The 121,055-nt window shown below is 61.1% G+C and overlaps 2 protein-coding genes across 2 annotated transcripts; one reads left to right on the top strand and one right to left on the bottom strand.

Annotated features, from left to right (window-relative positions):
* Positions 1 to 8,467: 8,467 nt before the first annotated feature.
* On the bottom strand, positions 8,468 to 16,582 carry STARD10 (StAR related lipid transfer domain containing 10). Its single transcript, XM_082304493.1, has 6 exons — positions 16,339 to 16,582; positions 10,486 to 10,633; positions 10,148 to 10,251; positions 9,810 to 9,927; positions 9,220 to 9,272; positions 8,468 to 9,136 (listed from the first exon to the last, which is right to left on the bottom strand). The coding sequence occupies exons 1-6, from the start codon at positions 16,498 to 16,500 to the stop codon at positions 8,909 to 8,911; spliced, it is 813 nt and encodes a 270-aa protein (XP_082160619.1). The 5' UTR covers positions 16,501 to 16,582; the 3' UTR covers positions 8,468 to 8,908.
* A 5,995-nt stretch (positions 16,583 to 22,577) lies between these two features.
* Positions 22,578 to 114,869, top strand: CLPB (ClpB family mitochondrial disaggregase; the record flags this gene model as incomplete). Its single annotated transcript, XM_082304467.1, is given in 17 exon segments — positions 22,578 to 23,502; positions 27,313 to 27,364; positions 41,104 to 41,190; positions 53,335 to 53,438; positions 58,589 to 58,717; positions 82,230 to 82,327; positions 87,283 to 87,397; positions 98,291 to 98,368; positions 100,807 to 100,820; positions 100,822 to 100,863; positions 103,740 to 103,784; positions 106,573 to 106,734; positions 108,869 to 109,025; positions 112,278 to 112,351; positions 113,154 to 113,273; positions 113,718 to 113,822; positions 114,130 to 114,869. Coding segments are annotated over 17 exon segments (2,559 nt in total). The 3' UTR covers positions 114,382 to 114,869.
* Positions 114,870 to 121,055: the final 6,186 nt, after the last annotated feature.

Here is a 121,055-nt window from a genome sequence, read left to right as displayed (position 1 = left end):
TGGGGTGTGCATGGAGATGCATGGTGTGCACGGAGGTGCGTGGTGTGCACGGGGGTGCAAGGTATGCGTGGCTGATCGGGGTGTGCGTGGTGGTGCACGGTGTGCGTGGCCAGTTGGGGTGTGCATGGCAGCACAGGGTGCGTGCGCGGCCATTGGGGTGTGCACAGCGGTGAGAGGTGTGCGTGGCTGATTGGGGCGTGCACGGCAGCACGGCAGTGCGGGGTGTGCACGGCGGCGCAGGGTGTGCATGGCCTATCAGGGTGCACATGACTGATCGGGGTGTGCATCGTTGGCCAGGGGTGCACAGCAGTTTGGGGTGCGTGGGGCCGGTCGGGGTGTGCACGGCAGATCAGGCTGTGCACGGTAGCGTGGGGAACGCGCGGCAGCTCGGGGTGCGCACGCCCGGTGCCCAGGAGCCGTGCAGCAGCCAGGCCGTGCTGGAGGGAAGGCGGCAGCACCGGGAGGAGAGGAAGCCATGAGCCGAGGCAAAGCCATCCCCTGTCCTGCCCGCGGGTGCAGGAGGGCGATGAGGAGGGAGGGCGATGAGGAGGGCGTCAGGGACCGGGGGGCAGGGAAACGGAGGGTTCCTCATTCCCCCAAGGTCCCGCTCGTGTTTCCCTTCTCCCCCTGGAAGTAAAACCCGGGAAGATGAAGCATGCCCTGGGCTGCGGCACGGACCAGGACACCCGAGCTCCCGGCATCCCCTCCCCGGGCATCGCCACCTGCCTGCAAAGCGAGCCAGGGAAGGGGCAAAGCGAGCCAGGGAAGGGGCAAAGCGAGCCAGGGAAGGGGCAAAGCTAGCCAGAGAAGGGGCAAATCCAGCAAAAAAAGGGGCAAATCCATCCAGCAACTGATGTCCCTGCCCCGACCGCAGTGCTCTCAGCTCCTGACACACTTTCTGGAAGCCACCTGCAAAATGGGTCAGGAAACCGTACCCTGCGTGCGTCGTGCGTCGTCCCCCTACCCCAGCCCTGCCGGGCCCGGGGCTGTCCCCACCTCCCGGGGTCCGGCAATGCCGTGGGGGGACCGTGTCGAAACACCGGCTGCGGGCTGAGGCTGCCCCCGCGGAGCACCGGTCCCGGGGGGCACGGGAGACACCCACGGCACCCACACGCGGCACCGAAACCAGGTTGGCCCCTGTTTCGCCTTCACTGTGGGAAGTGAAAAGCTCTCCGTGAAGGGCTTGCCCACGCCAGCTGCGGCTGGGGGGGGCCCTTCGCTGCCCTCCCGCCGCCTCCTCCTCCTCCTCGGGGTGCAGCGGGCACCCAGCTCACCCCCGGGGCCACCCAAAATCCTCTGCCTGGAAGGAGCCAGCTCAGCGGGGTGCGCAGCACCCTGACCCCGCGCACAGACGCAGCAGCCGGGTCGCACCGTGCCAGGGCCAACCCCTGCGCGCCCCCAGCCACCGCGGCACTGCCCGGCAGCCCTCCGGCAAGGACGGGCCAAGCCGCGGCACCTGGATGTGCCGGCAGGGACAGCGGGGACCCCCAACCGCATGCACCCCCACTGTGCAAAAGCCTTTCCGCACAGCCAGCCCCCCCATCACCTGCAGATTGGGGGTGTCCAAGCCCCTCGCTGGGTGCCCCAAACCAGGGCAGCATCACCTGCCTGCAGCACCAGGCTGGCAGCGTGGGCAGGAGGAGGAGGAGGAGGAGGAGGAAGGCCGTGCCAGGGTGGGGGACATGGCAGCACTCTCTAACCTGCCCCGGCTGGGCGGGAAGCCCCGAATTATTTTTAGACTATTTTTTTTCCCCTCGAGCGTGACATTCGTGCCGTGCCACAGGCAGCAAAGCAGGCAGGGAGACAGGCGGTGACCCCGACCAGGGCCATCCCCTGCCAGATTTCACCGGCTGCTACGGAGGTTTCTGGCTCTGCACGTTAACGATTTAATGGGTCACATCCATCTGCAAAACTGCCCGGAGCACCAACACCCCAACGGCCATGGGGTCCCCGCCGCAGGACTCTCGCCGGAGCCACCCGAAGCCCCCGGCACGCGGTGACGGTGCCCGCAGCCCTCCCAAGCTGATGGAACGGGACTTGATTTGCCGTGGGAGGGCCAGACGTGTGGCGCGGGGTGGTAAAAATACACGGCACGCACCGCATCCCGCCCGGCTTTGAGATGGGGCCGGCCGTGCCGGCGTGCCCGAGAAGAGCCGCAAGATGCCGGCACGGGGGAGCACCGCTCCCCGCCTCCTCCCACACCCCCCAAATGCCCAGGGCTCACCCCCCCGTGGGTTTTCTAGGCTCTGGCAGCAGACGGCCTGCTTTGGCGGGGGGACAGGGGACGTGGGGCACGGAGGGATGCAAAAATCCAGTATTGCTATAAATAACCCCATCCCTGATGTCCCGGCTGCTTCCTATAACAGCTCGGCCCCGGCAGCCGCCGCCGCGGACGGGAGCACCCCCGGACAACAACCGGCAGCTCTCGGAGGGCCTTTCCCTGGCACAGACATGTCCTTCTTCCCGACGCCGATCCCGGCACCCCAGGGCATCCCGTCGGGATCTGCCGGTGAGCCCCGGCACGGCCACCCACCCACAGCACCCAGGTCTGCCCCACGGAGCCAGCCCGTGCCTTCAAAGGCTGGTTTTTAGGGCTTAACACTGCAAATTAAAATTGCAGCCCCTGCGGCGGTGCCAAAGCCCGGCAGACCCCCGGAGCGAGGGACCCTGGTGCAGGCAGAGTCCCCGGCCCCCGAGCATCGCCCCGATGGCCCCAGGGATGCGGCAGCAGCCGCAAGGCGACGCAAGGAACCGGCCCGCCGTTACCAGAGGACGAAGCAGCGACTGTCCCGGTTCCAGCTGCGCGGTGCCGGCAGCCTGTGCCGGAGCAATTCTTCAGGCCGTGCCAGACGTACCGGGACGCGGTGAGGACGAGGAGGAAGGCGAGAGAAACCCGCCAGCGGCATTGCCCGGCATTTGGGTGCTGTCGGTGACGATCGGCGCTGCACGGGCGCTGCTGGCAGGGAGCCTGGCAGGGAGCCTGGCAGGGAGCCTGGCAGCCCCGGCAGAGCCGCAGCTGCCGGCGTTGTTTGGCCGTGAATTGGGACGCGCCGAGTCGGCTCTCAAACCGAAAACAAATCTGCCAGCCGGGCCCTCGGGGTCCCGCTCCCCCCGGCTTTACCCCTCTGTCGCCAGCCCCGCCACCGTGTCCCCGGTGTCCCCAGGCACATCCCTCACCTCGCCAGGCTGGATGGGGGCTGTCGGCACAGCTGCGGCACCCAGGAGACTGGGGTTGAGCTGGGATATACTGGGGGTGAGCTGGAGTCTGCTGGGGATGAGCTGGGGTCTGCTGGGGGGGTAGCTGGGGTATACTGGAATTGAGCTGGGGAGTATTAGAGGCAAACTGGGGAGTACTGGGGTTGAGCTGGGGTCTGCTGAGACTGAGCTGGAGTCTGCTAGGGGGGAGCTGGGGTGTGCTGGGATTGAGCTGGGGTGTGCTGGGATTGAGCTGGGGTCAGCTGGGGTCTGCTGGGGGGAGCTGGACTATACTGGAATTGAGCTAAGGAGTACTGGGGTTGAACTAGGGAGTACTGGGATTGAGCTGGGGTGTCCTGGGATTGAGCTGGAGTCTGCTGGAATTGAGCTGGGGTCTGCTGGGGGGGGAACTGAGGAGTACTGGAGTTGAACTGGGGTGTGCTGGGATTGAGCTGGGATTGAGCTGGAGCGTGCTGGGGGTGAGCTGGGGTCTGCTGTGGATGAACTGGGGTATACTGGGGTTGAGCTGGGGAATACTGGGGTTAATCTGGGCTGTGCTGGGGGCACGGGTGCATCCAGCCGGGGGGGCTGAGCGCCATCGCAGCTGATCAGTTTTGGAGCGCGGGTGCAACCTGTCCCCCCCTCCTGCACCCGCAGCAGCTCAGCGGCCCCCGCTGTCCCCGCGGCACCGCGGGGGCCAGGGCAACGGGTGCCCCGGGAGAAGCGTGACCCCCCCGGGAGAGCAAGCACAGCCAGGAGGTGGGGACCCCCGCGACCCCCAGGCTGGGTTTGCACCCCCAGCCCAGCGGGCAGAGAGACCGAGAGCAAAGCGTGGTGAGAGCAGCACCGAGTACCTCTGGTCCGCGGCGGCGGAGGATGCCGGGGCGCTTCCCGGGACGGGGGCGAGCAGGGCCCCCCAGCCCGGCATGGCGGCAGCCCTGCCAGGCCCGGGCTTGTTCCCGCACGGAGGTTTGGCTGCCGTATGGAAACAGGAGCCGAGGGAAAAACCATAGGGACTTTCCCAAGGAAAAAAAAAAAAAAAGTTTTTTGTTTTTTTTTTCTTCCCCACCCAGTTCCCAAGGCCTTGGCAAGGGGAAAAAATGAAGCGGGGTGGTTTGGGGACGCCGGGGGAGGCGTGAGGTTCCCGCAGCCGCCCCGCGTGGCTCCCCACCCCGGGGGGCTGCGAGCCGGTCCCGGCGGATTGCGCTTACGCCGGCCGCACAATGCTCCTTTCATCCCGCAGAGCGGCCGGGGTCGGGACACGCTGGCTGGCGGCTCCCGGGGCGGGGGGACCGTCCCCGCGTCTCGGCCCCTCGCCCACGCGAGGCCGCGGCCCGTGCGAGGAGGGGCCGGGCACAGCAGCACCCGCCGGCCGATGCGCCAGGCTCGGCCCCGCATTTAGGGGACGATGCTCTGCTCTCCGAGCCCCCCAAAAAGTGCCTTTGCTGCCTGCAGCCCCCCGCTTCCAGCATCCCCGGAGCCCTCGCATCCCCCCGCTCCCGGCATCCCCGCTCGGCGCTGTCGCCACGGGGCTCCCCTCCAAAACCGCCGGCAGCAGACGAGGGTGCGGTGGCCTTATCCAGGCCACGGGGTTGCGTACGCCGAAGGGCACCCTGCCGTGCCAAAGGGCACCCTGGAGCCCCAGGGGACCGGCAGCGACGCTGGAGGGTCACCCCACTGAAGCCGAAGCCTCGCAGACCTTGCTGGTGCTACCGGGATCGCGAACATCCTCGCGGGCCAGCGCTGGGACTGAAACTAAACCAGCATGGCCAGAAAGCCCCCAGCGCAGCCCTCCCGTGCCCGGCAGATCCACGTCCTCCGCCTGCGCTGCCCAGCGCCCGCAGCCTACCTGAGCCCCGGCTCTGCCCGAAGACCCCGGCACGCAGCTCCTCCGGCACCCGGCCACGCTTCGGAGCATCCTCTGCTCCCCTACGGAGCCATTTCTTCTCGCAGCCCCCCTGATGCCGAGTCTCTGGCAGCACCTCCAACAGGCAAAAGACCTAAAAACCCCCCTGCCAGGGGCTTGGCCCCCATCATCTGCCCTCACCGCGCGTCCCACTGGCACCGGAGCCAGCCACGGCGTGGCCCTGGCTCTGGTTTGGCACCGTTACTGCCCCGCGCAGGGGTGGAGCGGCGGCCGGCTCCCTTTTTAATTGGGTCCTATTTTTAATGCCGGTTTGGGAGAGGTGCGGGGGAGGATGCAGCAAATTGAAATTAACGGGCGAAATGGGAAGCGAGTCCCCGGTGCCCAGCGCGGTCCCGCGTGTGACAGCAGCACGGGGTCATGCCTGGCGCCGGCTGCGCCCCGGGACCCTCGCATCGGCTGGCCCCGAGCCGGACCGCGGCGCGCACCCACCCAGCGAGACCCCGCCGGCGTGCAGAGAGGGCCCGGGGGTCTGCCGAGGCGCGGGGGCCCCGCGGAGCGGGGCTGCGCTCGCCCTGGCCGCAGGCACCAGCAGCTGCGCCCGGGGCTGCACCCCACGAGGAGCGGGGGGGTCCCAGGGCTGAGCTCGCTGCGGCCGGGCTCCATGCAGGGCCGCGCTCCCCGGGGTGCCAGCCTGTCCCCCGGCCCCCCCGGTGCTCCGGGCACCCCAACACCTCGCAGACCCCCGGTCCTTGGGGGTGCCAACCTGTCCCCCTGATCCCCCAGTGCTCCGGGCACCCCAACACCTCGTAGAGCCCCAGTCCCCCGGGGGTGCCAGCCTGTCGCCCAGGGCAGAGCATCCCCCTGACCCCCCCGGTGCTCCGGGCACTCCAACACCTCGCAGACCTCCGGTCCTTGGGGGTGCCAACCTGTCCCCCTGATCCCCCGGTTCTCCAGGCACCCCAAAACCTCTCAGACCCCCACTCCTTGGGGGTGCCAGCCTGTCGCCCAGGACAGAGCATCCCCCTGACCCCCCCGGTGCTCCAGGCACCCCAAAACCTCACAGACCCCCGGTCCTTGGGGGTGCCAGCCTGTCCCCCTGACCCCCCCAGTGCTCCGGGCACCCCAACACCTCGCAGACCCCCAGACCCCTCTCTGCACCCCAAAACCACGCCCCAGGGTGGCAGATCCCCTCCCGCTCCCAGCTGAGCTTTGCGGCCCCCCCCGGCCGCTGCCCAAAGTTTGCAGAGAAGCAGCGGGGGGGAGGGGGGGTGAGGACCCCCCCGGGCACCGCGGGGCCCCCGCCGCGTCCCCCCGCTCCCCGGAGCATCCCCGCACTGACCTGGCCGGGCTCCGCCGGCGGCTCCGGGCGGGCTGGGGCGGGGGGGAGGGAAAAACCCTTCCCAGAATTAAATAAATAAAGAGCGGCCCTTGCGAAGCCCTGCCTGCTGCCTGCTGCCTGCTGCCCGCTGCCTGCTGCCCGCTGCCCGCTGCCTGCTGCCTGCTGCCCGCTACCCGCTGCCTGCTGCCTGCTGTCTGCTCAGGGGCCCCCCAGTCACCCCGCCATCCTCACCCTCCTCCCCATCGCTCCCCGTGCTCCCCGCATCCCACCGCCCTGGCTCGGGGCCCCCCAGGCACCCCGCCATCCTCATCCTCCTCCCCATCGCTCCCTGCATCCCACCGCCCTGGCTCGGGGCCCCCCAGGCACCCCACCATCCTCATCCTCCTCCCCATCGCTCCCTGCATCCCACCGCCCTGGCTTGGGGCCCCCCAGGCACCCCGCCATCCTCATCCTCCTCCCCATCGCTCCCTGCATCCCACCGCCCTGGCTTGGGGCCCCCCAGGCACCCCGCCATCCTCACCCTCCTCCCCATCGCTCCCCGTGCTCCCCGCATCCCTGCTGGGGCCCACGGCTCTGGGGGTCCCGGCCGCTCGGGAGGGTCCCCTGCCTGGGGGACGCTGCTTTTGGGTTTCTTGGCAAATATCGGCGGGATGAGGAAGGAGGATGAAGGCCTCGGGGACATCGCAACTTCCCCGCTGCGGCAGAGCGCGGGGCCCGTCGGACACCAGCGAATCCCCCCCCCGGAGCCGTGGGGAACAAGGCGTCACCGGTGGCCACGTCCCAAGCAGCCCCTGTCCCTGCGGGGCCGGGGGCTTCCCCTTTCCCCGTCCCTGCGGGGGTGTTGGGGGGATGGAGACCCCCCCATCCCCATCCCCGGGCATTTACGGCACACTCACCGTTTCCACCTTCTATTCCCATTTTAAGGCATTTCAAGCCTCCTTGCAGCCATGGAGAAAAGCTGGGGAACCCACAGATGTACCCCCAAAAAGTGCCCCCCACCCCCCGAGCCCAGCGCCTGGGGACTCCTCTCCCAGAGGTGTTTTTTGGGGGGTTATGCCCCAGTTGGGGTGTTCCACAGGCGGTACTGGTGTTACTGGTCTGGCTGGGGCTGGGGCAAAACCCGCTGCAGGGGCGAGCAGGACCCAGCAGCACCCACCACGACCGGGGACCCCCGGGACCCCCGTGGAGCCGGGGACAGGGACGGCTCCAGGGGACCGGGGCAGGACAGAGAGGCCCAGTCACCCCCTGCGCCAGATTTATTTGTTTTATTCCTAAATAATCAGCTCCGGTACAAGGTACAAAATCTCCCTCCTCCCCTCGCCGCCCCAGGCAAAGGAGCGGGGGGCAGGAGCGCGGCCAAGGAACAGCTCCAAAATCCCGATTCAAGGCCTCTAATTCTAGCGTAGAAAGTGTTCGGACACCGAGCTTGGGGCCCCTCGCCTGGAAATGGGGGGGCAGGAGCCCCCAGAGCCCCCCAGCACGCCTGGGGGTGCCAGCAGACCCCCCCAAAATGCCTGGAGGTGCGGGGAGCCCCCCAGCACATCCGGAGATATCTGAGATGCTGGGAGCCCCCAGAGCCCCCCAGAATATATGGAGGTGCCAGGAGCCTCCCCCCCCGAGCCCCCCCACATGCCTGAAGATGCTGGGAGCCCCTAGAGACCCCCAAGAATACACAGAGGTGCCAGGAGCCCCCCAAGTCCTCCCAACATGCCTGAAGATGCTGGGAGCCCCCAGAGACCCTCCAGCATGCCTGGAGGTGCCAGGAGCCCCCCCAAGTCCCCCCAACATGCAAGGAGGTGCCAGGAGCCCCCAAGACCCCCGCCCAGCACACCTGGAAGTGCTGGGAGCCCCCCCAACATACCTGGAGATGCCGGGACCCTCCTGATATCCCTGCAGATGCCAAGACCCCCCAAGACCCCCCCCCCCCAGTACACATGGAGGTGCTGGGAGCCCCCCAAGTCCCCCCAACATGCATGGAGATGCTGCAAGACCCCAAAGACCCCCCCCAGCATGCCTGGAGGTGCCGCAGCCCCCCGAACCCCCCCAGCCCTGGGGGGCCGCTGGGGGCGGGGGTCCCGCGGGAGGAAGGCAGTTCTGTTAGGCCATAACAGAGAGGATGAGGAGGGACTGGGGGGAGCGCGAGGAAGGGGCTGGGGTGCCCCCGGGGCGGGGGAGCAGGGACAGAGCCCCCCCTTTCCTCTGCCCCCCGCCCGGGGCGAGAGCTGAAGGGCACTTTGGGTTTGCCACCGGTGGGGACAACGTCCGTGTCCCGCGGGGGCTGCAAAGGGACCGGCCACCCCCCGGCTTCCCACCCCGGGGCGGGGGGCTGGCAGCCCCCCCCGGGTCAGGGGGAGCCCAGCACGGCCCCGCGGTCCCCGGGCAGGGGGGCGGCAGCGGGGGGTCCCCCCCGAGCCAGAAGCGTGGGTGCACGTGCAAGTGCGTGCAAGAGAGAGAGACAAACTGCATTGGAGACGGGGGGGGGACACAGGGACAGAACAGGCGGGGGCTCAGTTAACGCTGTCCTCGTCGCTGGCCTCGCCGCGGTCGTCTTTGGTCTCGGCCAGGGAGCTCTCGTCGATGTTCTCCAGGGAGTCGACGTGCTGGAGGGAGAGCTCGGAGAGCGGCAGGGTGGGCAGCCGGCTCTGCTCCGGGAACAGCCAGGGCTTGAAGCGCGGGTTGTGCTTCAGCTTCCACTCCGGGTACTTTAGGCAAGCCTTGTACATCTTCTTCATCGCCTGGGATGAAGGCTGGGTTGGAGCTGAGCCGGGCAGGGGGACCCGCCACCCCTCCCCGGGACCCCCCGGCGCGGCCGACTCACCTTGGGGGCCAGGAGCTGCGAGGATTTGTTCACCACCCACTTTGGCAGGGAACCTGCCGAGACAAGAGGAGCCGGGTCGGGACCGGCACCCCCGGCACCCCGCGGGCGCGGGACAGCCGGGACCCCCGGGCATGGCAGCGCCAGCCCCCCGGTCACCCTCCTCGGGGACACCCATCGGGACAGGGCGAGCGGGGAGGGACAGCCCAGGGAAATGGGGATTCAGCCCAAACTGCTGTCTCAGCTTCTTGCCGAGTTCAAAAAAAAGCTATTTCAGCACTTTGGCCTCCTCTTCTACCCCAAAAAAAGAAATAATTCAAGAGAACGGGCCCAAAATGTTTCCTCCTGGCATAGCTGGTTCAGCTCCAGCACATCCCGCGATGCTCCTGCCTGCCTCCCTGCCTGCTGCTGCCTGCCTCCGCGCCCACCCCGAGCCCACCCACCCCTCCCGGGCTCCGGAAAACTTCCAGCCCGATTTATTAACCTCGGCGGATCCGTCGCGACAGACCCCGAACCGGAGGGCGACCGTCCCCGAGGGACACCAGGGCAGGACTGGGGCGGGCTGAGCCGCGGCAGCGGGGGTCCCCCCTCACCTTTGGGGTCCACCTGCGCCAGGTAGGTGATGGTGCAGCTCGTGGCTCCCGTCCCCTCGATCAGGTAGCCCGTCTGGATGGAGACCGCTCGCACCATGTCCTTCCGAGGGGGGTACTTCTGCAGGGGGGGCGGCGACGGGGACAGGTCGGCAACAGGGGCAGCACGGGGTACAGGCAGGGGTACAGGCAAGCACCGACCGCAGGCAGGGCTGCCCTGGCCCCCCAAGTCCCCCCGGTGCCTCCAGCCCCCTCCCGAGCTCTGACGGACCACGGGGCAAGGCCAGCCCGGTCCCGGCGCGGGCAGCCCCCCCGGCCGCCCCCCAGCCCCCGGGACTCACGGGGTGCTTGACCGAGTAGTTCATGATGATGTAGTCGGTGCCCATGGGCAGCCAGGAGCGGAGCGTGACGACGTCCCTGTTCTTCAGGGGCTTGGGGCACTTCCCTGGGGACAGCAGCGGTGGGGGACGGGGGTGAGACCCCCCCCCAAAGCTTCGGCATCCCCCCCGGGGGTCTGAGCCTGCCCCCCAAATCCCTCCTGAACCGGTACCCAGGCTCCCCCCAGCGATGCCCGGGCACCCCGGCACCCACCAAACCCACGGGTGCTGAACCCAGGGGTGCAGCCCCGACAGCCCCGGGGCTCGGCTCCCCCCCCGGGACCCCCCGGCCCCCTCCTCACAGGCGTAGTAGCCCACGTCGGAGTTGACGGTCAGCTTCCCGATGTCGAAGGTCTCGATGACGTTGGTGTCCCACTTTTTCCGGTACTCGATGTCATGCAGCACGTCGTAGAGCGTCTCCGCCGCCACGTCCTTGCACTCCATCCTGCACTGGAGGGGTGGGCGGGTGAGAAACTGCCCCGGGTGGGGGTCTCCTCTCAGGCTCCCCAAAACCCAAGGCAAACCCCCCCCCCACAGAGGAGCCGGCTCCCGACCAGCAGCTCAGCCCAGTCTGGCCCAGTCTGACCCAGTTTGCCACCCAGAGCCACCTTGCAGCCCAAGGCTGAGCTGCAGATGCTGGGGGGACCTTCTGGGGGGACCTTCTGGGGGCACCCTCCCACCTCGCCTCTTCCCCCCATCACCGGCCTCCCCCCGCAGCAGTGTCCGCGCCCGGGGCCCCAGCAGTGCCGCGGGGGGCTGGTGCACGGGGCCACGCCGGGCGCCGCGGGGCAGCGAGCATCGTGCCGGGGGGCCGGAGCGCGGAGCAGCCCCCCCTGGGTTGGGAGCAGCTCCAGGAACCACGGCAGCCAAATCCTCGGGAAGACAAGGAGAAGAAGAAAGGAGAAGACGCCGTCCGGCCAAGGGCGGCCGGAGCCGTGCCGTGGGGATGCTGCTCCTGCACCCTGGCAAGCGCTCGTGCCCCCGGCGCCTCCGCGGTGGGTACCGGCGCCCTGCCGCCCGCCGAATGCCACCGCCAGCGGCCCCCAGTCCGTCCCCAGGGCCGGCTCTGGCCCCCCGAGCCCCGGCACCCAGCGGCGGAGGGACAGGAGGGAGCTGCTGTTGGGCTCTGCCTCGAGGGATTCAGGGGCGAAGGAGCCGCGGGGACTGGAGACCCCTGACCCTGGCAAGGGGAACGGCAGCACCCGGCGCCGGGGCACGGCGTCCCTGCAGCCGGGCCCTCGGGCAGCGAGCGGGGCAGGACTGCTGCAGAGCCAAATCCTCCACCCACAGGGCCCGTCCCCAACCCCATGGAGCCTGTCCCCAACCCCATGGAGCCCATCTCCATCCCACGGAGCCTGTTCCCAACCCATAGAGCCTGTCCCCAACCCCATGGAGCCCATCTCCATCCCACGGAGCCTGTCCCCATCCCACGGAGCCTGTCCCCAACCCACAGAGCCTGTCCCCAACCCCACGGAGCCTGTCCCCAACCCCACGGAGCCTGTCCCCAACCCCATGGAGCCTGTCCCCAACCCCATGGAGCCCATCTCCATCCCACGGAGCCTGTCCCCAACCCACGGAGCCTGTCCCCAACCCCATGGAGCCTGTCCCCAACCCCATGGAGCCCATCTCCATCCCACGGAGCCTGTCCCCATCCCACGGAGCCTGTCCCCAACGCCACAGAGCCTGTCCCCAACCCCACGGAGCCTGTCCCCAACCCCATGGAGCCCATCTCCATCCCACGGAGCCTGTCTCCAACCCACAGAGCCTGTTCCCAACCCACAGAGCCTGTCCCCAACCCCACGGCGCCCGTCCCCCTGTGCCTTGCATTGCAACCCTGCCACACGAGCCTCCACTCAGCCAAAAACTCGGAAGGGGACAGCCTTGCAAGGCCATTCCAGGGAGCGCAGCCTCGGGTGAGGTGCTTGGGGACCCCCGGCTCCCCACCCAGGCAGCCCCAGCGCCGTGCCCGCGCCGGCCGGGCTGGATGCAGGATCGGGCTCCGCCGCCGCCCCCGTTGCTCCCTAAAGCGGCACGGCAGGTCGGCCCAGCCGTGCCCACGCAGGCAGGAGCAGCCGGGTGACTCAGGACCTGCCCGCGCTGCCTGCGCGCTGCCTGCGGCCCGGGGGTGACTCACGTCCCCGGGCGTACCGGGGGGGTCTCGCCGGGAGAGGGGACGGTGCCACCCGGCAAGCGCCCAGAGCAGCGGGCGCCCCAGCCCTGAGTCAATATTGACTCTGACGTCTGCGAGGCGAGGAGGAGGAGGAGGAGGAGGAGGAGGAGGAAGGAAGCCCAAGCGGAGGGAGGTGAACGCGATGGGTGCAAGGGGCCGCCCGTGCCAGGCTCTGCCCCGACGCCCTCCCGGGGGTTTTGCAGGGACGGGGCTGCCTGCGGGCAGGGGACGCCGGCACCACGGCACCGTTGGCACTGGGAGAAGCCCCCGGAGCTGGGGCTGTGCCGGGCACGAGGGGACAGCCGACAGTGTGCTGGGCTGTGGGGCAGGAGCAGATCCAAGGGGGAGAGCCCCCCAACCTCTGCCTGGGGGCTGTGGCCACCCTGGGGACAACGCTGGGGACAGAGGGGACCCCCGGGATGGAGGAAAACTCTCCTGGGGGCCAGCTCAACCCCCCTGCCCCGAATCCTCGGGGGTCCGACACTGCCACGAAGCCCTGGCTTGGCCGGCGGCGTCCCCTCCCGCCCGGAGCAGGCTTCCCCGGCCCCGGGGGTGCACGGCACCCGGTGCGGGCAGCGCCAGCAGCCACGGCCACGCGGGTCATTAATTAAAGAGAAGCTCTCCCTCGTGGCCCGGATGCTCGGCGCCATCGTTAGCGACCGGGCGCAGCGTCTCAAGGTGACCCGATGAATAAGTAAGGAGCGGGAGCCGGGCAGGGACGGCCAGCGTGTGCGTCTCAGGCGGCTTCCCAGAGCCCGGCCACGCCGGCGGCTCCGGCAAAGCCCGGCGAAGCCCCAGCCCCCTCCCGATGCTTCCCATGGGATGGCTCCTGGCCACCCTTTCAGAGCAGCCCATTCCCAGGGGCAGCGTCTCCACCGTGGGACTTGGGTCCCCAGGCACCAGCTCGCTGCTCCACCGGGCTGGGGAGGGGGGTCCCGGCTGGGGTCCCCCATCCCGCAGCCACCTCGGCCACCGTGACAGCCAACGGGCAGCCCCGAGGCCAGCGAATCCCGTGGTCATGAATCAGCCCCAGGTTGTGTCGGGTCCCGGTGGCACAAACTTGTTTCCAGACTCCAGAAAACAGGTTAGACGAGAGCTGCATCCCTAATGGGAGGCGAGGCGAGGCGAGGGGGGACGGCAGCCGCTTCAAAGCGGGGCGAGACCTTCGGGTTTCATTTAATGACAGAGCAGCAGCAGGAGCGAGAAAGCCAGCGCGCAAACAGCGAGGCAAACAGCTCGTGGGCGGCTGCGGGTGCCAGGCACAGCGGGCGGCCCCCAGCCCCCTCCCTGGGGGGCGAACCCCCCGGCTCGGCCCCGCCGTGCCACCTCAGCGGTGCCACGTGTGCCGGGGCAGGCGCCCGTCCCGCCGGACGGCACAAAATCCAGCGGGAGCATCCTGTCCTGGGTGGGAGATACCGGGTCTGGGTGCTGCTGGGGACCCGGGGGGTGGCACAGGGACCGCTGGTCCCCCCACAGTCCCCGATACCTGCCCGGCATCGACCCAGCAGGATTTTTCCAAGCAGGATCTGGCCAGGAGGGTGCTGGGGAGGGCCCAGGACCCGGCCTGGCTGTGGGATGCTCTGGGGGAGCAGGGCTGGATGCTGGGGGGGCTCGGAGAGCCCCGCGGGGCCGGCTCGCTGCCGGGGGCAAAGGCTTCGGGGAGGGAAGGAGGAAGAGGAGCAGGCAGGGAGCGAAGGTTGCCGGCGGGAAGGCGACGGCTCCCGGGGTAAACAGGGACCTTGGCCTCTCCGGGACGAAGAGGCTCCTCCACGGGGTTCAGCCGAGCACGGAGAGTGAAGGGCCGCGCTGCCCGGGCCCCGGGGTGCTGCCGCGGCCCGGGGACCCCCGCGGGCAAGGGGTGGCTTCGGGTGCCAACCGCCCCGTGACGGGAGCGTGCCGCGCCAGCCCGGGCCAGGACGTCCTGGTGCGCGCCTGGGGCTGGGTCCCTGCCAGGCCGATCGCTGCAGGCAGACGTGGCACACCGGGATTGTCGGGACGGGCAGGGGACGGGCAGGGACGCACCCCCCCCGGCACCCTCCCTGCCGCGTGCTGGCACCCAAGCAGCTCTACAGAGAGCTGCACCCCGGCCCCACCGGAGACGTTTGGGGATGCAGCAGCACCCCAGGAGCCAGCGGCACGGGGGGCTCGGCGTGGGGGCCGGGACAGCCAGACCCCACGGGACGGGTGCTCTGCGTCCCGCTGGGCGCGCGTCCCGGTGCGGGGTCGGGCTCACACCTCTGGGGGCGGGGAGCAGCACCGGGGAACCCCCAGACCCCAGGGAGCGTCCCCCCGCCCCAGGCTCGCTGCCAGGGCACCGGAGGCTGCTGCCACCAGGGCATGGCGGGGACCTGTCCCCACGTCACCGCAGCCCAAACACGCCAAGCACACAGCCGCGGCTCTGCCACGGCGCCGGGGAGCAAACAGAGGCGATTCCCAGCAGGCGCAGGGACGGCGGGAGCCGGGCACAACCGGTGCTCCCGCCACCGCCACCGTCACCACCCCAGGGACAGGTTTCCCCGGCGCTGCCGGCGCCGCTTGTTTGCGCGGCTGCTGCAGAGCGGCGTGCGAGCAGGCCGCACCGCCGCCGCCTCCGCTCCGCCACCGACCCCGCCGGGCTGCCGCCATCCCTGCCGGGCTGCCGCCGGTCGCTGCCGGGCCTCGGCGCGGCGGCGAGGGCAACACAACCCATTGCACCGGGGAAAGCTTTGCGGAGGCACTGGCAGGGACGGGGACGCCAGCCAGCCCTGCAGAGAGCCAGCCAGCGGCTCCAGCATGGCACGGTGGCCCGCGGCCACCGGCGACCCCAACCTGACGCCGCTCCCATCCCAAGTTTTCCCATTGATTCCTGGTGCCCAGTCCCTGCTAACGCTGCCCGTGTGCCCGCTTTGCCGGCGGGACGAGCGGGCACCCACCGGCCCGCGGGCCCCGAGGCAGACTCGGCACCGCAGCCCCGCTCCTCGCCGCACACCCGGCTCTCGCTCCCTGGTTTTTACGGGGAAGGATCCGACCCAGCAGCCCGGCTTCCCCCAGCGAAGCCCGGCCGATCGCCTCTGGGCGGCACGCCGGCCCCGCAGCCCCTCCGACCCGCCTGGGCCGGCTCGGCAAACCGGCACCGGGGAGGGAAGGGACCCGCTGGAGGACGCCCACAGTCCCACACCCCCGGGGGTCCCTCTTCATCCCTGGGGGAGTCCCCAGGGGTCCCTGCTCACCCCAGGGTGCCAGCTCACCCCTGGGACCCCGCTTGTCCTGGGGTCCCTCCTTGCAACAGGGTGCCAGCTCGGCCACGTCCCCACTCGCTGCGGGGTCCCCGCTCACCCCAGGGTGCTGCATCGCCCCAGGGTCCCCACTTGCCCCAGGACTCCTGCTTGCACCCACGGTCCCTGCCCACCCCAGGGTGCTGGCTCACCCCAGGGTCCTTGCTTTCCCCCAGGGTCCCCAAGGTGCTGGCTCACCCCAGGTCCCCATTTGCCCCAGGGTCCCTGCTCACCCTCAGGGTCCCTCGTCACCCCAGGGTGCTGGTTCACCCCCCGAGTCCCCGCTCACCCCAGGGTGCTGCATCGCCCCTGGGTCCCCCCTTGCCCCAGGATTCCTGCTTGCACCCACGGTCCCTGCTCACCCCAGGGTGCTGCTTTGCCCCAGGGCCCCCACTCACCCCCGAGTCCCCACTCGCTGCAGGGTCCCCGTTCACCCCAGGGTGCTGCATCGCCCCAGGGTCCCCCCTTGCCCCAGGATTCCTGCTTGCACCCAGGGTCCCTTGCTCACCCCAGGGTGCTGCTTTGCCCCCGGGTCCCCGCTCACCCCGGGGTGCTGCATCGCCCCAGGGTCCCCTCTTGCCTCCAGCTCCCCCCGGGGCCCCCCGCTGCCCCCCAGCATCCCCCCCTGCCCCAGGGTCTCCGCTCCCGCCGGGGTCCCCGCTCGCTCGGGGGCGCTGGGTGCCCCCGGGGCCGGTGCCCGGTGCCCGGTGCCGGTACCGGTGCGGGCTCACCTTGATCTTGTGGAGGGAGCGCTCGGGCTCCAGCAGCTGCACCCAGACGGCCACCCCCGCCTTGCTGTAGGTGAGGCTCCAGCCCCGCTCCGACTCGCACTCCGCCCGGAACGCCCCGAAGTCCCGATCGTCGGGGATCTGCACGCTATCGCGACCCGACATGGCCGCGGGATACCCCCCCCACGCCCAGACCCGCCCCCTCCACCGTTGCTCGCTGCCGGTGCCGCGGGTCGCGGCGACCCCTACGGCGGCGGCGGCGGCGGCGGCGGCATCCCCGGGGCGCGGCGCCGCCCGGTGCGCGGTGCGCGATGGGCAGGGGCGGGGCGGGGCGGGGCGGGGCGGGGCCGGGGGGGCACCGGGAGGGGGAGGGCCCGGGGGGCACCGGGAGCACCGGGGGGGGGGGCACCGGGAGGGGAGAGACCGGGGGGCACCGGGAGCACCGCGGGGGGCGCCGGGATGGGGAGCCCGGGGGGGGGGGCATCGGGAGCACCGGGGAGGGGGGGGGCACCGGGAGGGGGAGGGCCCGGGGGGCACCGGGAGCACCGCGGGGGGGGGGGCACCGCGGGGGGAGGGCACCGGAGGGGGGGGGTACCGGGGGGGGGGGGTACCGGGGGGCACCGGGAGCATCGGGGGGGGGCGCCGGGATGGGGAGCCCGGGGGGGGGGGGGGGGGCACCGGGAGCACGGGGGAGGGGGGGGGCACCGGGAGAGGGAGAGCCCGGGGGGGCACCGGGAGAACCGGAGGGGGGCGGAGCATGGGGGGGAGCCCGGGGGGCACCGGGAGGGGGAGAGCCCGGGGGGGCGCCGGGAGCACCGGGGGTGGGCACCGGGATGGGGAGCCCTGGGGGGGGGGGGTACCGGCAGGGGAGAGCCCGGGGGGGCACCGGGAGGGGGAGCCCTGGGGGGGGGCACCGGGAGCACCGGAGGAGAGGGGGGCACGGGGAGCACTGGGGGGGCGGAACCGGGAGGGTGAGAGCCCGGGGGGGGGCACCGGGAGCACCGGGGGGGGGGGAGACCAGAGGGAGCACGGGGGGGGGGGAGGGGAACCCGGAGGGGGGAGCCCGAGGGGGCACCGGGAGCACAGCTGGGGGGCACCGGGGGGGAGCCCTGGGGGGGGCACCGGGAGCACCGGCTGCACTCACACGGGTGCACACACACGGGTGCACACGCGTGTCCCTGCCTGCACGTGCATGGGTGCACACGCATGTCCTTCACTTGCACACACACACGGGTGCACACGTGTGTCCCTGCCTGCACACACACAGGGGTGCACGCACATGTCCCTGCCTGCACGCACAGACGTGGGTGCATGCACACGGATGCACGCACACGTGTCCCTGCCTGCACGCACAGATGTGGGTGCATGCACACGGATGCACAGACACATGTTCCTGCCTGCACACACGCAGGGGTGCACACACACGTGTCCCTGCCTGCACACACGGACATGGGTGCATGCACACGGATGCACACACACATGTCCCTGCCTGCACACACCCCCGGGTGCACACACACATGTCCCTGCCTGCACACGCCCCCGGGTGCACACACACGTGTCCCTGCCTGCACACACGGACATGGGTGCATGCATACAGGTGCATACCCACATGTCCCTGCCTGCACACACGGACGTGGGTGCATGCACACGGGTGCACACACACGTGTCCCTGCCTGCACACACGGACATGGGTGCATGCACAGGGGTGCACACACACACGTCCCTGCCTGCACACACACACAGGTGCACGCCCTGGGTGCACACACACGTGTCCCTGCCTGCACACACAGACATGGGCGCACACACCCCCGGGTGCACACACACGTGTCCCTGCTTGCACACACGGATATGGGTGCATGCACACGGGTGCACACACACATGTCCCTGCCTGTGCACACGGACGTGGGTGCATGCACACGGGTGCACACACACGTGTCCCTGCCTGCACACACAGACATGGGTGCATGCACAGGGGTGCACACACACACGTCCCTGCCTGCACACACACACAGGTGCACGCCTCCGGGTGCACACACACGTGTCCCTGCCTGCACACAGAGACGGGCGCACACCCCCGGGTGCACACACTCGCCCGGGCACACTCACGCCATCCCGCACCGCACCCAGGGCCCCGGGTGCTGCCGGAGAGGCCCCAGCCCAGCCGCCTCCACGGGTGCCGACGGTGCCGGACTGGGCCCCTCTCCCTGACTCCGGGCTCAGTGGCCGCACGGCCACCGTCTCACGCGGGCATCGCCCTCCCGCCCGGCCGGGGACACGCAGGGTGGGTGCCCGGTGCCCGCGGCCCCCCGCGCCGGTGCCGGGCCCCGCTGCGGCAGCGTGGCGGTGCGGCTGGCGGGGAGCGGGAGGGCACGCTGCCATCGGCGCTGCTGACTAGCAGGCAATTTTTGGAAGGGCCGGGGCTTCCCAGCCGGCTCTGGAAATGCTGCAGACTCAGGATTTTGTTCTCTCCGCTTGGAAAGGCGAAGGAAGCCTCGTCCAGCTCCTGCTGCCATTCGGCGGAGGACGGAGCGGCACGGCGTTTGCTTAGCGCAGCAAGGCCGAGCCCTTCGCGGCAGCCGGGGACCCGCAGCGGGGAGGGCGGGTGGCACGGGGCCCCTTCCCGGGCTGCGTCGCTGAGGATCGGTCCCTTCCCCGGGATGCGGTAACGGGAGGAGAAGGGGGGTACGGGGGTGTCACCGGGACGGGGACCTTGCACCACGGGGGCTCAACGCACGGCTGCTCCCGGCATTCCCGACCCAGGAAAAGGCACCATGGCAGCCTTCGCTCACCACGTCCCAGCCCGCTGCGGAGAAACTGCGTGCGGGGACCCCGCTGCCGTCACCGGCGGGCGATGGCGCAGCGAGGGCGGCTTTGCTGTGGCCGGTGCAGGGGGACCCCTCGCCCCAGCCCTTCCAGCCAGCCCCGTCTCCGCTCCGCTCCGCAAACCTCCCCGGGCAAGCGGGTGCCAGCACCCCGCAGCCTCCCCAGCCCGGCTTCGCCCCCCTCCCGGGGCAGCGGCGGCTCTGGCCGGGGAGCAGGAGCACCCGCGTCGCCGTGCGCGCCGCGGCGTGCAGAACCCGCGCCTGAAATAGGACAGACGTCATCCGCAGGCCTAGAAATCCTGCCTGTGCCCGGGCCGAGGCGGCCGGCTGCCTGCTGGAGCAGGGCTGGGGAACTGGGGGAACTGGGGGAACTGGGGGAACTGGGCTGCCTGCACCACTGGCAGCTCCTGTGACAACCCTCAGCCCAGCTGACACCCCGCGCTGGGTGCAGAAATGCCGGTTTCTGGGTGCAGAAATGATTTCTGGGTGCAGAAATGCTGGTTTCTGGGTGCAGAAATGCTGGTTTCCTGGTGCAGAAATGCCGGTTTCTGGGTGCAGAAATGATTTCTGGGTGCAGAAATGCTGGTTTCCTGGTGCAGAAATGCCGATTTCCGGGTGCAGAAATGCCGGTTTCTGGGTGCAGAAATGCCGATTTCTGGCTGCCCCTGGCACCAGGCGGTGGGACTGGGGAGGGGAGCAAGGGGACCAGCGCCGTCCCCTCTTCTCCAGGGCCATCTCGTCTCCATTTGCCCCCTGCTCCCCCTAAACCCGGTCCTTTCTCCCCGCCGTCGCCTCGCGCACCCCGGCAGCTCTCGGGAGAGGTCCCAGCACAGCCATGCTGCGCGGTGCTGAGCTCCCGGCGCGGCGAGCCTTCCCGCTGCCCCTCCATCCTGCATCCCCCCGACGGGCTGTAATTAGCCCAGCGCACAGCTAAATTAGCCGTGCCGACGTGTCCCACGCTGCCGGGCTGCGCCGCGGGCTGCGGGTGGCGGCGGGGGGGCGGCCGCTGGGGACCGGTGGAGAGATGCAAATACCGGGTTGTAAAAGCTGATCGCCGAGTCGAAGAAAATGGGGAAGCTGAGCCGCCGCCGCGGTCACCGGCGAGCTCCCGCGACCTTCCCGGAGCTTCCCGGCACGGCTCGGCACGGCTCGGCCCAGCAGCACCCGGCGTGAGCTCCGCGTTCAGCTCTCCTCCTCCAGCGGCTGGCGGGCAGAGAGCAGAGATTTAATAAGGCCTGCAATAAACCCAATTCTTCCCCACCAACCTGCTTTTTTTTGGTACGAATTTCTCCTTGCTTTGATTTTTCTTGCTAAAATGCAACGTAGGAGCAACCCCGCTTAAACACCCCAGGCGCGGAGCTCGGTGGAGCCTGTCGAAGCGCCGAGGCGATGGCGCACGGCGCCCAGCCGTGCCAGCGGCTGCCGCAATACCGAAGAAACCGCGCTGGCGGCTGCACCCCCGCCAGACCCCGGCGTGGGAAAGGGCTGCGCCTCCCCGGCACGTGGCTTAATACCATCTCCTTCACCAAATCAGCCAGCAGAAACGCCTGTTTTCCTCCTGGAGCTTAAGCGCGTGCGAGGGACAAGGCGCATTCCTCCGGCTCTGAAATATTGATGGACCTGGAGGAGAGAAACAGGAGAGGCGGCGCGCCGCCGGCCTGCCCGCGGCCTCGCGCTCCTTTGGGCGCCGGGTACGCGGGGGCTGCGAGAAAAGCACCCCCAACCCGCGCACGAGACCGCGAGCGACCCTTTCTTTCGCCTTCGCGGTGAGCCCTTCTCCCCCACGCCGCTCGCCTTTCATCTCGTCCCCAAAAGACGCGATCCGGCGTTTTCTTTCTCTCTAGCATCCGGTTATACGCGGTTTTATCGTCTGCCGAGAGGCTTTTCTCGCACGGGATTTACCGCTGGAAACTGTCTCGCGTAGCGGCTCCGTGGGACGGCCAGGGATGGGCAGAGCCGGGGTGCTGCCTGCGCTGCCTGCGCTGCCTGTCCTCTGCCGCAGGGCCCCAGCGCAGAGCGGGGACGGTGGCGCGCAGCAGGGATGGGACAAGCGGGAGCAGATCTCCGGCTCCTCCGGCAGCGCCGTGCAAGGCCGGGAGAGGCTCCCCGTCTCCGAGCCCTGCACGCAACTCCTGCATCGGCAGCACCGAGCCCACCTGGGCACGCAAATCCCCCCACTGGCGTGCAAATCCCCCTCGCTGGCGTGCAAATTCCCCTGGCTGGTGTGCAAACCCCTCGGCTGGTGTGCAAATCCCCCCAGCTGCCGTGCAAATCCTCCTGGCTGCCGTGCAAATTCCCCCGGCTGCCGTGCAAATCCCCCTCGCTGGCGTGCAAATTCCCCTGGCTGGTGTGCAAACCCCTCGGCTGGCGTGCAAATCCCCCCAGCTGGCGTGCAAATCCCCCGGCTGAGGCTCCCGAGGGGTGTTTGCTCCCAGCCCTGACGCTGCTCACCCCTGGGTGCACACCCGGGATTTCACAGGGGTGCAAAAGGCCTGCAGCGTGTGTGCACATGTGTGTGTATGTGTGTGTGCACGGCTGTGCACGGGTGTGGTACATGAGAGTGTATGTGTGTGCATGAGCGCATGCGTGTGGACGCAGGTGTGGACGAATTCCCACGTGCACACGCGTGCCTGTGTGCGCGTAAGTGTGTGCATGTGCCTACATGTGCACGCGTACATGTGTGCGCGCACATGGGCCCCTGTGTGTGCACGCATGCCTGCAAGTGCACGTGTCTGCTGGTGTGCGTGCGCATCCCTGTGTGTGCACGCATGAGTGCACACATGTGTGCAAGCGTGCGTGCGCAAACACAGGCATGAGAGTGCACACGGATGTGCAGGCAGGCGCGCGCTCTGCCTGCACGCAAGTGCACTGGGGTGTGCGCACATCTCCAAGTGTGCATGCACGCGTGTGTGCGTGCATGCCTGTGCGTGCCCGGGGCTGTGAGCACACGCGTGCAAGCCCGGGGCTGTAAGCATACGTTTGTGCGTGCCCGGGGCTGTGAGCACACGCTTGTGCGTGCCCGGGGGTGTGAGCACACGCCTGTGCGTGCCCGTGGGTGTGAGCACACGCGTGCAAGCCCGGGCGGGACTCGAACCCGGGTCCCGCCGCCGCTTCCTGGGGGCGGCCTCGAACCCGCGGCCCCGCCTCGCCCTCAGCGCCGGCACCCTGCGCCCCTTCCCGGCATGCCCCGGGCGGGCGGGCCGCACCACGGCGCCCCCTGGGGGTTGTAGTCCGCGGCGGGGGCGGCGGCGCGGCGAAGAGCGCGGCGGGGACTACAACTCCCAGCATGCCTTGCGCGCCCCCCTCGCGCAGACGCCCTGACCGCGCCGGGCTACCGGCGGCCGCCATCTTGATTCGCCGGCCTCAGCGGCGGCGTGGGGGGGGGAAGGAAAGGTGCGGGCGGCGTAGAGCGAGGGGACGATGCTGGCCTCCCTGGCCTCCCGCCCGCCGCCACCGGGGCTGGCGCGGCTCCTCCGGGCGCGGCTGTCGCCGTCACCGGCGGCCTACGGGGCTCCGGCGGTGGCTGAGAGGGCCGGGACGGCCGGGCCGCGCCTGCTGCCGGCTGGCGCCGCTAGGGGGCGCCGTGAGCTCACGCCGCCGCCGCACGCGGGGCTGCTATGGCGAGGCGCGGCCGGGGGGGGGCGACGGCGGGGACCAGGGGGGGCGACCCCGGGAACGGGGCTGGGGACGGGGGAGAGACCCCCGGGAACGGGGCCAGGCCCCTTGGGCTCCCCCCTAGCAATGGGGCCCGGCCCGGGGGGCTCCCCCTTAGCAATGGGGGGCTCCCCCCTAGCAATGGGGCCCGGCCCGGGGGGCTCCCCCTTAGCAATGGGGGGCTCCCCCCTAGCAATGGGGCCCGGCCCGGGGGGCTCCCCCTTAGGAATGGGGGGCTCCCCCGTAGCAATGGGGCCCGGCCCCGGGGGTACCCCTGTAGCAGCAGGGCCAGGCCCCACCGGCTCCCTCCTAGCAGTGGGGTCAAGCCCGGGGGGCTCCCCCATAGCCGTGGGGCCAGGCCCGGGGGTCACCCCCGCAGAGACGGGGCCAGCCCCACAGGGGACCCCCGCAGCGGAGGGGCCGAGGCTGCAGATCCCAAAGCCGGCCCCGCTGCAGACCCCCCGGCCTCGCACCACCGGCCTGGCCGGTGCGGGCTGCCCGCTGCCGTCCAGCTTCGCCGCGTCCCTTGGGGAGCCGGCACCGTGGCCCTGGGGCGCCGAGCGGTGCTGCCGTCGCGGAGGAGACCCCGGCGGGCGACGGAGCGGAGACGGGAGCTGCCCCCCGGGAGCCGCGCTGCCTGCCCTCGTCGCTGCCCTGGCTTACTGCTACCTCAGGGACCACCTCTCCAAGGGTGACTATTGCCGCTCGCCGTCCGGGCTCGGGAGGGGGCTCGATACGGAGCAGGGGAGCTTGTGCCCCTCGGGAAGGGGGGTGTGGGGGTCCCTCCTTGGAGATGGAGCCTCCCTGGGCTGGGAAGCCCTTCGGGAAAGCGTTATCCTTCATCCCTAGCCCAGAGGTGTGCTGGGCCGTGCTAGATACCCCAGGTCTCCTGGGGTGTGAAGATAACGATGCTCACGTTTGCTCACGTTTGCCACCGAGATAAAAGAGCCAGCGCCCATCAGCTGCGCCCCAGACCGTCTCCGGGGAGGGTTTTGTGGTGTGTGCGGGGAGAGGAGGCTGGCAGGGGAGGGTTGGAGCTGTCGGGGTGCGTGTGTAAGGAAGAAACTCTTCACCGTGAGGGCGGTGAGGCGCTGGAGCAGGCTGCCCAGGGAAGCTGTGGCTGCCCCATCCCTGGAAGCGCTCAAGGCCAGGTTGGACGGGGCTCTGAGCAACCTGGGCTGGTGGAAGGTGTCTGCCCATGGCAGGGGGTTGGACCAGATGATCTGTGAGGTGCCTTCTGCCCCAAACCCTTCTGTAATTCTATGATTCTCCGCAGGGCCAGCTCTCTCTAGTCCTCTGCTTTGACTGTAGGATATTTTGGGCAAGTACAAAGGTCTGGGAGTTGGAAGGGGCTGAGTTAATACCCCGATAAGCCCAAGGTTTCTCACGGAGTGATTCATGTCCACCCCGCTGTGGCAAGGAAGCAGTTAGGGGATGGCCACAAGCCCTCGTTGCCACAGGTTTGGATCTAGAAAGGCTGGCGTGTGCATCTGAGCTAAAGCGCATGGGATAGTCCCGGTCGGGGCAAGTCGCACGCTTTTGGGTTGATGTGTAACTTGGTTTGCGCCGCGGCAAGTCCTGTTCTCGGCCCTCGTGCGGCGTTTTGTGTTCGGGAGTACTCGGGGCGCTTGGTCTCTCTGGCCCAGGTTGTTGTCACCCCGCTCTCCTGCCGCAGGACAGGAGATGGAGTGGCCCGGGCGGTGTCGCGGGACGCGTTTGCTGCTCTGCTGAGTGCCAGGCAACCTTCAGACCTTCGGCTGGAGGAGGGCAGGATCCAGGCTCGGTCCCAGCTGCGGAAGAGGAGCCGGTGCGTGCACGAGGGGGTGCTCGCTGCTTGCCGGTTCGGGCCTGCCGGCAGCGAGCTCGTCCGCTGGTGCGATGCAGGCCTGGGGCAGGAGGGGCTGTGACTTTGGAGCAGGACACGTACTCACCCGTTTCAGGCACATCAGAGCTCGGTTACCCTGTGAGAAACGCGCCGGCTGCTGGGCTGGGCTGCCGGGTTGGTCACCCAGGAGGTTTCACCATCGTTACGAGGAGTCTTGTGTAATTAGTGCTTAGGAAAGGTCTGCGAGACCGAGGCCTGGCTTTGGTGCCGGAGCCGGTTTGTGGATCGGTTGGTGTTCAGAGCCGGGCAGCCACATGGCTGTGGCTGCAGGCAGAGGGGACGGAGCCACAAGCACCCCAAAACCCGCAGCCAGGGAGGCGGGGAGAGTGCGGGAAGCCGGCGGGATGCTTTCCCGGAGAGGGCAGGGATGCGGCTGCACAAGGGCAGGCCTGGATTGCTCAGGGGTCCCCGTGGAGCTCGCGGAGCCGTGCTGTGCCATGGGGAGCCTTCCCCTGGCTCTGGCTCTGCGGGTGGCTTTGGGGAAGCCCCACGTTGTTCTTTACCCAGTACTGCGTCCAGCCCGGGGGTCCTCGGCACGGGAAGGACATGGAGCTGTGGGAGCGGGGCCAGGGGAGGCCCCAGCGATGGTCCGAGGGTGGCCCAGCTCTGCTGTGAGGGCAGGCTGAGAGCTGGGGGGGTTCAGCCTGGGGAGGAGGAGGCTGCGGGCAGAGCTGATTGCGGCCTTGCCGTGCTTAACGGGGGCTTGTGAGAAAGGGGGGGACAGGCTTTTTAGCAGGGCCTGCTGCGACAGGACAAGGGGGGATGGTTTTAAACTGAAAGAGGGGAGATTCAGACTGGATAGAAGGAAGAAATGTTTCACGCTGAGGGTGGTGAGACACTGGCCCAGGTTGCCCAGAGAGGTGGGAGATGCCCCATCCCTGGAAGCATCCAAGGCCAGGCTGGACGGGGCTGTGAGCACCCTGATCTGGTGGAAGATGTCCCTGCCCATGGCAGGGGTGGGACTGGATGGGCTGGAAAGGTCCCTTCCCACCCAAACCCTTCTGTGACTGGGAGGAGGACGTGGTGCTGGGCCTGAGGTGCCTGAACGCTCGGTAACTCGGACACCAAAGGTCGTTTGGTCCCAACTGCCTGGATTTTACCCCGTGTCTCGGGCAGGGCTGCGTGGCCCGTGCTGCTGGTGCTCTGCTGCAGTGCTGGGGCCAGCGAGCAGCCGTCGTCCCCAGGAGGGACACAAACTCACCCGCTGCTCCCCTCTGACACCCTCAGCCTGGCGAATTGTCCTTGAGACAGCGCACAGCCCAGGTAAACCCGCAGTGCCCACCCATCCCGGCTTTCCTAATAAGACCACAAGCAATTTGTGCTCTTAGTTTAGATGCAGGTCTGCACCGGTGACATCCGTCAGCCAAAATAGCTCCCCGCGGCGCGCCGAGCGCCGTTACCTTCAGGGCGGCGGAGGAAGCGTTGAGGTTTGCGGTGCAGCTCGAACCTCTGCGGCGCGGGCTGCTGGGGCGAGCCGAACGCGCGCCTGGTTGCGTGCTCGTGCCCCGAGAGAGGCACCCTCGCCCCAGCAGCCGGGGACGGGGCGCACGGGACAGGGGTTAGGGCGACAGGTTAAAGATGCAAGGCAGAAGGCCGAGCTGCGGGCACAAATGGCTTGGAGAAAGGAGGCGCAAAATGTTGGGGGGAGAGCGGGAAGCACCTGAAGGCTGGGGAGAATTGGGGAGAATCGTCCCAGCTTCCCAGTCGCCCCGGGACAGCTATACTGGCTGCGCTGGTTTTGAACCGCTCCGGCTCCAGCAGCTCAGAGCTGGGTGCTGTCCCTACCCTCTGCAGCCAGGAGGTGTCCGTCTGAGCCCGCCGCAGGGGCTCGCTGCCCTGCTGTGGTGGCTACAAACCTCCGGCCGAGGCTGTGACCGCCTGGGCTGACAGTGCCAGCTGCCCCCCGTGCCCGCTGCGCCCCGGAGCCCGCCGCTCCCGGGGTCTGCGTTGCAAACACGGGAGAAAATCTTTGTTTCTCCAGTTGTCGCAGTTGGTTCCCTGCTGGAACCCCGGGTGCCCCAGGAGGACCTTTCCCCTCCGCTCCAGCCTTTTCCCAGGCTCATCCCACAGCACTTTCCGAGCCGGAGACTGGCAGCGCCCGCGGTTGGAAGCGGAGGTGGTTTGCTACAGGCGTGGGTGATCTCCGGCAGGCTGGGAGAGACGGGGCTCCCAGGGAGGAGCAATCCACGTCCCTGGCTGCGTCCACGGGGGATGCCCGGGGGATCTCTCGCCTTACTGTTCCAGCGGGCTGAGCGTCTGGGTTTGGGCTAGGAGAGGCGAGGAGGGGACTGGTGCAGCCGGGCCGGGGATTCAGCTCGCGCGCAGGTTCCCGCGTCTCTGCCTCTGACGGCGTTTTGGGAACTGCTGCTCAGGCCTGCCTTCCCCAGCGCCCGGCACCGGGGCTTGCAGGGAGGCTGTGGTAAGCCAGCCAGCGAGCAGCGGGTTTTGGAGTAACCTGCTCGCAAAAATAGATCCTTCCTAACCCATGGTGTTTGGTACGAGCTGTAAGCACAGGCCCGGCCTTCTCTGCTGCGGCGGCCTGTGCCACCTCCGGGTTATTGGGTGCGTGAGTGCGTTTTGGTGCTAACTCGCTTTCTCTTCTTTCTCTCTTTTCAGAAGATGCTCTGCTGGAAGCTGCGAGGGTCAACAACGTTTCGGAAGTCAACAGGTGAGCGGGCGTTAGAGAGGTGTGAGAGCACAGGGCTGCCGAGGGGTGGGAAGGCAGGAAAGCTCTGTCAGCGCTCGGGAAGGGGTGGGCTCGTCCTCCTTACCCGCTGTGACTCGGCACTGGTTCGTGTTCTGGTGGGCGTCCCAAGGCACAGTGCCCACGCCCTTGGGGTGCTCGCCTCGCCGTCTCGGGTCCTGAATGGGAGGGACGGTGAGCACAGTTACCTGTGAAGTGGAAGGTGGATCACAGATCTGGGTGAGGGTCAGCAAGGCTCAGGGCCGGGTCCTGCCCTGGGGGCACAGCAACCCCAGGCACCGCTGCAGGCGTGGGGAGGAGCGGCTGGGAGCTGCCCGGCGGGAAAGGGCCTGGGGTGCTGGTCGACAGCCGCTGGACATGAGCCAGCAGTGTGCCCAGGTGGCCAAGAGGGCCAGTGGCACCCTGGCTTGTGTCAGGACCGGTGTGGCCAGCAGGAGCAGGGCAGGGATGGTCCCCCTGCGCTGGGCACTGGTGAGGCCGCCCCTCGAATGCTGTGCTCAGCGCTGGGCCCCGCACCCCAAGGCGGCCATGGAGGGGCTGGAGCGTGGCCAGAGCAGGGCAGCGAGGCTGGGGCAGGGGCTGGAGCACAAGGCTGGGGAGGAGCGGCTGGGGGAGCTGGGGGGGCTCAGCCCGGAGAAGAGGAGGCTGAGGGGAGCCCTCATCGCTCTCTGCAACGGCCTGAAAGGAGGCTGGAGCCGGGGGGGTCGGTCTCTGCTCCCCAGGAACAAGCGCTGGGACGAGAGGGAACGGCCTCAAGCTGCGCCAGGGCAGGGTTGGGTTGGGCATGGGGAAAAACTTCTTCCCCCAAAGGGCTGCCAGGCCCTGGCCCAGGCTGCCCAGGGCAGGGGCTGAGTCCCCATCCCTGGGGGGATTTAAAAGCCGGGGAGATGTGGTGCTTGGGGCCATGGTTTAGTGGTGGCCTTGGCAGTGCTGGGTTAACGGTTGGACTCGATGATCTTAAGGGTCCTTTCCAACCTTAAAGATTCTGTGATTCTATGATTCTATGGATTGGCTTGAGCGCTTCCCAGGATGGTTTGCAAGCAGCAGTGCTGCATTAACGAGATACGTCTGCTGGCAGGGCAGCGCTGACCTCATCTGCAGCGAGTGCCAGGGACTGAGCCTGGAGCTGTGTGGGGGAAACAAACGTCCTGAAGACGCAGGGTGAAGAGAAGTGGCTGAGAACCAGGCAGAGCTGCTTGTCCAGCAGAGCTTGGCTGCCCTGCCTGGTCTCTCTCAGTAACCCAGTGGCGATGAGGTCTCCCGTGCCCCAAGTGCTGCCCTCAACAAGCACAGAATTAAGATTTTTTGGTAGCCCGGCAGCTTGCACAGGACGGGAGCAGACATCGCCACTCTCCTGTGTTCCCCACGCCTGATTTTTCTCTCCGGCTGAGGTCTCCCGCCCAGCGCAGGCGTCCAGGGAGCTCGGCGCTGCGAGCTGCTGTCCCTGCGTCCCGCTGCGGCGGGGAGGAGAGCCCTCCTGGCCCGCGGCCAGGGGATGCTCCTTCCAGTCTCCGGGATCGCAGAGGAAGCAGCCTGGCTCTGCTGCAGCCCGGGGCTGAGATCTGGCCTGGATCAAGGGCCGAAGAGGATATTGGTGTGCGGTTAATTGGCACATGTGTTCTGCTGCTTGTAATTGCAGGAAGCTGCTGCTTAGGGATGTCTGGGTGATTTGTGAGCCTGGGCAGGCGGAGCAGCGCGGGGGACGCTCTCTGCTCCCCCTGATTCGGGAAGGGCTGGCGGCCGTACGCGCTCCGGCTTTGCCGCACGGCCACGGCCTCCCGCCTTCTTTCTCTGCTCTTTCCTTCCAGTCCCGCTCCCCGGGGAGCTGCCTCCCCCCTGCACGCCCCCGGTGTGCGGCGCTCCCTGCCTGGCACGTGCCTTCACCTGGCACGGGACGGTGAAAACTCCTGACTCTCTCCCTGCTCAGGCAGCTTCGGCCTCTGCTTTACAACAAACTTCCACAGCCCGGGATCTCCACAGCTGCTGCAGAGCCGACAGCGGAGGCACGAACCGCGGTTGCATTAAGGGCTCTTGCCACCTGCAAGGGGTAAAGCCCAAATGCGGCGCTGGCGGGGCGGGAGCGTGACATCGAGCCGAGCGCCCTGGGCTGCGCCGGGGAGAGGGCAGCGCCGTCCGCGGGCTGCGCTCCCCCGCTGCTGGCGGTGAGTTAGGAGAGCGTGGCAGGGTTTTCTAATATACCTTTAGACTCATTTAACCTCTCTCCCACGGCCTAATGTCGTGGTATAATAACTTCAAGGCAGTGAAGAGCCGGCAGCGCGGTAGGGCTGAGCTCCTGCGCGCCGTCTCGCCCGGGCTTCACGGAGCGATTCAAGACACGCGTTCTCCGCTCGTCAGCAACCCGCCTCGTTAGGCCGTGCCAGGAAAGCCGAGCAGAGACGCGCTGTTGCTCGTGTCGCGGAGCTGATGTTGTTCGGTTCTCCAGCCTTTTGGCTCAAAGGCTGTTAGAAGCAGCAGCCAGATGTTTATAATTCTGCCGACCGCGTTCTCTGGTACACGCTCTCTTCATCCGCTGCTGGGGACTTGCTTTTCCTTGCTGCGCGAACGGGGGAGCTGGCCTTTTCCACGTGCCTTCTCCAGCTGACGGCTTGTCGTGCCCTTTGCGCCCTCAAACATCGTAACTACAATGAGTAGGAAATGCAATCTTTTGGTCTGAAGCGTAGAAAATGGACGTGTGGGAGAGGGTGGTGTGAGGCACAAAGAAGATAATTCTGAAACCATGAGTTAAGTTGTAGTTGTGCTTAACTGCGGAGGGAAAACGGGGTAGAGAGAGGCTCCAAGGGGGTTTGGGGCAGAGGCTGTGCTGTCAGCAGAGGACTGAAGAGGTTTTAGGATAACTGCGTCCCTCATCCCAAGAGAGTTCTGTGTCCTCTCTTGGAAGAGAGCGACTCCCTTCCTCACCCTAAAAGCCATCTGTAGGATGACAGGGTCAAGGCTGTCATCCTTGGGGAAAACCGGGGAGAAGGAGGACCGGAATGCCGGCAAGGATCACCGGCAGCTGGTTCCTAAAATGAACGATCGTCAAAGAACGGGAGGTGCGGGGGTGCGGGCCTGCGTGGCCATCATCTGCTGCCTGTTGAGGTGTGACGGTGACCGGGCGCAATGAAGAGCAAAGCAATCTTTCCCGTAGGAATTAATGGAATGAGGGGATGGAGGGGTCGTACGTGGGGACTTCAGGAATACGCCTTACGTACAGCGGGACGGGGCGCGGGGCGTGGAGGGGCAGAGCAGCAGCAGAATCAACCGGAGCAGATGCTGGCTTTTTGGAGGCTGGCTCTTCAGAGCAGGTCACCCTTCCAGAAGATCTCAGCCTCCCCATCCTGTAAATCTTCCAGCGTGGGTCTTCTCGCTGCCTCTTTCCCCGTGTTTAGTCTCATCTGTAGTAGCAGCACATCCACGCGGGTGAGGAAGCGGACGGCACTCCTCCGATCACGTTTCGCCAGGCTGCAGGCAAACGCTGCTTCGTGCCAGCTGTCAGGACGTAAATGGAGGTGGAAAATAAGCGATACAGTTAGGCAAATTTAAAAGCACTTGATCTTGGAAGCCAAGCTGTCCCGTGCCTGCCCGGACCTTCTGTCTGGGAAGCCAAAGAACCGCAGGCACGGGTGAAAATCGGGCTGCAGGAACCGAAGGGAGGGTTTGTGTCGGGGAGCCTGGGGCAGGGCGGGAAGGCAGGGTCCGGCTGCGCCCGGGGCTGGGCTGCGCTGGCGTCTCTCCGAGTCTGGGCCAGGAGACGCGCAGAAGGCAGCCGCGCTCTGCTCACGGCCAGCGCGCAGAGCACCTCACTCCGAAAGGCTTCCTCCGGGTCCTTTTTTGCTGCTGAGCTGCTAAACGGGGAGAGCGATGAGACAGAATGAGGGTTAGTTCAGCTGGTAACTAGAAATTTCTCAGTCAGGCTTGGAAAGAGTAAGGTTATGAATATCGGAAACGATCGGAGACTTATGCTCAGGGGAATTTCACATTATTCCGACCAGCAGCTTCTCCCTCGGGTGAGGATGAGCAGGCCTTTCAAACACGGCAGGCGGACCTGACGTTAACGCGCAGGATAGCATTGCTGCGGGAAGGATCGCGCGTCCGAAGGCTGGAGCCAGCCCCTGAGCCGTCGGCTCTCCTCTTCCCTCTGCCTCCTCGCAGTTCCCAGACGGGTTTTCCCATCTTTACCCGCTTGTTAAATGTGAGAAACCGGGCTGAATTCTTCATCGAGCTCAAGGAAGGTGTTAACTTCTGAGACCGTTCCCTTTGGAGCGTGTGGCAAACCAGCTCTTCCCTTCGAGCCCCCCATGCTGTTAGCCAGTACAGAAGATAACACCTAATTAACGCGGGTGGCTTCATTTCCCTCAACCTCAGTTCTTCCGCGCCTTTGGAGGGAAAGCAAGAAGCCAAGCCGTAAAGAATTCCTGCCTCCATCCCCCTTGTGTTTATATTCAGTATTAATATTGATTCTCTGTGTTCCAGCTTTGTTTCTTAATAAGCCACCCGCAAAAGTGCAGAGTTTCCTCGCCAGATAAATGCGATGGAACAGTGTTCTCATCGGCCCTGGACGGCTGTGACTCATGGAAACGCGGCGCGTACCTCGGGTGGCTGTGAGCAGGCTCATTCGTAACAGCAGGCAGCGACCCACATCTGCGTGTTCGTGGGATCTGGAGAGGAGCAGGTGCTCTCCTGCTGCCGGAGCGACCCAGCCAGGCACGGTGGTAGGGCAGAAAGCTCCCTGTCCGCTCCTGCAGCTGCTTCTCCTCTCTCCAGGCGGATTTTTAGATTGCAGGAACAGCTAAGTCAAGCTCGATGGCCCCAAACGGTGATCTCTGCCTTTTGGTCAGGCAGCCGAGCATCGAGCATCGCTCATCTTGTCGGCTCTGACTCATCCTGGCGCTGCCTCCTCCTGGGCTGTGTCTGTCTCTTCTCCCTTCTTTTGTAGGCAACAAAGCTCGTGGAGCCAGAGCTCAGGGTGGGGCTTGGCCCAGCCTGGGCTGCTGGCCATGGCGGGGCTTACACCTGATAAACGGTCCTGATCCCAACGACAGGAACGCCCCGCTCTGCCCAGGCCGGGGGAGAATCCTGGTGCGTTACCAGCCTCTCCGTCCCCTGCTTTGAGTCCTCTGACAGCGTGACGTCTCCCCTTGCTGCCGCAGGGAGGGTTGCTGCCCGCCGGCACGGTGCTCCGGGGCCGTTCGCTCCCCACGTAGTTATACCTCGGATCAGTCGCAGGAACGCTGACGTGGGACGCGCTCCGGAGCGTACGGCCTACGGGGGACCCGTGCGGGCAGGGCCGGACGGGTACGACGATACCTCTGGCCCTGGGCGTACGCCGTCACGCTGGCTCGGCCCGCTTTTGGGGAAGGATTAACCCGGAGGCTGCGGTCACCTGCAGGAGACCGAGCCGAAGGTGCGCGGGCTGCGTTAGTTGCTGCGCTGGCTGAACCGCATCGTGGTGGTGGGGACCGTGTCCCTGGCACGCTGGTGGGGTGGGCTGGAAAGGAAGGCTGCTCTTCTGGAAGGCTGCGAGCCCGTTCTGCTCTGGGGCGCGTGCGACGTGGCGGGACCTGGGCAGTCCTCCCGCCTAGACCAGAGCAGTATTTGTCCTTGTCTTTTACGCCTTTTGTATCTTTTTATCTTTAAATGGCTCGGAGGAGCAGAGTCAAGCTGCCAGGGCCACAGTAGATCCGCGAAGACGAGTCTGTTTCTAGGTAAAACTGATCGTGCTCCTCCTGGAGGTTGCGTTTCGGTCCTCCCCAGCCCCAGGGGTGGGCTAAGGTTCAGCAGCACCTTCCGTTTGCTTCCCATCTCAAGGGTTTCTTAAAGAATTCAGGAACTGCATATGAAATCACAGAAAAAAAACCTCGGTAGTGAGTCAGGCTTCGGTGACCAACCTGGAACAGCACCCTCCTCGGTCCAGGGACGGATTTTTTGAAAGTCCCTTGGCTGAAATGAGCCCAAATCGGAGCTGAACGTGAGCCGTTTGCATCAGAGCTTCCCAGAGCTCAGCCCCGTTGGTGGGGTTTTCTTGGGAGCTGGCAGCCCCGTTTCTGCCCGGACTGGCAGGCCCGCCGGGGCTGTGCTGCCCACGCCGCCGTCCGGAGCTCCCGGCAGAAGGTCGTGCCCGCGGCTGGGAAACCATCGGATCACGGGAAGGAACGCGGGCCTTTACGGGAGCAGATATCCCATCTCGTACCCGTCAGAGGTAATAATAATAATAATTAGGTAATAATACTTAGCAGGACTGTGAGTATCGTGCGTGGGGCCCTATGCTCGAGGGACGCCTGAATGCTTTGTAGGGTAAATGGAGGAGTCATGTCAGCGGCTAGCGAAGCGTGCCTGCCTGTGGCCACCGGCCAGGCGCGTACCTTATCTTCTGTCCTAAACAGCTGGGAACCGTCTTCAGCAGTGGCAGTGAGGGAGGGCTGGAGACAGGATTGGAAGATTATTTATAATTGCATTTATTTCTATCGCTACACGCTTTATGTGATGCTGTTTACCCTCGCCGGGCCTGTGTTTGTTAGTATACATCTGAGCTAATGGACACCTGGGTTTTTTAGGATAAACACATGTTTTTCCTGTAAGTATCCCCTTTAATCTTTCCTCCTAAAGCGTGGACCGAATTATACAGCACTTTGTTTCAGTGGAAGTTTTTGACTGGTTATTGAGTTTGATTTGGCGCGCGGCCTCGGGGGCTTGGAGCGGATACAACAGCCCAGATTTCTTCGCGCTGGCTATGAAATATCGGAGGAGGCGCTGTGCTTTCCTGTACTGGATGGCGGGGAACCGAAAGGGGACAGCCTTTAGCAGGCAGCGCCGCGGAGCAGCTTTCCCGAGCAGGGCAGCAAGGACCGGGGAGGAAAGATGGGAAATAAAAGCGGTAACTTCTGCTGTCGCTGCTCGGTTCCTCACCGGTTTCGCAGGAGCGTTTTGCTTTAACGCTTCCTCTGTAGTGACCTTTTTTCATGCTCCTCGTTGTGTTTTGTCCTCCCAGGACTGACGGTGTTTGCACGCTGAGTCATAAGACCGATTTCTTTGCGGTCGGCATCCAGCCAGCCGCAAGAGACAGACGATCTCACGCCTCTTCCCAAAACAGCTTCAAACCCTTTACCAGGCCCAGATCCCTCCCCCTGGAAGCAGGCACCGACTCATCTGGCGTGGCTGGATGCGTGGTAGTTTCTGTGTGTGTGCAATACATCTGGTAGCCATCGCAGGGTTAATTCCGATTAATGATGGTGTTTATCACTGGGGCAGCGGCGGGGCTGGGCGCAGGATCGCCTCCGCGTGGAAGTGGCCTGGACATCCACCAGTGATGGGGACGAACGGGAGCAGTTATTCCACTTCCCTCACAGCTCGGGAGCCAAGGAACACCCAGGGAGACGGCAGGCAGCAGGTTTAAAACAAATGCAAAGCGCTTTCTTGTGCAGCACAAACTGTGAAACTCGGTGGATGCTAGGGAGCCTGAGACTCGAGTTCGGATCCGTGCAGAGTAAGCCTAGCAGGTAGCCACGTGCCACCTCCGGCGCGTCGTGGCTTGCCAGGAGTTAGGATGTTATGCTCAAATCCCTCTGCAAACAGTGATTACTCATGTTCTTCCCCCAGCTATCGGCTACTGGCAGAGGGAAGACTGTCGGGCTGGAGCGGTATTTTTCCAACGCGCACCTTAGCCGTCGCGTTGCGGTGACTTGGGACGTCAGCAGTGAACGGGGCTCCTTCAGGGGAGGCTGCGTTTTCTTTTCCCCCCAGCCCCTGGTGATGCCAACCGTAGCACACCGGAGCCGGCAGCGAAGCCGGCACTTCTAAGCTCCTGCGCTCCCCTCTTCCCTGGGGAGAGGCGGGAGGCAGGGTGTGTATCTCTCCCTCCTTTTCTCCCTCTTTCAGCCTGGTTTGAGCAAAAGCAAAATCTACTGGTGGTACTGGAGCATCTCGCAGGGGGTGTAGAGACGGGACGAAGACCAGCGTCTCGCCGTGTGTCTGCGTCAGCCTCTTCGTGTTCGCGTCGTGCCGCTTCGCCTTTCCCCATGGCGTGCGTAATTCTTGCCCGCGGTGCTTTCGCCCGCCCTCTGTGCCCTCAGACAACCCTGGGAGCTCGGTTTCATATCTGAAACTCAGATTTATAACAGCTTCCCTCTGATTTTGGAAATTCATTTCCATGTCCCCTTCACGCTGCCGGGGTTAGGGGCACCGTCCCCTCCGGCACCCCCGTGCCCTGCCTCCTCGGGACCCGCGGGGAAAATGCGGCGCCTCTCCTCGTCCCTTCCCTCCCTCGCCTGGTTTGAACCCTCGCACCGCGCCTGCCCGGCGCCGGTGCGTTCCTGTGGTTTCAGGTGGCGTGGCCCTGGCCCCGAGATGATCGTGAGGGGTTCAGAAGCAGACGTGAGCTCTCTCGAGGAAGGCGTCAGCAAGATCAAAGGCTTTTCGGCGGCTCGCCTGGTTCCCCTGCCCGGGCAGATCCTTTCCCGGGCCTCTAACAGGGGGACGGCGCTTTCACGTTGGGAGACGTTGTTGAGTTTAGATGTTTTTCATCCCTCCCTCTTCTGCAAGTCCTGAGAGGGTGAGCGGGTCCGGGGGTGCCCCCCGCCCCTGCAGTTAAACAGCGACATATTGGGGAAGGAGCGGGGGAAAGGTTTAAGTGGCCGAGAGCAACAGAAGCTATTGTTGTTGCAAAAGTTCAAGTTTCCAGCTTCCTCTTCCTCCAGCTGTCGGGAGGGAGCGGCGGGCACGCTGCCGGCACTGAGCACAAACTCAAACATGCCCTCTGGGCTCGGCTGGGAGCGCGGTGTCACCGAGTTAGTCACCCAGAACCCCAGCAGCGGGGTGAATAGCCGGCACATCTGTCCGGCGGCGGCGGTGGGGGGAGAAGGCTCGTCGACGCAGCCGACTCGGGCTCTTGTTCCCTTCTGGGTGGATCAAAGCGGTTGAAGCTTCGGGAGCCGCTGTCCGGAGGTAAAACACCCGTACGGGCAAAGCGGTGGGTGCCGCTCTGCCCGGGCTCCTCCGGCGAATTCCAGAGCAGGCGGTGATGTTCTGCTGGCCGGGCCCCGCGCTCCTCCGGAGCCTCTGCTCCTTTCCAGAGAGGTCTTCGATTCTGCAAAATGCCCCCCTTTTGCTGCCCTCGGAGCCGAGGCTCTGCGGGGAGAGGGGGCGTCGCTGCTGGCTCGCAGGCTCTCTCCCCATTGCAAACCTGCCAGCAAAATCTGCTGGGATACCCCGTCTGCCTGGAGCTTTCCGCCCTAAAACCCTAAAATCTGAAATCCTTAAAGTACAAGCACAGCACCATACAGAAAAAGCACCCGCTCTGTATCAGGGCTCGGCCAGCGAGCGGGTCTTGGTGGCACTGCTGCAGCCGAGGACCGGTTCGACTCTTGGGAAACACTGAAAAAGGTGCTAACAGAGCTATAGGCGCGTGAGAAACTGCTCGGGAGGTAAGAGTGAGTGTCCCGGATCTGATTTGGTTAAACTGAGGGTAAACATCCTAAACATTGATCAGAGGATTTTATTTAATTAAAAAAAAAATGCTCCTGCTGGTAAATACATTTGGCTGTCTAGGATCTGAGCACTGGTCGTCGCTTTATCGATTGTCATATCATTAAATCAGGCGGGGGGAAAAAATTGATAGGCTTGAAGACCCTGAACATAAAGTTCAGTTGTCTAGAAAATCTGTTAAGTTGCTGAGCATCTTCAATGATTTGAAAAAAAAAAAAAAAAATCCCGCTTCTAAATGAAATGTCAATGCCTATTAGGCCAGATGATGTGATGCGAGTAATTCTCTCGCTAGGCTGGCTCATGTGGCGTTCCAGATGCTTACGATTATCTAGATTCCTGAATGGAAAACTACTTGATTAATTCTAATATCTTAGCTCCCAGCCTGTAATCGAATCCCGCAGCAGAGACTCCAGCGTCCTTCCCGTTGGATGCACTAACAGGTTTGGCTGCTGGACTAAGATCTTATTTCATTATTTTTTTTGACTACGAATGACGACAATTCGTTGTTCAGTATACCCTTCCGTACGTCCGTAGCGAAAAAAAGCCTTCCAGGGAGTTAAAATGTAGTTTTTAGTGGCTCCGGAGTGCTTTCAGCGAAGGTGCCGTCCTGTCCTCTGTCTCGGGAGGAGATGCTGAAGCGTCTTCATGAGAAAACAAATGTTAAACTCGCGACAGCTGGAAGTGAGACCAGGCGTTTGCGGCAGGGCGAGCCGGTGGCTGGCGGAAGGCGACCAGGTTTGCGCCTTTAATGTTAAACCATGTGAATACCCTGAACGTGAGCCAGCAGGGTGCCCAGGTGGCCAACAGGGCCAGTGGCACCCTGGCTTGTATCAGGACTGGTGTGGCCAGCAGGAGCAGGGCAGGGATGGTGCCCCTGCGCTGGGCACTGGTGAGGCCGCCCCTCGAATGCTGTGCTCAGCGCTGGGCCCCGCACCCCAAGGCGGCCATGGAGGGGCTGGAGCGTGGCCAGAGCAGGGCAGCGAGGCTGGGGCAGGGGCTGGAGCACAAGGCTGGGGAGGAGCGGCTGGGGGAGCTGGGGGGGCTCAGCCTGGAGAAGAGGAGGCTGAGGGGAGCCCTCATCGCTCTCTGCAACGGCCTGAAAGGAGGCTGGAGCCGGGGGGGTCGGTCTCTGCTCCCCAGGAACAAGCGCTGGGACGAGAGGGAACGGCCTCAAGCTGCGCCAGGGCAGGGTTGGGTTGGGTATGGGGAAAAACTTCTTCCCCCAAAGGGCTGTCAGGGCCTGGCCCAGGCTGCCCAGGGCAGGGGCTGAGTCCCCATCCCTGGGGGGATTTAAAAGCCGGGGAGATGTGGGGCTTGGGGCCATGGTTTAGTGGTGGCCTTGGCAGTGCTGGGTTAACGGTTGGACTCGATGGTCTTAAGGGTCTTTTCCAACCTTAACAATTCTGTGATTCTGTACCCCGTCGAGCGCAGGTGGGGCTGACACCCCGTGAATCACGTTACCCCGTTCATAGGTAGGTGGTGGCGGTGAGGTTTCAGCTGCCAGGCGAGAGTTCCCAGCCTGAGGGGTAGGGCTGCCGTAATTCCTGCTCAGCCGATGCCTTTGGACCGCGGGAGGTTTTGTGTCTGGCTTCTCCCTGCCTCTCCTGGGTTCCCGTCAGGCTTCCCCTCCGCTGCAGTAGTATTTTCCTTTCTTTTATTTTGCTGGATTTTGTGTGGCTGTTAGACTGTCAAGTGTAGAAAGGGGGTGAGGCGGAAGTTCCTGCGTTCAAATTCTTTCAAATGGCCAAGTAAATAAAATGAAATTCAGACATGACTTGCACGCGTCCTCCCGTCCCGCTCTAAGGGAAGAGCGGGAGGTGACTGGGCCTCGCGGTGGCTATGGAGGGATTTCTCAAAGCCCCTGGGGTGGGTGGGAGAGGAGACACCGAGGTCTCGGTGCGGGGGTCCCCCGTCTCTTGCGGGGCTCAGCCTGCTGTGGGTGGTTCCTGGGGGAGCTGGGGCCCAAGCTGGGCCCTGCAGCGGCAGCGAGCCAGCGGATTTTCATCCGAAGGAGCCGCTCTCTGTGCCTGCACAGAGGACGCGATGGCACAGATGGGGCCGCGGGGTGGATTTCTCCCGCCGGCAGCGTCCCTCCAAGCCAGAGCAGGTGACGGCCGTGACCAGCAGCGGCCCCGGATCGAGTCAGGTTTGCTTATCTCTGTTGTGAGTGCAAACACCCTCCGTCTGCATCGCTGCAACGGGAGCCGGTCTCTGAAGACAGCCCTCTGCCCCGGTACGGGCTGCGGGAGGGCTCTGTGCCGGCACGGCGATATTTCTCCTTCAAGCGATCCGCGAGCGCTCTTTGGGCAACAGGGCTGGCAGCAAGCGTCGCTGGCGTTCAGCCGTGGGCGCTGGGAGAAGGGGGAAGCGTAAGGACGTGTCCTGGGCTGGTGCTGTGCAGCACCCCAGCCTGCAGGACCCTTTGATAATCCTAGAATAGAATCACAGCGTCGCTGAGGCTGGAAAAGACCTTTAAGCTCATCCAGTCCAACCATTAACCTGTGCTGCAAGCTGCCCCGAGTTAGCGAGGCGCAGAGCTGGGTCGCAGGGATCTGGTGAGGATCCCGCGTGAGAATTTGTTCCTCTGCCACCGTGTAGTAGCAAGTATCAAACTTTTTTGGAGGAAGGACCTATCGTTTACCTGCCAGATAGGTCGTTATCATTAAACTTTTCATTGTAACCCTGGTAAAGAGAATATAAATCTTCTGTTGGTGCTGTGGATCATTTACAGCGGTTGTGGCCTCCCGAACCGCAGTTGGGAGCTACGAACAACGGCTACCAGTTACCATTTTATTTTCTTAGCTACTGGATCTCAGTCCGAGTGCCCGATGAGCCGCTCCGAGCATCCAGTAGCAGGGCACCAGCGCTGGCTCCCTCTCCTGTCAAAGAAGGACGGTGCCATGACCCACCCGTACACCCGTACACCTCTACACCCGTACACCCGTACACCTGCACATCGCTGTCCGACAGGCCGCTTCGTAGAGCTGGCTGTCAGCTGGCTGCTGCCACTCGTGCCTCCCTGGCTAATATTAGTCTCGGTCTAACAGGGCAAAAAGCTCCGCTGGAGGGGGATACGGATCCTTTTAGGCGTCTTAATTCGGCTGAGCGTTACCTGGCTCGGGGCAGCGGGGAGAGCGGCGTTCAGCCGTGTTCAAGACACGAGCCAAAGCTCAGGCACAGGTGTTGCTGGTTGGAAATAACTGTAGGATTACGTGAGTGTATTTGTTCCCTGGGATAAGTTTTTAGGGAAACCGCTGTGAGGCTTTTTGGCCAGGTGGAGGAAGGTTTGCAGAGACCCTGCGTGCAGCTGCGGGTCGTTGCTAGGCTGGCGTTCGTGCTTTCCCTTACGTTTGTGCCAGCCGTAGGAAGAGGAATACGGTGCATTTAGCTCCTTTTTGCTAATTCCATCCCAGCGCTCTTTATTAATTATCTGACGGAGTTACACCGCAGCAGGCCGAGGGCAATTAATTTGAGAAGGGTGGCCAGATTCGGGCGCATACCTCTCTAAGCCCTTGAAGAAGCGGTCTGACTTGTTCAGCGCGCGAGCAGCCACGGCTGCCATCGACCTCCTTATCTGGGGGGGTTTAAACACTTAAAGTGCGGTGCTTGCGTGTGTGAGAGGCGGCTCGTGTTTTCACTTGTGTCTCTCGCAGCACGGAGTTCGATGGCGGCCCTTCCCGGGGACACCTGGATGAAGGACGTGCTGGTTTTTTTGCAGGAAAAAATAGCAGGAAAAGCACCGAGGGGAGTTCGGTGCCTCCTGTTTCTGGGGTTTGTCTCGTTTGTTCTCTGTGCAAGAAAACCCCACAATATCTCCAGTGGGCATGGGCTTTGGAGATCTGCTGAGCTGCCTCTGAAAGCCTCGTGGTTGCACCGCAGCCTGAAGATCCGAACCCGTCATCAGATTGCGGGTTAATCGGCTTCGCTCTCCGTCGTGCAGCTGGGTGGTTCTTCGGGTGTTAGACTGAACAGAAGAAAGAAAGAAAAAATGAAGAGATGAAGCCGGTTGGCGTTGGGCTGTTTGAAAGGACTGTGCTTGCTATCACCTACCGGTTTGTTTCGGTGCGGAAGCCGGTGAGAAACTGGAGTGAATTGACTTTCCATGTTGGGTCTGCTAGGCTGCGCTGGATCTGTACTAAATACTCCGCTTTCCGTCCCTAGCTCCAGCCCGCTCGGGATGCTTTCCCTGCCTCTCTCCCTGAACGTGTCTCTCTCCTGTCCAGGTTGTTGCTGGAAGGCGCGGACGTGAACGCGAGGCACAGGCTGGGCTGGACTGCCCTGATGGTGGCAGCTATCAGCAGGAACTCCAGGTACGTTGGTCTCGGCATTCACCACCACGTAGCGGGTAAGTCACCCCCCGGCTGCCCCACCCTTTCCTAACGTCGCCGTGAGCTCCACGGAGGGTATCCATACAGTTTGGGCTGGTTTGGGATGCGTTGTCGAGCTAAACCCAAGAGATCTTTTCGCTCTTCCTTTGCCCGGTACGTTGTGTGACGGATGGAGATGGGCTGCTCGCCACCCCAGAGAGGTGGCTGCTGAATTGGCAGGAGCTTTTGGCCTCTGATGAGTCCGTGACCTTGGGATGTCGTGGTGGTGGGCAGCCGGACGCCCCGCCATCGGCAGTAGCTCCCGAAGAGCTGCCGCGTCCCTCCTGGCCTGAGGGGCCGTTGCTGGGTCTGTCACGCTAGGCCTTTATGAAGCAAAAAGGCTGAATGCTGTGCCCTCCCTCCTTAGTTCCCATGATGATCGCCGTGGCTTCTTGTAACCTTTTAAAGACGCTCTTAAATATATTCAGTCTACAACTAAATTCAATTAGTTTTTTATTTAAGGAAAAAAGAGAAAAAGAAATCCAATTTTGGAAAACGTGGGACAGACGGGAGAATGAGCTTTGATGTTACAACCTCTCAGGGATGCTTTACTTAGTCACAAGTTCATAAGCAAAAAAGCCTAATTACTTGGGAAAACACAGGATTAAAGCAGTGCACAAAGGCTGAATATCCGCTCTCGGGCGACACGATTCGAATCCGTGTGCCGAGTTCGTGTGTGGTGCAAACTTTGATGTGTGCCATGACAAGCTGGAAGTCGTGACCTCCTTGGGGAGCTCCTTAAGACGGGCACAGAGGCGGGGGCTTGGGTCTGTTTGTTTAACTTTGATGTCCGAGCAGCAACGGGCCCCGTTGTTTGCCCGGCCGCAGAGGGACGGGCTTTGGAGCCTCCCACCTTTGCCAGCGGACAATGGTCAGCGATGGAGTGTGACGGCTGTTGACCATTCCAAGTGACTGGTGGAGCAGAACAGGGCTTCCCGAGTTGCAAAGGCTAAGAGGAGATGGGGAGAAAGGCTCTTCATGGTACAGTAATTACCTAAAACCAGGCCTAAAATCAGGTAGAAATGCTAATGAAAACATCTAGGCAGCAAAAGGCGTTCAGCACCCAGGCTGCGCCCTGTTACGGACGGCAGGGCGATAACGACCGTGCGTCTTATTTGGGTACCTGGCCAAAAAAACCAAAAAGCTTTTGGCTGCGTTGGGCAAATTCTGTTTATTTTTCCCACATTTTGGATGAATACTGACTTTAATTGAAAATTAAGAATATCCGAAGGTTGGTAGGACTTGTCTCCAACAATATCGTGAAAGAGTAATTAGATGCTTCCTGGAGGCAACCGTGAGTGCGAGCCAGAGCTGCTCCCGGTGTGACGGCCCTGTTGGTGCCGCTGGGGCTGGGCCAGGCCTGGTTTTGGCCCTCCGCACCGTTTCGGGCTCCGTAACGTCCACGGTGGGGTCTGGCTGCTGGCTGGGAAACGTGTCGAGCTGGAAGATGACACACGGAGCGTTTGAAATGCCCTACGAATCGTCCACCGGCGGACGTAGCCCACGGGGCGACCTTTTTTGCCCGAACCCGGCCGAACTGGGCGCCGGGCGCGCGGTCGGCCGGGGAAGGGGAGAAGGCAGAGCCGGGGGAGCTGATGGCTCGGACTCGGTGGCACGGGTTTGCCTGCGGAGTTTTAAATGTTTATTAGGTTTTCCCTTCCAAATGCAGAGTGCCTGCTGGTTTTCTGGATCTCTTGCAATCCTTTTACAGACGCTAGGTAGGAACTAGCGTAAATACGAGGTACTCTGCTTTGCAGGAGGACGCAGGATTTGGTTTTCAGAGCGCGGTCCCTCCGTAAAGAGCTACGCTCTAAAATGGCTTTATCCAGCCACAGCGGCCGCTTTGGCAGATTATAAGTTGCTGTGACTTTTGGTTCCTAGCCCATCAGGCCAGCAGCCGCCGGGGGAGGCGAGCCGGGTCCTCCTCTGGCTCGCACAGCGGAGGAGAGGCCACGAGCGGCTCGGGGGCCAGCAGGGTGCAGCCAGCTGAGCCGGGGGCTGCGCGTAGCCTGCAACGAGTGCACGCTCATTCGATTCTGTTCAACCTGCTTGCTCTGCGACCACTTCTTTTTTTTAAGGTGGTTGATAGCCGAACAAGTTACCCGGCGAGGCTTTAGGGGGCTGTGACGCTGGTAACCGGGATGAGTGGTTTCGGCCTAAGAAAAAGTCAGCCTTCAGCCCCAAATTACTGTCTTTCCAAAGTCGTTTTTCAGAGAAGAACTATGTTTTCAGTCTCTGCTGTGCTGCTGGAGATTTCTGTGACCTGTCCTTTAGCTTTGTAATGTTTCCCAATTTTCACAGCCCTCACTCTTCCAATTAGACAGCCACAGTCCATATGTTTAATTTAATTTCGGAGGCACTGCATTAATGGTGTTTGTCAGTTGCCATCAGCTACAAGATCAAATCCCGTGTGCTGGCAGGGGGGTTTGGGGTCTGTCTTTCCTTTTTACACCAAAACGATGATGATTCTTTTCCTCTTGAAAATGTCCCGTGTCCAAAACACGGCGAGGCATTAAGAAGCGTTCTGGTACGTTCCTACTAACGGGTTGCAAAGGGGAGACGGGTGCGCAGCTGGGAAGGAGCGGGGCCAGGCTTCACGTCGCGTTGAGCCTTTCTCCTGGGCTGCCAGAGGCTCCTCATCCAGGTGAATTTAGCCCCGCGAACTGGGAGAGGCACTGGCGATTCCAGCAGCTCCAGGTCCGGGTTTTTTTCCCATTGCCTGTGCTCCAGGGCATCGCTTTTCCGCACGCCGGGAGCGTTTCTGGTCCTAGCTGGCCTCTTCCCCCGCAGCCTCCCGTTCTGAAACGCAGATGCGCAGCACGAGTGCCGCTCAGCTTTGGCACCTCTCAGCCCGGGGTAATTTGGGATCTAACGGAGAGGGACCGGGCTACCGGGACGCCCCGGATCCGCTCCGGTCTCTGCTCGGCGCCTTGGGGGAGTTATCTCTTTTTTTAGCGTCCCTGACGCTCTTGGCGTGCAGCTGGGGCTCTGGCGCTACGAACCCCCGGGGCCCGGCACGTGGGGCTGGCGCGCCGAGCCCCAGACGTGGCTGCGGGGATAGCCATAAACGCAAAGGGAAGCGGCCAAATGCTTCAGTCCGGTGTCGAAGCTCGGTGTCGGTGCTTTAAAAACACTTCATTAAGGTAATTTAGATGATACAAAAATATTGTCGAAAGAATTGCGTTCCTTTTATTTATTCTTTTAATTAGCTTATTCCCTTGTTTCAGACCCTTCCTGAAGCGTGGATAGATTCATTTACAATTCTTTTTTTGCTGTGAGAGGGAGTCCAGGTCCAGGCTCCTCGGCTCTGCGATAACACAGGTCGTAACCGGGCTAACGCCAGATCAGCTGCGACCGTGTTTACCTGAGCAAAGGAAGGTTTTCCGCTGGAATTCCCATTTCGGGGGGAATTTCGCACAGCTTTAGCATAGCTGGCGGGGCAGGGATGCCGGTTTCAGTCTGAGCATCACAACGAGTATCTGTCGCTTTGGTCTGCGGCGCTGCGTACAGCTGCGTTCCCGGCAGGGCACGGAGGGCGCCGCGGGCGGGCGGGTGTGCGTGCACACACGTTCCGCCTCGCTTTGCGTTTAGGTTTTGCAGTTGGAGTGACTCCTAGTCTGCTCTGTTTTCAGTCTTTGTGAAAGCCCATAGCTCTGCTGGATTTCAAGACCCGTTTTAAAGCGGTTTCTTAATTCTCCCGGAAAGACATCAGTTATAAAAGGGAGGATTTATAGTCTCTGTGAAAAACACTGCTAGGGGCTTCCTCCCCTTGGCTGCACCAGCTTTGCACGTTTAACGTCTTTATAGTAATTAAGCTTTAATTAAACACTTACTGAGAGCTTTGTGGGGTTTGTGCCTTTGTTAAAATAAGCAGCAAAGCTATCACAAATTAAAAACCAAAGCAGTCAGGACCTTAGCAGGCTACGCGCCTCTGCATTTGTAGCGTAGTGACCTTTTCTGCATACAGCTACCCTGGTTTCCATCGTTTCAGCAGAAATAAGATGACAGGGAAACACTGAGTCACCCTCAGCCCCTTAGGAGGTGGAGAAACGGTTGTGCGGAAGGGGAAACCGAGGCACGGAGCAGCATGGAGGCGCTGAGTCCCGGCGGGATGGGTCTGGGCGGTGATAAAACACTGGCGCCTGGGGCTGCTGCTGTTCTCGCCCTCGGTGCAGCCCCTGTGCACCAGCCCGGCGGGGAGCGAGCGGGTGGGAGCACGATTTTAGGGCTTCCAGAGCTACATGGGGAGGAGCGCCCGGCCGTACTGGCGGGGTGACCGTCTCAGCGCGGCTCGGGCCTCCGCAAGGCTCGGTGACGGCTTGCGCAGCAGCGGCGGTGCCCACGTTCTCCAGGTGGAGAGGGAAGATAAAGAGGCAACGACTTGGCTGCAGCCGGGTCTCCGCGTCGCAGCGGCTGCGGGGAGCGGGATGCGGTGAGAGCGACGGGGACGCGGCTGCCTGCTTGAAGTTTGCGCGCGTTTGCTCAGGTTTAAGTCAACCCTCTTCTTTCCAGCTTCCCTTTCTCTTCTTTACTAAAACATAGCAACAGAACTTCTCTGCGTCTTCCTCCCCGCTCTTTTCATGCACCCATCTTGTTTAACACGTGCGTGAGCCCTCCGTTCTCACCCCCAATGCGGCGAGCGGCTGTGCCTGGATCCCCGGGGTACCCTCAGGAGCGCAGGGAAGGCGGGAGGAGGGACGGGGCCCGACTGCACCTCCGCCTAAGGAGCATCTCTTTACTCGAGCAGGCGCTTTCTCGGGGAAGATGTCCCCGTCTCCCCTCGCCCGTGGGCGTTCTTCCATACGGACTGCTTCGCCTTCTCGTAGAGCAGGAGGGGACAACCCTAATGCTCTCTGCTGGTGAACCGTTCCTTCCACGTGCGTTTAGATGAGTCCTGCTTGTTCATCCAGCTCATGGCACAAGCCTGCCTGTTCCTGTTTCATCGGGGGCTTTAGCCTCTCCTTCCTCTCGGCTGTTCCCAACGCCGTCTCCTCTCCTCCATTTTCTTCTCGCGTCTTTGCCTTCTTGCGCACCCTTTCTCCTTCTCCCTCCATCTTCAGGTCTGGATCCCTTTGCCTTTCCTCGCCTTTGCTTCTCAACACCTTCCTGCTGGGAATGACCGACGAGAAGTGACTCCTCCCCGTGCCTCCGCTCTCCTTCTCCGGCTTTCTATGTAGATGGAAAGAGCCATGGGCCAGAGGCTCTCGCGCAGAACCAGAGCCGGCGATGCTTGGCCCAGCGTGGTCCTGTCCCCTCGCCCTCCTCCTCCTCCAGCAGCCTGCCTTCCTCCAGCCCTCCTCCCGGAGCGGAGTCGGGAAGCGGCTCGCTCTCTGCCTCGGCGGAGGTTGCTGGGACCTGTGCCTCTTCCACGCGTACCTAGACTTTGTGCATTGCAGGTGCTGTACGGATGTTTTATCTTGGCAATAACAGTACATCATGCATAGTAATATTCTAGTGGGCATGTTCTAAGACTTATAGCGAAGGGTGACCTATCTGGAGCTATTTTCTGTCTATAGGCAATGACATGATGAACTGGCGCAGTCTTATCACCTATATTAGGTCCATACATCTGTTCCGTGTGATTTTTTTCACTCCTTTCACTTCGGGCAGCTCATTCAGAGCTGTCTGCAGCAGAGCTGGAGAAATATCTGGATGCCTTTGGAAGCACATACGGCCCACAGTGTCGCCTGTCAAAGAGCTGAGGAGTCAAACGTGGTTTTCAGCTGTGATGACAGCAGGTTTTGAGGGCTTGATCCTACAAACTGGGGCATTTTCTTTCTACTACTCCCCTGCTGGGTGTCTTTGAGGGACGGTGTCCGCTCGGCCATTTCTGCGTTGAACCTGCCCGCGGGAGGACGGACCGACGGCGACTGTTCCCCTCCGCTGCCTCGGCAGCGTCCCCATCTGAGTCCTCGGTGCGTGAGTCCAGGGGTGAACCCCACCCCGTGGCCTGCAGGTCAGGCACGAGGAGATACCGTCAGCTTAGCAGCTCGCTGCACCTCTCCGAGCCACGGAAGCCGCCTCTGTGTGCGCTTGCTTGCCACCGCACGCGGGTAACGGCTTCATTGCCCTCGCCTGCGCTGATGGCCGGGGCGTGCAGCACCGGTGCTGTACCTTGACCGTGTCTCTGAAGCCTGATTCACCCGAGTCGCACTCTCAAGAGAAAACCGTTGGGAAGAATATAACAATAACCACCCTTCAAGACTTCTTTTTTATTTTCTTTTTGGATTCCACAAGCCCTTTTTATCCCTTTTTTGGGGGGAGGATCGTTTTCATCTGGGTCGATAATAAACGGCCGCGGAGCGAGGGAATGCCACGGCTGCCCTGCTTTCTGTGCCGCAGGTAGGCGTAAACCCATTCCTGGGAAGGCACGCATCCACATTTAGACCTCATCTAAGGAAAAAAAGGAGAGACCGGGGGCTGGAGTGTAAAAGCAGCTCCCCCCGGCCCTCCTGCCCCTGCTGAGTTTTACAGAGGGTTAAGATATAACCGCACAAGGCTCCTCCTTTGTGTCCAGGCAGGACCTGTGGCTTCTGCCGGAGCTCGGGGCAGCCGCATATCAAAACGCGTCAAGGCTTTTGCATTGTGCTGATAACTGACGGTCATGGGGATCACCGGGCTTCTTGGTTCATCAACCCCAGCTGCCAGCGCGTTGGTCCGGGCACAGCGCTTCTCCTGACGCAGCCCCGGTCACGTCCAGCCACCTCGTCATCGATTTCCCCGCCCCCTGCATTGTATGTATGTATTTATTTATTTAACAATATGTTGGGCCGGCCATTAGAAGCAGAAAGCACTTTCTCCAATCGATTGAACTGCCCGGAGAACTTCGGTTAAGCCTTGCCCTCTGAGTCATCACCAGGGTCAATTTAGATTTATATTCACGCTGATGAATAGGCTCTGCCTCTAATCTAATGAAAACTTGATCAGCAAATTAAAACTCGGCTTGTTGAGGCTGTTGAGCCCAGGTGAGTTATGGAGGGCAGCCTGCCCCCCTGCAGCACCTCGAGCCTGCCGCCGGCGTCCCTCTCCCTCTGGGTGCCCGGCGCGGGGTCTTCTTCTGCCGCGGTACCTGGCAGCAGGAGGGGAGAACCGGGAGGTGTGGGCCCGAGAATCCCGCGTCTCGACCCCCCTCCTTTATTCGTAACTGTTAGCTGGGCCGGTGCAGGAGAGGAAGGCGCCTTCCGCCATCTCCAGCGCCTTCCTTACTTGGCCCCCACGGCTGCCTTGCCAATCGGGAAGTAATTCCACCCCTTCTTCCTGGGAAACCCGCGATTTTTACCCAGGGACCGCGTTGTTAGACCGTGCTTTGTGACTGTCGTCTGCTTTTGCAAGTCCCTTGCTTATTCCAATGACATTCACGTGCTTTACGCTGACGAGCGCAGTTACTCTGTATTTTGATGGCGCCGTTACCTTTCCTAAAGGCTAATTTGCTTGAATGTCCCATTACCGGCAAATTGGATAGGTACGATCGATATTAGTGATTCCAGGAACGTCTGGCTGGTGCAGAAGCGCCTGGAGGGGACGGCACGTCCCAAAAGCAGGAGGTTAGATTGAAAGATGATGGGAGAGGGAGGCTGAATGCGCACCGCGTTGTTATTAGACCGGCGAGTCCTTCCTGTTTGTGGAGCTGGATCGCAGCCCGAAACGGGGCCAAGCTTTTGGAACACCAGGTTTTGCCAGTGAGAGATGATATCCGTGCTTATTAAGCTTGAGCCTCCCAGCTATCTTAAGAGCTAAGGAAACATTTCTTATCGCTGGGGGGAAATGGTGTAGAGGGTCGTTAACACGGAGCGGAGCAGATCTGGGCCTCCGGCTTTCACTCTTTGACCACCTTGCGTCTAGCATTTGTGGTCCTCTGCTCAACTTTCCGTGAAAGGTCATTGCCCGGCGAGAAACGCTGACGGCGTGTGCGGTGCGTGGAGAGGGCTACCTGGGCGTCGCTGGGAACACGAGGTGGTGGCTGATGAGAGGCCCGGGAAGAACATTCATTCGAGGTAGTCGCTGAGATCAGGCAGGGAAGATGGATGGAGTTACCAAGGAACTTCCAAGTCGTCGTGTGTTATCGTATGACTCGGTCGGCACCCATGGCTCACCCCTGGGCTGCAAGGTTGTGGATGGAAGTCCTGCACTGGGGCTTGGGATCGTTTCTCTTAAAATGAGGAAGATGCGTGGACCTCAAAATATATCATAGCCTGTCAGCTAAAATTGGAGTAGAGGGATCGCTTTGGTGTTGACGGCCATGAGGACGGGGTCCAAGAAGGGCGGCTTGACCGTATCAGAACTCGTACTTGTGAGGACTTGAATGATCAGAAGGGCCTGGCGTTCTGGTGCAGATGCTGGAAGCCCTGATACAGGAACGGCAATAAGTCAGCTGCTGGGGCAGGATAATCAAAGGCTTAATTGAGGCACATTGCGCTAATGATGGCTTCTGTTCGGTAGCTAGATGTCCATCTCTAGGAGCAGGGAGATCATCCGCACGTGTCCCCTAGGGTACCAGGGCAGCGCCTGCCCCACCGCCCTCCATCCCCTACCTCCTGCTGTCCCTAGGCACTGCCGCTTCCAGATCTCTGACGCTGTAGCACCAAGCTGACCGCGGTGGCACCAAGTGCTGGAGATGCAGGATGTCTCCAGAGGAATCCAGCACTGGATCTTCCAGAAGGACTGTGCACAGATCAGTGACCTGTGCTAGAGCTTTCCCAGGTACAAAGCCCGGCCGTAGCACCTTTAGTTCTCCTGTTTCACGGGCTCGGACAGATGGCACGCCTCCTGCCCGGCACCGACGGCAGGGTTGACAGGCCTCCTACCTAACGACCAGGGGTGGAAGAGCCCGGGCTGGTGGGCTTTGACTCTAGCTGTTCTGGACAGCCACGGCCACGCACGTGGCCTCACGTGCCTTTGCGTGCGGCCAGACCTCTCTCTTGCTTTCCATTTTGCTGTGGCCGTAGAAGTCAGTGGTGAAGGTCACGCAGCGTCCCTTTATATGAGGCAACGCGTTGGAGTTGTGAAGCAGAGGTGAGTCTGGAGCTAGGCGTGCTGAAAAGCCCTTGCTAGAGGTGCTAAAGGACTTTTAGGATAGATTTTGCACCTCGTGCCTTACTGATGCTCCTAAGGTGGTCCAGAAGGACCTACGGGCTTGTGGTGTGGCTGGAGCGATGGCGCTCCCGCACGGGGTGTCCTCATTGGTGTGGCCTTCAGGAGCAGCGTAGCCGGGCAGTGCAGGCATGGCTTTTCTGAGCGTGGAGGGGGGGATCTGTGTCGGCGTCTTTTCCCTGGCAGCAGGGTGTCTGCTCTGAGAGGACTGGGGATGAGACAGTAAGGTGGTGTCTCGCCGGAGCTATGCTGCAGATAGTCGATGGTCTCACACACTGACCCGTGCACCAGGACCAAAACTGCCGAGCGAACCGAAAGAAAATTCGGGCTAGTTGGAGGGATTTGAGTGGTAGAGAGTGGCCACGTGTATTATGGGAGGCTACCGAGGGCTTCACGTCCCCCGTTGCTGATGTCTGAAAGTCCGTGAGATGATCCCCGCTCCTTAGTGCCAGTCCTAAACCATCAGGTGCCTAATTTGATCAAGGGTTTGCAACTATTCAGGAAAACCTTCAGTGTAACGTGCTCCCGACTAGGCTGAAATTGTGAGGGATCGCAGCTGGTAGCTGCTGGTTGACGAATAAGACCCAGTGCATCTCAACCTAAATATTTTAGGGCTCAGGGCGTTGTTAAAACACAGATATAAATGAGCTCTCGGTGCTCACACGGGAGGTGGCGGGAGGGTCGCCTGGCTTTGCTCACGAGAAGTGACTTTGTCCGTGGCGAAGAGCGTGCCAGCGCCGGCGAGGAGCTGGCCTCTCTTGTACCGTATTCAAAGAATAAAATAACCGCCTTTATTCCGCTAATGCGTTTATGGGGTAAATGGGAGAGGAGCTTAAGTTGAATTCTAAATGCGACTTGACAAGACACAGCCTGCAGATACGTGTCCGTCAGTCTGCGGTGCACGTCGCTGTCAGCCCGTGAGCCGTGTCACCAGTGATGAATGCTAACGAACGAGTTACTGTCTAGTTGTCATGGAAAGCTTTGAACCCTGGAAAAAAAAAAAAATTAAGAATTAAGTGCCTTCAAGCTGCTTTCAGAGGTGGTGAGAAATCTAATTCTGGCCTGATGATCGTTGGGTTCGGAAGCAGAGAGGGAGGACTTCGACGCCGAAGCTGCCTGGCCCGCCTGCCTCGTGTCCTGCGTGGGTAACTTTATGGGTCTGGAGACCGAAAGCCTCGGTCCCAACGCCCAGGAGAGTTGTCCTGTGGTGGTCAACCGGCCCCTCCGGTGGGCCCTGCCATCTGAAATAGTGGGGAAGTTCTCTACAAATTCAGAGATGAAATCTTTCAGAAGCCCCGGCGGCTGCTGGGCCGGTCGCAGGTGATCAGGCTGCCGTCGGTGGTCTCATACGAATCGTCTGCTTCTCAGAGGTGGGGATTTGACTGAACTTCATGCAGCAGACAGATGCTTTTCTTTCAGACCCCCGTATAATTAATGCAGTTGAAATTTGTTTTTGAACTGCTGAGGTCGGTGCTGCATCTTGCGATGGCAGAAAGAGGCGAAGAAAGCCGAGCTGTCTCTCGTAGCCACCGATGCGGGTGTGAGAGGTGACTTCTGCAGGGTGGCTTCATCGATGCAGAGGCACCGCAGGAGTGAGTGCTGTAACTTGTAGGGCAGAGACCTCGGGAGTTTTGCCTTTTGTCGTGCTTCAGACTGAAACGCTATGTGCCGGGGCCAACGGGGTGAGGGCCAGCAAGGCTCAGGGCCGGGTCCTGCCCTGGGGGCACAGCAACCCCAGGCACCGCTGCAGGCGTGGGGAGGAGCGGCTGGGAGCTGCCCGGCGGGAAAGGGCCTGGGGGTGCTGGTCGACAGCCGCTGGACACGAGCCAGCAGGGTGCCCAGGTGGCCAAGAGGGCCAGTGGCACCCTGGCTTGTGTCAGGAACAGTGTGGCCAGCAGGAGCAGGGCAGGGATGGTCCCCCTGTGCTGGGCACCGGTGAGGCCGCCCCTCGAATGCTGTGCTCAGCGCTGGGCCCCGCACCCCAAGGCGGCCATGGAGGGGCTGGAGCGTGGCCAGAGCAGGGCAGCGAGGCTGGGGCAGGGGCTGGAGCACAAGGCTGGGGAGGAGCGGCTGGGGGAGCTGGGGGGGCTCAGCCTGGAGAAGAGGAGGCTGAGGGGAGCCCTCATCGCTCTCCGCAACGGCCTGAAAGGAGGCTGGAGCCGGGGGGGTCGGTCTCTGCTCCCCAGGAACAAGCGATGGGACGAGGGGGAACGGCCTCAAGCTGCGCCAGGGCAGGGTTGGGTTGGGTATGGGGAAAAACTTCTTCCCCAAAGGGCTGCCAGGGCCTGGCCCAGGCTGCCCAGGGCAGGGGCTGAGTCCCCATCCCTGGGGGGATTTAAAAGCCGGGGAGATGTGGTGCTTGGGGCCATGGTTTAGTGGTGGCCTTGGCAGTGCTGGGTTAACGGTTGGACTCAATGATCTTAAGGGTCCTTTCCAACCTAAACGATTCCATGATTCTTGTCTTGGCAGGATGGCCCCTTTATCGAAGGAGGCTTAGGTGCTGTAGTGACGGCATCCCAAAAGCAGAAGTAACGGCACAACTTATTTTTGCTTCCCTTGACCTGCAGAGTGTTACACGAATCTTCCGTTCTGCAGGGGCAGGGACAGCCCTGGAGCCAAGACCCGGCTCCGACTGCATTTTCTGCAGCTGGGGACAGTTTCCACTGCTGATCCAGAGCCCCAAAGTTATGGGGACGTAACTGATTCCCGTGGTGGACCGCGACCACCAATATGACTCGCGCTAAGAGCGCGTTCTGCGCGGGTCTCCCTGGGAGGGCTGTGTTTCCCTGCGGTGTCACCCTGCCCCGAGGGCCTCCCCCATCTCATCGGTTTCATGCCATGCTGGTGTGGTTGTATTTGTTGAAACGTTCGATTACGGTCGTTGGTTTAACTCCCCTTCGCTAGCTGGGAGTGTTTGAGGAGGGCTTTCTGAGCACTGTCCCCCCTCTCAGTCTCCAAAAGCCTTTAACTGCTTATTTTTGTTCCAATTTGTTACAGCGTGGTGAAGATCCTGCTGGCAGCTAATGCAGACCCAAACCTTGGAGATGACTTCAGCAGCGTGTACGAGACTGCCAAGGAAAAAGGCCTCCATTCTCTAGAAGGTAATACTGATTGTGTGCAGCTACCTGCATTTGCTTTTCAGGTCCCCAAATTTCGTTTCCTGGCTTTGAAATGGAAATCTGACCTCTTTTTTTTTTTAAGAGCTATCTTCAGCTTCCTTTTAAATGCAGAGTAACTGATGGTACGTGGGTGAGTGTACGTCTGAAGATGAGAGAAAACATTAGGTAGATGTTGATGAGAAGCAATGCTTCGACGTCCTAGAGATAACCTGGTTTTACACCGCCAGAACGTGACACACAGTTGTAGGTAGGAGCGTGATCCCAGTGACCCACGTGCAGCCCCTTGCTGGGGAAGGAGGAGGGTTCAAAGCTGCGTATTCCACCAGGAGCCTTCCTCTAGATCTTACAAGTAGATGTAAAATGAAGACAGACTTGTCCAGTTGAAATAAACCCGGATGATGTAACTGGTTGCAATCGCTGCTGGTTTTTGGGCCGGCATTAATGCTAGCGTTCGGCCCTTGAGGTCTTTCTGTGAAAACGAGGAAATTTTCTGCAGCGTCATTTCATCTTGTTATGGTTTTTCTTGGCCGATGTCTCAAGTTCCGCTCTCTCCCTGACGTTATCCCCATTGCTGGGATGTTGATGCAGACTTAGAATCACAGAAGGGTTTGGGTTGGAAGGGACCTTTAAAGGTCATCTCGACCAACCCCTGCCATGGGCAGGGACGTCTTCGCTCTGCAACGGCCTGAAAGGAGGCTGGAGCCGGGGGGGTCGGTCTCTGCTCCCCAGGAACAAGCGCTGGGACGAGAGGGAACGGCCTCAAGCTGCGCCAGGGCAGGGTTGGGTTGGGTATTGGGAAAAACTTCTTCCCCCAAAGGGCTGTCAGGGCCTGGCCCAGGCTGCCCAGGGCAGGGGCTGAGTCCCCATCCCTGGGGGGATTTAAAAGCCGGGGAGATGTGGTGCTTGGGGCCATGGTTTAGTGGTGGCCTTGGCAGCGCTGGGTTAACGGTTGGACTCGATGGTCTTAAGGGTCTTTTCCACCCTAAAGGATTCTGTGATTCTGTGATGCTTCAACTAGATCAGAGACCTGCTCTGTTTATTCAGACCAGTTTAAATTTCCCAGACGGTTTCCAATTTTTATGACAGTCAAGGGTGGTTAAGTTTTCTTGGTTCTGTGATTACCGGTGGAATCTCAGGGGGGATGTCTGGCTTCTCGGTGCCCAGCTCTGCTTCAGAGCGGCCAGCTGCACGTTTCAGGGATGCTGCCGGTCCCCAGGCTCACAGCTCCCGGGCTGGCAGGACTTGACCCCTGCTAAAACGTCCCCGGTTGTTGCCTTCCCCATTCCAGAAGCTTCTTCCCCGTTCCAGAAGCCTCTTCCCCATCCGAGTGCCGCGCCGGCCTCGGCCCTGAGCCGGCAGACCACGGCACGCGTCCCAGCCATCCCCGTGCCCCTGCCAGAGCTCCGCCAGCTGCCGGGACTCGCGTTGCCGGGGCCTGCTGCATTGGTGTGCTCTGGCCGCCTGCTTTGAAGGTAAACCTTTTCCTAGCCGCTGTGAGGAGCCCCGCAGGTTGCCCAGAGCCTCTCTTTGCCCTGCATGGTTTGCAGAGCCGCAATCACACGGTGCCGTTACCCGTTGGTCCGTCGGTGCTTTTCGCCTCACCGCCGAGAGCTGAAAGCTCTGTAACGTCTAACGAAGCTGTGATATTTGAGCCTTCCGTAAAACACGGGTCGAGGTAAGAAGATGCAGCAGCGAGGGGACAGTGTTGACAGGGCGTTATTTTATTTTTAAAAGCTCTCCACTCTCATCCCTCACCGTAACCCGCCCGTGGAACAGACCCGCTCCGTGGTGCAAGTGAGGCCACGCATCCATCAGGTCGCTGTAGCGGCGGATGCAAAATGTATGAAACAACATTAAAAAATGAACAATGGAATGCCAATACATAATGCATGTACGCAGACTTTATTTAAGACAAAGCATATCAACCAATAAAGTTAATTGTTTTTGTCTGCATTCATCCCTCTGTAATGTTATATATTTTTGGGGTGAAGAAAAGATAAGGCCACTCAGTAAGAAGTTGCATTAATTCTTTGGTTGACATGTTTTATTAAAAAGAATAAATTCAGTTGCATTTTTAAAAAGAGAGGGAGAGAGAGAAACTGCCTTTGTTTTTTACTTTTTTCTTACCCATTTACATATTTCGTGTATAAATATTTTTTCATAAAAACATCCAAATCGAGAGGGTACGCTCCACAAACACTGCACAAAATATATTACAGACATTTATATGGATGGCAGGAAGGGAGACAGAGGGCTGAAAATTTCCAGGCACCCAGTGATTGATGGTCGACGAGGCTTCCCCTGACGCTTTATTGAGTTTCCGATGATTATCTCTCTCTGAGACATTTTTTACAGATGACGGCCGAGCTGTCACAACGGACCATGGGGGAAAAAACCCAACAATAATAACACTTTAATCTCTTTACTGCACTGCTCCCTAGTATCTCAGATTCATCTTCCCTGACGCACGCAGTTCATTATCCTGCTCCTCCCTGGGTAGGAAATGACGACAAATAAATAAATATACATACTCCCCCTGCCCGCTTGGAGAAAAGACCCAGGAAAGGAAAGGAGCCAGGGCATTAATTGATCTTCCTGGAGGTACTGCGGTTCATTAGCGGAGATGCCGGGCTAGGACGGCATCAGGTATTCATGACAGTGTTTTTCTCTTCTGAACTTTTCAAATCTGCTGGAAATCTGTCGGTAGCTCTGCGGAGGGAACGTGGCGACCGCGCTGCAGGGGATCCAGCCTCCGGGCCCGCTTGCTTCGCTGTGACAAAGTCTTGGGTGCTCAGAGCCCTTTCAGATTCTGGATGGCAAAGTCCCTGAACGTGGGCTTGCCGAGTTTTGGTTCTGTACCCATTCACCAGGGAGCTGAACCTGCCTCCAGGAGCAGAATTCGGCCCACCGGTTCCTTCAACAGGCGACGGCACAGGCCGGCCATCCCTTAGGCTCCGTGCTGGGGCTGCGTGCTGGTGGGGCTTCTTCATCTCCCAAAGCTGGGGAGAAAAGCCCTGTTGCCTGTCCCCCAGCCGAGGGAGAGGCGGATTGGGCCCCACGAACTCTGGCACGGGTGCGACAGCCTCCCTTTCCTCCAAAGTCAGATAGAAAGCGCGGCAGCTGGGAAAGCCCGCGGGCCTGAGCGATGGCATCTCCTTGTTGATCAAAGAGCCGGTGAAGATGAGGGATCGGCCCTCCCGTCGGCCGTGAGAGCGGTGTCCATATCGTGCTCTTGACTGTGCCGTACTTGACCTCTTTGGTGGCTTTAGTTGTCCCTCGGGCCAGGCTTTAGGTCGGGCTTCTCTCTGCTGTGCCGAAGGCTCTCGGGACTGATGCTGCCAAGATGCCGTCTCTGCTCCCGTAAGCCTCCCTCCCTGGCTAACAGCAGCCCGGTATTTCCTTCGATACCTAAAAAGAGCCACTCTTTTTTGCACTGTTCGTTTTTGCTGGTGACGAGAGCGAAGGGCTTCAAACCCAGGAGGTTTCCTAAAGCCCAACCCTTAGACCGGCTGCGGGGCGCTGGGTCCCCGGGTGCTGGGGCCCTGCCCAGACGCGCGGGCTGCTCTGCTCCTTGCCTCCGTACACCGGGTCGCCGTAACGCCGTCCCTGGTCTTCCCGCTTTGCGGGTCCAAGCTCTGACTTGGCACCTGCTCTGGAGGGTGTTTCAGCGTGTCTGTCTGGCCACACGGTCCTTCTGTCCTCCTTGGGATGCCTCGGCCCGGCTGCGCCCTGGCCGGCAAGCGCGAGCCGTCGGGCTTTCCCTTTTGCAGGGTGTCTGTGCGTGTTGGCGTTCAGTAGAGCAGAGCTCAAGGGAAGAAATAATTATAATTAATCAGCTTTAGAAAGCATCGGTTTCTCGTCAAAGAAACATCACAATTTCTAGGTCTGATTTCACAAAACCTGCCAGGGCTCGGTGTAATTGCATTTGCTCAGGGGATTCCAGGCTTTCTAGTGAGTTGTAAAATGTGTTATTATGAATTATTCCCATCCCGGTAGCGTGGAGGAATAACCTCACGGAGCACAGCGTGCCGGTGGCTGGGCAAACACAGATCCAGCTGGTTTCAGCCCCAGCCCGAAGAGGGCCGGCAGGGAGGCACGGGCAGGAGCAGCGCCGAGCCGAGTATCGCGCTCCGCAGCACTTCAACCCGTGTTACTTTTCAGTTAACAAAGGAATTATTTTTAGGAGGGTTCCTGCTTTTAAACAGCTGCTTCTTGACGTTTCTGGGAAGCGTGGAATAGAGGAGGCAGCTCGTGGTGGAGATGGGCACACCAGCAGTCGGAGCGGGGACGAGAGGGAACGGCCTCAAGCTGCGCCAGGGCAGGGTTGGGTTGGGTATGGGGAAAAACTTCTTCCCCCAAAGGGCTGTCAGGGCCTGGCCCAGGCTGCCCAGGGCAGGGGCTGAGTCCCCATCGCTGGGGGGATTTAAAAGCCGGGGAGATGTGGTGCTTGGGGCCATGGTTTAGTGGTGGCCTTGGCAGTGCTGGGTTAACGGTTGGACTCGATGATCTTAAGGGTCTTTTCCAACCTGAACGATTCCATGATTCTATGATTTTATGGCAAGGGAAGCTTAGTGTGACTGCGATGAGATCCGCTGGGCATTCTGCTGTCCCGAGGACCCGCAGCGCCTTGGCCCTTGGCCTCTCCGGCTCTTTTCTCTTGGTTCTGGCTCGTAGGGTTCGGTGCTTGGTGCTTCCAGCCTGAAGTAGGTGCCGACCGCTGGGATCGTGGTTTGGCTGGGGGAGGAAGGCGGGGGGGAGGAAGCAGCGAGTGGTTGTTCTGCAGTAAAAGCGGGGAAAAAGGCAGAACTGTGTTGCTGGCTTGCGTTGAATCCCACATTCACTTTGAAGGTGCAAAGCGGCTGTGGTTGGAACAAGGCTGAGGGGTCTTCGGGGCACTGCGGAGGCGGTCACTGGGATTTGTGGGCGCTGGGTTGTCTTCATTGCCGCTGCTGGTCAGTGGAGTGGGTCGATAGCCACCGGGAACCCCACTGGGCTCCTGATTGTCTCCTGGAGAAGGCCCTTACCAAGCTCCCCGAGCCGCGGCGGTGGCCCGCGCCGCTGGCGCACCCTCAGACAAGCCGTTCCTTACGTTGTCTCGGTGAGCTGAGCTTTCCTTCTTCTTCCCCTTGCAGTCCTTGTGACCCGGGAGGACGACTTCAACAACCGCTTGAACATCCGAGCCAATTTCAAGGGGTGCACAGCCCTACACTACGCGGTGCTGGCTGATGACTACCTGACGGTCAAACTGCTGCTGGATGCAGGTGAGTGGCGTCGCGCCGACAGGCTCTCGGGCCAGGAGCACCCCTTTGAGTAGGCCGGACCCACAGAACGGTCAGGCTCGGGCAAGGACCACGCTCTTTCATTGTCAGGATTGGATGTGATTTGCTGTTTGCTTTAATCTCTTTTGTAGTTTCTGTGTCCCCGTTCGTCTCCAGTGGGTTTTTCTCATGTACTCTTGGTGGCTGTTCTCATCTTAATCATCGAGTCCTCCCTTTCTTCCTGCGGTTCGGTGGAGATGCATCCCCTGGTCTCTCTGTTCACTATTTTGAACATTTCCCTTCACAATTTGCACTTTACTCACCTGTCATATCCCTTACGGACCTGTGTGGCGTGGAACCGAAGAGCTCCCGCTTTACTGGGAATGGATCTGCTCTGTAGACAAGGCACTGGATAGGTCCCAGTACCCATGTTAAATGGTTGAGGCTCGGGGTACTGGTGGTTCCTCGGCCATGCAGCCCTTGTGGGAACTGGTAGGAACCAGCTCGTGCAGTTATTGATCCTCCCGGTTAGACCAGAGACCCCTTCTCCCCGTGGGTCCTGCCTCACTGTTGTCCCTTACGGACTGCAGAGCCATGGATACGCTTACGGTCGGACTCGATGATCTTAAGGATCTTTTCCAACCTCGATGATTCTATGACACTAAAGAGATGAAATTGCGTAGGATCATAGCCTCGTTGGGGTTGGAAGAGACTTCAGGCGGTCTCTAGTCCCACCTCCTGTTCGAAGCAGGGCCAGCCGCGTGGCCAAACCAGGTTAACTCGGGGCTTTAGCCCGCTGGCTCCTGAAAGCCCCCGAGGGTGGCCACTGCCCAGCCTCTCTGGGCAGCCTGTTGCGATGCTTGACTGTCTGCGTGAGGAAAGAGCTCATCAGCTCTGGCAGAGGAGAAGAGGCATTTAGCTAACAGAATAGAGATGTGCTACCATGACAACAGTTTTTATATTCGCCCTCCCGCTGATCTTTACCAGGATGACATTTGCGTCTGTGTTACGCCGTTGGCCAGCGCCGCAGCCTGCTGAACCCGCGTCCGGATGGGCAGGGCGCTGTTAAATGAGCCGCATCTGCCCGCGACGCAAACTGTTCTGCGGGCGGAGCGAGTCAGGAGAGTGCCGCTTCCCTCCGGATTTGTGCCCTTTGTCCCTGGCACTCCTCCTCCTCCCACAATTTCCACCCCTCTCCGCCCTGCGGGTCGCCTAGGGCGGCTGCGAAGGAGCAAGAAAGCGTTGTGCCTGCTTCCGAGTGGGTGCTGGCCAGCAGCCGAAGGCTGCCAGCCTGTCCCTGCAGCGGAGAGACTCCAGCGTCTCTCTAGCCAGACGCTGATGTCCGCAAAAATTTTGGGAATGTCGTCGTCTTCACGGTGTGGGCGTCTCAGGAGTTCAGGAGTTAATTCTAGGGAGGCAGGCGGGCAGGTAATTGTGGGACGGGCTCACCTAAGGCTCATTCCTTAAGAAAGCAACTAAAAGGATAATGGAAAGTAGCTTCCGTGAAGGCTAAACATCCCCAGAAGAGATGAAGAAAAATAATTGTAGGAACATTGAACCTTGCTACTCGCCTATCCCATACGCTCGTTATCTTCCACAAATAGAAAAATAAGAGTGAAAGCTTGAGATTCAATAGCACCGAATTCCACAGTTAACGCTGGGTCAGGATTTCTCTCTGGGAGCCTGCCAGATACCAGAACCCTATCTCTTGGCCATAAATTAACCCCAAGAAGAGGAGCCACTGAAAGAAAACCTATTGCAAATGGATTTAGCCAAGGTTCCTCGGGGATGCTCACAGAGAAGGGAGCTGAAAAAGCAGGGAGCTGCTCTGTAGGCTGCGGGAGCATGTGGACGTGGCGACTGGGAAGTCCTCAGACAAAAATACCGGCCCGCGTGCGGTCCGGCACATCGCCCGACGCGGCAAACCTGCTCCGTGTTTGCGGCCTGCGCAGGCGCTGCGTGAACACGGGATCCGGCGCTTTCCCCAGCGCGTCCGAGTGGCCGCGCGTCTGCTGCCCGGTCCAGGGAGTATTTCACATGCGGGATGGTGCGAATCTCAACAGCAGTGTTTTATCTCTAAAAACGCCTAAAATGCAGAAGCGGACTAGCCGCGAGGGCCGAGGGGCAGCCCGCCGTGAAGACGGTACCCAGCAGAGGCCACGGCCACGGCGGGGATGCGCATACGGTGGTCGTGAGAGAGGGCGACGGCGGAGCTGCCGGCAGGAGCTGAGAGCTCCTTTTCCGTCTGTTGAGTTTGGGCTGGCGCCCGTTCCCTCTGGGGAGAAGCTGGAATCCCGTTTTTTACAAAGGCACCTGCTTCTTATTTCTGCCTTTGAAAGTCTCCTTGCAAGACGTGTGCGTTATTAGCTGTACCTGGGCAGCTGCTGGCTGTCCTAAGGACAGGTAAAATACGGGTGCAAATAAGTGAAGTCGGCGCTAAAGAATTTCGCCGTACTGAATAAATAATTGCAAGTAGCGAGTCCAGCTCATTCCTACATCTGTGCCCTGCTCAGCCATCTGAGTGCTGTTGCAATGCAGGCCTCTCTTACAGAGAGGGCTGTTCTTTCGGTTCAAAGGCTGTTTCTGTGTCGGGACCGGAGGCGCTGCCATCTTTGTGAACGGCCGCTTCTGCTGCCCGGTGCCCACAGAGGGTGCTTTGTTCGTGGCAAAGTCTCTCAGCTCAGAAGAACTCACTTGGGTCTCGGCAAAAAGGCGTGTGACAATCTGCAGGGCTGTGCTTGAGTGCAGCTGAAGGGATTGCGTGCCAAACCAAAGGGAAAATTCTGAATTTGGTCAGCCGTGGCACTAAAACGCGACGATCGCCCATCGCCGTTCTGTTCTTAATCCAGCCCCAGGGAAATCCTTCTGGATACCGATTCAGGGGAGTCTACGCTAAGAAGGCATCTCCAAGTGCCCGTCATCGCCTTGCCAAGACACGAGCGTGTCCCAGCGCTGAGACCCCGGGAGCAGCAGCCCACCAGCATGAACCGAGCTTGGTGCGTGGTGTGAAAGATGGCGCCGGAGCCCTTGCAGGATCCCAAGGCCGTTTGCAGCGTTCCTCAGATGAATCCGTGTCCGCCAGCCCATCCACAACGTCCGCTTACCCTTTGCGGTCGCAGTTGGGATGCAAATTTATGACGATTTACTTGCAAATACGTCTCCCCTCTTGGTCAGGTGAATTCTTCTGAGCTGGCAGTGTTACACCAGACCCTTCCCTTCCCTTTCAGGGAGTTCTGGCACTGGCGTTCGATCTCACGATCAGCACCTGACACGAGGTTTCCAGTCTATACTGGGGGTGTTCCCCTCCTCCCGGTCCTGCGCCATAACAAAGCATCGGTCCCCGCGTCCTTGTGAGTGTAATCTGCGATGAATACATGGCCGAAGGTCTCAGAAGCGGGGATCGAACACCTTTCAAAGTGCGCCCGCCCCGGGCCCTTTGTGAGGGTCGTCTCCCGGCGCGGTCTGCCATTGACACCCGCGCGTAGGCTGTCCCCGGTTTGCCGACGTGGAACAGGCTGCCCTCGCTCCCTCCCTTGCGCTTCCCTACACCTGCCTTTTTACTAACTCTCCATTTACTCTCCCCAACGCTTCCTTCCCTCCGTGCCCTGCCCTCGGGGCCAAAGCCATTAACCGCCAAGGCCCCGCTCTGCTGAAACAGCCACCCCCTTGCGAGGCGCTGGGGGTCTTTTAAGGGAAGCCCCCGCGAGCTCGCCCCTCACCCCGCGTCCCCGGCCTTTTGTGGCCCATTCAGCGACTCGCTTGACCCCTCCAGGACCTTATCGCCTTGTGGTCAGCGTGTGTGTGCCCAGCAGACCGCGAGACGAAGCCGTCGCTCTGTTGTCCTTTCGGGCCGTTGTTGGTGACATTTCACAGCCTCCTGACCCGAGCTGACACCATAACCATCGGTGTTTGTGGGAAGGGGTGGGTGGGAGCGCGCATCCACGCAGCGCACCAGTTGCCGCTGCAGGCGCGATCGATCCGGAGGGCTTTGTGTTTGGCTGGCAGGCAGGCAGGCAGGGTCTCCAGCTCCGTGACGGTGGAAGTCTCTCCGGTTTAGAGGGAGCTTTTATTATGTCGGTATTTAAATCTGCTGCATGAAATAGCCGGTATTAAAAGGTTCACCTTTCTGCAGGCGGTAGGGTAGCCTTGCCGCAGAGCTCAGCCGCCTTCTAGCACCCTTCTAAGTCTGATTCTGCCCCCGAAGCTGTCGCCGAAGTGCCGGTAGCCGGAGGAGCCCAGGCAGGCGCTGATCCCTGGGGAAGTGGGAGCTCAGCTCCGCTGACCCCCAGGCCAGCGTCTGGAAGCACAGCGGGTGTATCCCTGCCCTCCGTCCTCCTCCTCGCTCCGGACGTTTGCTGATGGTCAAACCGAACCTCCCCGACGGCTGACGTGGCTACCGGCCCTCTGGCCCTCCAGCAAGTCTCTGCAGGAGACTTCGGAGCACGCTGGAGGTCAGGACTGGCTTGAATTCATCCGCGTGGATGCAGCGGCCTCGAGCCCTGCAGCAGGCGGATTCGAGGTGACGGTACAGGCAGCAGAGACACAACCTGCAGCACGCACGTGTCCGCGCGTAGAGGCCTGTCCGTTCTCACGCCGCCGGTACTGTCGCAGATGAGCTGTAAAGGGGACGGGGTGTTTTGCAGTGGAATGAGCTGTGTGATTCGTTTTGTTTCGTTTCCTGGGATGTCCTGGTGCTCTTGGTTGGTTGGGGTTTTCTTATTCCCATGTGACAAATACCAGTGCACTCTGCGCTGGGTTAAAAACCGGCTGGACGGCCAAGCCCAGAGCGTGGTGGTGAATGGAGTCAAATCCAGCTGGCGGCCGGTCACCAGTGGTGTCCCCAGGGCTCGGTGCTGGGGCCGGTCCTGTTCAACATCTTCATCGCTGATCGGGACGAGGGGATGGGGGGCACCCTCAGCCAGTTTGCAGGGGACACCCAGTCGGGCGGGAGCGTTGGTCTGCTGGAGGGCAGGGAGGCTCTGCAGAGGGCCCTGGCCAGGCCGGGTCGATGGGCCCAGGCCCCGGGGTGAGGGGCAGCAAGGCTCAGGGCCGGGTCCTGCCCTGGGGGCACAGCAACCCCAGGCACCGCTGCAGGCGTGGGGAGGAGCGACTGGGAGCTGCCCGGCGGGAAAGGGCCTGGGGGTGCTGGTCGACAGCCGCTGGACATGAGCCAGCAGTGTGCCCAGGTGGCCAAGAGGGCCAGTGGCACCCTGGCTTGTGTCAGGACCGGTGTGGCCAGCAGGAGCAGGGCAGGGATGGTCCCCCTGCGCTGGGCACTGGTGAGGCCGCCCCTCGAGTGCTGTGCTCAGCGCTGGGCCCCGCACCCCAAGGCGGCCATGGAGGGGCTGGAGCGTGGCCAGAGCAGGGCAGCGAGGCTGGGGCAGGGGCTGGGGCACAAGGCTGGGGAGGAGCGGCTGGGGGAGCTGGGGGGGCTCAGCCTGGAGAAGAGGAGGCTGAGGGGAGCCCTCATCGCTCTCTGCAACGGCCTGAAAGGAGGCTGGAGCCGGGGGGGTCGGTCTCTGCTCCCCAGGAACAAGCGATGGGACGAGAGGGAACGGCCTCAAGCTGCGCCAGGGCAGGGTTGGGTTGGGTATGGGGAAAACTTCTTCCCCCAAAGGGCTGTCAGGGCCTGGCCCAGGCTGCCCAGGGCAGGGGCTGAGTCCCCGTCCCTGGGGGGATTTAAAAGCCGGGGAGATGTGGTGCTTGGGGCCATGGTTTAGTGGTGGCCTTGGCAGTGCTGGGTTAACGGTTGGACTTGATGATCTGAAGGGTCTTTTCCAACCTAAACGATTCTGTGACTCTGTGAAATACACAGCAGGGTTTTAGGTCCAAAGAATACCTGCAAGCTTAGATTTGAGCAGCAAGTACCTGATGTCACTTTATTGGGCCAATGTGGGGAGAAGAGTCCGGGTTTGAAATATTCTAAGGATCTCAAGCCCGGCGTGGGGCTGTGAAGAAGGGCAGACCCTGACCAGGGGAACGGAGCAGCAGCAGGCTTGAAGGAGCTTAGGAACCAGAAGAGGCTGGAGGGGTTCACCAGAAGTTGTTTGCCCCTGTGCATCTCTGCGGGGCCCCTCGCTCATTAAAGCAAGCGCAGTCCGCCTGCTCTCCTCGTAAAGGCCCCTTGCAGCCGGTCCCAGCCCCGCGCATCATTTGCTGTCGAGAGATCGTGGTGCTGGCAGCCGGGACGTCGCCCGCCGCTGCCTCGCGGACGGACGGTCGAACGAGCGCGTTCGCTTGGCGGGAGCTCCCCTGGACGATGCAGCGCTGCTCTTCCCTCCCCTGGTGCTCTCTCCGGTGCTCGGTTGTCCGCAGGAGACATTGCAAGCGGTTTGCTGGCGTCTCGTCTGCTGCTCAACAGCGTTTCAGTGCTGGCATGCGTTCCTCTAGCCGTGTCCAGCTGCTGTCTCATACTGCGCACTCTGAAGAACGGTATCTTTGCCCCCGACTAAAGCATCTAGGTCCAAATCCGGCCTCAAGCTGCGCCCGGGGAGGTTTAGGTTGGATATTAGGAAAAACTTCTTCATGGAAAGGGTTGTCAAGCATTGGAAGAGGCTGCCCAGGGAAGTGGTTGAGTCTCCATCCCTGGAGGTTGGCAGGGACCTCTGGAGACCATCTAGTCCAAGCCCCTGCCCGAAGCCGGCTCACCTGGCGCGGGTTGCCAGGACTGTGGTTGGGGTTTGGGTATCGCCGAGGACGGAGGCTCCATGGCCTCTCCGGGCAGCCTCTTCCAGTGCTCAATATCTGTTACAGCAAGGTTTTTTCTTATGTTTTGAAGGGAATTCCCTGTATTTCAGTTTGTGCCTCCTGTCCTGCCACTGGGCACCACTAGAAAGAGCCTGGCTCCATCTTCTTCATCCTCTCCCATCAGGTATTTTTACACATTGACAAGATCCCCCGGAGCTTTCTCTTCTCCAGGCTGAACAGTCCCAGCTCTCTCAGCTCTCCTCGTGTGAGAGGAGCCAACCCATTCATCGTCTGCTTGGCCCTTTGCTGGACTCACTCCGGTCAGCCCGTGTCTTTCCTGAGCAGAGGGGAAGGATCCCCTCCCTCGGCCCGCCGGCAGCGCTCCTCCCAGTGCAGCCCCGGACACCCTTGGCCTTCTTGGCTGCAAGGACACATTTCTGGCTCGTGGCCAGCTTGGTGCCCACCAGGACCTTCTCTGCCAAGCTGCTTTCCAGGCGGGTGGCCCCAGCCCGTGCTGGTGCCTGGGCTTGTTCCTCCCCAGGGGCAGGACTTTGCAATTCCCCTTGTTGAACTTGATGAGGTTGTTGTTAACCCATTTCTCCGCCCTGGCCAGGTCGCTCTGGACGGCAGCACGACCCTCTGGCCTGTCAGCCGCTCCTCCCAGTTCCGTATCTCCTGCAAACTGGCTGCGGGTGCACTCTCCCCATCATCGGGGTCGTTAAGGGAGCTGTTGGACAGCTTCAGTATCAGTATCAGCCCCCGGCGCTACGCCCCGGCCTCTGCTCTGCTTTCTGCTGCCCGTCGGGACCCTCTGAGCCTGGCCATTGAGCCAGTTTTCAATCCCGCTTCGCTGTCTCCTTATCTAGCCTGCGTTTCATCTGCTTGTCTGTGAGATGGTACGGGAGACGGTGTTGAAAGCCCTTCTAAAGCCGAGATAAGCAACATCCCCTGCTTTCCCCTTCATGCTGCCTACTCCCAATCGCCGCCTTGTCCTTCAAATGTTAGGAAAGGGTTTCCAGGACGAGTTGCTCCATCACCTTCCCAGGAATCAAGGTGGGGCTGACCCGTCTGTAGTTCTCTGGATCCTCCTACTTGTCCTTCTTGAAGATAGCCCTGACATTTGCTTTCTTCCCGTCCCCGGCGGCCTCTCCCCATCACCACGACTTTCTAACCATCGTCAAAAGTGGCTTCACGATGACACTGCTCAGGTCCCTCAGCACTCATGGGCGCTCGTTTAAGTGTTCCCTGGCCGGCTCCTCCTCCACCGAGGGTCAGTCTCCCTTGCTCCAGATGTTCCCACTGGAGCCCGCGCCCCTGCAGCGGGGCAGCCCCGTGGGCAGGGGAGACCCCAGGTCCTGGTTTTCCAAACCCAGGGGCAGCGTCGCTGCGAGGGGTTTGCCCTGCAGGGAGATAGCCCGCCTCCCAGCACGGGACGCTGTTCGCCTCTCACTGCCTCCGCCTGGGAAGGGTTGGCATGGCTCTGGTACCCTTGTCATAAATTGAAGTTACGCTAAGCAAAGCATGGAAGAAAACGCTGCAGAGACCTGTCATCTTCTTGGGCTAGAGCTTATGAAATGCGAAATCAGAATATTGTGAGCGCTTCCTCCCATACACGCCTGAGAAGCTTGGGCACAGAAAGTTGCCCTGCGCTTAACAGCTCGGCTTCATTTTTCTTGGATCACAGAATCACAGAAGGGTTTGGGTGGGAAGGGACCTCTAAAGGTCACCTAATCCAACCCCTGCCATGGGCAGGGGCATCTTCCACCAGATCAGGGTGCTCACAGCCCCGTCCAGCCTGGCCTTGGATGCTTCCAGGGATGGGGCATCTCCCACCTCTCTGGGCAACCTGGGCCAGTGTCTCACCACCCTCAGCGTGAAACATTTCTTCCTTCTATCCAGTCTGAATCTCCCCTCTTTTAGTTTAAAACCATCGCCCCTTGTCCTGTCGCAGCAGGCCCTGCTAAAAAGCCTGTCCCCCCCTTTCTTGTCGGCCCCCTTTAAGCACGGCAAGGCTGCGATAAGGTCTTCCCAGAGCCTCCCCCTCCCCAGGCTGAACCCCCCAGCTCTCAGCCTGGCCTCACAGCAGAGCTGGGCCACCCTCGGACCATCGCTGGGGCCTCCCCTGGCCCCGCTCCCACAGCTCCATGTCCTTCCCGCGCTGAGGACCCCCGAGCTGGACGCGGGGCTCCAGGGGGGTCTCCCCAGAGGGAGCAGAGGGGCAGAATCCCCTCCCTCGCCCCGCTGCCCACGCTGCGGGGGATGCAGCCCAGGAGACGCTTGGCTTTCTGGGCTGCCAGCGCACGTTGCCGGCCCGTGGCCAGCTTTCCATCCCCCAGCACCCCCAAGTCCCTCTCCTCAGGGCTGCTCTCCATCCCTCCATCCCCCAGCCTGTGCTGACACCAGGGGTTGCCCCCACCCAGGTGCAGGACCTTGCACTTGGCCTTGTTGAACCCCATGAGGTTCACACAGCCCCACCTCTCCAGCCTGCCCAGGTCCCTCGGGATGCCATCCCGTCCCTAACAGAATATTGATATTGCTATGGATATTGAATTGCTTTTCCAAGTGCTTTTCCAAGGCGCGTGTGCCTGTGTGTCCACGTAGCGAGGGGCTGGCTGAACCGGCGGCTGCCGTTGTGTGGCGGTGCGCTGCTTTGCTGATGCGCCGAGGTCGGTCTCACATCTCCTATCCTTGCTTAAACGTAGAGCAATTCGGAAGCAGAGCGACTTGCCCGTTGTCGGGACCTCCCCTCTCTTTCCCCGTCGCAGGGACAGACACCCCTCCTGCCAAACCCGAGCAGCCTCGTTATATACCTCATTCTCCCCCGCGCTCTCCTGATCACGGACGGCCTGGCTTCCTACTTCCCATCTCCAGAAACCCCCTTGGCTTCCAGCTCCTCCCAGCGCCAGCCCGCGGGCTGAGCGGGCCGTTCCCGCCTGGGAGACGCCTGCTCCGAAACACCTCCTTCGTCCTCCATGGGACCCTCGGTGTGACTCCGGCGCTGGTCCCTGTTCCCATACCGGCGCTTCACAATCTCTTGGACAGGGATCGATGGTCTCGGAGGCGCGGAGAGGCTGAGTAGCGGAGGTCCTGCGGCACGGAGCTGGGAGCGGAGCTTGGCTCTCGACTCCAGCCACGTCTCACTGGCGCAGCCTCACCGTCTCTGCCGGCACGGTGGGAGGCTCCGGCACACGCGCCTCGGGCTCCAGGCTCTTGTGAAACATCAGCGACCCAGTCAGCTCAGCGCGCACGTCTCCTGGAGGGATTTAAAAGCTGGGGAGATCTGGTGCTTGGGGCCATGGTTTAGTGGTGGCCTTGGCAGCGCTGGGTTACGGTTGGACTCGATGATCTTAAGGGTCTTTTCCAACCTGAACGATTCTGTGATTCTATGATTCTATAACATACATTTTTGAAAATATTTTAGCTGAAGCTGCGATAACCCAGACTTCTGAACTCGATTTGCCTGTAAATTTAGCCCGGTACGATTGTTGGTGAGGCTGCGCCTGTTCGGTGCAGCGTAATTGCGGAGGCTGTGCGTAGGGTGGGTGGCGGTGAATGAATTGCAGAGCCAGCCTTACAAGGGATGGTCTTTGGACATCAGAAGGGGAAAATGCTTGGGGTATTCTCAGGAAAAATCAGGTTGTAATTATAGCCGGCTTTCTTGCGTTTGAATTCTGCATAAATCTTGGTCTAAGTATCTTAGAGTGTTTTCAGTGGCGTCCGGGACGGAAAGGGCTCTGCTCTTGCAGGGAGAGGGTGAAGGACATGGCCAGAGAGCCGTGGCCTCCGGGTCCCCAGCAGCCAGCACGTGGCGACGGAGCAGAGGGGATCGCATCCTGAGAAGGTGACACCGTTGTTTCGTTGCCCTCAGTGGCGTCACCAGCGTAAGCAAGAGCAAAACTGGGGAAACTGGGTGAGAAACTGAGGAAGCCAAGCTGGCAGAGGTCTGCTGGGCTGGCGGGCTCTGACCAGGTCTTTCCTAGCGGATGGATCCCCAGAAATTTCCAGCTAAGGGACAGTGAGTTTAAAGCCACTGCATTTGTTTGCTTTGCTTGGTTCTCCCTTGATTCTCATGGAGATTGATCAGGCTGAAGAGCGCTGCCCCGGGCACCCAGGACGCTGCCCTTGAGAAGGTCCCACACGAGCTGGTTCCCTTGCCGATCGTCGCATTGACTCTAAAGCTGCCTTGGCGGCTTTTCCTGCCTCGCCCCGACCGCCGCCGGCTCTGCCTCCGCCTTGAGACCGGGCAGGGCTTGGGAAGGACCCGTGGCGCAGGTATGGCAGTGCCAGCCGGCAGGACGGAGCCGCGCAGGAGCCGGGAGTCCCTTTGGTCCCGGGCACCCGTTATAAACGCGCGGCGCGTCTGCAGGGCGCGGGGGGAGCGTGTCTGCGTGTCCTGAAAGCCGGCGGTGTTGCAGCTCGCTTTGGGGAGATGAAAACCACGGGCTGCTCTGTCTTCGCTGGGTGTTTTTGCCTGACGTTAGCTAGAGCTAGGAGCCTGTTTGTCTTGTGAAGAAGGCGGCTGTAACTCAGTCCTTGTGAGCGAAACCAGGCCAGCGTGAAAGAACAGCTCTGCCTTTGCTGCCCGGGACGCTGCAGGCGTGCGTGGAAGCGGTAAGTGCCCGTGGCAGGGGAGCAGCCCGGCTGCCGCAGAGCCCCGTGCTCGCAGAGCCCCGCCGTCGGAGGGAGCGCGGCCGATTCCTCCCCTTATTCCTGCCGGCGGCTCGGGGGACGCCGAGCCCTTCCTCGGCGGCAGCGGGGCGCCAGGGTCAGCGTTTCGGGGAGTCGCACGCGTGGAAGCTGCCCCCGGGCGCTGTGTCCCGGAGCTCTGCGCCTGCCGTAGCGCATCCATCCCAGGCCAGCTGTTGTGCAAGAGTGCCTGAAGTCCTCTCTCCCTCTCTGTGCTCATATTTACAAGGGAATGTGATAAATTCAGTATTGATTCCTTCTGTTGCACTGTAAATTTTGCAAAAGATGATTAAATAGTGCAATAGAGTCTGCAAGCGCCATGGCTCAATATGTTCTGGGCCGGCGTATCGACCCCCTCCATCCGACGGCAGCAAGTTCCACTCCCAGCCGCACCAGACCAGTAATTAAAATCCTGTGAGACTGGGATTTAGAAACCAATCATATCACAGCATCAAAGCGTCCGCATCCCACCGTGGCGAGAGCAATAAGCGTGTAAGTGCAAGCACATTTATGTCCGCGTCGGAGTGCTTAAGAATAGTTTCCCCATAGGGCAGGGGAGCAAATAGATCCCTCTCTAAGTGTTTCTGGGTACAAAACTCTGCAGTGACATAACGTTTGTCATGAATTTAATAGCTCTGCACACACATGTAGAGATAGAGGTGAGGATTCTTTCGTTTCCCTTCCCACGCTGTTACCTTACAAACAAGAACAAGGTAGGTTGTTTCCGCACCCAGGTGTTAAGTGCGCATAAACCAACGTGCCCTCACATTACAATAAAGCAAGAGTGAAAGGAGCGGGTAGGCCGACTTGTTTTAAAAGGCAGTGCAAAGAATAAAGGTTTTTCTGAGCCCAAAATACAGAGTCCAAACTGCGCAAGCCTGCCCATGCCCTGGGCCTTCCCGTGCATTGCTGGAGACGATTGTGTTGGAAAGCAGGTTGAGTTTAACCACCTGGGCAAGGTGGACGTGGTTTGAGATAAGGCTTAGCTACTATTGGTAACATCCTGCGGGAAGCTTTATTTCCTCAGGTACGTCCAGTCTTGCGCACAGAGTGCAAGAACTTGCAAAGTTGGCTCCCCTTCTTCATCCCCATCGTCAGGTCTGCGTCTGAGCGGTACAGTCATGGAATCATAGAACACCGGGCTGGAAGGGACCCCAAGGATCATCTGGTCCAACCTTTCCGGCACAATCTAGACAAGATGGCCCAGCACCACGTCCAGCTGAGTCTTAAACGTGTTCAGCGTAGCGGAGTCGACCCCTTCCCTGGGGAGATTATTCCCATGATTGACTGTTCTCATGGTGAAAAATTCACCTCTCGTGTCCCATCGGAATCTCCCTGGGAGTAACTTGTACCCGTTACCCCTTGTCCTCACCATGGGACTCCTTGTAAAAAGGGAGTCTCCATCTGCTTTGTAGCTCCCCTTTAAGCACTGGTCCATGGTGATGAGATCACCTCTCAGCCTCCTTTTCTCAAGGCTGAACAAGCCCAGCTCTCAGCCTGTCCCCATACGGCAGGTGCCCAGACCGCTGGTCACCTTGGTGGCCCTTCTCTGGACCCCTCCAGCCCGTCCACATCTTTTCTGTACAGCAGGGACCAGCACTGTGCACAGGATTCCAGGTGTGGCCTGACAAGCGCCGAGTAGAGAGGGATCACGACTTCTTTCTCTCTGCTGGTGATGCCCTTTTGATGCAGCCCAGCCTCCTCTTGGCCTCTCGGCCGCAGCAGCACCCCGCTCGCTCACGTTGAGCCTCCTGCCCCCCAGGACCCCCAGGTCCCTCTCCACGGAGCTGCTCCCCAGCCAGGTGGGTCCCAGGCTGAGCTGCACTCCTGGATTATGTTTTCCCAGGTGCAAGACCCTACACTTGTCCTTGTCAAACTTCATAAGGTTCTCGTTAGCCCACTTCCAGCCTGTCCAGATCTTCCTGCAGGGGGGCTCTCCCTTCCAGAGTGTCCGCTTCCCCACTCGGTTTGGTGTCATCTGCGAACTTCATCAGAGTACACTTGACCCCATCATCCGGATCACTTATGAAGATACTGAATAGCGTTGGGCCCAATATCGATCCCTGGGGGACCCCGCTTGTGACGGGTTACCAGTTTGAGAAAGAGCCATTTACCACCACCCTCTGGGTGCCACCTGTCAGCCAATTCCTCACCCACCGCTCAGACCACTTGTCCCGGCCATAACGCATCAGTTTCTGCAGGAGGAGGCCGTGGGGAACCGTACTGAAAGCCTTGGAGACGTGCAGGCAGACAACATCCACCGCTCGCCCCACGTCAACCGAGCAGATCACTTTATCATAGAAGGCCACCAGATTTGTCAGGCACGACCTGCCCTTGCTGAAGCCGTGTTGGCTTTTCCCAGTCGCGTGCTTCATTTGACTCGTGATGGCCCCCAGGAGACCAGCAGCGACCACGGTGATCCCCTTACCAGCTGTATTTCTATTTAAGACAAGTTAATTTATTTTTTTCTCTTCCTTCTTCTGTTGCCACCTTCCCATCTGCCATGCGTGTCAACTGTTCAGTGCGTTCAAAGGGCAGCACAGTCCTCCGCTGTTCCTGTTCTGGCGGGCGGGTTCTGGTCAGGGTGGTACCTGTGCACTGGGCTCCTCATTTTCCAGGCTTCCACTGGGGTCACTGGCAGCAAATTTGGTCATTTTGTTGTATTTTGTGATTTTATACCGGGGTGAAAAATCTATGGGCGCGAGTCCACCCATAAAGAAGGGCAACAGCCCTCGTCCCGGCGCTGGGCAGCAGCAAAGAGATCAAGTAACTGCGAAGGGCTTGTGCCGAGCGTAAAAGCATTCTGCGGTTCCTACCCCGAAGCGTACGATGCTGCGTTACGTGGTGCCGAGGACACCGAAACGCCTTCAGGACACGACGTGCCTGAATAAATAAGCGTCGGGCTGAGTTTCAGGAGATCTGGGGTGCTCCTCAGCCCTGCCAGCGGCTCGCTGGTCTGGATATTCTTCTCTTTCGTCCATCCTTCATCGTGTCCGTCTGCCCAGCGAGCTCCTCTGGGCCGGTCGCTTCGGGCTGGTGCCGACGGACGCGGGGATGCGGGAGTCGGCACGGCTGGGAGCGCACCGCGTCCCACCGCCTCCCGGCCCCGCCGAGAGCGGCCGGGAACAGCGCTTGGGAGGAGAACTCAGAGCAGGACACACGTCCGGCGCTTTCTTCTTTCTGCACTGATTCCCACTTCGGTTCAGCAGTAAGTTGACGTTTTATAGAACAGTTCGCGGCAGCTCCAACACCTCACGCCCGATTTCCCAGGGCGCGGTGGCTCGGTGCCCCTCACTGCCTGTATGTCGCTCAGAGTGATTTTTCTACGCACACCATGGTTTACATTTATTATCGAAGCTGAGTTTTGCTTGCTGAAGTTGAGTTTTGCTTGCTGTCGCTCAAATGGCTCTGAATAAATTCGTATCGGTTGGCTTCTTTGTCACGTCGGTGTTAGCCCTCGCTCCGGTCGCTCGCCGATGGTCTGACCACAGCAGAAATCCCTTGGATGCCCTTGGACAACTTTCTTCCCCTGTGGACGCTGACCACTTGCTCTCCTCTAAATCCTTTGTTTTCAGTGTTTAAGTCATTATTTAGCCATGAGGAGCCTTTTTCTTGTACCAGCTTGCTTCTTAGGTGAGGAACTCCGAGGTTCTCGGACATCGGAGGTGCATCCCGAGCAGATCCCGGTTTCCACCTGACCAGCTCGGGAAGGCGAGGCTTTCTGCCAAAAAACTCGTGCTGACTTCTCCTCCTACGTGTTCTTCCCACCGGTCTGCTGCCGCGTTTCCTTGTACGGGTGTTTTTTACAGATCGGCGTCACGGTCGCTGCCCTCCGCTGTCGTCCTGTCGTGGGTGTGACAAGCCGCGAGTCGGTGGCGCTGGCGGATAACCTGGCCTTCGAGCTCCTTCTGAGCTCCTCAGTGGAAAGTGAGGGCCTGGCAATTTGATAACGCTCGGTCATGCTTTAAAACCGTTTCTGTTGCTGCTTCAGCTTGAGGCAGTTCCCGCAGCCTGTCCCGGGTTGGGTTGGGTTGGGTTGGGTTGGGTTGCGTTGGGTTGGGTTGGGTTGGGTTGGGAGCCTTGCCGTGGTGGCCGCGGCTGCAGAGCACCGTTGGCCGTTCCCCGCATCACCTCGAGCCCTCCCGCTTCGCCTTGGGCGCCTGTGGAAGCTCACCTCCTCCTCCAGCTCCTGCTGTGGCTAAGAAGAGGCTCTGGTTTCACCCCTGGAGCAAGGGCTTCTTTTGAATCTGCTTTGGCCTGTGTTTCTTCCGTTTCACTTGCCGGAGCAAATGCTCCGGTGTGGTTTCCTCATCTGGATGCAGCTTCCAGGCTTCGAAGGATGGGGGGGGTGGTTTATTCTTAAGATCCTAACTTTTCCCATTATAAAGACTTTTTAATAAATACCCTGGGTTTCTTTAGCCTTTACCATCCATGTTTCTGAACGTTTTCTGCTGGTGGGCTGCTGCTTTGTTTCCAGCCAGATTCCTGTGCTCCTCTGTTGGAACAAAGCTCCCTGGCAATGGATTCTTCGTCGGGTTTTGCTTGTAATGAAGTTAAGCCTCAGCGGGTGCCCGGCTGCAGCACGGTGCTTCGGAGCGGAGCCTTTGGAGAAAATCTTTTGCTCTGCCCAAGCCTGAATTCAGGCTTGCTTCTTGTCCTGCGAGCTTGCCCGACTAGCTGCTCCCGCAAGCGCCTCTTAGCCCCTGGTTCTTACCAATTTATCCATTTATTAGTATCGTGCTTTTTGCCCTTGCGGTCTCTGCTGTTTGTCTTAGCGCGTTGCGTCCTTTGGTCTCTCCGAGGTCTGATCCTGGTACTGTATTTTCCCTACTCAGGACATTTAATTCCGCACAGATTCTGCGTTACTGGCTAGTACAACCGACTTACCTGCTTTTCACTTCCAGTCTCTAATACCTAACATCCCTGCTCCACCCGTGGGACTTAGCCTTCACTGCAGTACAGCTCCTACGCTGGCATCAAGGCATCCTGCTGTTATCTTCTTGCCTGCCCTTCTCAGCCTCCCCCGATGCCCCCGCTCCAGCTCGCACACCCTAGTTTTGGGCTTTGCCGCTGCCGGCCGTCAGAATCGTAGAATCATAGAGTCACAGAATCGTTTAGGTTGGAAAAGACCCTTAAGATCATCGAGTCCAACCGTTAACCCAGCACTGCCAAGGCCACCACTAAACCATGGCCCCAAGCACCACATCTCCCCGGCTTTTAAATCCCCCCAGGGATGGGGACTCAGCCCCTGCCCTGGGCAGCCTGGGCCAGGCCCTGACAGCCCTTTGGGGGAAGAAGTTTTTCCCCATACCCACCCCAACCCTGCCCTGGCGCAGCTTGAGGCCGTTCCCTCTCGTCCCAGCGCTTGTTCCTGGGGAGCAGAGACCGACCCCCCCGGCTCCAGCCTCCTTTCAGGCCGTTGCAGAGAGCGATGAGGGCTCCCCTCAGCCTCCTCTTCTCCAGGCTGAGCCCCCCCAGCTCCCCCAGCCGCTCCTCCCCAGCCTTGTGCTCCAGCCCCTGCCCCAGCCTCGCTGCCCTGCTCTGGCCACGCTCCAGCCCCTCCATGGCCGCCTTGGGGTGCGGGGCCCAGCGCTGAGCACAGCATTCGAGGGGCGGCCTCACCAGTGCCCAGCGCAGGGGCACCATCCCTGCCCTGCTCCTGCTGGCCACACCGGTCCTGACACAAGCCAGGGTGCCACTGGCCCTCTTGGCCACCTGGGCACCCTGCTGGCTCGTGTCCAGCGGCTGTCGACCAGCACCCCCAGGCCCTTTCCCGCCGGGCAGCTCCCAGCCGCTCCTCCCCACGCCTGCAGCGGTGCCTGGGGTTGTTGTGCCCCCAGGGCAGGACCCGGCCCTGAGCCTTGCTGACCCTCACCCCGGGGCCTGGGCCCATCGCCCCGGCCTGGCCAGGGCCCTCTGCAGAGCCTCCTGCCCCCCAGCAGACCAACGCTCCCGCCCGACTGGGTGTCCCCTGCACACAGAAGCACCCAGAGATTTGTTCTCAGCCTGGTTCCCGAGGTTTGCGAGCTGCAGCTCCGCCAGGACCCCTCCCTGCCGCCTCCTTGCCCCTCTCAGCGCTGACCTGCGCCTCGGCAGCTCGGGATGTTTCTGCCTTAGGAGCTCTCTCCTTTCCATGTAGACGCTCTCTACTCCAGACACATCTCGTTCTTAATTAAGTCTGAACCCTTCCTTCCTACATCACTTTTTCAACCCTGTATTGAGGCACCACCTCTCCGTTTGGTCGCCTGCGTGTTAAAATTTACTACAAACCGTGCACGGTCTTAGTCACTTACTGAGTGACTCCGTATATTTACTTAGTAGTGCCTAAGTAAATATATCGAGAGCGAATCCCCGAGAGGTGGACCAGCGTGGTCGGTTGGGACAAAATGTATTTTTGAGGCAGTCGGATGCAAAGTTGTGCACGCTGGGAGAGGAGTACGGAGTGGTATCGACCCTTGGGAGGCTCTGGGAAGGATGGGGCGTTGCAGCCGGGTAAGGAGGAGCAGGAGGGAGCGCCGAGAGCGGAGCCGCACCAAAACGCACCGGCCCTAGGCTGTGTTAAGAGGGGAGCAGTGAGAGGGCGAGAGGGATTTTAGGAAGGAGAGGCAGGACAAGAACTAATGCATGATGCTGGAGAAAGTCACCCTGGAAAGGCTTCCCGTGCTTTCAGGGTGAGGCTGGACCGCGGGAGCACAGATCCTCTTCCCCAAGAGCTCCCGGGTGCGGCCGCTGCCATCCCGGGGCCGTGTGTTAACCCACGCTCGTCGCGACGGCACCGAACCTGGTTCCGATAACACAACACCCTGAGCTGCCTGCGATACCGCGCTCGCGGTGCCGGCTGGCCTCGGCCACCGGGGAGCCAGGAGGATTCATGCCGGGGGGAGAAGGGCATCTCACAGCCGTGGTTCTCCTGGTGGAGCGGGCAGGGGCTGAGCTGCCAGCCTGCAGGAAAGCTCTTTCATGCGGGTTCGCATTGAAGTGATGCTTCATTCGGCGACAGAAGGAAAGGAGTTGAGGATCGGCAGGAAGATGTGCCGGGGAGGGTTAGGGTGGCCATTAGGAAAAGGTTCTTCACCCAGAGGGTGGTGGAGCGCTGGAACTGGCTCCCCCGGGAGGTGGTCACAGCATCCAGCATTCAAGAAGCATTTGGACAACGCCCTCAGATGTACGGAGTGATTTTGGGGTTGTCCTGTGCAGGGACAGGAGCTGGACTCAATGATCCTTGTGGGTCCCTCCCAGCTCAGGACTTTCTATGAGTCCATGATTCTATGAACCGTGCAGAAGGCAATGTTGAGAATCCTGCCGCGCCGTGCGCTATCGCCACGGTCGGGCACAGCGGCACGCTTGGCAATCCTTTTCTACATCGTTTTTTGCACCTCGTGGTTAGCGTTTGTGGTATCGTTGCGTTGTTCAGGGCTAACGTTTTTCATGAGGCTATTACAAATTGCTAATGAGCCGTTCTCGGCGTTCGGTGCGGCGTACCCCCGTTACCCTCTCCGCAGCATTTGTAGTCCCCTCGAAGAGGGACCACACGTGTGCGCGCTTGGATATAGGACGTGTGCGGGTGTGGGAGAAGCCAGAGGCTTGGGAGCCCGCAACGGCTCACCGTGGCGGGGCCGACAGAGCCCCGGCCTCCAGCCCACGTCGCCGGTCGAGGTGGCACCGCCAAGGCGGGCCCAGGAGAATTCTGAGATCTTTGAGCCAAAAGTTGCCCTTTTGGGCTTCTCTATGCTGAGCCTTTGCTTCTGCGGAGACGAGTGTTTTCACCGGAGGGGCCAGAGGCGGAACTGTGATGGTTTGATCTCATGTACTCCCATAGCCGGGGCAATTAGCAAATGCCACCAAGGGGCAGGGATGCTAAATCATCTGGCGCATCGTCCTCACGCGTGCCCGCAGCTTCTACGTCCGCCCGCCACCTTTGAAAACTTTGCTCTGGCTCTTCCCTTGGTGAGATGTGAGGATATTCCCAGGGGAGCGTGTGCGCACGTTGCAATTCGGGCACGATTCCTTCGCTGCCGTAGCGGGGGCGGGTCCTCGGCAAGAGCTGCAGGTCGTTGCCCCGCGAGCGGAGCGGTGCCCCGTAACGTGTCGCCTGTATTTATCGAGGCACCAGGCAGGGAAGGGGTGGTAGGATCGCAGGCTGGGGGGTCACTCTCCTACTAATGTTGTATGTTAAAAGCTGCTTGTGAAATATGTGCCTTATTGATTTAAAACCAGGTTTACGTTACTGGAAAAAGGGGTGATCATGCTAATTCAATCACTGAAGACTCAGGAGGACAGAAGTCTTTTTATATTACTTTAACTAGCCACGTGGAGCAATAATAATGTCACTCCTTGTCAAAGCTGATGGCTGATGGCATCGTGGAGTCCCCAGCAGGTAGTGGGGGCTGCTTCCTCCTGGAGAATCCCAGCCCGTGTCGATGTTGGAACAGGGCCGGGGAGAGGTGCGCCTGCGCCGGCGAATCGCCTCTAGCGCACCGGCGTCGTGCGGTTCGTCCCGGTGCTCGTCTGCCGCTCGGGGCCTCCCTGGCTCAGGACCGCAGCCCGTCTCCAGCGCCCTCCGCAGCACACCTGCCCACCGGGGGCTTGGGAATTCCCAGGCAACGCTTTCGGGGGTTTAGTCTGCTTTTCGCCAGAAAAATCAGTTTATTTTTTGTAGTTGTTGTCCGTCCCTCTTGCTGTGCTGCCCACGGGCCGTGTGTGCTCAGGCCCTTCTGCTCGGGAGAGGCTCGGGGCTGGGGCTGAGCCTGGATTTGGGCTGCGGCCCGGCAGCAGCTTTGGTCCCGGGGGGGCTCGGTCCGCACTGACGTCTCGGCGTCGGCTCTGCAGCCCTGCCAGCGCCGCAGGCGCGGCTGGGCTGGGCACTCCCCTCGCCGGGAAGGGTCTGATGAGGACCTGCACGAGCGGAGGGACCTGGAGGAACCCCTGCTGAAATGACTTCGTGACGACTAGACAACTGCTGTGGAGAGATGTGTGCAAGATCAGTCCCCGGTCGACAACCTGATGTAAGAAGTTAGCAGCTCTGCTTCTGGGAGACTGGGGATGGCTTTATACTGGGGAGAGTGGCTTTCCGTGGCTTTCTGGACTGCAGCTGTGCTGTCTTCTGCACCGGAGACTCGCCCAAGTGCTTGGTCGCCACCTTCACCACATCATATCTACGCAAATGAAGGAAGACAACGAGACGTTGAACGTTTTGGCGTCCTGTCTGCCATACAGGCCACCACTTCTGTCCGGCTCTTTTGCAGACAGGACCTTCGGAGCGGCACCGGCACGTAGACCATCTCGTGGTGGTTCACAGCAGCCGCGTCCTCTGTCCCTGCAGCAGCTCCTCTTGGCGATCTGCAGAAGAGAGGCTCCGACCCGAGCGCTCAGCTGCAGGCTGCCTCTGAGGACGCCCAAGAGCAGCAGTCCGTGCAGGAGCTTTCACAGCATCTGGTTGTGCCATGCAAGGAGGTCTCATTCCTTGTCTCGGTGCCCAGGGCTTTCCCAAGCCTTTCCGTGTCCGGTCTTTGGAGAAGCGTAGCTCTCCGCGTGTCCCTGTGGGCCAGCTGGCACCCAGCGTTCGCTCTGCCCGAGGTACGAGACTTGTTGTTGCTTCAGCAGGCACGTATCCGGCTACGTGCCCTGAGCCAGATCTCCGCTCCTCTGCCCTGCCAGGACAGACTGCGGCGGAGGAGGGAGAGCAAGGACCGAGCTGCGGAGGACGCAGGGCTGCCGGGATGCTCCTCCGAGCGCCGGCGTCGCCTGCCGGCCCCTGCCACCCTCCCACACCTTCCTGCCCTCTCCCTCCTCCTGCCATCCCCGTCTCCTCCCCGACGGCAGCAGGGGTACCAGCACCCGCCGCGTCGCGAGCTCTATTGACAGTTATCCAGAATCTGAAGGAATTCAAGACAAATTGTTAAGAGGATGGAGTTAATAAAATTTGAAAAATTGAGGCCTGTCACTCTACTAAACTTTTTTCGATACCGCTGACAGAAACATATTTCCCCAATGAGTGACCTTATGCAGCTGCTCCAGCGACGTGACGCTGCGCGGGTGCTGGGAGTGAACCAGCCTGCTATTTATCAAATATTATAAGCCGGGGCCTCCTAATATGAGCAGGGAGGTGCGGGAGGAGGCGACGGACTCGCACAGCCCGAGGTGTTGCCCAGGTGTCGATCTCCAGCTACAGACAGCTAGTGGGAGGTGACAAATGGCCTTCTATTAAGTCTCCAAAGGTTGGCGTCCCCTCCGCCGCCGCTCGAGCCAGCTGCCGGGGTGGGAGAGGGCAGGGGAGGCGGTGGGGATGGGGAAGGGGGTCAGGCCGGGGCGCCGCCGAACCCCTCGCCACTTTTACCTTCTATTAGCAAGCAAAGTGACACCGTTATTTATGGCGGCGTAATATTTTATTGCTGCCGGTACTGGAGGTTGGAATCGACCAGTTGTAGGAGTCGGGTTCTATCAATTATTGCAGCAATTAGTCAAGTCGTCAAAGCCATTAACAGGGGGATTAGGCCAATATTGGATGGCCATTATTGATAGATCCAGGGGAAGGGAAAAGCCAAACAAACCCTCAGCCTTCATCTGAAATGAGAGCCGGCCTAGCCTCGAGGATGTCATCATTTGGAGAAGCCAGAGAACTTGCCCCCCTCCTCGCTGCCCGGAGCGGCGCAGACCCGGGGTGGGTTTTGGCGGCGGGGGGGACCGTGGGAGCACCGTCTCTTTAAAAGATATTGAGTGGCCGGCCTCGGCAGTATATAATCTCACCTGTCTCGATCATATTCTTTATTTGCAATGACAAGGCTTGCAATAGAAATTACTCTGTGTCGAATGTTTATGGAGCACATTTTTCATTCTGTAAGCAAATATAGATCCCTGATGCCAATGCTTAGAAATGGCTAATCTCCCCGGCTCCCGCTCGCAGAGAGCCCGCTCACTTCTTTCATATATTATGATTGCTGCTCGCTTTTATTGAGCACCCCTGGTGCTCTGCGCTCCCCTGCCTTGCAGAAGCAGAAGCCGCAGCCCGGTTCGCCTGTGCCAAGGTGCCCGGCTCGCTCCCGTGTTCCCAGCGGGAGGGAGGATGCTCGCCAGGCCTCTCTGCGGAGCGGGGATGCTGTAGCGGGGCCCAGGCTCCCGGTTTTTCGCAGTCATGCACGGCCACCGTCGGCCTGCCCGTCCCAGCGCCTCGTCACCGCCGTCCCCTCCGCTTCACAGGGGAGCCCTACCCAGCAGAGTAACGGGCTCTTCCCTCGCCGGGCCGCTTCCCAGGGCTCGATAAGCGCTGTCGCCCTGAAACCGGCGGGACGGGCAGCTCAAGCACCGGCTTGCGGGGTTTGAGGCCGATGTGAAGGTTCGTCCTCCTGACCCTCGGTGGCTGGTTGGCGACAGCAAGCTGTCGTGGAGGCAGCGTGCAGCAACGTTAGTGCTGAGTGCCTTAGAGAGATCTCCTGAGATGCCGAGAGCCAGGGGTTAATCCTGTGAGAGCTTGCCTGCTATTCCCCAGCACCCCGCTCTCCTCATCTCGGACTGCCCTGTCCAAGATTCCCTCCGGATCCTTCCCATCACTGCCACTGGGACCAGTTTGACTCTGCATGTTCTCCCGGCGTGTCCGGGGAGGGGAGAGGACGGGGAGCTCTCTCCGTGCGAGTTTGTTCCCCAGAGGGTGCCCGCCTGACTCCCTCCAGTTCAGCCTTTGGGGCTTGTTGGCTATTTTTTTTACACTAAATTCGGAAGGAGCGTGCGGCTCTCCCCCGAAACCGCTCCCGTGCTGAGGGCGGCAGCTGTTTCGCAGGCTGCAGCCAGCCCCGGCCCCAGCTCGGAGCGGCGGAGGGGAAGGGCAGCGTGTCCAATCGAAGCCGTAATGGGCCCGTGTGGCTCCCGCGGGAGCGGGTGCTTTTGTGAAGCTGTATTTTCTTCTGGCGACCATGTGCTCTCATCCCCCACAGCAGCTCTTCCCTGCCAAGCCGATTGTTAGCGGTGACAATTCCTTTTCTTGTTCCCCGGACCCCCGTCCATGTCAGCGCTGGTTGTACATTGTCCCTTTCCGATCCAGAAACCCTTCGGGGCAAAGGTTAGGAGCGGACACGGACCGGGACGGGAGGATTCTGCCCCAAGACTGAACTCTGATCCCCTGATCTTATTCATTTCTTCCTGCCATCAGGTGCCAACCCCCTGCAGAAGAACGAAATGGGACACACGCCCCTGGATTACGCCCGCGAAGGGGAGGTCATGAGCCTTCTGAAAGCGTCGGAGGCGAAGGTGAGCCCGGGATTCCGGTGGCTTTGTGTTTCCTTCCCCGCTACAAGAACGGTTTTAAAGAAGACCTCCTCCTCCACTTCCACCTCCATGCTTTTTCGAGAGAGGTCTGTATGAATTAATGACATGATGCGTAAGGAAAAAAGAAACCCGTGTCCGTGGCTGCGTGCCCTCCTCTTCCATTTCAACATTTCTTCAGTGCCCAGGCCCAGTAATACCGTTCTCTAACCCCTTGGCAAAAATACGGTAAAATCAGGGGCTGGGGCTTACTGTATTTTCTGAAATTCCTGGGAAAAGAAGCAGGTCTGCGAATGCGGAGTCCAGCGGTGGGCCTGGGATCCGTGCCTCCGCGGGCACCAGCCGAAGGCGAAAGAGGCCCGTTGCCTCTCGTGAAATGCCCCTCTCGTCCCTCCAGCCTCGCTGTCCCCTCCAGCGGGCTGGAGCTCACCGCGTCCCCTTCGTCTGTCGCCGTTAGAAGGTATTTTAAAGAGGGAGAAGAACCACATTTGCCGCAGCAGTTCCCATAAAAACCCCAGGAGTAAGCAGATTTACAGAGTAGCGGGTTATTTGGCGATGAGGGATCTGCAGCCTGATGTCGAGGATTTGAAATTCCTGGGTGTGAGGCCTTATTCAAGCGGGAGCCACTAATTATCGATCGACAGGAGAGGCCGTCGCAGCAGTGACGAGCGATGCCTCTCGAGCATCGTCTCTCCAAGCGTCCCAGGTCAGCCAGGGCAGGAGGGTCCCCCGCTGCCCGGTGAAGGGGGCACCCGTGCCACCAGGCTGCAGACGGGGAAACTGAGGCACGAGGAGGCCGGGTTTGCTCCTGACTCGTGCCCTGACGTCGTGCGCCTCCGAGTTCGGCCTATGGGTTTGGGATATGAACTTGCGTGCTGGAAACCTGAGGTTAAGGACTTGCCACTTAAACCTGAGGTTAAGAACTCGCCACTCCTAGAAAGTGGAAGATGAAGGTAATTAAACCGGTGTCGATTATTGCCCTTAGCAGACATTACCATGAATTAAACCTGCCGGGCCGCCAAAACTGCCGGTGCTCGCCTAGGGAAATCATTGCTCGAGCAGTTCAAATCCGCGATCCCCAAGGCTAAACCTCCATCCTAAGCAGCGAGACGCTCATCTTTCCTCTTGGGCTCGCCGCGCTCCGTCACGGCGAGGGAAACCCCGACCCTGGCGTTCCTCCGACGGCTCCTGTTAGCCAGAAGCGCTGCTGGGTCGCTTGGACAGCTCTCCGAGCAAGTTTTAAGGAAGAAAAGTCGGGAATAAAATACTTGAAATCTTTACGAGGAGGTGGGGGGGAATTATCTGGCGGGTAAATGGTCTCTGGAGGCCGGCGCTGGCAAGGAAACCTGCCCCTAACAGTCTGAAGAGCGGCGTTGGTTTTTATGCTTGACGAATAGATGGAGGAGAGAAAGGAGATATATCTGTGGAGATGTTCCCGATGAAAATGATTGTACTTGTATATAAAACATAAGAGAGGCAAGGCAGCTCGTGATGAATATTCAGCTGGGGGGGACGCGGAGCTCCCGGGGTCGCAGCCACCCCCGTCTCTGCGTTCCACCGAGAGTCTTTGAGAATTTATTGCTCATTTTAATCACTGCTAGAGAATGAATTGGCAGCACTGTTACTGGATGGGCACATCCCATAGATTTTATTTACATATCCTCGTGACAGAATAACAAGGAGTGTTCATATGTATTTTTAATTTATTTTGATTTCCTTTATTCTTTTCAAAAAAAGAGTTCTGTCTGTGCTTTGCCTGTGCTAAACCACACTCGCCTGGTGTTGAGGGCTCTGGGGCCAGTTCACGTTGCTAAACTGGTGAAACTGAGATAAGCTGTCGCGTGTCTCGGGCGAAAAGGAGAGGAGCAGCCCTCGGAACTGGTGGCTCGTGTGCGTAACTGGGAGGGACGCAGCCCCGGGACTGATCCCAGCTCTTACAAGTCTCTCTTTGCCGTTCCACTCCTCTTTCCCCTGCTGTCCTGGGCCCGGTCAGATCTGGCCAGCGGTCTCTCCTGTCTCCGTCGGTGGTCACCAAAGGGTTTTTCGGGGGCGTCTCAGCCAGGACGAGCACGCGGTTGCCCTCTCCCCAGGCCAGCAGTGGTGCGGGCCCTCCTGAGCCGGAGCTCCTGTCCCCTCGTCACCGGGAATCGCCGTTGGTGGACCCTCTACGGAAAGCAAACGCCCGGCTGTGGCTCAAGCGCCGGCCGCTGTTCCCATCCAGAACATCCTCGGCTTCTTGGTTACAGCATATTTTATGAGAAAAATGTCTTCTTTTGGTTGCTGGCGAAGTGCCTGTTCCTCAAGCCGTGTGTAGGGTCGGGGCAGAGCAGCCGCGCAGGGAAAGCCGATTTTCTGCTTTCTGTAGACCCACCAGAACGACCGCAAGACGGTGTTTGCCCTCCCCGCCAAAGAACCACGCTCCGGATCTCCGAAGGCTGTCGTAGCTTCGTCTGCGTCCCTGACACCGTCTGCAGTTCATCATCCCGCTTTCCTTTAACCTTTTCCATTCCTTTCCCTGTAAGGCGAAAGGTGCTGCCCCCTCCGCATCCGCAGGTTTGCTGCGAAGGTTTGGTTCTGCGGTGCTGTGCTCTCCAGCCTCTTCCCTCAGTGTTTTCCCAGCGATGCCGTCGCGCCTGGGAGGGATGCCGCGCTGGATCACGGATAACGGAAGCCATGCCCGTCTTAGTGACTGGCAGCCGGCTGTTACTATCTCAGGGTGAGCTCTGCCGAAGCACGGATGGAGCGAATCTCTGATGAAAAATGAACAGCTCATGGTTTTGGCATCGCGTCAGGAGTCGCTCCGAGCCCAGGTGAGCGCAGCAGCTCGGATGCCTTCAACGCGAGAGCAGGGTACCGCTCCCTGCGTTTCTTTCGGCACGTAACGCCGCTGTAATCCGCCTAAGTGCCAGCGATGTGCCCAAAAGTTTCGTCAGGAGAACCAAAGACCGGTTGTCAGAGGGCGAGGACGCGGTGCCCGCTGACACCGTTTCACGCCGCAAACCGGGAACGGGCGTTGCTTGCTCCGGCTGCTGGTTTCCTCACCACTGACGCCAAGGACTGAAGTCAAATGTGAACGAGGGCGAAATGTCCGGCAGAAACGTCCGTTGGGAGCGAGACGCGGGTCGGACGTGCTGCTCCAGCCGCCCCGGTGTCAGGAGAGCAGGGAGGAGGTGGGAGAAGCTGGGTGCGTACCTGTGCAGGGGGATGGAGAGGGGGCTGGGAGAGAAAGGAGCGGGAGCTCGTGTCTCCGGCGAAATCCAAGATGAGTGGAAAAAGCACCGTAACTGCTACGTTTGCGGTCTTGTACCCGTGGAAGGGGCTTTCTTCCTCCCCAGGGACTTCTACAGTGTTGGTTTGCCGAGGGGGGGTTGCGGACGAGGGGCGTCCCCCCCGGCTCCTCGGGCACGTCTTCCACAGACCCCCGCGACTCGCTCGGTGCCCTGACAGCACAGATCACGTTCCCTGCACCTTAAGAGAGGCAGAAGAGGAGGGAGGAAGGAAAGATTTGTCAAGATATGTGGAAAGACACAGATATATGGCAAGAGCAGCGCTTGGAGCCTCGTGGCGTACACGGAGCCGGGGGGAGATGACGGCGGGCGCGCCGGTGCCTGTCCCACGGGGCTGTTCCGCTGGGATCCGCAGGGAAGTTATTGCTCCGTATGAGGCATCAGGGCTGACGGCATCTCTCCGTTACACACCAGACTGATGGCACCAGCCAAAATTGGATCGTTTGCTATTTATTTTTTTTTTAACTTCTGTCAGCGGCGGTAGCAGCCCAGGGAAGGCTGGCGGCCTGGCCGGGGGCGTTTATCCGCTCCGGCCCTGCGGCAGCTTCTGCCACCGCTCTCTGGTTTTGTTAGAGGCGTTTTCCCTTCAGGAAGGCGGTTAAATGATGGGCCCAGTTATGTGCGTTACGCTACTCACTCTGCCAACCCCGTGCGCTCTTCATGCTCTGTCCTTAGCTAACTCAGGCTCTGTGGGACGGTTGTTTCCAGAGCACTGGTTTCACTGGTGAGACAGCCAGCGTCTGCTTGGGATGGGGAACGGCGCTCAGCAGAAAGCTTTGCAGCATTTCCTAAAGATGAGCAGGGGCTGGGTTTGTCCTCTTTCCTCTAGAAGTTCACGGCAGCAGAAGACCTGCTCCCACTTTGGGATTCCGCCTGGTCCCGTCCCCGAGCATCTCGGAGATGTGCTTGTGTCGGGCGGCTCCGTACGCTGCTCTGCGCGCTCTCGGCCTTCAGCTCCAGAAAGTGAGCCGGCTGGAAGCAGTGCCTGGGTCTCGAAGGCCCTGCTCCTTGTGAGCTGGAGGTGGAAGAAAGCAAACGTCCCGAGTACAGAGCTTTTTCCAGCGCCGGCCTGCGTGCTGCCGCGGGTTTGCCTGCAAGGCAATGGCGCCGGGCTTCCCCAGCGTACCCAACTGGAGACGGCAGTGCTGCCATCCCACGGGATGACGGTGGAGTCTTTGAATAGCAGGTGGGTGGAGGGTGGGAAAACAAAATAGGTAGAGTAGTCGAGGCCTTATTTTTCAAAATAAGCCTGTAACGGGTTACGAGCTCGTTAGGGAAATGGAGCAGTGTCACTGTTCCCTCTGTGTCACCGCTACAGAAGCAGCCTGTAGGTTCCCGGGCGCTGCCCGCGGCGCGGCGCCTCGCCCGCGCCTCTCCGTTCCCGCTTGCCCCAGCCCCTGTCCCTGGCAGATCCAGAAATTTCCTCGCCGTGGCTCGGGCTGGTGCTTCCAGACTCCCACCGAGCTGCATCTGCCCTGGCCGCTTCCCAGTGCCAGGCAGCAGTCCGGGCGCTGTCTGTCTGTCCGTGTGTCAGACAGATGCCCACAGGGCTTTGCGGCCCTGGGGGGGGGACAAAACTCTTATGTACGTACCCAATGCTCCTGATCTTGCTCTGAAAAGCCTCTGATCCCAGCGTTTTCTTCCCCCCCACAGTTCCAGGAGGAGCAGCGCAGGAGGGAGGTGGAGGAACGCCGGAGGTTTCCGCTGGAGCAGCGGCTGAAAGAGCACATCATCGGTCAGGAGAGCGCCATAGCCACGGTGGGAGCAGGTAGGACCCCTCGCCCGCCGCCCGCTCTGCCCTCCCGCGTCTTCTGCTCCACGGGGAAAGCGAGCCATTCCCTCCGGCCCCGAGCTGGGGCTGCCTCCGAGCGGCCCACCGAGCCTGGGGGGGCCGGCAGGAATTTGCCCAGGGAGTTCTCAGCTAAACACAGCGGCTGAACCTGCCGACACCTGAACATCGAGCTGTCTTTTTACAAGACCGTTTGTCTTAAGAATATCGTTCATTAATAATTCGCGAGCAGTTCTGTACGGCTTTATGTACGCAAGCCCCTCACAGGCGGGCTGCTTCGGGGGATTTTTCTGTATCCTTTACAGATTTGGGGCTTCATTCCACGTCTAATACAGGCACGTACTTCAGCCACGCTTTCCTGGCCGTGCGTGCTGCATCAGCCCGGCGTCCTGCCGCTGGTACCAGCACCGGCTAGTGAAGAAATAGACCCTTTTATTCATTTTAAATCTGCCTCCTGATGGTTTCGCCCAGTGCCCTCTAGTTCTTGCATCAAGGGGAGCATTTGTTGCTGAGGAAAGGGTTGCTCGGCCGAAGCAGCTGCAGTTTATGGCGCAAAGCTCTCCTTGCCTCGTCACGGGCCGATCTCAGTCAGCGTTCTGAGCCCGGCCCCGCTCTGGTCGGTGGCGTTGTGGTCCCGAGCTCGCAGAGCGTGTTTGGTGGCCATTAGTCATAAGATGTCACGACTCATGAGACACGTAAAATGTCATCCAGTCACCAGTGGTGTCCCCAGGGCTCAGCACTGGGGCCGGTCCTGTTCAACATCTTCATCGCTGATCGGGACGAGGGGATGGGGGGCACCCTCAGCCAGTTTGCAGGGGACACCCAGTCGGGCGGGAGCGTTGATCTGCTGGGGGGCAGGAGGCTCTGCAGAGGGCCCTGGCCAGGCCGGGGCGATGGGCCCAGGCCCCGGGGTGAGGGGCAGCAAGGCTCAGGGCCGGGTCCTGCCCTGGGGGCACAGCAACCCCAGGCACCGCTGCAGGCGTGGGGAGGAGCGGCTGGGAGCTGCCCGGCGGGAAAGGGCCTGGGGGTGCTGGTCGACAGCCGCTGGACACGAGCCAGCAGGGTGCCCAGGTGGCCAAGAGGGCCAGTGGCATCCTGGCTTGTGTCAGGACTGGTGTGGCCAGCAGGAGCAGGGAGGTGATGGTGCCCCTCGAGTGCTGTGCTCAGCGCTGGGCCCCGCACCCCAAGGCGGCCATGGAGGGGCTGGAGCCTGGCCAGAGCAGGGCAGCGAGGCTGGGGCAGGGGCTGGAGCACAAGGCTGGGGAGGGGCGGCTGGGGGAGCTGGGGGGGCTCAGCCTGGAGAAGAGGAGGCTGAGGGGAGCCCTCATCGCTCTCTGCAACGGCCTGAAAGGAGGCTGGAGCCGGGGGGGTCGGTCTCTGCTCCCCAGGAACAAGCGATGGGACGAGAGGGAACGGCCTCAAGCTGCGCCAGGGCAGGGTTGGGTTGGGTATGGGGAAAAACTTCTTCCCCCAAAGGGCTGTCAGGGCCTGGCCCAGGCTGCCCAGGGCAGGGGCTGAGTCCCCATCCCTGGGGGGATTTAAAGGACGGATAGACGTGGTGCTTGGGGACATGGTTTAGTGGGGGGCTTGGCAGCGCTGGGTTAACGGTTGGACTCGATGATCTTAAGGGTCTTTTCCAACCTTAACGATTCTGTGATTCTGTGATGCTAAGATACCCAGGCTTTGGGGCGGATGGGACGGGTGATGGCTGACGGAGGGGTTATTCACCTCCTGAGCTCTTTCCATCTCCCCTTTCTGGTGGTGCTGCCAGTAAATACTGCAGATAACAGTAAAGCAAAACCCTTTGCAGCAGCGCGTCCCCGTGACGTTCCCTGCGTATCCGTGAGCCCTCGCAGGTGCAAGGGGACGCCATCTTCTCCTGCTCTGTCCGCTGCCGAGAGGAACGCCGCACGAGGCAGGTCCTTAAGAGCCTGCGCTTGAAAGCACGTTGCCTTTACGGCTCTGCTTGGTTGGTTTCTGTCTGGGAAGCCGCGTTAGTTGTCTGTGCTATAGATCAGGAGAAAGACGGGGTGGTTTGTATCCGCGAGTCCGTTGCAAACAGCGCGAGCCCGCAGTACTTCGTTAGCTCGGGTTCCCTCGTCTGGCTCTGCTGCAGCCCCGTGCCCTCACCCCCAAAGTATGCTGCCGGGGCCTTTTTCTTCAGGTGTTTTTCCTGCTGTTCAAATTCTGAGTTTTCACAGCTTAAGAAAAAAAAATGGAATAAACACAGGGAATAAATGAGGAGTCTGGCCTCTTGTGGCTGTGATGGAGCCGTACAAGCGTGCAGCGAGGTTTGGAGGAAAAGGTGATGGTTTTCATCAGAGCAGGGGACGGAGCTGGGGGCAAAACCAGATCAGCTTTTAGGCGCACGGGCCCAAACAGAAGCCACGAATTTCAGCTGAGCGCAGACAGTCGCTCCGAGCATAACTTCGTTAGGTTAATCAGTTAGGCACTTGGAGACGCAAGGGCGTTGGGCATCTGTGGAGCAGAGGGGGGGATGTCTGAGCGCATCGGCCAGCCTGGTGAACGCGCTTCTCTCTCGCTGCAAACCTTGCTTTGCTTCTGCCAGCACGGCTCCGGCAGCAGCACCCCTGCAAAGCCCGAGCCCGGGCATCAGCCCGGCGCTGCGGAGAGCCTGCAGCCGCAGCGCCGGCAGCCCCAGCTCTGCCTCCCCAGGAGCACCACGCTCCGTCCCGCGCCGCAGGCACCGGCCGGGGAACGTCGCGCGCGACGGAGCGCACGGCCCCGACCGATGCCCCTGCGGGGGAAGGAAAAGAGGGGTCCCGGGTGTTCGTGCGGGGTGGTTTTCCTCGGTGTCACGAGTGGGTGCAGCTTGGGGCAGCCCCTCAAAACTCAGCCGCGGTTTATTTCATGCTGGGCACGACAAGACTGCAAGGAAATCAAGGCTCCAGCGAGCTGGGCTGGGGTTGATTTGCCGATCCAAAGCTCTGGATCCTGTTCATAATTCCTTGAACCGTCCGTGCATCCCAGTTTAGTGCCTGAAAGCGGGACAGCGAGGCGAGACGGGGCTGAGGTCAGGGCAGAACGGCGAGCGGCGTGCTGTCGCAGACACCGCGCCGTAGCGGCCTCGTTAACAAAGACGAAGGTCTGGAAGGCCTGGGAAGAGCCAGCGCTGCCCCGCGCACGCAGCAGAGCCCCTCTGCCTTCGGAGAGCGGCTGTGCCTGGGGGCAGCAGGCCGGGCTAATTGGGAAGCTGTGATTAATGACCGGTGCCTGTTTCTGACACAGGTGGTGTTTCTGCACATTAAAGTGGCTGCCTTTATGGAGGTTTCTCTTATTGAATTATGGGGAATGTGCTTGATACCCCCGCAGCCTCGGGACATCAGACCAAAAGGTAGCAGGAGAGTCTCCGTCCCCTCCTCCCCCTCTTCCCTTCTGCCCTGGTTTTGGTGTTTTCTTTCGGGAAGGGGGAATTGAGAGACGGGACTTTTTCTTTCAAGCGCTTCCTGGCTACTTTTGTTATTTATTTTATTCCCAGCTGGTTTCGCTGCCGCTTTGCGGACTCCACGCGCCTCCCGTTCTGCACTCGCCGATGCAGTTTGTTGGCTCGGAGACTTGCCGCACGCCACGTCTCGAGATTTACCAAGCCGGGCTGATATGTTTAATTTATAACTGCCGCCTTAATTGAATAATCTGATTTAATCCGTCACTCGGTGCATGATCCAAACAGCCTCCGGAGGGGCTCGGGCGAGAACGCAAAGGGAAGGTGCGCTCTGGGGTTGGCCGCGCAGGGCCGGGGCGGCGGGGATGCTCGGGGCTGCGGGGATGCTAGCGCGGAGCTTGCCGCAGTCGCGGCACCGACAGCCTGACATCTCTGCCGCAGAGGGAAGAAACCCTCCTCTGTCATTTCCACGGGATATATCCGAGCCCCGCTGCTCTCTTTTCTGCTCCGTGAAGCAGGAGAGACGACGGCAGGACCGCGAGGAGGTGGATGGTGATTAACCGATCCTAACAGGGCGTCTCCGAGGGCGATTCCTCCCGGTGCTCTGGCTGGGGACGGCGACGGCGGGAGGCAGCTTGGCCGTGGCCGAACGACGCTCTCCCCCGGGCGGCTGTAGACGCTTGTTTCATTTTAACAAAATCCAAATAGAAATATTCCATCTCGTAACATGTCAGAAAAAACCAGGCAGGTCATTCCCGCGATCCCAGGAACTCACGGCAGCCTGGCTGCTGCGGCCGGTCCGTGCGCGCCAGCGGCTGAAAGGCTCGCGCTTGCGTTCCCGGGGCGCTTCCAGAAGCGACCGCGCTCCGAAGCCGGCCGGGGCTCGTTTGCCTGCGGAGGCACCGGGGTGGAGCAGCGCGGCCTTAAGGGCTCAGCAGAAAGCATCCCCCGGCTGAGGTTATAAACCGCAGGAGGGCATTTTGTGGAAGTAAACATTTTGTTTGGCTTTGGTTTGCAATCTCATATCCTAAACATTATGCCGGAGAAAGACTACTCTCCTATAGAGACGCGCAGGGTTTGCCAGGCAGCGGTCAGCTCGCGGGGGTTCAAACCTCCGCTTTCCAGTGCTGATTTTCTAAGCCGTTTGGATCGAAGTAATCTGTGAGAGCTCGTCCCGACGTTGAATAAGGAGGGAGGAAGGAAAAGTGGTGTTTATTTTTTAGCGTAGAGATTTTGAATAAAAGGTGGTGCAGAGAAATCTAGTTTTTAACTAAAAAATTACAAATTTTGAACACGCTGAGCAGCTATAATGTTGAAATCAGTTGGTGTTTCAAAGCTGAGGAAAATGGGTGAGCGGGCATTTCATCCTGCCCTGGCCCGAAGGAAGTCGGTTGTATTTCGGGCGAGACGGGATCCCTTACAAGTTCTGTATTGCGGAGGGTGCAGCACTTGTTACAGCGAGGCAGGCTGCCTGCGGGCCAGGTCAGGCTTTGCAAGGAAACACTTTCGGTCTAGTTGGAGGTTCATCTTCTTCCCCGTCCCGGAGCCAGCGGCAGCGGGGCCGGACGAGCGGTCCTGAGCCCGCCAGCACCTTTCTCGGGGCTGCGGTAGACCGCGGGCCGTGGATGCAGAGCCTGGACGGAGGAGAGCGATCCCACGGCGGGTATGGACCCGGAGACGTCACCCCGTGGTACCCTGAGCCCGGGCGGTCTGAGAAGCACCGCTGAATGAATTGATTTGATAAATGGACATTTATTACACTCACAAATTGGCTGAAACCAATTTCGGTCACATCAACCCCTGATAACTGCTAGGGTATTGATTTGTGTAAAGTAATACAGTGAATTTATCAGTTCAATAGCAAGCTGAAGGGCCTCTCAGAGGCACCGCGCTACAGTTACGCTGTTACAGATGTACAAAATAAAGTGAGAGCACTGCAGCCACGCTGGAAATGGCTCCAGCGAAGAAGGCCCAGGCGTCATCATCAGCCTCTTTGCTCGGACATTGGGTCTGAATGTCTTAATGAAATTTCAGCAAAGCAGGGCGACCTACCTCCTCTTATTTATTTATTTCTGCCATCCCCGAAGTTACAGGAGGAAGGGGACAGCTTTCCAAGAGGCGTAGCACGGATTCCTTGCGTGGCTACCAACGCCGAGCGGTCAAGGTGGCCAGCGGCTGCTTTCTGGGTACGGACCCCGAGGGGAGGAGCGCCCCCGGGGGCTTTCCTAGCCGAGGTTTTCATCCTTCGGGCTGGCGCTGGTGTCCTGCTCTGTCCCGGGGTGCCATCTCGGTTCCTCTTGGCGAAGCTGAAGCGTGCAGCGGCCAACCTAGGAGAGCCGCCTACAGCCGGGGCTGCAAGAGCTGGGGCTGCCGTGGCCCCTCGCTGGGGGCAACCAGAATTTTGCAGGCTTTCCAAACCTCAGGAGCGCTGAGGCGAGGCTGTGTGCTAGGATATCTCATCGGTTTAAGGCTTATGGAAAAGGTTTGGCACCTCATTGTTGGTCTAACTAACCCGCTAATGAATGATAACACCTCCAGCCGGGATCTCGCACCGAATCACGAGCTCTGGCTTTATGGGCGGTTTTTATGGGGTGGTTTATATCCCCGGAGTTGCTCTGAGTGAGACGAGCATTTACCCATAAAGTCTGGTATCCCGCTGCAGAGAGGAGTGAAAAAAGACCGCACTTAACCTCGCTGCCTTCGGACCATCAAACGCGCTGACCCCTGCAAGTGGTCACTCCGTGCCCCGGAGCAAAAGCTTATTACCTTTATTGTCTTAGCTGAGATCGCTGCAGAAATTGTCGGCGTTATTCCCCATCAATTTTTTTTTTTTTTTTAAATCTCTCCACCCCGGGTATTTGACCTCACGTTTGCTGCGGTAGAGGGCAGGGAAGGAGCACGTGCGGCACCGGGAAGGGCACGCGGTGGGCCGCGCTCGGGGACGGGCAGGGGCTCTGCGCCGCCGTGTCCACGGCACAGCCGTTTCCTCCTCTTCCTCCTCCTGCGGCGGCTGTTTGGGGGGGCGACGTGGCCCGCGAGCGGCCGGAGGACGGGGCTGGCTGCCCGCCGAGCTTTGCCCGTGATTTCCCAGAGAACCGAGCCGCGCCGCCGGCCGCAGCCCGAGCTGGTCGGTGGGGCCGAGCGGAGACAGCGGGCAGGGTGAGCCGGGGCGGCCGCAGGCCAGTCCTGCAGCCTGGCTCCACGCCCCGGCTAATGAAGCCGTGACAGGAGTCAGGACTCATTAGCGTGGCCAAGGCACCGGGTAATGCATCTCGGTCGCGTCCAGGCATCAAATCCCAGTCCGCCTGGCGCTGGGGCTCGCGTGCCCGCTAACTTCACAATCCCTGCGCTCAGTCCCGTTTCACTGGGTGGACGTGCCCCTGGATTTTAAGGTTAGACCGGGCTTTTTTGGCTGTTTAGGCTGAGCCTGTGCATAGCACAGCGATGCGAGCCTTCGTCTTCTGGCTGAGCTACCACCACCTCTCGGGAAGACCCCTCATCTTTCCCTGCAGACTCCGCAGGGATTAGGGATTCATTCACCCTCCCCTTTGCAAGCCGCTGCGATGGTTAATCACCCTCATTATTAAAAAACGTTCTGCCTTATTTCTAGTTTGAATTCGTCCAGCCCCTGCAGCACGTTCGTTCTCTCTGCCAGATGAGTGAGTTGTGGGCTTCCTCGTGGAGACGCTTAATGGCTCCGGTCAAGTCAACCCTCAAACCTCTCGTCCTTAACCTCAGTAGATGGATTTTTTCTTGCCGTTTTCAGGCTCCCTTGAGGCTGTGGACGTGTACTCCTCATCCTCACCAGATCTGTCGCCTTCCACCCTGCCTGGGTCCCCTGGGATCCAGCCCCGGGCTCAGGGGAGCTGGCCTGCCTGCAGGTCTTCTCGGCGGCAGGAGCAACTCCAGGAGCTCCGTGGCAAATCCACGCGAGGCTCCTCGGTGCCGCCCGATCCGGCCGCTGCAGTATTTCACTTCAGCTGCTGCTGTTGCACACCTTCCCGCCGTGCCTGCTGCTGGCAGAGGCAGCATTTCCCCCTCGGTCCGTGGGCTGCGACATTCAGCTGCTGTTTACATGCAAAATGGAAGTGGTTATCCCATATTGCCCGTGTCGGTTTGCCAGCCTGTTCCGCAGGAAGACCTCGGCGTGTGCCACGGCGAGGATGCCTTGCCCCAGGGATCTTTTGTTTTCCCATGCCCCTTCAAGCAGAGCGTTTGGTGGATTGACTTTCTTTCCAGCTTTCTTTCCTTCTTTTCTTCTTTCTTTCTTTCTTTCCAGCTTTCTTTCCATCTTTCCTTGTTTCCATCTTTCTTTCCATCTTTCCTTGTTTCCATCTTTCTTTCCATCTTTCCGTCTTTCTTTCTTTCTTTCCTTCTTTCTTTCTTTCCATTTTTTTCTCTTTTCCATCTTTCTTTCTTTCCTTCTTTCTTTCCTTCTTTCCTTCTTTTGTTCTTCCCTTCTTTCTTTCTTTCTTTCCGTCTTTCCATCTTTCTTTGTTTCTTTTTTTTTCTTTCTTTCCATCTTTCTCTCCATCTTTCCTTCCTTCTTTCTCTCCTTCTTTCTCTCTTTCTTTCTTTCCTTCTTTCCCTCTTTCTTTGTTTCTTTTTTCTTTCTTTCCATCTTTCTCTCCATCTTTCTCTCCTTCTTTCTCTCTTTCTTTCTTTCCTTCTTTCCTTCTTTCTTTCCTTCCTTCTTTCCTTCTTTCTTTCTTTCCTTCTTGCCTTCTTTCTTTCCTTCCTTCTTTCCTTCTTTCTTTCTTTCCTTCTTGCCTTCTTGCCTTCTTTCCTCCTTTCTGTCTTTCTTTTTTTCCGAATCCAGCCTTCCCCATTTATCAAGGTTACTGGCGTTCTCTCCTGCCAGCCCCGGGGAGCCAGCAGATGCACGGCTCCCACGCTGGCGTCGGGACAAGGGACGGGGGCCCGTGGGGCTGGGGACGGGGGTGGAGGCTCGGGCCCAGCCTGCGCCTTGGGTCGGCAGCCGCAGAGAGGAGACGCGGTTTGATGCCTCCGTCCACTGTGGAAGCCGCTGAAGGCAGCGAAGGCAGGGCTTTGCAGTGCCGCTTGTGCAGCGGCCTTGCAAGAGCTTTATGCTAAAAGCGCGGTCAAGCCACGCGTCTCCGAGCGGTTTCCCTCCCTTCATTCTACCTCTGATGCTGCTGTTTTCCTCTGCTACCTTAAAAATAACGGAGGTTGTCATTGCTGGGCATCTCGCCCGTTTCGTGCCCTGCTTCTGTCAAACGTAACGTGCCGCACCTTGGGTCTGGCTGGCGTGGGGCAGCTGCCCCGCGCCCTTCGGAAAGCGCGGCTGCGGGGCCCCGGGCCGGCGCAGCCTCCCCGTCGTCTACAGCACCGTGCGGTCTCGGGTTGTGTCATGGCTCACAAGTGTCACAAAACAACGTGCACCAACCCGTCTGGCAAGAACAACTCTTTCCAAGAGCTGTAATACAGGCCGTGTTTAAATAATGCAGGTAAATCAGGAAGGCGGAGACGTGAGGCTGTCTCCCTGGGAGCTGGGAATTGCAGCGCCTCGGTGGTGAGCTCCCAGTGCACAAGCTGGGACCGGTGAGCCCCGTGCTCCGCTCTGGAGCCTTGCACCGCGGCGTTTTGCTAGAGCCAGCTGCCAAACTGTGCCCGAGCCGTGGCCGGGAGCGTTTCACGTCCCGCAGTCCCTTCCCGGCTCCGGCTCGGTCCGGGTTGGTCCCCGGCGGGAAGCGGCACGCGGCGGAGCAGCCGGGGGGCTGGCGGGTGGTTTTGGGTTGCCGGGGCTGGGGTTCGGTGCGGGGCAGAGCCAGCGGGCTGGGCACGGCGATGACCGCGCCGCTGTTCCCCGTGGGCTGGGCACGGCGATGGGGGAGAGCTGTGCCCTGGTAATGCTTTCCTTACGTGTCCCCACGTCCCCTCGGCGTACGTCCTGACCGACAGCCTGAAATACAAGCTCGGTTCCTCCCTTACAAGGTCTGGGTGAGATCTGAAGCCCCTGCAGATCAAAATTGGGAGCACAGCCCACACACCGCCTCCTCCTCTCCCTGCCCCCTTTAGCCGCTGCCTGAACTGAAGCGGGTTAACCACCCTGCCCGCCTGCACCAGTATTTCGCATTTATTAGCAGTCACTTCAGCATGTTTTAGGGTGCAAATACCCTGGGAGTCTGTTTTCCGTAGGCTGTGCTCAGCCCGGGCTTTGCTCAAAGGTCCGTGGCACTTGGACGCCGGGGGAGGCGGGACAGGTACTTGGAAGCGAGACCGTGGAGGATCCGCGCCACGGCAGGCGCGGGAGATCCCCGAGCAGAAGGTGGCTGGGGCTCAGCAGAATACGGGAGGGGGGTGCCGCCGATGGGACTTGCTCGGCCCCGCGCCTCCTCCTGCGGCCGCTGCTCGCACGCTGCGCCGGGGAGCGTCGCCGCGCCCGGCCGATGCCCGCAGCGGGCGGAGGAGACACCCAGTCCTTCTCCCGGTGTCAGCCAACCACCAGCCATCAAATCCAGTCCAGCCAAGGGGGTACCTAGTATTAAAACGCTGAGAATTATTTCCTTAGCCAAAAGGCCGAGCAGCAGCGGACCCTCAGCCTGAACCAGGGCGGTCGCTTTTGAGCTCCGCGGGCCAGCTCCAGCCTGCAGGTGACTCTGTTTGCTCCTCTCGGCCTCAAAAGCCGTTCCTTACCTCCCAGCTACGCCTCGTGCGGTGACGTTACTGGGTTGGCGACGGTCCTGACAGAGCCTGCGGCTGCTCGGTGGGGCCGAATCGCACCTTGGGTGGCTGTGGGCAGCCGGGGGCAGGAGCATCGCCAGCTCCGCGAGGCAGAGCAGCCTCCGTCCCGAGGAAGGGGTGCGCCGTTAGGACTAGGAGTTTGGGAGGTAACGGGGCGTTTCGGTTTCCAAACCCTCCTTGCCTTCTGCAAAATTTTCCATTGGTGTCTTAACCAGGGTGCCCTTGGACGTCGCCGTCCAGACGGGCACGGAGATACGCGGCTCTCCTTCCCCAGTCCTTCCAGACCTGCACCAGTTCAGAGCTGCTGTGACCCTCGGTCACCCCCCTCTTTCCATTCGCATGCAAGAAATAACGCATAAACCTCTTCAAACCGGCTTTTTCGCAGAAGGGTTGCGCTGGCGAGCCGGCAAGGCGGCGTGCCTCTGGCAGCCTCCCCTCGCCAGCCCCCGCCGCTCCGTCCGTCCGTCCATCCATCCCTGTCCCCCCTCCCGGCCGTCTCCCTGGCAACGCTGAGTGCACATCCTGGAAAACTTTATCCGAAATCTGCTCTGGGCAGCTTTCCAAATCCATGCTAACCTGATTAGGTGTCTCTGGGGCCTTGGCTGGCTAATCAAATTAGATAGCACTAATGGTAGCGAGGACTTTGAGTGGGCAGAGAGCAGTAAAACATAGTGTGTACTTAGTGATAATTATACTTGCTTTTGTGTCATTGATTTATATGCCTTTCCTCCCCCCCCTTTTTTTGTTTTCGTCTTTAAATGCAGCTATTCGGAGGAAGGAAAATGGCTGGTATGACGAGGAGCACCCGCTGGTCTTTCTTTTCTTGGGATCGTCTGGAATAGGTAACGTCGGGGTGGTGGTGAGGGGGACAGAGAGGCCGGGCCGGGAGAGGGGGCCGCTCCCGGGCTCCGCGCGCAGGTCCCCCGTAAAACACCAGTTAAAGGTGCTGTCGTCCTTCCGACCGGTCACCCCGTCCGTGGTCCCAGAGGACAACCGCCGCCGGACTCCGGCACGCACGAATAACTCACGCTGAAGTATCCCGGGGGAGCGTCTGCCCTCCGGGCCCCAAAACGGGGCAGTTTTCACAATAAAAGTGTCATTTTAGCAGCCCGGGGCCTCCGCGGGTGGGGTGACAGCAGGAACGTGCTGCTTGCACACGCGTCTCCGCTCATCCTGCTCCTGTGGGCCAGGATCGCTCGGTAATGGCGGGATTTTATTGACACCGATAATATTTGTCCTCAAGCACAATAAAATGCAACACGACGGCGGGATCAGTTCATGAAACGGACAAAATGACTTTTAGTCAGGGGGAAAAAAAAATAAAAATAAATTAAAAAAAGCAGCTTTAAAGGAAGCGAACTGTGACATTTGAAACGAGCCTGGCGCTTCTCCTGCATCCGCCGGCCCCGGTGGTCCCCGGAGGGGTTCGGGCGGCGGGACACCCCGCTGCCGCCGGCCTCCGGCCGCCCAGCAGCCCGGGCAGGTATCACCGCTGCACCAGTCGCTGTAAAGCCCTATAAAACCAGTAAGACGCGTTTCTGAGGCTTCATTGCACTGCTTACGGCAGCTCTGAAGCCTCAGTAACGTCAGCTGTCGGCTCCTCACCTCCCGTGTGTTTCCGTGGGAAATACATATTATTTTTTCTTTTTTTAGAGCCATACAAATGAATATTGAAATAAGAAAGCAAAGCAGCGGAGAATTTTATTGTCTATCAAATGGCTCTTTTATATAGGCCTTGAGGTAACAGCAATCTGGAAGCCCACCTATGTGCAAACTGCAATAGCGAATGCGTCTTCACATTTCAGTGGATTCCCACAGCAGTTAGGCACTTTAAAGATCCATTCATATATATGTTTATATATGTACAATACGTACAAGTGCACAGATAAACCTGATATATGTGCATATATATGTACAATATGTCTAAGTACACAGATACACCTCATATGTGTATATATATGTACAATATGTACAAGTGCACAGATATACCTCATATATCTGTGTATATATATGTACAATGTGTCTAAGTACACAGATAAACCTCATATGTGTGTATATATATGTACAACATGTACAAGTGCACAGATATACCTCATACACATGTATATATATGTACAATGTGTCTAAGTGCACAGATAAACCTCATATATGTGTATATATATGTACAATATGTAGAATTACATAGATATACCTCATATATCTGTGTATCTATAGGTACAATGTGTCTAAGTACACAGATAAACCTCATATATGTGTGTATATAAGTACAAGTACACCGATGTCTCATATATGTGTATATATATGTACAATATGTACAAGTGCACAGATATACCTCATATATCTGTGTATATATATATGTACAATATGTCTAAGTGCACAGATACACCGTATATATGTACAATATGTAGAATTACATAGATATACCTCATATACACGTATATGTATGTACAATATGTAGAAGTACACACACACACATATATATATGCTTACACATTGGGATCTACAGCATAACATACGAAGTCCACGCAGCTCGAACCGAAATAAGGTGCTGCATTTTGGCAGCTTGGCCCCGCCAGAGCAGCTTCCGAGCGCCGGGACGGATCCCCGTTCTCGCAGCCCTTTGGCGGTGCCCCGACGAAGGGATCCGGCCGACCCGACCCACCGAATCCCGTCACCGACCCACGGCCGCGTCAGCGCGGCGCTGGGCAGGCGCCTGACGCCGGCCAGACCGTCCTCGTCGAAAAAAAGCCAGTTTGGTATTTAGGATGCCATCTTTTTGTTGCGCAGTAGTTGGTTACGGCGGCCCCGGGAGCCGAAATCAGCCCAAATTCGGCCCCCCGGTGATAAACCCAGCGGTGAGAATCCCGATCCCAGAATTTTATGACAGTCGCCTTATTTAAATCAAAGCATGGAAGAATATCCCATTTCCCTGGAATTTCTTTAGGGAGTAAAAGGCATTGCACGTGAAACCGAGAATATTGAGAGTCAACATAGCAAAAACCTGATCTAACCGCACCTTTTTGTGGAAAAAAATAAAGATCTTTCTGCCGTCGTGTAGGAATCGGCTATGAAAGATGAAGCGGTGACGCCGCTGCCTGCTCAGCCGGCGCTGTCCCGGGGTCCGACACCGGCACCCCCTCCCACGGGTGCATTTGCAGGGAAAAACCACCCGTGTTGGTGGCAGCGGGTGCCAGCCCTGCCATTAGCCCAGCTGACGGGACAGACAGACAGTGGACAAAGCTGGTTTAACCCGAGTCGTTTCTCCCTGTCTTTGGAACAGGTAAAACGGAGCTGGGCCAAGCAGACAGCCAAGTACATCCATAAGGACGTGAAAAAGGTGAGGCCTCTTCCCTTCGCTGTTTGCCCTCCGGGTGCTTGCGGCAACAGGGGCGGGTTTGGTTTGGTGGCGGCAGGGCCGGGGGCCGGCCGTGCCGGGCCAGCAGTCCCACTCGCCCGGTGGCCCGGCCGCACGGCAGCAGCCTGGATTCATCCCCGACGGGGAAAGTGTTAAAACGAACCCGTGAAGGTCCCTGTCTGTGTTTACCCCTATATTTGAATTGTAAACATCTAAATGGCTTTAACGGTGTCTTGCGTTCCCCGTTGGACGTTGCTGTCGTTTTTGCCGTCCTGTGCTGTGAGCGCATTTTTTTTTTGCCTCGGTTACCGATAACGCTGTCATTTGTTAGGGGGACAAAATGCTGGAAATGCATTTGGCGCGCCCCTGGCCGCGCCGCTCGCCGCCGCGTTGGGAGTGGTGCGGCCGGTGGAGGTGGCGGCGCCGGTTTCACCCGGGGGTTCTGAGCGCCGACGTGTTTGGGACCCGAGGAGCAGAAGCTGTCGGCGTGGTTCGGTTTGTTATCCGCCCCCGCGGCTTTTAGCCAAGACGGGTTAGAGTTATTTCGACGTTTCGGTGGCTTAGTAAGGGCACAGTTCAGCGAGGTCTAAGATTTTAAAGCACCGAGCCGGGCTCCCCGGTCCCCGTTTGGGAGGTGCCCAGCTCTCTCCCACGGACGCTGGGGAGGGCGCGGAGCCGGGAAAAGGGGGAGGCACGAGCGGAGCTGCCCCGGCGCCAGCGCTCGCTTCATCCCTCTCCCCCACATCCTCCGGCCGAGGACGGCCGCAAGATAACATCCACGTGTAGAAGGAAGATCAAAAGTAAACCGACGCTATAAAAAATAGCTGTTCTGGTTTCTTTTCCTCATCCTTCTATAATTGCCTTCCAGAAGCAATAAATCCCGGCTCCTGGGTCGTCATCCCCCACTCCCACACCTGGCACTGGTCAATGCCCCAGCCAAACATCAAATGGAGAGATCGGCTAAACGCGGAATGCTGCGTTAATTCAATAGCCTGCGCAAATCGGAGTTTTATTGGCAATGAATCAGCCTGGCCGTCAGGGCTGCGACCAGCGGTGCGAGGGGGGCTGCGGGGGTGCGGCCGTTCCAGGAACTGACGGGGTAGGGACGGAAAACCCCGTACCCGGCCCGTTTTCATACCGCTGGAGAGGCTGCAAGGTCATGGCAGGCGCTGACCTCCGTCTACGGCCTGCGCGGTGTGGGCGCGGGAGGGCCGGGAGCGGGATCAGACCGAAGCAAAGCGGGTCCTGCGCAGCCCGGCGCCCCGTCGCTTGCGCCGGCCGTTTGCCGGGACGCCGGTGGGACGCTCCTCGGCGCGCGCGCCGCCGGGATCGGGCCCCAGTTTGTACACCTCGCTCTGCCCCGGGCACTTTGTTGGTAGTTTAATATTTTGCAGGGAAACATGGCTGTTTTGAATTGAAATCAGTCCTAAACTGGCCTGAACCTCTTAACCACCTCCCCCAGATACCCGCGTTTCACGGGAGAGTGGCAAACCCGGCAGATCCTCCTGCTTTCCTCCGTCCCGTGGGAGTTTTTCCTTTCCTTTCTTTCCTTTCCTTTCCTTTCCTTTCCTTTCCTTTCCTTTCTTTCCTTTCCTTTCCTTTCCTTTCCTTTCCTTTCCTTTCCTTTCCTTTCCTTTCCTTTCCTTTCCTTTCCTTTCCTTTCCTTTCCTTTCCTTTCCTTTCCTTCCTTTCCTTTCCTTTCCTTTCCTTTCCTTTCCTTTCCTTTCCTTTCCTTTCCTTTCCTTTCCTTTCCTTTCCTTTCCCTTCCTCGCCTCGCCTCGCCTCGCCTCGCCTCGCCTCGCCTCGCCTCGCCTTCTTGCCTCTCTTTTCCTCTTTTCTTTTTTCTTTTCTTTTCTTCTTTTCTTCTCTTTTCCTTTTCTTCTCTTTTCTCTCCTCTTCTCTCCTCTCCTCTCCTCTCCTCTTCTCTTCTCTTCTCTTCTCTTCTCTTCTCTTCTCTTCTTCTCTTCTCTTCTCTTCTCTTCTCTTCTCTTCTCTTCTCTTTTCTCTTTTCTCTTTTCTCTTTTCTCTTCCTTTTCTTCTACTCCACTCCACTCCACTCTCCTTCCCTTCCCTTCCCTTCCTTCCCTTCCCTTCCCTTTCCCTTCCTTCCCTTCCCTTCCCTTCCCTTCCCTTCCCTTCCTTCCCTTCCCTTCCCTTCCCTCCCTTCCCTTCCCTTCCCTTCCTTCCCTTCCTTCCCTTCCCTTCCCTTCCCTTCCCTTCCCTTCCCTTCCCTTCCCTTCCCTTCCCTTCCCTTCCCTTCCCTTCCCTACTGTTCCCGTACCTCCAGGAGCTGGGTTATAGCTGCAAGCCCAGGAAATTCAGCATCTGCAGCGAATCACCAGTTTCTCAAATGCAAAACGGGAGCGTGGGTAGCAGCTGTAAATTCTCTGCCGGTATCACCTCTTTGAGATGATCGCCCACGAACCTAGTTTACCTCGGCTTTATGATTTTGATTTTATTCTTGCGGCGAGGCATGGCGTTCTTCTTGTGATTTATTTCTAAAGAGCCGAACAGCAATAATACCCATTTTATTTAGCAATTGCGAGTTGCTGTCTCAGTCCCACCTGTATCGCTCCGGCTCTAGCGACGAGCGGAGCGGCTGAAGCAAATCTCGGCCGGGGGCTGCGAGCCGGCAGCGGGAACTGTTCCTGGCTCTTTTTGAGAAACCGCGGTCATCTTCCTCACGTGAACCCTCAGCATTTTGCGGTGGATCCAGCCGCTCCAGCGCCCGCCGGCCTTGGGAACCCCAAAACCTTGGGAACCCCCAAAACCGCCGGGGCCTGGAGCAGCCTTCTCGGTGGAGCGAAGCTTTGGGCACCTTAATCGAATATCCCGGTAAACGTTTCTCTCTCTTGCAGGGTTTCATCAGACTGGACATGTCGGAGTTCCAGGAGAGGCACGAGGTTAGTAAATGGGCTCTCTGCTTCCAAGGGGCGCAGCTTCCAGTTTAAGGGGGCATTTAAACAACTCCTGTCAATGCCTCGTTCCCCGGCGTTTGGTCCCTATCCTGGGCGGTGCTGAGCGTCTCCCGGCTGCTGCTGAACACGATGAGCACCTCCGGCTCACCCTGGCAGGGGCATCCAGGGCCTTCCCGAATTAATTCCACGTTCTCCAGAAAACAGGCGGGTCAGCGCGGCGAAGACACAGAGCGACAGCAGTTGCTCCGGGCCGTGCAGCACTATGGCAAACGCCAGCCGAGAAAGCAAGTGTAACTCAAAAAAACTAGGAAGAGGACCAGGGAGTGAGGAAAGCTCCAATAATTTGTGTCTGATGCTGTGGCTTCTGTACACAGCATCGCCCTCGGGGGAAGAGCGACTGGGAGAGACCATATCGTGCATGAAAGTCGGCACCCACCCGCGCCAGGCAGGCAGAGCTCAGCCCAAAGCCCCGTCCCCCTCCTTGCCTCCGAGACCTGGCCGAGCCCGGTGCGGGATCGCGCCACAGGACCGTGGTGCAGCTCTGGCACCGGAGGAGAGGTGGGACATCTCCCCAGCGTCACCCCCGGAGCCGGGGGGGCCCTAAACCCCTTTGGAGGGTCTCTCTCCCCAAAAAGCAGCAAGGTCCTCGCTGAGATAGGGCCATAATTTTTTTTCTTTTGATGGCTGTGGAGGGGCCTTGTATTTTTTATTGGTGCCGTTGGTGAGGCGCACCCAAATCCAGACAGCACGGGGTGAGAAATATCCCACGAGGGACCTGGGGATCGTCCCCATAAACACGGGAGCTGCCGCGTTGTTTTACGGAGACAGGGAGGGAGGAGGAGGAGGAGGAGGAGGCGCTGGCTGGGACCTGGCAAGACGGTGTCTTGAAGGAGAGGAGGAGGAAGGTGCCGGGAGGAGCTGGGAAGGACCGGTCCGAGATGGGAGGACCATTTATTTTTTGCATTTCGTGCTTGAGTTTTGACCTGGCACGAGGCAGTGGGAGCCTCGCCATCGTCGCCAGGAACCGCAGGGCCCTCGAATGGCCAGAAAAGGTCCAGAAACTCTGTTATTTTATCCAAAGCGGTGAAGTGAAGGGGCGTGGGAAGAGAAAATAAAGATGTGCTTGCAGCTGGCCTGATAGATGGGTTATGGTAGAGTCTTACACCGCAGGAGTAAAAAATAGATGAAAATAAAGCCCTGGTGATGATTCAGTACAAAGAAAGAGGAGGTAGGAGCAGCAGTATAAATGTAAGATATAAAATACTGCGCCCTGACAAAGACAAGAGGCAGAGCAAAGGGAAGGAATAAAGTAGAGAATTGCGACGAGAGCAATATAAATTTTTCAAGCAAACAAGGATCAGGAGGTCAGCCCGGGCGACAGCGTCCTTTGAAGGAGCCTGGGGAGCCTCCCGTGGCCCCAGGTGCTGCGAAACGAATGCGCTGCATGAGCCGCCCTCGGCTCACTCCTGCCCTCCCGCTCCCGAGGCAGCGTCCCGGGACCCCCCTCGCCTCCGCAGCCCGCGGCGGTGGGAGCGGGCAGGGGCGGCGGCGCTCCCCGGGCAGCCGGATCGTATCGCTCGGCAAAGGAGGAGCCACTCGAACGGGAGACTCGGGGAATGGCAGAAGGGTTTGGGTTGGAAGGGACCTTCAAAGGTCATCCCGTGCCACGGCAGAGCTCTTCCAGCCCTCGGACCGTTTTTGTGGCCTCCTCCGCACCCGCTCCAACAGCTCCGTGGCTTTGCCGTGCTGGGGGAGGTAGGTGCTTGTCGGCGCTGGCGATGGAGAAGCTGCCATGGCTCCTCTCCTCTGCCAGCCCGGCAGAGCCAGGCTCACCGAAAGGGGACACGCCGGCGGCCATGCCGCAGCACCGGCGGCTTTCGGCGCTCACCAGCACCGAGACCACGGCAGGCTCGCCCTTCGCCCGTGCTTCCTTCTCCGGGATTAAGGAGAGGAAATTGCTTTGGTTTGTGAGGATTCGGGATTTTGCTCCATGAATTCCTTCTGCTTCCCATACAAGCAGCCGGCCGCGGACTCTGCGCGTCCGGCGTCCCGGGGAGGCACGGAGAATTACCAAACCGGGCATTTTGTTCTTTTCCACTTTTACGCACCTGAAGAACTGCGACTGCGGACGCGCCCACAGACGTGGGTTGCTTGGAAATGCTCCGAGCTCTCCGTCAAGAATTACTCGTCATTTTTGCCAAAACATTTCTGGTGTCAGAAATATTCTAAACAATCCTCTAAATTTTTAAACCTCATTTCAAAAAACGTAGTATCAAGAAGGAATGAAGTCGGTTATCGACACAGGGCAAATGTTTTCCCTGTGGCCCCCTCTGGACCTTCCTCCGGACCTTCCGTGGCCTCTTCCCAAGCTTCGATTCCCCGCCAGAGCCCCCTGCCACTCATAATCCTTTGAATTCTTGCTCTCAAAAAGGCTGAAGGGGATGAAAATAGGTCTCGGACAGCTGGGATGGGGCACTCGGACGCTGCTTAGGAAAGCAGGGGCTGGGCCTGTTGGCCTGCCGGTGGCTGCTCCCGCAGACTCTGCTGGTTAAAGCTTGGGCAGGGTCATTGCTCAGCAGCCACCAATCTGCATTTTGCCAAACTGTTGCTTATTAAGCTGATTTGGGGATGCCCGGGGTGTGACGGATGTCACACAGAATATAGAGCTTGATTTCTCTGCAGCAAAGAGCGGTGGCCGCCTGCCGCGCTACCGAGAGGGCTTCGCTCCCGGCACCCGCCGTCGGCTTTCACGTGCCCTGTTGCTTCCTCCTAGGTGGCCAAGTTTATCGGCTCTCCGCCTGGCTACGTGGGCCACGAAGAGGGCGGGCAGCTCACCAAAAAGCTGAGGCAGTGTCCAAACGCCGTGGTGCTCTTCGACGAGGTGGACAAAGCCCACCCAGATGTCCTCACCATCATGCTGCAGCTCTTCGATGAGGTAAAGCCCCATTTCAGGGTCCGAGTTGGCCGTTCGGAAGGTGATGGTGAGCGGTGCGAGGGATGATGGCTGCAAGAGATGTCCTGGAGCAGAGCCGAAACGCTCCAGATCAATAGTCCCTTCCAAAAAATGTGAGCCAGCCCGTCAGCGCCTTCTCCACTTTAACCGCAGGAAAAGGGACGATGCTGAGGTCTCCTGGTGGAGTAAATGACATCTTTAGGCAAAGAAAAAGCTGGGCGAATTGCTGGGAATTGCTGGTTTTTAGCTCAGGGTGGTTAATTGATGACTCTTCAGACGGCACGTGATTTGTCTCACACCTTGCCTCCCCCAAACATAGAATGGTTTGGGTTGGAAGGGACCGTAAAGATCACCTGGTTCCCCCTGCCGTGGACAAAACCCTTCAGCCGATTGCTTCGGAGGAGTCCGGGGCCGCTTCCCAGGACTTCAGCTGTCTCCAGAGGAAGCCAGAACGCTCTTGGAGATGCCTGGGAGGGCTCCCGAAGGGATGCCGGCATGGACCTGCCCTAACGTAGGCAAAACTCCTCGGGTAGCAGCCTCGGAGGAGTCCGGGGCTCCCGACAGCATCGCGGGTGCTGGGGGAAGGTCCGTGCCCAGTAGCTCTCTGGGAAAACTCCCGGGCGTCTCCAGGAACGTGCTGGCCACCTCTGGAGCCGGCTCGAGTCCCAGAGAGAAGCCACAGGCTCCTCCAAGGCAGCTACCCACGGAGTTTTGTCCGTGGCGGAGGCCGGTCCGTGCCCGTCAGCGCCCCGATACTCCTCCCTCCTGCTACTTTAAGGTCCCCAGAGGCAACCAAACTCCAGAGCAACGCGCTGGGAGGTTTGGGGTTTTCTTTTTTGTTTTGTTTTTCTTTTAAGGATTAATAACACAATTTTTTCTTGCATAGATCATCGCAGCAGCAGCTAAATGTGAAATCAATTCCTGTACCACGCACTTGACAGGGCAATAACCCAAATGTTAATCTCAAGCACCCAACAAGGATTTGTGTCATTGTGCTGGATATCTGCTGCTGGAGACATATCGAGGAAAGAAACTGCCTGGGGAGCTGCTTTTTTTTTTCCCCTTATTTTTCTCTCTTTTTTATTTTATTAATCAAGAGAACTAGTACCTTTGAAGGGTTCCTGCATCGGTTTGGTAGGAGGAGGGTTGATGCCGCAGCAGTCGGCCGCAGCGGCGGTCGCCCCGCTTTGGTTTGCCGGGCGATCCCGCGGGCGCCGGGGATGCTCTGTGTTGCCTCTTGCTCTCACGGCCTCTCCGTTGCTTCGTTCGCTCCATTATAGCCATAACCCGGTTATTCTGGCAAGGTTATTTTGGCTTTGCTTATTTTCGGTCAGGCTACCAGCAGCCTGTGCCTTCCCACGGTGCTTTCGGACCACCACAAAGCCCGCTCCGAGCCCTCCCGGACGGCCGCGGTGCCGCGGGGAGCTTTGAGCCGATGCCTCTGGAAGGCTTTGGTGAACGTCTGGGCAATGTCGCTGGAGCTGTTCGAGGCACCGACGCCTGCAGCTGCCCGCTCTGCCCCCGAAAAGAGCCCACGCCGGGGCACACCTCGCGTCTCAGCCGCGCCAGCATCCCGGCCTAAACCGCAGCCGCGGGCAGGGCTGAGCCCAGAGCCTGGGCTGCCTCTGAGGGTCCTTCGAACCCACCCGAGGGGCAACAGCCTCTGTTAGAGGGGTGGGACAGCGGCACGAGGTGACAACAACGTCACCTGCGCTCGTGGGGTTCGCCAGGGCTCACGTGCCGGGCCCGGAACCGCGGCAGGGAGGCAGGCAGAGGACGGAGGGCGGTTGAGCTCCGTACGGTCGGTCAGCCGTACGGGCTGCCCCAGCCCACCTCCCCTGCGAGGAGGCATCTCCCAGGGCCTCCATCGAGCGTGTCCTGGCCAGGGCGGGCTGGGACCGCGTGCCGGGCGAGCGACGGCCATTCCTTGGAGAGGTGGGGGCTTCTTCAGCCTCCGCAGCTCAGCCCTGCCTGCGTCCTGCCTGTATCCCTGGGCATCCCTTCAAAAATCAACCCGCTCGGGGGAAAAACGGGCCCCGTGTCCTTCTGCCTGGTGTTTTGGCACTGTCCCGTGGCGCCTGCTCACGCCGCTTGCCTGGGCTCGGTGTTGTTGCAGGGCAGACTGACGGATGGGAAGGGGAAAACCATTGACTGCAAGGATGCCATCTTTATCATGACCTCCAACGTGGCGAGCGACGAGATCGCCCAGCACGCTCTGCAGCTGCGCCAAGAGGCCGTGGAGATGAGCAAGAAAAGGATCGCAGAAAACTTAGGTACTGGTCTTTCAGTGTCGTTACTCCAAATCCCCAAAGCATCCACCTCCCTCCCCACCTTCCTTTGACACCGGCTCGGCCGTCCCTCCGCCGGGGGCAGCACCCCGGCCCTCCTGCCCGTCCACCGGTCTCCCTCCTGCGACACCTCTGCCTGGGGCTTGCCCTCCTCCGAAATCCTCCTTATTCGAGCGCCCATCCTTGAGCTCTGTCTTTGGAGAAGGCTTTGTAGCCCGCCTCGCAGCCTTCCTCCTCCCGTGCCCTCTTCCCTTCGTCTCCTCACCCTTTTCCTTCTTTCGGGACCCTTCAAATGCTTCCCAGAAAAGACTGGGGCGGGTACAGGTGCTCACATTAAAGAGCAAGAGTTTTGTTGCCTCGCAGTCCTCCCAAAAAGCTCTGAGCTTAATCGATTTTACCTCACCTTGGAATGGGAGCCCTGGGCCCACACCTCGGGGTCCTGTAGAAAATTGTCCAAAAATGTGAATTAGGTGATAAAAGGAGAATTGGGGGGGCAAGGGCAGCCTCTGCGATTGGAAGTGAACAGCTCTGCTGCAGGCAGCAGAGCCCCCGTTTACCTTCGCCGGCCGGCTGGTGGTGACGCCAGTGGCACCAGGAGGCCCCAGTGACTGGTAGGTCTCTGCTGTGCCACAGACGGACGGACAGACAGCGATGCCTGCACCGGGGGCCGTCCCCCCTAACTCTAAGATACGCGGCAGTTTGTGAGCACGGGCGCTGGCGCGGGGAGCAGAGGGAAACGCCGGCTCCGTCGCCTGCTGCTGTGCCTGTGGATCGCCAGGCAGCCGCCGACGCCAGCTCCAGCCCTTGTTTTCGCCTCAGTTTTCAAAAACTCATCTTTTTTTTTTTTTTTTAAGACCCTTCTGTGGTCTGAAATGCACCCCGCATCCTCCGTAGGGTGTCGGGCAGCACGTGCCGTCACGGATACACCCTATTTCCTAAGGGTCGGTCTCGGGAGCTCTGCTCGCCGGCGGAATCACAGACGCGCAGAACGCCCCGAGTTGGACGGGACCCACGGGGATCACCGAGTCCCGCTCCCGTCCCTGCCCAGGACAACCCCAAAGCCGCCCGGAGGCGCTGCCGCGCGCGGTGTGCGCCGCGGCTGTGCCCGCGACCCGCGGCCTCCGCACCAGCTCCACGGCAGCAGGAAAAAATGTTGGCTTTCGGCGTCAAATGTATTTTCCAGCTTCTTTCTCACTGTCGCTTCCTTTTTATTTTGAGAAGTGGATGCCAAAGCTGGCTTAATTCAGAATCTTTAAACTTCAATCAAACTAGGTAAAGGACAAAGCATGCCTGCAACTGAACTTTCAAGAATAACATTTTAAAATGCCAAGCACTTTTCTCCTAAATGAGGAAAGCATTGAATTTTAATTTCTCGAACTGTACAGCAGACAGCTGCTGTGAGCGAACGGCGGCGAGAGAGCATAGCCGGAAAACGCGTTTCGGCTCGGAAGCCTGCCCTCAATTGAGTTTCGTGGAGCTCCTTGCAATTTACGGAGTTCGTGGCTTGGAGATCCTCCTGCAGGCAGTGCCCGGAGGTCAGCGTAAATGCCTGGGCGGGCAGATAAGTGGGAAGATGGAGGGAAGGAGCCGCTGCCGCAGCGGCTCTGCGTCCGCAGAAGCAGCAGATATTGCAGGTGGCGAACCTGAATACTGGCTATGCACACCGGGGCGCTCCCTCTCCTGCCGTCTCCAGCTCTCCTCTTCCAGAATTCCCGCTACTTACTGAAAAACCCCTGGGGTCTTTTAGCAAAAAAAAAAAACAGAAAAGTGAAATGGGCCAAATCCTTATAACCGAAGATCCCCCCTGCTCCATTGAGACCGCGTGGCCGGGCTGCGCCGTCATCTGCCCTGCAGCAAACTGCCCACCCAGGGACGCACCCCAGCACCCGCAGCAAACTGCCCACCCAGGGACACACCCCAGGGACGCACCCCAGCACCCGCAGCAAACTGCCCACCCAGGGACGCACCCCAGGAATGCACCCCGGCACCCACAGCAGACTGCCCACCCAGGGATGCACCCCAGGAATGCACCCCGGCACCCGCAGCAAACTGCCCACCCAGGGACGCACCCCAGGAACGCACCCCAGCACCCACAGCAAACTGCCCACCCAGGGACGCACCCCAGCACCCGCAGCAAACTGCCCACCCGGGGTGCACCCCAGCACCCGCAGCAAACTGCCCACCCAGGGATGCACCCCAGGAATGCACCCCAGCACCCACAGCAAACTGCCCACCCAGGGACGCAGCCCGGCCCCAGCGGGCTCGTGTCTGCCCCGGCAGGGAAGAAGAGGTGATTTCCGAGCGCACGGCATCGCTTCGGCGCGCGCCGGCACTGGCGTTGGTCCGGTGGAGCCTGAGAGCCCCTGGTGCCGCTGCTGGGGGTGCAGCGATCCTCATCGAGGGCTCCCAGCACCCAGCGTGGGTCTTCCTCCCTGCGTGTCGGGGTCCTGCCCAGAGCGCCTCGGATGCGAGGGATCGCCCTGTGAGCGTCCCCGCGTTGAACGGCACCTGGAGTTAAACGCGTGGAGATGGAGGGGGAAGCGAGGCGGTAAAGACAAAGAGAACGGTGAATTTGGGCGGCAGACGGGTACACCCTGCGTTTCAGCTGCCCGTGGCGCTTGGGAGCTGGGATTCGGGAGCCAGCCAGACCCTGGCTCCATCTGCAGTCGGCGGAGGGAAGTAGACCCCGGCCGGAGCTGGGCCAACGGCCCGAACATGGGGTTTGCCCTTTGCTGAAGGGCCCGAGGACCCTTCCCGCGCCCGGCAGAGCCGCGGGGGCCTACGTGGAGCGGCCCCGGTGACGGCGTGCTCTGTGCCTCACGCGAGCGGCACCGGCTGCGGGAGCCCAGCCGCCGGCCGGGGTCCGTGGCAGCCAAGCGAGGACTCCTGCTATCCCGAATCTCCGGGCGGCCGCTCCCGGGGCGCAGGGCAGAGAGCAGGGGCAGAGCCGGAGCTCTTCTGCCGTGCAAGCGAGACGGGTCCGCGTTGGGTGCTCTCCTCGGCAGCCGTGGGAGCCCCGGAGCCCGTGTCCAGCGTGCCGAGGGCAGGGACACCCCGCTGCCCAGCCAAGCGTGGTTGGTGGCACGCGTGGAGGTTCCGGGGCTCCTCCGAAGCCCCCCGGGCCCCCCGGCCCGCCCAGCCTCCGGCTCCTCGTCACGCTGCTCTGCCCGGCCGTCCTCCGGGAGCAGCCCGCGTCCCGCCTTGCCCGCCGACACCCCCTCCCCTCCTGTCTTCCAGAGGACGTCCAGGTGACCGACCAGATAACCATCTCCAAGCAGTTCAAGGAAAAGGTTATTCGCCCCATCTTGAAGGTACGGATGATCGGTTTGTTCGTGGCTTATGTTTCAGGTGCCCTGAGCTTTGGTTGTTGAGTCATTCGATGCAATATCCGTGTTCCCCAGCCAGCTGTCTCCCAGCTGTGAGATAAGTGACGTGACGTCATTTTTTTTCATTTTCAGAGCTAAAAAATAAGGTCAGAACGCAGCAGAAATAAATAACAGCATCTTATTCGCTCCCTGTGCTCTTATACCAGGGCAACGACACGAGACGAGAGGGGTGGGAGGTGCCGCAGTGGGGTTTTGGGGGTCTCCGCTCTCCCGGGGCCACCATCTGCTGCAGAGGGGCCAGGAAAACCCAACCGCAGCGACACGTCCCGGTGACATCCAGTTTCGCTCAGACGTTTCCGAAGCTCTTCAGGGCGCTGCTCACCCGGCAGCTCCTACAGAGACCAAGAATCTGAGCTCCCGGCGGGAGGCTGGGATCGGAGCCTCGGAGCCGGGGAGCAGCGAGGGGCGTTGCTGCAAGTGGCTGGGGCAGGAGCGAACAGCGGAAAAGGCCGGAGCTGGGCTTACACCGCAGGAGCAATCTGTTTCTCGTTCCTCTTGCCACCTCCAGAAGAATTCATTCCTCCCCTGGGCCTTGCCGGGAGGTGCTCCTGCCGACCCGAGGGGTTCCAGCGCCAGGGCAGGGGGTGGGCTGGCTGCCGCGGCCTCGCCAGCGGTCGGAGCAGGGGGGGATCCCCGGGGATCCCCATCCCGCAGCCTCGCCGTCGCCGCTGTCCCTGTCGGGGTCGCCAGCCCCGTCCCCGCTGACCCTCGCCCCTTGTCCCTGCAGGCTCACTTCAGACGAGACGAGTTCCTGGGGCGGATCAACGAGATCGTCTATTTTCTCCCTTTTTGCCACTCGGAGCTCATCCAGCTTGTCAACAAGGAGCTGAATTTTTGGGCCAAGAAGGTAAAAACCACGCCGTGCTTTAGAGGTAACTTCTCAAGAGATGCGCGAGCAGGAGGAAGTCCCTGCCTGAGCCTTCATCCTCCCGGTGGGGAGGGAGAGTGAACGGGCGCCTTCGCCATGGTCTTAGCCGCTGCTCGACGCGAGGGGACCCTGCTCGGGGGGCACGGGACCTCTTGGGACAGCGGGGGGCGGTTGTGGTGGGGCAGGGCCGCGTTCGGAGGCCTGATTTGTCTAATTGGTCTTTGCACATCTGAGCTCTCTGCGGGGGCTAAATAGGAATTGGGGGCCCGCCTGCTTTGGGCCTGGCCTGCTGGAGCTCAGTGCCCTTTTTCCTGGGCCCAGGGACGCTCTCGCCCCTCCGTGGTGTCCCCGCTGCCCGAGGAAGGGGGTGCCAGCGTTGCTCGAAGGCATCGGTAACTCTTCCTCCTCTTCCTCACCCCGCAGGCCAAGGCGAGGCACAACATCACCCTGCTCTGGGACAGGGAGGTCATGGACGTGCTGGCTGACGGCTACAACCTGCACTACGGCGCCCGCTCTATCAAACACGAGGTAAAGGCAAGGACGGAGCAGGGGCGACGGCCACGGCGTCGCCTCCAGCCCCGCTCTGCACGGGGAGAGCCAGGATATTTGGGGTCTGTCCCGCAGAAGAGGGTCCCCGTAGCTCCCGAGGGGAGACGCTCGTGGGCTGCGGGAGGAACCGTCGCAGCCAGTGCGCTCCCGAAAGAGACGGGGAATAAACAGGACGAGCAGGAGATTCTGGGATCCCGCGCTGGCCGAGGGTGGGACGGAGACCCCCCGCCGCCCCGGGAGGCGGCTCGCGGCGGGCTTCTGACCGGAGCCACTGTTTCTCCTTCAGGTGGAGCGGCGCGTTGTGAACCAGCTGGCCGCTGCCTACGAGCAGGACCTGCTGCCCAGGGGCTGCACCCTGAGGATCACGGTGGAGGACTCGGACAAGCAGCTGCTGAAGAGCAAGGACAGCTCTTCCCCTGGAGCCCAGAACACAAAGACGCCGACCCTGCGGTTGGAGATAGTGGAGAAAGACAGCAAATCCCGAAAACTGGACATCCAAGCGCCTCTGAACCCAGAAAACATTGCTTACTTCTTGTAGGCAGCCACGAGCGCTCCCGGAGCGCGCTCTGCCCCGGCAGCGGCCGGCGCGGGTTGCAATAAAACACCGTCAGACTCGGAGCGTGCGGCGCGGCCCCGGCGGCGAGGGCAGGCAGCAGGCAGGGCAGGCAGGGGCAGAGCCCTGCTCCTGCCACCTCCGCTGCCCCGTCGGCCCGCGCCCGCTCGCCCTGGGGTGGGCGCAGGGGGCTCTGGAGCTGGGGGCGGCCAGGGGCGCGCTGCCCTTCGGGGAGGGGGAGGTGGAGGGTCCTGGGGTTTCGCTTGGCACGAGAAAGGGTGTCGGAGCTTTTTAAGAAAGGGGCGAGCAGGTTTCAGGCCGCACGGGAGCCGGGGTGTCGGGCTCGGGGGGGATTTGGCATCCCCCGCTGCGGAGGCTGGGTTGGGAAGGGGCAGGACGGGGACCGAGTGTGTGACAGCTTGATTTTTAAAAGCCACCAGCCTCTTGGCTCTGTATTTTGCCCGCTTCTCTTTATTTATTGCAATAAACACGGCGTGCACATGCAACCTCCTGCCTGCGGCGCGGGGGCTGCCCGTGGGCAGGACGCGTCCCGGGGGGCTCCTGCACCTCCCGCTCATCACCGGGCCCCGCTCCCCGTCCGGCCAGCGACAGCCCCCGCAAACCCCGCCGAGTCCCCCCGCCGCTCGCCTTCTGGGCTGCTCCGGGGAATGTCCCACCGCCGGGGCTTCACCTTCACCCAGGCTGTCCCCGGTGTCGGAGCTGGAGCCGAGGTCCCCGGCCCGGGCAAATGGTGGCGGCTCTCGCTGGGCAGAACTGGGTTTTTCCGATGGAGGCGGGAGGTTTCGCTCTCCCAGCCGCGGTTTGCAGACCGGCACCGTCCCCGAGAGCCCTGCGGCGCCTGATCCTGCCGCCAGCCTTGCCGGGGCTCGGGGGAAAGCGTGGCCCAGCGGCGTGAGCGATTCGGGGCTCTGCCTTCTGCGGCGTCGGATGGCGGGATGAGGTGTCCTGCAGTGGGAACCCCCGGGGTTCGGGGGGCACGGTCACCACCGTCACCCCGCCGAGACAGCACCGGCTCCTCCGGCTGCCGACGCGTCGCAGGGGCGGATCGTGAAGAGTAGGAAATTAAATATAAAAGGAAATCAAACCAAATAGCCCTCCCGAATTAATAAGTCACAGTGGGAGGGGGCAGCGAGCTGCGGGGGTCCCCGTCCGGCACGGCAATGCCAAGTCCCCCGGCCCGAGCGTCCCCGCCGGCGCTGCTGGGCCGTGCCGTGGTTTGGTTTTGGCGCTGGCGCTCATGTTCCAGGGGATACGTGATGGTTTAGGGGGGCTGCCCCCGCCGGCCTTTCCGTCCCTGTCGCCTTCTCCTGCCGCGGGGCTTCATTCCGGGACGCCACCGGGGACCAGGGGCTGCAAACGGGGGGGAAAAGCTGGAAACAGGAGAGGATGAGCCCGTTCCCACCCGGCACGGGGCCGCGGGCGCTGGCGCTGGCCGGGCGCCCAGCCCGGGGGGAAGGGGGTCTCTGGCAGCGGGATTTGGGCTTTGGGAGCCCCTCGGGGCGAGCGGCCGGCCAGAGCGGGTCCCGCTTCCCCTGGAAGGGTTTTGGAGCTCCACTGGGCTTTTCCGGACCCTCACATGGAGACGGGCTCCCGGCGGGGGCCGCGGTGGGGACGGCGGGCTCCAGGGGGGCTTTGCTCCTCGGTCCCCCGTGCCGCAGCCGGGGAAGGACCCGCGCCTGGCAGGGGCGCAGGGGGGCCAGGGCTCGGGGAGGGGGTCCCCGAAAACACGGGGGGGCCTCGTGGGACAGTGAGCGCCATCCCCAAACCTGCCGTCACCTCCTGCAGCGAGCGAGGCGGGCGAACGCCAGCCCCACGCTCTGCACGGCCGGGACGGGCAGCCCCCAGCGGAGGGGCAAAGCGGGGCCCCCTGGGGACCCCCAAGCCGCCGGCCGGGCCCCCAAACCGGGGGGCTGCAAGCAGAAATGGGGCTGAACATGGGGGGGTCCTGCAATGGGGCGTCCGGTGTGTGATGGGGGGCAGAGCTGGGCCAGGGGGGTGCGTACGGGGGCACGGGGGTGCATGGGGGTGCATGGGGGGGGCACGGGGGTGGTGCATGGAGGTGTGCATGGGGGTGCACGGGTGTGCACGGGGGGGGTGCATGGGGGCATGCACGGGGGTGCATGGGGGTGCACGGGGGTGCACGGGGCTGCATGGGGGGGTGCATGGTGGGGTGCATGGGGGGGGTGCATGGGGGTGTGCATGGGTGTGCACAGGGGTGCACAGCAGTGCTGCATGACGCTGCGGCCGACCCAGGGCCGAAGGCAGGTTCCCTGCTCGCAGCCCCAGGGAGCGGCTCCCTCCGTGCCCCACGTGCCGCCACCCCAGCACCCCCACGCCGACACCGCCGGGCCGGCGGCACCCGGTGCCGGGGCTCTCGTGGGTGCTCCCGCACGGCAGCGGGAACGGGCCCCGTCCCACCTGGAGCGGCTGGCTGGGGCGCAGGGAGAGCGGGGAGCCGACGGCCAGGCGTGCCGTGCCGCGCCGTGCAACGTCATGCATGGCACGGCACAGGCTGGCATGGCACGGCGCGGCGCGGCACAGCGCGGCGTGGCGTGGCACGTCAGGTTGTGCCATGCCGTTCTGTTCCATGCTACGCCAATCTCTGCCATGCTTTGCCGTGCCGTGCCACGCTCTGCCGTGCCACGCCACCCTGTACCCCGCCATGCCCTGCCGCGCCAGCCCCAGGGATCGCAGCCCCGGCCGGGGCCGCGCTGGGGGGCAGACGGGGCCCTCCCCGATCATTTTATTTGTTTTTAATGGTGCTGGCGGCGCGGCCCCGGCGTCCTCTGAGCAAACAGCAGCGGGTGAAAGGGCTCCCTCTGACAGATCAAATAAATGTGCCACCGCAGCCGGGCCGGGAACAATAAACGGGAGGCAGGATCTGGAGGGGAGAAACATCAGGCTGTGACGGGGGAAATTCAATTACCGCCAGCCTTCAGCCCCGTGCCGGGCTCCTAATTCGATTAGGGGCAGGCGAGCTCCAGCGAGCGGAGGGGCCTCAGTGCAGCCCCGGCGCGGGGCTTTGTCACCGGGAACAAAGCGGCGGCGGTGGCCGGAGGCCTGCGGCACCGTCGGGCCGCGCGCGGTGCGGGAGCAGCCGCCCCGACGGCAACGGGGGCCGGGACGCGCCGGGGGTCTGCGCCGCAGCGCGGGGGTCCCCGCGGGGCGGCAGAGCCTGGAGGAGGCCGCGGGCGCTGCCGTCGGGCACGGGCCTGGGCAGCGACCCTGCAAAGCTGGGACCCGGGCTGCGCGGGGACCCGGGCGGTGCCCAAGGGGTCCCGGCAGTGGGGGTCCCGCCAGCCCCCCGGCTCCAGCGGGGCCCGAAGCCACCTGGGCACAGGGACACGGCCCTCGGGTCATGGATGGGCCCCAGAGCCCAGCGGGACGGAGGCACGGGTGTCCCGGTCCCCAGCTCCTCAAGGAGGGACGGGGTCCCTGTCCCCGGATCCTCGAGGGTGGAGGGACGGGGTCCTGGTCCCCAGCTCCTCAAGGAGGGACGGGGTCCCTGTCCCCGGATCCTCGAGGGTGGAGGGATGGGGGTCCTGGTCCTCGGCTCCTTGAGGATGGAGGGATGGGGGTCCCAGTTCCCAGCTCCTCAAGGAGGGACGGGGGTCCCGGTCCCCGGCTCCTCCACCGTGCCCAGCCCTCCCCGCTGCCCTTGCCACCCATTTCGGGGGGGCTCAGCCTGCCCCCCCGCCCCATCGGGCAATGCTGGGGACAAGTGGGTGCCCCTGCCGCCAGCACCCATCTGCCTTCCCCCACCAAAGCCAGCGGTTATCGCCCACGGCTGCGTCCCCGCTCCCACGGCAGCCGCGGGGACGCAGGGGGTCTCCCCCGCGCTGCCCCCACCCCCGGCCGGGCAGGGACCGGGTGCCCCAGCTCCCCCCATCCCCCTCCCCCCCCCTTCATCCCCCTCATCCTCCTCGCCCCCCGCCCCGTTCTGCCCCTGGCTCTGGGTAGCAATAGCAGCAGCTCCTTGCGTGGCAGATTGCTGCCTAATTAGTTTAGAGGGAAAACTTAATTGAATTAACTTTTTCACAACTCCAGCAGCCTGACAGTCGGGGCTCTCGCTCAGCCGCCAGCCTCCAGCTCCGTGATCTAATTAACTTGTTTAGCAACCTGCCCGCGCGGCCGCGCAGCTGGGGTGGGCGCGGGTGGGCAGCACCCACCAGCCCCTGCCGCGCCCGTGGGGGCCCCAGGGTGCCGGGCCCAGGAGCGGGGCCCAGCCGGGGGGCAGCGGGGGCGCCCGGCTCCCGGCCGGAGCGGGGCACCGGCGGCTCTGCCCTGCGGGGCGCGGGACGGGAGATGGGGCAGGAGATGGGACAGGGCATGGGGCAGGTGGTGGGACAGGAGATGTGGGAGAACACGGGGCAGGAGATGGAGCAGGACATGGAACAGGGCATGGGGCAGGAGATGGGGGAGGAGATGGGACAGGGCATGGGGCAGGACACGGGCAGGAGATGGGGCAGGACATGGGGCAGGAGATGGGGCAGGAGATGGGGCAGGACGTGGGGCAGGAGATGGGGAGGACATGGGACAGGAGATGGGGCAGGACGTGGGGCAGGAGATGGGGAGGACATGGGACAGGAGATGGGGAGGACATGGGACAGGAGATGGGGCAGGACATGGGGCAGGAGATGGGGCAGGACGTGGGGCAGGAGATGGAGCAGGACACGGGGCAGGAGATGGGGCAGGACGCGGGGCAGGAGATGGGGTAGGACGCAGGGCAGGAGATGGGGCAGGAGGTGGGGCAGGACGCGGGGCAGGAGATGGGGCAGGGCGTGGGGCAGGGCGTGGGGCAGGATGCGGGGCAGGACGCAGGGCAGGAGATGGGGCAGGGCGTGGGGCAGGGCGTGGGGCAGGAGATGGGGCAGGAGATGGGGCAGGAGATGGGGCAGGACACGGGGCAGGAGATGGGGCAGGAGATGGGGCAGGACGTGGGGCAGGGCGTGAGGCAGGAGATGGGGCAGGGCGTGGGGCAGGACACGGGGCAGGACACGGGGCAGGAGATGGGGCAGGAGATGGGGCAGGACGTGGGGCAGGACATGGGGCAGGGCGTGGGGCAGGGCGTGAGGCAGGAGATGGGGCAGGGCGTGGGGCAGGAGAGGTCGTGGCAGCCCCGGGCCAGCGGGGCCGGTGCCGAGGCCCGGGCGGGGACAGCGCCGCTCCCGCAGGACCCGGGCAGGATCCGGCCGCTCCCCGCGGGGCCGGTGCCCCGGCGGGCAGGGAGCCCCCTCCTCCCGGGCGGGGCACAAAGCGCTCCGCCGGCCGCAATCGGACTCTTAAATCCTCTTTAGTGAAAGTGTTTGTCTTGAAAATGGCCCCAAATCCGCCCCCGACCCCCCGCAGCCCCCGGCGGAGCGGGGCGAAGCCTCCCCGGGGGCTTTGAAATGCATCCCCGCGGAGCTGGGGGTGCAAAGGGCAGAGCCCCCCGCGGGGGGGGGGCGGCCCCGCAGCCCCCTGCCCCCCCCGGGCACCCAGGGGTGCGGGGGCCCTGCCGCCCTCCTGCTGCTGGGTGCTCAGCCCCGGAGCCCCCCGGCCCCGCGGGAGCCCTGCGGGGGGGGCAGAGCCCACGGGTGGGCGCCCGGAGGGGCCGGGGGGGGCTGGGACCCCCCTGTGCTGCTGGGGGGGGCACGGGGGGGATAGGGAATGGGATGGGGATGGGATGGGATGGGGATGGGATGGGGATGGGATGGGGTGGGGTGGGATGGGGACAAGGATGGGATGGGATGGGATGGGATGGGATGGGATGGGGATGGGGTGGGGATGGGGTGGGGTGGGGTGGGATTGGGATGGGGAGGGAGATGGGGATGGGGACAGGGATGGGGATGGGATGGGATGGGATGGGGATGGGGATGGGGATGGGGTGGGGTGGGGTGGGGTGGGATGGGATTGGGATGGGGAGGGAGATGGGGATGGGGACAGGGATGGGGATGGGATGGGGACAAGGATGGGATGGGATGGGATGGGGACGGGGATGGGGACAGGGAGGGGGAGGGGGATGGGATGGGGACGGGGATGGGGACAGGGAGAGGGAGGGGGATGGGGATGGGATGGGGACGGGGATGGGGATGGGATGGGGACAAGGATGGGATGGGGACGGGGATGGGGACAGGGAGGGGGATGGGATGGGGACGGGGATGGGATGAGGCTGGGAACAGGGAAAGGGCTGGGGCTGGGGCCAGGGAGAGCGGGGCGGGATGGGGACACGGGGGCGACGGGGATGGAGACCGGGACCGGGGATGGAGGCGGGGATGGGACGGGTGCGGGGCTGCTGCCGGGCCGGGGGTCCCCGGACACGGGGGGACGCAGCGGGGCCGCCGCCAGGACCCTCCCGCCGCCCGCCCCGACGTGCGGGGCTGCCGGGGCCGGGGTGCGGGGTGCGGGGTGCGGGGCCGGCCCCGGGGGCGGGGGGCGGGGTGCGGGGCGCGGCGGGCGCCCGCGAAGGGTTAAGGGGGGGGGCGGCCCCGCCCGCCGCCGCCGCGCCCGCCGGCCCCGGGAGAGGACATTGTCATGCAAAAGCCCCCGGCGAGCGCAGCCTTTGTCCGCCGCTCCCCCCGCCGGTATATTTACGGGGCGCGGCGGCCCGGGGCGGGCCGGGGCGGCGGATGGCGGGGGCGGGCCGGGGGCCGGCGGGC

The sequence above is a fragment of the Platalea leucorodia genome, assembly GCF_965183815.1.
Source record: "Platalea leucorodia genome assembly, chromosome: 2".
In the NCBI taxonomy this organism is placed as follows: Eukaryota; Metazoa; Chordata; class Aves; order Pelecaniformes; family Threskiornithidae; genus Platalea; species Platalea leucorodia.
This window is presented reverse-complemented; position numbering and strand designations above follow the sequence as displayed.

What these genes read in the sequence shown, in the direction of transcription:
- STARD10 (XM_082304493.1), bottom strand. Translation starts at nt 16,500, where the DNA reads ATGTCGGGTCGCGATAGCGTGCAGATCCCCGACGATCGGGACTTCGGG. An exon ending in GGCGCAGGTGGACCCCAAAG is followed by an intron (nt 9,273 to 9,809) that starts GTGAGGGGGGAC and finishes TTGTCTCGGCAG; the next exon opens with GTTCCCTGCCAAAGTGGGTG. An exon ending in CGCAGCTCCTGGCCCCCAAG is followed by an intron (nt 9,137 to 9,219) that starts GTGAGTCGGCCG and finishes CCTTCATCCCAG; the next exon opens with GCGATGAAGAAGATGTACAA.